Source organism: Clavelina lepadiformis, chromosome 8, assembly GCF_947623445.1.
Source record: "Clavelina lepadiformis chromosome 8, kaClaLepa1.1, whole genome shotgun sequence".
Classification (NCBI taxonomy): Eukaryota; Metazoa; Chordata; class Ascidiacea; order Aplousobranchia; family Clavelinidae; genus Clavelina; species Clavelina lepadiformis.
The window spans coordinates 13111324-13220974 of record NC_135247.1 but is presented as its reverse complement, the minus strand read 5'-3'; the positions used below and the strand labels follow the sequence as shown (position 1 = coordinate 13220974).

At 33.8% G+C, this 109651-nt stretch overlaps 11 protein-coding genes across 26 annotated transcripts; 6 read left to right on the top strand and 5 right to left on the bottom strand.

Moving 5' to 3' along the window:
- Positions 1-931: 931 nt before the first annotated feature.
- LOC143468827 (adipocyte plasma membrane-associated protein-like) lies at positions 932-10100 on the bottom strand. Of its 2 annotated transcripts, XM_076966253.1 has the most exons (6): positions 9772-10100; positions 7331-7527; positions 6920-7147; positions 6148-6345; positions 3634-3781; positions 932-3368 (listed from the first exon to the last, which is right to left on the bottom strand). In XM_076966253.1, exons 1-6 carry the CDS (start codon positions 10026-10028, stop codon positions 3182-3184), a joined length of 1215 nt encoding a protein of 404 aa, XP_076822368.1. In that variant the 5' UTR covers positions 10029-10100; the 3' UTR covers positions 932-3181. The 2 variants fall into 2 exon arrangements, with proteins under 2 accessions (XP_076822368.1, XP_076822369.1); XM_076966254.1 differs by lacking the exon at positions 932-3368 and having other exon boundaries at positions 3675-3812.
- A 2411-nt stretch (positions 10101-12511) lies between these two features.
- Positions 12512-21260, top strand: LOC143469531 (sperm-tail PG-rich repeat-containing protein 2-like). The gene is made up of 14 exons (XM_076967266.1): positions 12512-12610; positions 13736-13895; positions 14180-14299; positions 14609-14780; positions 16597-16728; positions 16805-16848; positions 17855-18052; positions 18335-18487; positions 18663-18820; positions 19461-19624; positions 19728-19814; positions 19899-20097; positions 20174-20250; positions 20366-21260. The coding sequence occupies exons 2-14, from the start codon at positions 13801-13803 to the stop codon at positions 20531-20533; spliced, it is 1767 nt and encodes a 588-aa protein (XP_076823381.1). The 5' UTR covers positions 12512-12610; positions 13736-13800; the 3' UTR covers positions 20534-21260.
- Positions 21261-26571: 5311 nt separating this feature from the next.
- On the top strand, positions 26572-45966 carry LOC143468431 (glucocorticoid-induced transcript 1 protein-like). 2 transcript variants are annotated; one of them, XM_076965631.1, is made up of 11 exons: positions 26572-26722; positions 27684-27828; positions 33483-33631; positions 36151-36261; positions 37165-37272; positions 37399-37545; positions 40565-40652; positions 40841-40960; positions 43435-43550; positions 43683-43802; positions 44028-45966. In XM_076965631.1, the coding sequence occupies exons 1-11, from the start codon at positions 26642-26644 to the stop codon at positions 44139-44141; spliced, it is 1299 nt and encodes a 432-aa protein (XP_076821746.1). In that variant the 5' UTR covers positions 26572-26641; the 3' UTR covers positions 44142-45966. The 2 variants fall into 2 exon arrangements, with proteins under 2 accessions (XP_076821746.1, XP_076821745.1); XM_076965630.1 differs by having other exon boundaries at positions 43683-43811.
- Positions 45967-50353: 4387 nt separating this feature from the next.
- LOC143469142 (uncharacterized) lies at positions 50354-51703 on the bottom strand. Its single transcript, XM_076966720.1, has 2 exons — positions 50817-51703; positions 50354-50717 (listed from the first exon to the last, which is right to left on the bottom strand). The coding sequence occupies exons 1-2, from the start codon at positions 50953-50955 to the stop codon at positions 50482-50484; spliced, it is 375 nt and encodes a 124-aa protein (XP_076822835.1). The 5' UTR covers positions 50956-51703; the 3' UTR covers positions 50354-50481.
- A 272-nt stretch (positions 51704-51975) lies between these two features.
- LOC143469235 (L-threonine 3-dehydrogenase-like) lies at positions 51976-57425 on the top strand. 2 transcript variants are annotated; one of them, XM_076966863.1, is made up of 9 exons: positions 51976-52092; positions 52995-53081; positions 53198-53279; positions 53979-54094; positions 55106-55203; positions 55360-55529; positions 56120-56334; positions 56443-56601; positions 56682-57425. In XM_076966863.1, exons 2-9 carry the CDS (start codon positions 53025-53027, stop codon positions 56793-56795), a joined length of 1011 nt encoding a protein of 336 aa, XP_076822978.1. In that variant the 5' UTR covers positions 51976-52092; positions 52995-53024; the 3' UTR covers positions 56796-57425. The 2 variants fall into 2 exon arrangements, with proteins under 2 accessions (XP_076822978.1, XP_076822977.1); XM_076966862.1 differs by lacking the exon at positions 51976-52092 and having other exon boundaries at positions 52649-53081.
- Positions 57426-57697: 272 nt separating this feature from the next.
- Positions 57698-65410, top strand: LOC143468995 (uncharacterized). Of its 8 annotated transcripts, none has more exons than XM_076966504.1 (18): positions 57699-57987; positions 58364-58622; positions 58800-59208; positions 59392-59562; positions 59671-59877; positions 60741-60808; positions 61159-61299; positions 61363-61473; positions 61564-61697; positions 61953-62059; positions 62307-62418; positions 62720-62887; positions 63116-63268; positions 63352-63435; positions 63589-63643; positions 63799-63920; positions 64053-64177; positions 64321-65410. In XM_076966504.1, the coding sequence occupies exons 1-18, from the start codon at positions 57875-57877 to the stop codon at positions 64335-64337; spliced, it is 2556 nt and encodes an 851-aa protein (XP_076822619.1). In that variant the 5' UTR covers positions 57699-57874; the 3' UTR covers positions 64338-65410. The 8 variants fall into 8 exon arrangements, 6 of the variants coding, with proteins under 6 accessions (XP_076822620.1, XP_076822621.1, XP_076822619.1 ...); XM_076966503.1 differs by having other exon boundaries at positions 57701-57987; positions 59671-59859; positions 63508-63643; XM_076966502.1 differs by having other exon boundaries at positions 57701-57987; positions 62307-62409; positions 63508-63643.
- A 138-nt stretch (positions 65411-65548) lies between these two features.
- Positions 65549-68279, bottom strand: LOC143468997 (NHP2-like protein 1). The gene is made up of 4 exons (XM_076966508.1): positions 68068-68279; positions 67494-67614; positions 67004-67141; positions 65549-65715 (listed from the first exon to the last, which is right to left on the bottom strand). The coding sequence occupies exons 1-4, from the start codon at positions 68068-68070 to the stop codon at positions 65591-65593; spliced, it is 387 nt and encodes a 128-aa protein (XP_076822623.1). The 5' UTR covers positions 68071-68279; the 3' UTR covers positions 65549-65590.
- Positions 68280-72974: 4695 nt separating this feature from the next.
- LOC143469139 (CDK5 and ABL1 enzyme substrate 2-like) lies at positions 72975-84885 on the top strand. Of its 4 annotated transcripts, none has more exons than XM_076966715.1 (14): positions 72975-74101; positions 77893-77977; positions 81027-81128; positions 81816-81884; positions 82228-82306; positions 82449-82528; positions 82849-82984; positions 83214-83300; positions 83388-83496; positions 83608-83650; positions 83745-83818; positions 84105-84182; positions 84258-84446; positions 84590-84885. In XM_076966715.1, the coding sequence occupies exons 2-14, from the start codon at positions 77935-77937 to the stop codon at positions 84713-84715; spliced, it is 1215 nt and encodes a 404-aa protein (XP_076822830.1). In that variant the 5' UTR covers positions 72975-74101; positions 77893-77934; the 3' UTR covers positions 84716-84885. The 4 variants fall into 4 exon arrangements, with proteins under 4 accessions (XP_076822830.1, XP_076822829.1, XP_076822831.1 ...); XM_076966714.1 differs by having other exon boundaries at positions 72977-74101; positions 84258-84491; XM_076966716.1 differs by lacking the exon at positions 81027-81128 and having other exon boundaries at positions 72980-74101; positions 84258-84491.
- Positions 84886-86953: 2068 nt separating this feature from the next.
- LOC143469340 (NADH dehydrogenase [ubiquinone] 1 beta subcomplex subunit 3-like) lies at positions 86954-93618 on the top strand. Of its 2 annotated transcripts, none has more exons than XM_076967000.1 (4): positions 86954-87110; positions 88038-88112; positions 91677-91809; positions 93462-93618. In XM_076967000.1, the coding sequence occupies exons 2-4, from the start codon at positions 88063-88065 to the stop codon at positions 93552-93554; spliced, it is 276 nt and encodes a 91-aa protein (XP_076823115.1). In that variant the 5' UTR covers positions 86954-87110; positions 88038-88062; the 3' UTR covers positions 93555-93618. The 2 variants fall into 2 exon arrangements, with proteins under 2 accessions (XP_076823115.1, XP_076823116.1); XM_076967001.1 differs by lacking the exon at positions 86954-87110 and adding an exon at positions 87118-87242.
- On the bottom strand, positions 93534-101242 carry LOC143469339 (sphingomyelin phosphodiesterase-like). The gene is made up of 12 exons (XM_076966999.1): positions 100905-101242; positions 99015-99222; positions 98682-98774; positions 98317-98563; positions 98127-98243; positions 97922-98017; positions 97253-97423; positions 96402-96553; positions 96154-96297; positions 94583-94769; positions 94224-94329; positions 93534-94144 (listed from the first exon to the last, which is right to left on the bottom strand). The coding sequence occupies exons 1-12, from the start codon at positions 101117-101119 to the stop codon at positions 93994-93996; spliced, it is 1887 nt and encodes a 628-aa protein (XP_076823114.1). The 5' UTR covers positions 101120-101242; the 3' UTR covers positions 93534-93993.
- Positions 101243-102945: 1703 nt separating this feature from the next.
- LOC143469338 (sphingomyelin phosphodiesterase-like) lies at positions 102946-107933 on the bottom strand. Of its 2 annotated transcripts, none has more exons than XM_076966997.1 (12): positions 107681-107933; positions 107342-107549; positions 106888-106992; positions 106543-106789; positions 106350-106466; positions 106173-106268; positions 105103-105273; positions 104820-104971; positions 104571-104714; positions 104044-104239; positions 103654-103759; positions 102946-103569 (listed from the first exon to the last, which is right to left on the bottom strand). In XM_076966997.1, the coding sequence occupies exons 1-12, from the start codon at positions 107893-107895 to the stop codon at positions 103425-103427; spliced, it is 1902 nt and encodes a 633-aa protein (XP_076823112.1). In that variant the 5' UTR covers positions 107896-107933; the 3' UTR covers positions 102946-103424. The 2 variants fall into 2 exon arrangements, with proteins under 2 accessions (XP_076823112.1, XP_076823113.1); XM_076966998.1 differs by having other exon boundaries at positions 106350-106457.
- Positions 107934-109651: the final 1718 nt, after the last annotated feature.

The window sequence follows — 109651 nt, the reverse complement described above, 5'->3', positions numbered from 1 at the left end:
ATCAGTTCGACTGAGTTCGAGTTGTTTGATTCTGCCAATGAAGTTTAATTATTTTATATCTTTTGACCTTTCTGCTAAGCACGTGCAATGCCGAGATGTACTTGTGACCTTTAACCACAAATGGAGTCAGACATAGGCTCCGTTATTTCGGGCATCTTCATCTCGCAACAACTCAGACGGCCACAATCTCAACGTGTTTAAATCCTCTCCAATATATAGGCCGCTGGATAAAAACAAAAAAGTTAAGATTGATGCTGGCTTATCAAACGACCAAATTCAAGGGCTTCCCAAAAGTCATCTGTCCGACCTCAAAGACCTGAAGTTACCCAAGTAAAAGACAGGACGGTTTTAAGGATACAGACGTTTCCTGTGTCGATCTAAAATTTACACAGCTTCAGATGCATATTTACAACTACAAAGAAAAATACAAGCTGCTGTGTGCGACAAGCGCAAGGTTTCTGTAAAGCTTGATATCATCCTGAAAACATATGTTTTTTAGAGACTATCAAAGATCAAAATAGTTTACCCAGCCCGGATAATAACGCTTAGTAATCAATGGCATATGTACTCGTTATAAGGCAGTCACATTCTGACCACAAAGTCCAATACTATAAATAAAAAATTAATGTTATCCAATGATAATTTGTCCACCTTGCTTTAAACGTTTCCTCTACACTCGTTCAATACCTAACGAAAACTAACTTCAATGTTCCCACAACACAATCTTTTATTGACAGCTATTAATCGCAACATTAAGTACCATAATTGAAGAACCTGTAATGAAATGATTGTTTATCGTTCCTTAGCCTGTAAGGACGATCACTTCAATTACAATGTTTGTCTGTAGAATTGCTTAATGTCCTCGAAGTGAAATGAGTCTCAGGTCGTTGTTTCGCTTCTCTTAATCTTAGAATTAATTGTACACCTCGACAACTGTATAAACTGGTTATATTGAAGTTTCATTGAACGAATAAATCAAGATAGAACATTGTGACAGCAACAGCACAAAGACATGTTGCGGCGTTGAACGTAGAAACCAAAAGAACTGAATAAATCAAAATGCACGCACAGGGGAAGCAGTCGATTACGTCACGCAGTGTTATGCTTCACTGATTCCATAGATGAGAATTCTATGTAGTACACAATTTTATATTATATTAAGTGATATATTTATCACATAACCTTCCCCAATGAAATATCGTAAGTTTTTTGAAAAAAAATGAACGGTATTTCATGATCATGATAAAAACAATTCTCAGTGAACAATAATTAAAACAATAGTGTTGATAGCAAAAGTCAATATAACACGTAAAATATAGATCACATAACAATAAACGTTGAAACATAGTTACAATACAATACATATTGGCAATACATTCGCAAAAAGATAGTAATATGTTTTCTGTAACTCATAAAGCAAAATTAGTATACAAAACAAACAATGATGACATTTATGTCACGACTTTAAATAGAAAACAGAATGTCTTGACACGTCACGCGCATGCTTGCAAAATGAGGAAACGTCGGCAAATGTTTCATCTCACGTTTCTTCACGCCGTTTCCGTAAACAAAATGGTATAAAATTTTCGTATGCTCACGCGTTCTGATCAACATAAGAGAAATTTGCGCTAGGCATTTTCAAATATAAGACCATTTAATAATATTTCAGCATCTGGTTTTACCAGTATAGCTGTGTGAATATTTCACTTGGAAATACGCGTATTACAAAATATATATAAAATTAGTCAAATACGTTTTGTAATTGACATTCAACATAGTGTATCGGTGTTAGCCTTGGGATTTGTTTAACCTTCGAAAACAACCGCTATGTTTAAAGCATAACAAAATAACACAAAGAAACATTTCTCTACGGCATGACTTAAACCGTTTAGAGAGTATGGCAACTAAGCCACCATCAATTAAGGTAAACTACACAATAACGCTATAATATATACTACATAGAGAAAAATCAAACAAAAAATCATTACTGAATGTCCAAATACCGATCAAGTTTCTTCACTGGCTTCCCACGACTAGCCTAGTGGATGGGTCAGCGTGCTTTGTTCGTCGGTCATTGTTGCATTCATAGTTGACTGAATTCAACGAGTCTTCATTGAGCACTTGCATACGATGTAGGTAAGACATATCTTCGAAACGTGTAGTCTGAGATCACTAGACTTTTCGCAACCTCAAATGTAACTGTTCATAGATTCCTCGATAAAAGAAAAGCGTAGTTCTCACCGAGCTCGTTGGCACCATAAACGTTGTAATGGAAAGGGTGGTTTATCATTCCTTAGCCTGTAAGGACGATCACTTCAATTACAATGTTTGTCTGTAGAATTGCTTAATGTCCTCGAAGTGAAATGAGTCTCAGGTCGTTGTTTCGCTTCTCTTAATCTTAGAATTAATTGTACACCTCGACAACTGTATAAACTGGTTATATTGAAGTTTCATTGAACGAATAAATCAAGATAGAACATTGTGACAGCAACAGCACAAAGACATGTTGCGGCGTTGAACGTAGAAACCAAAAGAACTGAATAAATCAAAATGCACGCACAGGGGAAGCAGTCGATTACGTCACGCAGTGTTATGCTTCACTGATTCCATAGATGAGAATTCTATGTAGTACACAATTTTATATTATATTAAGTGATATATTTATCACAAACCATTTAAACGAAACGAAGAAACACATTAAAAGTACAGGGATTTTGAATTTCCATCACTGTAAGAAAAAATTCATTCACATTATACCATGCTGTAAAAAGTAGACTTAGCAGAGTGCTAGTGTCTAGGTTTTTGGTAAGTTTTTCCATTATACAAAAAATCAATATTAACAACAATGAAATAATAAATTGATAACAATTATTATACAAAACTTCGAATGACTTATGATGCCACTGTCTCTGTTAAATATTTAAAGTAATGGATTTTATGTATCATGCTGCCGTTCTTTTAAAAGTTTTATGGTAATATTGCACACATGAAATAATTACATATTGCTTCGTGATACAAATTAAAAACGAAACGCTTTTTACAATGACCAGTGGTAAACCTATGGCCAAATCAATTTACTTGGCAATCACAGAATAAAAATGAATAATAATCATCAAGGTGTATCAAATAGAATAAAAATCACAACATCAATTGGACAGCACTGAAAATGAAAACATCTTATTTATTCTGATCTATCTGCTATGGCTAAGAAAGGAGCAGCATATGTACCAAGTGCAATTCTTCCATCACTAAGCTCAGTACCTTGAGCAACTGCAAATGTCAAATCACCATCTGGATCATGTAAAGTTTCAATAATTTCACCGTTGTCATTAACTTCAAACAACATATTATGCTTGCGATTTGGAATGCTGTAATCATAAACGACACACTCAGTAAATTACATTCTGGTCTTTGAATGGTCATAGTTAAAGCTTAAAATAAAAGACATTATCTTGATGAAACAAGAAATCAAATGGCCACCCAAGCAAAGAAAATTTGCTAGACAAACAACACAGTAATGCTTCATATGTGTTAAGTTACAAAACCTTTTATATATGTATATGCTAATTTATTAAAGTGATTGAATATATTATTTAATTTTAAATTAGAAACTCTTTAAACTTTAACTCTTACCCAAGGATGACATTTGCTGGCACTAGACCAATAACTATTTGCCTCAGAAATGGGTATCGAAAAAGAAACTGAAGAGGTTTTGACAATTTGGATGTTGCACCAACCCAGTATGTCCCATGTCTGTTCATGCGTACGTTGTCGGGCATTGCTGCGTTAAAGATCAACATCCAGTCTGTGAGCTAATATAATAACGTACACATGCATTTTTTCCAATATGTATACTAATATGCACAATAAAATATAAATAACGATACTTCAATTAAATTAAACATAAGATGATTGTGTAAAAAGACAGTTTATAAAACTTTGCACATAATGTTTTTACACGTGCATATCAACATTCTAGAGTCTAAGCATAAGTTTGCCTTACTTTCAGATCAATTTTTCAGAGAATTACATAGACCTACATGAAAAATCTAATTGACCTACTTTGGAAACCAGGGTTATATCAACTTCAATTGTTGATCGTTTTTTTTCAGTGTTTTGATCACATGATTACATTGTCCGACACAAAAAAAATTCAGGAAGGTTTTAAAGGTGTTTCTAGCTAATTTGAGGGTGTTGATCATAAATCATAAATCAGTTTTTATGTATCACATCTAGTTTTTGTGATATGCGACATAGCTACGACAAAATTTAGATCATAGCTAATGACGACATCATAAGGTCTAAATTTCTGTGTCAACTTTGTTTTGATGAAAATTTGCTAGATTTAATTTAATCTAATTAACTTTGCTGCAGTCATGATGTTAGAGGGTTAATAAGTGTTATTGGAATAAATTATGATCCTAGTAAGTGGAGTCTTTTCATTGATGCTTCAAAAGAAAGCACAAAATCTGTTCTGTTGCATAATGGAAATGCTTTACCTTCAATTACTATTGGTAATTCACGTTCCACGAATGAAAACTACACAAATCTTCAGCTAATTTTTAACAAAATTATCTATGAAGACAACAAATGGTTTGTGTGCACTCATTTGAAAGTGGTTGCTCTATTAACTGAACTTCAATTGGGTTACACTAAACTTTGCTGTTATTTTTATGTCTACGTGATTGTAGAGCTCATAGTCATCATTAAACAGGAAAGAAATGGCTGGCTCGTTCCATAACACAATCTGGCCAATATTATGTACCTAATCTGTCATTAACTCTGCAAGAAAAAATTATTCTTCCTCTTCTGCACATAGAATTAGGTATATTCAAGCAAATTACAAAAGCCTTTGAGCAAATAATCTGCTGCATTTGCATTTTTTTTAAAGAAGCTTTCCTTCAATTTCATTTGTGAAAATCAAAAAAGGTATAGCGGTTGGTCCAGAAATATGCAAGCTTACTTTAAACAATGCTTTTGATCAAACAATAAGCAACAGTGAACCAAATGCATGGAAAAACTTCAAACAAATCTGTGAGAATTTTTCACATGTAAAGTGCTCAAGCAAAAACGAAAAGTTAGTGAAAAGGTTACTGAAACATTACAAGAAAATGGTATGCAATATGTCTTTAAAACGTTACTTTTTATAGTCACACTTGTTTTTTTTTCGCAGCAACACATTTTCACATTTGGGAAATGTGTCTGATGAACATGGTGAAAGATTTCATCAAGACATTTCCGTTATTCAAAAATGGAATGAAGGAAAATGGTTAGTGAGCATGCTTGCAGATTACTGCTGGACGCTACGAGATAAAATTGCGCAGTAGAATCTTTAAAAGAGCACATGAAGATCAAGTAATCCACATTGCACATAGGCTTAGTTTCTTAGTAATAGCTATAATACCATGTTGACACACTATTTGGTTTAAAACATGTTTCTAAGATTTCCTATTTGTACCAGTAAAACTGAGTTAAAAATAAGATAATAATTTTTTATGGTTAAGTGCAAGTTTAAGGTAACCGTGCCAATACTATTAAACATTGTTACAGTTTTTTGTATAAATTTGTGTTTACATCTAGAGCAGGGATGTCCAACCTTTTATTATGGTGGGCCGCATTGTCACTTGAAATAATTAAATGGGCCGCAAAACCTATTAAATTTCAAGAAAAATGGGTACATGAAGTACATACTTTTGGATTGAAAATGACTAGCGGGCCGCACAAAAATCTCCGGCGGGCCGCAGGTTGGACATCCCTGATCTAGAGGATCAGCTTATCATATATCCCATATACCAAAAAATAATGAATTCTTCATTTCAATTTTTCTTGAAAACCTGACGCACAAGTGAAAAACTAAAGTCGAATTCAGCACCAGAAAGTTAACAAAGAACACTTGCACCTGTTCTTGAATTTTCGGAAAATTCAAATTTTTGTGAAGAATGTTCTTAGTACTTCCTCACAAAGTTAATTTGCATAAATCGTTTAAAGAAAAGGCTTCGTGAAAATTATTGCTCCATAAATACTTTTTTTTTACAGTAACAACAACCTTATGTGTATACCTTATAGATGAAGTGCTAACTGTGAATTGCTTTACTTCAATAGAGCTAATAATAATAATAAATAGAGCATTGGTACAGTAGCGAAAACCTGGTATCTTGAGCACATGTTTAGTTTTCCATGTAGTAGTATCCACCCATGAAACACGATACCGAGTAGTTTCTGGTATAATCAATGTTTTTTCATCTTTAGTTAATTGCACTCCATTACCAAAGCATAGGCCAGTCATAACTGTTTCCAGTTTGTGGGTAAAGACATGGTATTTAAAAATCCGGCTTGTACAAGTTCCTATAAATTGGCAGACAAAAAGACAGTTTACTGGCAAAGTAAAATCAAGAATTCCACAAATTAACCTAATTAATGAAGAGTGAAGCATAATAATGAGCTGTATTATGGTACGGATTAATCATTTCATTCAACTGTGTTTGTAATACTATAGAAGTGTGAAAACATTTGCTCATGAAATGGGTATGTTAGTACCCGTTGTTAGCAGTATTATTGAGTTAGTGTTATCAGTAACGCAGTTTGTTAAAAGATAGGAAGCTGGATAAACCAAAAAGTAAAATTAACCAGCTTAGTTCAACATGGTTAGCAGTCGTTTAAGAGAATAGGTAGAATGGGATGAGCAACTAGAGCAAGTAAATCCAAAATAACGGAAGCATGTCTATGGTGTGGGCGTAGGTGTAGCTTCCTGGTGTCTTACCAATACATGCTCATTTAATGAACTAATGATTTAACCTATGTTACCGTGTTAGTGGTGTTCCTGTTACTAACACAGTTGTACGAAAGTAATCTGTAGTAATACATGGGCAGTTGTTCATTAATCCTTAACTAAAGGGGCGACAATTCCCATCGCTGTTACCTTCAAGTGCTTCATTTATTAACGTGGTAATGGGACATCTATAGGATGCATCCGAAAAATATACAATCTTTCCATCAGCTGTAATATCTAAATCATCTGGGAACTTCATAGGTGGATTTGTATCACTGGGCCTAACTAATATTGTAATTTCCTTGGAATTGAGATCAAGTTTATAAAGTCCATATATTGCATCCGCAACGTAGAGATCATTGTCATGTATTCGAATGCCTAAACAATGAACAATAACCTTTGTTATTTAAAGCTATGAATTGAACTGATAATAAATTTGAAACTAAATTTGAATTTAATTTGAAACTTGAATTTAAAACTAAAACTATTTATCTGTTGTGTTGTTTCATAATCATTTTCCAACAACCTAAAAACAATTTTGTAACAACAATTTTTGCCCACCTAAAGCTCTGCCATGGTTAATGTCTTCTGTGGTCTTTTCTGCTTTGGGTATAATTCCATTAGTTAAATACTCCACTTTGCCCGCTCCTAAAGCTCCATCCTCTGACGGGTGGATTTTGACAATTCTACCATCCGCTAATCCAGTATAAAGATTTCCTTTGTGTTCAACGATTGATTCTGGAGCACTCATTAATATCCTGGTTTAAAATGCATGCAATATTGCTTAACCATGTTTATATGTTTTCGCTCAGTTAAAAATTATTCATGTTGGTAGAAATGAAAACACAGTAAAACTTTGTTATAACGCAGTCATCAGGGGTCATTAAAAGTCATAGCAAAAAAGCTAGCTTGCATTGTATTTTATTGGGGTTGAAACATAACCACTTGATGGCAAGGTGTTGGAATTTATGACGCATATGTAGCACGAAAAAAGAACCAAAAAAGAAAATACTCCAGTTAAGATTTGGTCAATGCTACAACAGCTCCTATTGTAACCCTAGTGTGTGCCATAAACATATTCTGAAATCCTCCCAGATTTTATAGCTTTGCACACACTCATCTCCGCCCCCCAACAAATTAACAATTTTATAGTAGGCTGAGGGAGCCCGGGACCCCGAGTGCACAAGAAGAAGAACATCCCTCTACTACAGGGGTTCTTAAAGTATGGGTCGCGACCCAAACATGGGTCGCGGAGGGTCAGAAAATGGGTCGCGACATAGTGACATAGGTGGGTCGCGACATAGGTTAATATAATATAATATAGGTCTATAGGACATTAAAATGGGTCGCGACATAGGTTTGGGTCGTGAGGTGATCATGAAACTCAGATTTGGGTCGCGCTCAAAAAAGTTTAAGAACCGCTGCTCTACAAGTACAATACAACTATACATTTCTTACAGTATTCTAGTCAATTTGGAGATCAACCGTTTTATATCTGATTTTGCATTTTACAGATGAGCTGTTATAATATTAAAGAAGTTCTACTGCATTGAGTCTTTTGATATTAACAAATCACAAACTCAGTTCTGTCAGTACAAAACATTTAAGCTATGCATTAAATGTCATTTGGGTAAAAATATAATTCTATTTTACATACACCAACATATCTCAGAGAAAATACGTTTTGGACCCAAATTATTCACCAAATCAACTGTTCTTGAATTAAGTTGTCTTCGAAGGCAGATTACTAACTTTAGTTCTAAACAGGTTGTTGATGAAACAAGAGTATTTTTAAACATCCTGTAGGTTGGGAAAATAGCGGCAAATTTCATCTTCAAGAATTGTACAATGACGTTATATGACCGCGAGAATATCATCATTTATTTGAAGTTGATTTTCATCAAGAAATGCATTCATATGTGGAAATGGCGCATAGTTCTTGTTTTCTAACTTGGAATGCCACAATGTTAGCTTCATTTTGAAAGCAGTTAATTTTTCATGACAATGAAGTATGTTGATATTTTTTCCTTGCAATGACAAATTGACGGATTCGAAAATGTCCACCAAAATCAATCATCTAAGAATTTCTCATGCATATCTGGTTTTGCTCCTTGCAGAAAATCTTTCATTTCTTTTCGTAGTATGAAACAGCCACGGTGCTATCATGACGTTTTTAGCACAGTATATATGTGATACAATTGCAGACACTTTCACCGTATTGTCTATAGACATTTTGCGATGGAAAAATAATAAACTTTGCTGTCTGGGATATTTCAACCATGTCCGTAGGTCGTTTGAGGTGTTACGCGGTCCCAGAACATTGCTTCGCAGACCTCTTAAGGACCACGAACCCCAGTTTGAGAACCACTGGTCTTTGCATTATTTATTGCAGCACTATATATAGTTTTAATTATTTATTATTAAACACCATAATATTTTATGAACACACTAACGTCATAGCAAAATGTCCACCTTACAAATCAACATTGAAAATAACATTTAGGGTCATATGAATTGCAATAACAACCAATTTAAGCCTTCTATTTAAGCTTATATTTATTTCTGTTCATAGATAGTCAGCTCAGCAGTGTAGCAATCGGGTATAGCAAAATTTGGCAACAGAGTTAGATTTTGGGAGACCAGGCTAAAGTGCTGGGATGCTAACACGGTAACACCTTACCTTTTCAATATTGCTTATCAAGACTAAAGAAATATTTCTGAAAATGCATAAAAATTTTCTGAAATGACGGGTTAAACTGATAATTTATGAAGAAACGCAGGCCGCATTAGAATCCACAACATTACAAGAGAGACTGCTGAAAAAGTTACTTGGATAAAACTAAACTATCACAAAGCATGCGATTAAATTTTCTCTGCCCACCTAGTGAAGATTTATCACTAAGCTCAAGTTATGTAAAGACACTGACCAAAATGGACATCCTGATACCCATGCCCACATACAAACATAATAATCATTACATATACAGGTGATAAAAACTCACTGTTTTCCTTTAGAAAGTTTTCGGTTTAGCTCAAACGGACCAGTCAGTTCAACAATAGTTAGTTCTTCAACACCAACAGCAGTAATCGGAGAAGTCATATATGCAAGCAACAGTGTTGCAATAACAATCCCAGTGGTTATCAACAAAGCAAGACGAAATGACACAAATGCTTGTTGGGTTTCAGGTCGTGAGAAAACAGATGCTTCTTGTTCTTTTATTGGTTCTTTCCTACGTTGGCGCAATGTAGTTGAACTCATCCTTACGTGATTGTATTCAGCTAAAGTTACAGCCTAACTTATAACCAATTCCACCAATAGTGAAATTTGCAATACTCTAAAAGAAACATAAAGAGTGAATGTCAAAAACTTCTTACCTTTTGCAAGCATTCATCGCAAAAAATTGATAAACCACCTTCTAATATATATATAGTCTGTACATACAACTGGCACACCTAATGACCATTGTGGAAAGTGTGGCAGCTGCATGCATGAGATTTATCAACGTAAATAAACAAAGAATTGACACATCGATGGACCTCATCATGCCAAAATTTGCGTCTTTCCACGCATGATTTCTCATCGAAAGCTGCTGCAATTTCCAGTCGGGCTTAAGGATACAAACATGAACTACATGTAAGTCAACAACTGGTTGGTAGCCTTTCAGTAGAAATCTCCAATGTTACCACGAATTAAAAGAAGTAGTGACTTAGGTTACATTTATATAAGGAGGAGGAATTTACGAAAGTTACCTAGAATTGGGTAATGTTACTTTAGAGGACGAGTTGTGTAACATAAGCCAATCGTTTCAGAGAGATTGGAATCCATCGTAAAGCCAATGGTGACCACTGCAAGACACTGCTGGAAAGTTTGGTTTCAGTGCGCTTGATAAATGCAACGAAGTGACTATTTCACCGGCGTCCGTTTGCCGAAGTTGCTCAATCATATTATACAGTGACCGGCAGATTTTCGCTGATTGGTTTATCACTCTTTTTATATACGGTGAGAAGAAGGCAATGCTGTGGCGTAGTGGCTAGCGATGGGGCTCGTATGCCGAAAGTATGGAGCTCAAAAGTTGCTACTGCTTGATGATTTTTGTTTAAATTTACTTTTAATCTGATTTAGTCATGAAAGGTGAGAATCTGGGTTGGAGGGGATTAGTTTTAGGTTAACTTACACTTTGCGGCTGCCGTTTACCGAAGTAAGAAAATACCAATTGTATAACCGGTTAGCCATTTACCGAATTAACTTTTCAAATTCTCTAACCGGCAGCTTGTGAAATAGGCAATGTCAAATGTAATGCCAAAGTTTGCGCCACGACAAGTAATACTTATAATATAGGGTAAAACAACAATTCTGCACCAAACAATCAGCGCAGAAGCCAATTTTTTTTCGGCGCATGATAAGTACAAACTTTCTAGTAGGGCTGCAACCTGAATCAAACGTGTATACAGGGTAGCCTAACTTGAACTGTTTTGTTTCTAAGGTGTAGGTAACAACTATGAAAGAAATGTGAATTATTTCAACGAAGCTTTAAACTTGCGTTGCCTAGTGTAAACACTACCTTACACGGAAATTGCAAAATGTATATGTTGAAAGTAACCTAAATTGATATTAGGTTCGAAAGAGATCCCTCTATTTTATGCATATATGTGCTACTATAGCCTATATTTGCAGTAATCTGCAATTCAATGTGGATAATATTAGCCTCAGTTGTGAATCAGGACAGCACAACACATAGGCCTATGTGTAGTCTAATATCTTTTGTTGAGCTATAAATTTTGGTGATCCTGGTGACAACTACAGTTTGGTTTATGGCCAACTTGTTTTTGGACTTGCCCCTCACTTTAAATAAATTACGCCAATATAATGATAAAAAAGGTAACACTGTAAAAAAAACTTTCGATACATGATCTGCAGTCACAATGTATTGCAGATTTAGCTTATAAATTGATAAACTTATTCAAGAAGGATTAATATGCATTAACAAATTAACTATACAAATTGAGAAACAAGTATCAATTCAAGTATTATTCAACCCATGGATAATGACGTAACCGTCACAGTTTGTTCAAACGGGTTATTTACAAAACGTGCAATAGAATGTCTGCTCAGTAAAATTTTCTAAAAAACGGTCAATTTTTGCATGCTTCCTGCAGAAAACTGGCTGAAAGTTATGAACAATATAAGTAAAGTTCCAAAATTGCTTTCCACACTTAAAAGTATTACCTTATTAATTTGTGGGCAATTTAAGATAACTGCTTCCCGCATCGCATAAAATTTCCATTTTTAATTTTTTTTAAATTAAGTTATGCTCAAATAACCGTGCTGAAATATAGGCATCAAAAATATAAACATATAATGTTTATATCAGTGTTTCCCAACCTTTTTTGGTGGCGGGGCCGAATTTCAAAGTTCAGAGTACGTATGGAGCCGCATGAAAACACTCAAGTAATTATAACGAAAATTTTAAAGCATAAAAGCATGTTCCAACGAATAGCAACACTAACAAGAAAAATAACACAAATCACACAAATTTTGACTAACTTTTTGACAAGTCAAAAAATAATAATATAAGCCCTAATTATTATTAATAGGTTTTTTATATTTTTGGTAAAATTTTCAGCACATATAATATTTATATTTCCGATGTCTATGTGCCGAAATGCTACGCTGTTATGGCAACGAGTGTCATGCTCCTTATGCCTCAATTACCTATTTCTGAAGTTTAGAACTATCCTAGGCCTACAGCGCAGATCGGATTTTCAAGTCATTTGTAAATGAAGATAGTAGTAACGAACTTGTGGGAAAAATTGGCAAAAAATTGTTAAAGATTCGTTTTAGTACGTGTTGCACACATTAATTAGCTGTTAGGCGTGTAGAATAGATTTTTATGTTTTAAGCTAGTGTCATGCTGAAATTATTTTCGTAAGCTGTAGCTGTATAGGTCTGGGCTAGGCTGCTTTTTTGTAGTCTAATCTATGTTGAATTATCATAGGTGCACACGACTCGGGTTTTAACGCAGTTTCATAACTGGATAAGAAATGAACTGTCCCACTTACTAATGTCATCCTACAATCAAGATAGAAAATTTTCCGAATTAGGTTGAAATAAATTTCCCACGCATGCAACTACGCTAAAATGGAAAGTGCTGAAGTGTGGCATATGCATGTGAACCCTGAATTTTATCAGTTAGCATAGCCTAGGCCTAGAAATCGGGAACCCAGAAATCATGCATACAAATACACAAACTTTGGCATGATGGTGTTCACTAAAGCCTCAATTCTTTCTTTTTGGCTATCAAACAACCACTTTTCTTTGTTTGTTTATTATAAATCAGCGTGAAGATAACAAAGTTCAGTGTGCACATTGATGAATTTCATGCATGCATTGCCACACTTTCCACTATGGCCAGTCTGATCAACAAACACCTAGCATCAGTGTAGCCTAGAGTGATGTTTGAAGCTCCTACATAAATCTAATTTGCAAGCTTTCTAATGATTAAATGCTCGCTTTTACCTTTTCATTGCACCACTGAAAAGGTACCCAAAAGGAAGTTACTCCACAAAGTGGATAAAGATGTAGATGTGCGCTACATCAAGCTTATGTACACAAAGGACTCAACCTAACAACCTAAAATATATTGTTAGGGACACCCATAATATTTTCAAAACAAGGTTTTAGGTCATTAGGTCAACACTAGAGAAAATCAAAAATTATGAAATCAGATCAACACAAAATGGCAAAAGACTGACAGAATAATTAGTTCAGCTTAGAAAAAATACGAGAACTTGTTGTTTGATAGAACTTTTCTGGCTATTTTTAAATTTGTTAATATAAAAATACGTTACACAAAATGTAACTTTCAATTTTTATGTTTGGGAGTTTTATATTGAAGTATCAATTGATTAAATTTCTTCCTAGGGAGGATGAAAGACCTATAAAATTTTGTAAGACGATTTATTTAGGTTCAATGCCAGTTGCTACCTGGTGAAGCATTGTTCTGTATTAAAGGATATGAAAAGGAAATAAGATGTATGACCGGGCACCAAGAACAACTGCAAGTTACACTGTTGGTAGTACAAGGGACAGTGTTGGACCAGGAACCTATGATGTTCCAATTCTTAGGTATCATTTGATTATATCAATAATAATAAAGAAAAAACAAGATATAAGATGGCACTCTGAGGTTAACTTAATTTTCGATTCATTTATATGTATCATATATTTTATGAATGTACTGTAAATACAGCAATGTACGTGCAAAGATATTTACATTGCATCACGATCTTGCCATGGAACCTTTGTAAAACAGCTGCCCTTGGGATCAACAAAAAATGAACCCATTGCGAGGATAGCTGGAGTAGCATAAACTGAAGCTACATTGTAAGTTATATGTTTTGTTTCTGTAGTGGAAAATGGATGAAAGCAGATGGATATGCTCCCTTTCAGTCCATGTCTGGAAGAGAAACTATGTTTTACGTTAGCGATTCAGTGATGGCAGCACCAGGACCTGGAGCTTATGATCCTGTGTAAGTACTTCTGCATATTTGTAGCTTGAGTCATGTATAATATACTTTTTAGTAAGATCGTTTTTGGTTACTTTTTTTCCATTAGCCTTTGGAAGTCAGCGAAACCAGTAGTGAAATGTATTATCCTAAAACTAATATTACACTACTTACAATAACGTTAAACAGGTTCATTTCAGCCCTTCATTAAAATTTGAAACAGAAACTTTTTTGACTTATCATTATTCATCAAAATTAATTTCTTTTAACCAAATATTGTTATCTAGTAGGCAGATTTTACTTATAATTGTGCCACACTTTTTTTGACCACAGATTTCCTCAAGAGCATCATGCTGGGGGTAGGCCATTGGCAAACAGGAGTCAAAGATTCTCAGAATCTGCTACCACTAGTGGAATTACCCCTGGACCAGGCAGATACAATCTTTCAAAAAAGGGCGATTGGGTTAAAGCTGCAAAGCCCACAGTTTCATCTGCACCAGCAGCAGTAAGTCGGTGTGAAATAATATTAGTCCAGAAAAAGTTGTGTGTTCCAGCAACAACAGTTTAAAAGGTTAAAATGATCGTCTGCCAACATCTCTCTGGTCAATTCAATCCAGCTCAACCAAGCCCTGGTCAATTCCTGTCTAATCAACTAAACGTCTGGCAGCTAGTTAGTTTAATCCCATTGATTCAGTGTAAATAAAATTGTATATGTTTGTCCAGAGTAGGGTTAGTTTGGATATCAATAATTTTTACTATCCGGATAACGGATATATCCGTATATTTGGAATTTATCTAACCGGTTAACCGGATAATAACTGCTAAGTGAGACAATCGATTTCACGAGGTTTGCATGAAAAATGGATTGTAAAATCATTACGCAGTTTTATTGTAGATCTACGTACACGCGCAGTACGAGCGAATACGAGAAAAATCACGCAAATTCAATGTTCACTGCTTCTGCAACGCCCTCCTTATAAAGCACAATGCATCAATTGTGGAATCCTGTAGACGAGACCGGAGTTTTGTAACAAAGAGTCCACATGCACTGAATGCTCTTTCTGCTTCCACAGAAGTGGGCTGAATAGTAAGCCCCAAACTGGATTATCACTTTTGAAACGTTTAAATTCCATCTCTTAAATTTAGTCACTTCAGACTAGGTTGTAGTCAAAGCTTTTCAACTGACACTTCACAGACTTTACCTTGCCATGAGAATGCAGTCTTCTATTAAAAGAATCATTCATTATGCTTTCTTTGTGACGTGATAGTAAATTTCAATCGTGCATTTTACGAGTACCATAGTTGAAAGTATAAGACAATAGAAGTGTGAACAAAGGTTTAATTGCGCTCAGCGGGAGTCAGCCTCTACGTAACGAAGAATGTTCAAACTTACTAAAAAGTGTAAAACGCATTAGCAACGATACTCTTTTAGCCGGTTAACCGGCAGAATTATATCCGGATATCAGATAGGAAAAAACCTGCGGTTAATCGGTTAACCGGTTAACCGTTATCCGGATAATCCAACCCTAGTCCAGAGTTGAGTGGTCCAGTGTTGAATTAACAACAGTTGTAGTGAACAGGATTGGGCTGACTGGGGTTAAATTGATATAGAACCAGTAAAAATACTGGTGAAATGTTTTCAATCATAACTTTTGTATTTTTGTAAAACTTGTTAGTGGGTTAATTTTGCATTCTGACATAAATATATGCCCTACCATTGGCTTTGTGGTTTCTGGGCTAATTAATTCAGGTCTACCAATAAAGATTGAGGCATTATAAAATACCAGTGCAGAATAAACCAAATTGGGAAATTTTAGCAAGAGATTGTAAAAAAAGCATTAAAAATGCAAACTAAGATTGTTTAAACATGAAAATAACCTCAAACAATTTTCCAAATATTCTGGTTTGAAGGGGCAAGGCATGTATTTGATTACATGTTTAAGTTTGAAGCTATTTTTTTAGTTTTCTTACTCAAGAACTATGATACCATATGAAAAGATATTTTGCAAGTTGTTTGTGACAATCTTCCAGAAACCTGTTTTTGCGTACTAATTTAATCTTGCTGATATAGGTAATTAAAGTTTAAAAATTTTAATGCATTGCTTAAATGCACAGAACTTTAAACCAACAAACAAAAAATTTACTATGTTTAGTGCTCATATATTAGATACATATTTGTAAGTATATACATAAATGTAAATTTGTCTGTAAAACTATGGACCCATATAAAATATAACAGTTTTCTTTGCATTCTGAGTAAATAAAGTTCACACCGTATTAATGTGTTGATCTTAGTCTTGGAATGTTTGTAATATTTAAAGCCAGACAAACCTGGTAAGGTTCTTCTAACAAGCCGAGTACGATATCAGCGGAAACCTGATGCTCCATCAATACCCAGTCCTGGACAGGCTTATGGTTATGAAGAAACTGATGATGGTACCTTAAGAAAACAGGTTGGTGTGTATTAAGTATTATGGTTTTCATGTTAACATTGGATTAAAAAGCAACAAATTTTTATTTAACTTGTAGGCACCACCACCAACAGATGAAAGTATGGGTCCAGCTTATTACAAGTAAGTTTGTTACATAAAGACATTAATTAATAACGGCATTTGTACTTTCAAAATGATCTACCTTTGATTAATCTAGACATTCATTAGATTTAGTGCGGGTTTTAATTGTTAAGGTATATTGAAATCCAGGTTTCAGTTGAACATTTGATTTATTTGTATATAAAAATATAGCACTTGATCAGAATTATTTTTGTCCAAATCGCTCTTATTATTTGTCATTGTTGATTTCCCACATGTTCTTATTTTCAAACATTCCAAGATTGCTTTTATACTTTCTATATTAAAGGGACTTGGTGAGTTGACGAAACCTGTTGTTTTGCAAATCGATCGCGTAAGTTCTCAAAACAACTCCTAAAAATGCACAGTTTGTGTCCTTAATATCCTTCATAAACTTTGCTTTCAAACTTTGGTCATGGCATACTGTATTCCTTCCTAACATGATGCTGGAAAATAAACTGTATATGACCATGTGATAATTTGACATGGGGAAAAATATACTTTCTTTGATTGTGGGAAATACTTGGAGGAAATTACAAAGTTATGCATTTATTTTTCTCAGGCTGGAAATTTTTAGTTTTTATTTAGAAACTGCGATAATTTTGAAGCGATTATATATGTTAATTTTTCTTTGAATGTCATTTTAATTGAGATTCCCCACTTTTCAAGCTTCAAACTTTAACATTTTGACAGTTCTGTTATGAATTTTTGTGTCACTTTCTTGAGTTAGGGTCAAAGATATTGGTCAAAACAAAAGAAAATATGTTTATTAATCAAATAAATAATAGTTGTACTGTAGTAAAAAGTTGGATTCCAACATTCCGTGACAATTATAAAAATGTTGAATGATTTCTTGTCTAAATAAGTTTGGGAACCACTGCTCTGGGAAATGCTGTCTTTTTGCTCTCCAACTTTCCCAATATTTGGGAATACTGTGAAAACTACAAATTTTATTTTGCAGTTTGGTTTATTATACGTCTCCAGTTTAATTTTCTCTTGTGCTTTTTAGGGCAAATTTTACTCCAACTGCAACTACAACAAAATACAAAGGAATTCATTTTGGTTCACTTCGTGCAGACAGAATAAAATTTGGAGGCATAGATGGCCCAGGTCCTGGACAGTATGAACCATACAAACCAAAGCCAGTAAATGATATAGCATCTTTAATAAACCCTGATGGCAAAGTTTTTGAGTCCAGATTACCCAGGTGAACTTTTATTTACAGTATCGTTGTTTTAAACAAATTTAGTTTTCGTTTCTGGTTAATCTTTCGCTATTAGATCTTTATTAAATGTTTTTTTTAGTAATCATATACATTATTTTTTTGTTTTTGTAACACGTATGTATTAAAATACACACACAGAAAACCTTTTTTCTTCTTGCCAGAAATCTTTTAAGAATAGCAAAACAAAATTTGAGCATTACTTTTCACGTGAAAAACATTGTTCTTTTCAGGTTGCAAGTTGTATATTATATTGTTCTTTGTTAGGTACCATGAAATAGTTGTTCAAGAAGAGGAGAAAAGAGCAGTTCCTGGTCCAGGAAAATATGAAATCAATGGGCAGTTTACCAAAAAAACTGCTCCTGTTAATGTTGAAGGCTTAGAAGTAGAACACCCACCATTTTTGACCCAAGCAAAAAGGTTTGCAATATATGATCTTGTATGTACAGTACGTGAGATAATGTAACGAAATGATGAGATATAGAATGCAATCGGCTGATAAAGCCAATTTTATTATTGAACGAAATTACAAATTACATCAGAAACTGAACAGTTTCAGAGAAAACTTGTACGATTTTCAATGATGTTATCTCAGGTTTTCAGACTCTAAGCGGATTACACCTGCACCCGGATCGTATAATGACCCCAGGAATGCCTTGGAAGCATTAAAGAAAGTAACTGGAATGAAAAGAAGTCCTTTTGGTCAAACTGCAGTAAGGTTCCAGCCTTCAGGGAAGGGAAAAGCTGTTCCAGGTATTCAAAGGTCTTCTGTGGAACTTGATATATTTATGATTGTAATCAGTATCCTGATTCTAGACCAATAATGTCAATTCAGTTTGTAAACCATTTACAGTAAGTCAAACCAAAATTGTTTTAGAACGCATCATCATTTTTCTTTTAATTATTTTAAGCTTTCTTAACTTTTTTTGTCAATCTAGTCCAACACGTTGTCAAACGCTTTTTTATTGGATGATATGTGATAAAATTTGTATTATTAGACTTAGAGTGTTAGATTCGCAACTGAGCGACCTGTGTTAGAAACTTAACCTAACATATAACTTTTTGTGTTGCTTGCTCCTGTTTAGTAGTTTTAGTAAACAATGCCAAAGCCGAGGAAAATTACACCAAAACAGAAAGTAACTATCACTCCCAAAATCTCGTCCATTGTGTCCTGATCATTTGCAGTGCAATTTGAAATCTTTGTTTAGATGTGATTTGTTCATAACTATTTAAATTAAACAAACCATTTATAGATAAATGGATAATAAATAAATTAAAAACATAACCTCATCCACGATAAGTACATCCACCATGAAACAATTCCATATGCACATATTCGAAAACCATATCATAATGATAAATGTATTAGAGTACTATGTTTTAACATCCGCAGGGCCAGGCCACTACAATATTTTTAACACTGGCATGGCACAGGAAAGTTTAAAAAGAGCATACCTGGAAAGTACACGGCATGGGCCATTTGGTACTACATCGGCACGCATTATGCCCATCATTCAAAAACATGAAGTTGCCTTACCAGGACCATCACATTATCAGGTAGTGGGTATTTTTTGAATTCCAGTTAATATTAATTTTTTTCTACAAATAATATATATAATATTATTTTATTAGAAAATTAATACATTTTCCTTGATTACAGCCAAAAGGCACCGAAGAACGTTACAAGAAACAGATGACATCTACGTTTGCTTCTTTGACTGATAGACTTACGGCTCCTGTTGCACAAGTAATAATTAGTTAGTCGAAAGATATTTTTCTCCACTATTACTATAAACTAATAAAAAATAACTTATTTCTTTAAACTGGAAAGACTTTGCAAGACAACCCTCCTCCGGGATCGTATGAGGTTGCAGATTCTTTCAAACGATCGCAACAAAAACGTGGAACGCAAGCTCCACGAACCAAAGAAGCCATGAAGCGTAACAGAGCATTCTTGACAGCATCTGATCGTTTTGCACCTCCACGTGATGTGGTTCGGAGTGATCCAGAAAAGGACAATCCTGGACCGGGTACGATTCAACTCCTGCGCTATATTTGGCATGAATAGCTACAGCATGCATACTTTTTTAATTTTTACTATTATAGGAGCATACAAACAAGAGATGGCAAATGAGAAAGTGAAACTGGCGCTCATGGTGACGAAGGACGACAGATTTAAGCAGGTATATTTAGATTGTTTCTATAACTTACTGTAATGCTTAGCGCCATTTTAAACTATTGAAGCTGTTCTCAGTTTTTATACTATGGTATAAAATGTGGGTATGCCCGCTTTTGCAGGTTAAAATAGACGAGGTTCCAGGCCCTGGTACCTACGAGCTAAGCCCGCTGATCGCCAATACTTTGCTGAAGGGAACTTTTAATGCCACACTTCACAACCCTGCTGCCCAAAGCATTGAAGCTGGAAGGACAGCTACTGCTAAGCAAGCGTTTTTGCTTGGTGTTTAGTAAAGAATCATTTGAATTTTTACTGTACTCTATCAAATTCGTTGCCCTCATCATAACTACTTGTGCCTATTTACCTGTTTGTTTGAATAAGTTAGCTAAGTTGCAGTTTTTATCGGTGCTATAAATAGGCCTCTAGTTTCGCTTACACAAAATCACTCTACCTACAATATTACTACCATAAATGTAGACCAGTTTATACGTGAAAAATGAAAAATAATACTATTTTATTCCGACCTAATTCACTATGCTTTACTATAGATAAGACCGGGGTATGGGTGTGAATTTCTTAAACGTTGTCCTAGACGCAGATAACTCGGTTTATTTGCCAATTTTTCGGTTTACTTCGTTTCTTGTCCCAGTATAGCCCATGTGCAGTGTGTACAATGTATTACCTTGATCCGAGCTTGTAATGTTTCATTTTTCCAATCGTAGCAAATGAACATAACAACCTCGTGACGTATATCAAGGTATATCTACAGTACTGTTAGTGAGCGCGAATTTCATTTTAATCGATTAATTATTAAGGTATTTGTTTTAACCATGAATTTTTATCATTGGCCGCTTTTGATTTAAACATCAGCACATCCTGGTTGATTCATTTAATTGTTTAAAGTCATGGGACACTATAATAGTTTATTCTACATGTGTATTTGTCACCTTGCTTTTCGAAACGATTTGTTTATGTGCTTTATGTGTTTTGCTTTAATACAAGCCGGGTCTAAGTAAAGCATCGGATAGCGCAGGACTGCCGGCATTGAAAATACTGGAGTTAAGTTAAAACTTTTGTAATATTGACCTGGGTCTATTGCATCGGGACGGGCTTTCAATAGCGATTTGTACAATACTTAAACGCTTCAAAGATTTGAAATGTACAAACACAAACATTGCTAGAGTTTTGTAGAGAAAGCCTAATGGCTTCTGCTATTTTGTTTATGTTTGAACAGAAAAAATTATTTCAAGTTTTATTATGAGAACTCTTTATGAACGAAAACGGGAAGTTAAATGAACAGATGTATAGTGTTTTAAGATCAGGAGGACGGAAGTGCACTTTCGTCAAACTTACATAAGTTTGCAAACGTCGCTCACACGCGGTTTTGCAAATTTGGCTGCAAGCGCCAAGTCGATGGATACTTTTACTTCAGCTTTTCCTTTTCTCATTACGTTAAATTGTTCGTTAATTAGCCTACCTAAGAACGTTCCTTTTAAACTTTTTCGTTTCGAGCATTTAAAGTTTGGACATCATGATATTATTATCTTTACCTTTTATTTACTCGGTTTTGTTCGGTAAATAAAGTTTTATCGGTTTGTCGTTGTTCTGCTAGTGGGCCTACAATACTCATCATTACATACAGCCGCAGGAATTTTTGCTAAACATTGTTTGTAAACAATTTTCTTTTGACTTTTTCGTAATTATCGCATTTCTCTTCTTTTTGCTATAACTCAACGAGAATAAAATACACTACATGTCCTACACACACACAAATAGCGAAATATACAGCGCGACTTAACGGCTATTTATAGAGTGTAACATGGCGGCTGTTTAATGTGTATGCTTTGCTGGTCATCTGAAGCGAGTTAGAATAACTTTTCCATAGAAAAGAAAACCTTACAAAGTTGGATACTGGTTCACGACACTTACATTGAATAACAAGTTGCTAACAGAAAACAATCGTAATTTGGCCGTTGTTCAGGAAGGTAGCATAAATAAGCTCTATAGTAGGTGATTCAAACGCAAATTACTCTGTGAAAAGTCACGAAAATCTCAAACTCATCTACAAAGTCTAAAAATTAACAGAAAATTTTAAAAACTTGGCATGCCTCCCAATTCCACGAATTTTAATGATAATAATGTCCTTGGTCTTCCAGCGATTAAAGCGGCATATTTCGCTAAATTAAGCGGCCGCAGCGTGGTGCTAGAGCACTACACACGCTTCCATGATTATTTCAAAGAAAAGAAGTGTTCCTTGGTTTGTAGTAAACAGGTTCAGAATGACTGGCGTTATCTAGTTTTCGTGTTTTTGTCAATCAGCTGTGATCCGTGACGGTTATTGAACCGGTGTTACGAAAAAAACGAATAAGCAGTCACGTGACCACATTTTTCTCTTGCGAAAAATGGTCGCTCTTCATTTCATTACAAGTTTTGCTCGTTTTGTTGAATGGTTTGTTGGTTTTGCGTTTGTGTAATTAACTTAATTTGCCAGTTGGTAATTTTGAAGTGGTTAAAAATGATTGATCGGTGAGATAGACCCTATTTAGGCTAAAAATATGACAAACTACTGCTGCAAGACTTACGTTTTTTATCACTACAAATGTTGTAGATGCCTTATTTCAACCTTTTTATTGAAAACAGATTAAGTACTGGCGCGTGAAGTCAAATAGTGTATTATAGGCTTTATAGCCAAACTTTATTTTGGTATTATCTCATAGTAAACGATTTTTTATTGTGAATTGTATTTATTGTAAATTTATTTAATGTAAAGCATCATTGGTCTAGTGCTGTTTGCCAGATTGCAGTTTATGCTGTGTTTGAATGACATTTTATTCATCCACGCAAAATTTCCATTCTTTTTGTAGTTGTTTTTTTGCACTTATACAAGACAATTTATTAAAATTAGAAACAAGATATAGGTTAGCACTCTGAAGACCTGTTAACTTTTTGATTTTTCCAAATAAGCTTTCGCAAACATAAGCTTGCTACTTCAGGTGTACTAAGAAAATTTTCTTACTTAGTACAGACATTTTGTTAGTACTGTATACCTGGAGAAGCAAGCTTATGTCTACGAAAGCTCGTGTAGAAAAATCAAAAATAAAGTTAACCTTCAGATTGCCAACCTATATCTTGTTTTTTATTTTACTATATACTGGGTTAACACGGTTCAGCCACCATCAACGGCTTGTATCAGACTTATCTTGTCTGAAGCCCTATATAAGAACCTAACTGGTACAATTTATGTGGAAACCAAACACGCCATGCACATTGCCAAACGATTTTGAGCTGTAATGATGCCAGTATACAATTTTTGACATCTCTGGACGCATCACACTGTGGTAAATTCTTAACAGATGACTGACTGACAAACTGACAGATTTACCAGTTACTGATTTTTGTTATGCTCAATATGTGAAAATTTTAGAGTACTATTAAAGCATAACTTATAATCTATTTTTAATTTTTTGGATACACTGGATTTGTATGCTTTGAACTGGAAAGGTTGAAATAGTTTATTTTATTTTTGTCCAGAATAAGTGTGCACTTTTTACCCACAACGAATTATGTGCTGGCTTCGAACACAAACTCTATCCAAGTTTTGAAAGTTAATATGTTTGCCACACATTTTCTATTTACAATTTAAAAAATTAAAGAGTTCTAAGGCTTAAATATGCTTTCTGCATATTCTGCAAGTTATTATCTGATCAAAAATAAATGATTCTCACTTATATCTTATCATGAATATAAACTTTGGGCTCTACTTTGTATGATCTATTCGCCAACCATTAGACTGCAATTTATATTGTTTTAAAGGATAGCTCATTTCATTGTAAATTGTGAGCCTCAGTGGGGCAAGGCATCAACGATGCTTTGTTCTGGCAAACAGTTCAAAATTCAAGCAATACCGTATAAGCACCAATAATGCTTATGTCTATCAGAACTTGCACAAAAATTAATTTGGTAGCTAGTAGTTGCTTGACGAATCGGGAATCATCGCCGCCATGTTTAAGTTGTTTTGTGTAAAAACTTTCTTCTGTCCGATGATGATTCTGATACCATATCAGTTGGTTTTGGTGAATTTTTTTACATTTCAATTTTCATCCATGCAACCTAGTACGGGCCAACAATTTATCTGCTCTGTTCAGATGTTAATAGATATATGGATCATGGAATTGTTTTATAATCTTTGTATTCAGACTGAAAGAAGCCTTTGCGTGACCCAAAATAGGCAATTGCATTTTCATTGCTTGATCCCCAGTTACCGATCTAGTCTTTGTGCAAATTTTGATATTCACAAACATTTTTTGTTTTATCGTTTTGCTTGAAATTGGAACTGTTCAGTAGGGCTGTTGAACAAAAGTGTTGTTAAAGCTCTGCCCGAAGGCATTACATAGTTGGCGCCACTGAGTACCAAACACAGGCCTCATTATTGTGAGCTTAGTGCTCTAACTACTTCGCTACCAAGTGGACCATTTAAAAATAGGAAATGGCCCAAATGTTTTAAATCATTCTCTATTTGCACGACAAAGAAAAAATTGGTTTAGTGCAGAAGTGCACAACCAAATGACGTCACAATTTGGGTAGCAGAGGTCTAGTATACTAATGCATTACGCGTTTGTACACTTCTGCACTAGACCCGAAAAAATGGCAAGCGTTTTGTATTGACTGAGAGGTTACACATAGATAATTGTAGGCAGCAGGTGGTGATGAAATGGAGCACAGATATGTAGGGTGATTTGTGCCTGGCTAAATGTAATGTTACAACATAAAGAGCAACAGCAATAATGTCAATTTTGAACATAACACTATTGGTACTAGCTTACCGTAAACCTATATGTGATAATGTGTCATTCTGCTTTTAATCATCTATTTAATGAAACTTGCATAGCCTAAGTTGTTGGGAGGTTTTGCTTGAAACGTTTGTAAATTAACTAACAATACAATTGTAGTCAAGCTTACATTGTCATTACTGTACAAAGTACGCTAAACTACACCACTGCTTGTACAAGGTTTACTGTCATTGCTTGCTGTCATACATTTCATGAAGGCAATTCCTGTTGTTGTAAGTTGCCCATACTATCATTGGGTTTACTACAATCAAAATAAATTTTAAACTGTAAAGGATTTTATTTGTTTGGTTTGAGCTAATAATTACTGGTATATATAGTATTGCTCGTAATTATGAAACGAAGTAATCACATGTATCTATCAGAGCATTTTAGGTTATGTAAATAAGTATTTCACCTATCACAGCATCCTAATATGACACAAAACAATTGCAATATAAAATTAACCAATAAAAGTGTAACTATTACAAAGGCATAAAACCTTGAAAATGCTATAGAACTGTATATGCTAGTCTTGCTAAGCACTTTGTATCGGGATATCGGGGCAAAGCTTCTGCCTTTCCACAACCAGCTTTGCATCTAAAAAGCTGATAAATTCTGTAGGAAGGTTTACTTGCTAATTTTAGACTGTGTTTGTTTTAGGTGTGTTTCATTTTTACCTAGAAACTAACAAAAAATATATTTCTATGTATGAAATAAACTAACTCCAAGTTGACAGGTTGGTGTTTTTCTCAATATCATATCAGCCTTTCCAACATTATGGATTCTGTAATGAAAACCTCAGAGGAATGGTTTACAGAATGCTTTTTTTACAAGCTTCTAAGTTTGTGCATAAATATGTTATGAGTTTGGTTTCAACATGCAATCTGAACTTGGATTATTTGTGTGTTTTCTGATAAGATATTTAATTGTTTTAACTGTATGTCATATTCTATCGCTTTTGTTACATATTCCTTATGAAAAACATACTGTAAGTCCATGCAAATATATGTGTGAGAAATCTACTGTTGCTGCTACTAAAGAAAATAATTCTTGTTTTAAAAGCAGTATTACTATATGGTCTAAGTACCATCATGTCAAGTATAATACTGTTGCAATATCTTATCTATTGTCCACTGTTTGAGATTTTCAAGAAAAAAGTCTGGTTTGTATGTAATAAGAAGTTTATTGAAGTGAGGGGCAAGTCCAAAACAAACTGGCTTTAAATCAATAAGTTGGCTTTAAAGCAAAAAAGTAGTATACTGGAGAAAGGATTTTTACTAATAATATAGTGGTTAAGCAGTTATTGCCAAAAATGTATCGCAATCTTGGTTTTGAAGTATGATATATTTTTAATTACCGGTACCTACTATATGGTGTTTTCAATTTATAGGCTACACAGCTTGTAATGTGTTAGAATATACACTATGTTTATAGCACACACACATACATATCGGTAGTATTCAGTACTATTACATATTTGTTCTTTGTAAAAAAATTCTATCTTTGTTCATTACATTTATCAGGCATTAAGGTATATATACTCAATTTGTAAATGCTGTTATGCTATAGATGATGGCATCAAAAAAGACTATTCCAATCCTCAAGGGTGGTGCACGCATGCAGCCAATTAGAGCCACTCAACCCTTTCAAGTATTTACATGATTTTATTTGGAAAAGATTTTTTTACACCTCTCCACTGTATGCTAGTAATGGTTTATCGCACACTTCAAATGGCACCTTTAGTTATAATTGTCAATAATTGTTAAGTTGATTGGTTGTATTTAAAGTTGAACCAATGCCATTTTTCCTGATACCGATGTATCGGCCCTTCCCAACATCGGCATCAGCCGATGTTTGTGACCTTTCACAAACACAAAATTTAATGCGATGTGGTATTTTTCTTGCGTGCTGCGCAATATAACATGATATACGATTTTTATGTTTTTCCAAACCTTGACAGGTAACTTGCCAGTTTTGCAGTTGTAAACTCGTGTTTATACATACTTGCACATTGTTTTGTAAAGGTCTTTTTGGAGACCGCATCAGCCTTTTAAAATTTACATTTCTGCAACTATGCATACAGCAGAAAATTAGCGGTTACCATAACGGTTATAATAACAAAAAACACATTTTTACGAAGTAATGTATAAGTAGCCTAAATCGTAGCGTACTTATGAATGCAAAAATTTACTTTGTGCTTTCTTTGTCATTTTAATTACTTTTGTTCTTGTCTTATTGTGTGGAAGACATTTTTTCTTCAATAAAGGCATTTGATGTATAGTCCTTTTTCATTTAAAGTTTAAGAAATTTAATTGCAATATGAGTAAACATTCTTCGTTAAGAGGGCTAATAAAAGGCAGAAAAGCTGTCCCAGAAAAAAGTTAAAGGTTATACAAAACATTGACTAATGAATGAATGAAAAAGAGCCGATTCATTGATTAAGTGGCCGATATATCGATTTTCTGACATTTAACATCGGCATTGTTACGTGTTTAGTTACATATAATTTTAAATATTGTAAGCATGAGTGGTTCCTTTATTTAAGTTAGGCCAGAACTTTAGTTGGCTTGTTACTGCTCAGCACCTTTTACATATATACTGCTTTTTATAGCTCAAGAAGTCTCCCTCTTCATCACCAACTCCAAGATCTGCTACAGAGACGAGAAATGTTAGAAATCGATGGTCGAGCTCCCCAGATCATCGATCATCTCCAGATAGAGTTGATAGGAAAAGCCCTAATTCCCCAAATATTAAAGGTAGAACATTTTTCAGAAGTTACTTGTGTATTTGGGTTACTTGTAATATATGTAATATTCAAGTACCATATTTTTTCTCAAATTAACTAGCTGCAGACAAATTTACTTAAGAAATTACTTCAGGGCGATAATGCAGGCTAACATATATGTGAGTAACTTTTGTATCACACAGTCTATGAGTTATTGTGTATACTGTATATTCATTCTTTCTTCCAAACCACAGCTTTGCCATGGGTATTTCAGTCAGTGGCAGTATACGTTTTCAAGATTGTCAAAACTATACTATGAAAAAGGTTTTTGTCACTTTCATTACACTCTCTATTCTTCCAATCGCCTTTGTTTCAGTGCACTTGTTGAAGAAAAGACTTTGTCTACTTTCAGCTTTTGATCAGAGTGCTTTCTCTTCAGAACAGTGTTAACTGGCTCTGCCATTGAAAAGCATATGTATGAGCACTACTTTTTAAATTTAAGATTTCTTCATTGACTAGATTTAACAATACAAAACTACTAGAACTGTATAGTTTTAATGATGGTATATGCCTCCTTCGTGAAAGACACTAGACTGTTTCTGTAGGGATTTATTTCACTCTCATAACATTTTTCATCACACACGTTTGGATTAAAGCTTTTGCTACCAAATCATCTAACCTAAACACCAAGCTACCTATGTATATAACATATGTGTTACATATGCCTTTGATTTTACAGGCGATTTAGCAGAAATACTGGTTTATCTTAAATCAGAGAGCATTATCAACTAAATACAAATCTTTCAAAAACAATTGTAGCAGTTACAGTACATAAATATCTTCAAAATTATGTGGCTAACCTGACGTTCTTTTTTGATAAACAACGTGGCAACTTGTGACCATACTCATATAGAGGAAAATCATGGAGCATGGCAACAAGACGCTTGCTTGCCGTCTGTGAGCATTAGCTGAATCTTTCTGAGTTTTGTTTTGCCAGAGAACCTGAAAGGCCAGGCAGAGATATAAAAGTTTTCTGTAATGTTTGCTGTTTTTAATGTTTTATATTTTGTCTTTGTTTTTAACTGATGTTTGTGAAGCGTTCTTGAGTGTTTTTTTATCGGGCATAGGACACGATACAATTGCTTGATATTAATTACGTATTATTATTAATAAGCAATATATATGTACTGATTAATTGAAGCATAAGATTATGTTTAATAAGTTGTATCAGCTGTTTTGGTGAAAGCAATTGTCAGGTAATGACTTAGACCTGTTTTCATTTCCATCTACTATAAATACCCCAAATCTTCTTTGAAAAACTCACCATTCCCCTTTAAATACCGTTTTTCTTTCAGTACTTTTCAACTGTTTTCAGTCATGACCAAAATTTCTAGCATAAAACAACCGGGTGATTAACCCAATTTCCTGGACCATATATTGAGGAAGTAGACTTGGCATAATTTATGAAGTAACGATACAGTCTGCTTTCACTTTCCGATACTTAAGCTTTTTTCTACAATCGTTCTATAAAAATACAAATCTACGCATTAAGGTAACAAATGCAATCAGAAAATATATTATCTAAACTATATGTATATATATACCAATTTGCATTGTTGTATATTGTTGTCAGCAAATTTTGACTCACCGCTTGTTCTCTTCAGAACATCTGTTTTTACTTTGCCAGATTTCTTATCCCAATAACATTTGTGTTTGGTGTATTGGTACGTTTACCGCCCATTGTTTAGATTTCAATGTGTTCTTGGTACTTGAGCAATTAGTTTAGTTTGCGGTAACCTATTACTAAGTTTAGTTAAATTGTTTCCTTACAAATCATCTCAACACTGTACAATGACGATATTGTAGGTCAGGCTATAAGCCTATAACTGAGGTGTAAGTTAAATTTATCAGTGAAACTTACAGTGTAATACTCAATTGGTTTCAATTGAAATGGCAATTACTTAGACAACAAGACAGTCCATTGAACGGTATATCAGTGGATTTTCTTTTTCCATCCACTGAGGTACAACATCAAAGGTCAATTCCAGCGTGACTGACGGGACAAAAGATAGAATTTTTAAAATTATAAATGCAATATTATTAGTTTTATATAAGGTTGGAAAAAAGGAAATGTGTTTTCAGTTAATGGTAGTTGCATGTTATGAAATGGCATCATAAATTTTTGTAAAATAATATAGTAGAAGTTTGGAAAACCACAATTTGTTAGCGTGACTGACGGGACAGAAATTAACATGCTTTTTTGGGACAGCGCAACTGATGACAAATTTCTATCTCATTATTTGATAAATCAAGGTGTTTCCTTGTAGATTTCATTGTTGACCCGAACTGTGCTTTAAACTAATTTCGAACTTTGGCTGCAATTACTAAGTACAAGATTATAGTGTATTGTGTACGTGACAGACGGGACAACATCTGAAGTAATAAAAGGACACTCACAGTTTTTGGATCGAGTATTAAATAATATCATCTACTCAATTCAACAACTGAAACTAAATAAAATTTAATTAGTTTTTTAATCTGAATAACAAATTTTTTGCATGACATGCAGTAAAATATTGAAAATACTAATTGACAATTCAAACAACTAACAAAATAGCAAGCTGTAAAAACATGACAATAAACTTCTATAGCACTGTATAAAAATAACATTGTCGTCCATAAAATCATTTTAACTTGCAAATTAACTTACAAATAAATTATATATGCCCTGCAACTTTTGAAGAAATGCATCTGAACTAGTAAACATAAATAAAACCCAAACAACAACCGTAAACAACTCAAAGCTAGAAAACTTTAAAACTAAAATAACAACATATTTTAGCACCTGATTTTTATATGTTCTAATTTATTTTATACATTCCTCGGCTATTTATAAGAATTGTTACATCTTTCATCTGACTAAGAATGTTATCTTTGGTGTACCAAACAGTGTCATGATCCGGTTCTAGTTTATAACTTAAAGATGAACTATCTGATTTTTTTAGGCATTGTATTTTATATTCACCAGCTATTTTATTTATTAGAAGCCCATAAAAGTCTTCTGCTAAGTATTTTACTTTAACCCAAGATCCAATAGCAAAATCTTTATCATTTCCTCCTTTTGGCTGAACTAACACTTCATTTGACCCAATAAATGAAAAACAGTCCATTTGTTCATTATTCACAAGAGAATGTACAGCATACCTAATTTCGTATGGCTTAATTGATTCAAAAAAGTGTGCATCCCTGGTATTGGGGATTCTTTCAATTTCAATATCATTTGGGTGCCACATTTTGTTCAGTTTTGGGATTTGGTGCAAATTAACAAATGATTTTGTCCAAACACAGAAAAGTAAATTTGGTAAATTTAATCATGTTTGTTCAGACCAAAAATTGTCCCGTCGGTCACGTGACTGACGGGACAGTTTTAATTCACTTACAAATTTAAAGTTAAGATATATATGCCAAAAGCTTTTAGTTGTGAGAATGTCCTGCTTAATGTAGAAGATAGCTATGTGGAAAGAAAAACAATAATATCAGTATATAATGCATTTTTTATCAAACTATACGTGCTATTTTTGTGACTGACGGGACAAATGCTTTTGTCTTTTTTTAACCTTAAATTTGTATGCAGGGATAGGTGAGTAGAACTTGGCGGATGTTTTTTTGCAAACACTTACTTTCATAATATGTGCAAAAAGAGTAATAATTGCCCTATGTACTAAGCACTAGAAAACAAATTATGTTATAAGAAGAGGTGAAATTTACATTTTTATATGAAGACTTCATACCAGATACACAAATGCTTTTATATATAAAATATAAAAAGTATAATAATTCAGAGTGTCTTTTTCAGAAAGGCATAGGCGTATACTCTAACATAAACATAAATTTATTTGTATATTTTGTTGATTCAATTTTTGCTACTTTGCAACATTATCATGGAATTAACCCAAAGCTAAAGTCAGCTATTTGTTGCTACAACACACCACCTGCTCATCTGCTAAATCTATATTACTTGATTTTTATGTGAAACTGTAGACTTTTTTCTGTTTTAAGTTTAATTGCTGGCACCCTAGTTTTCACCAGCGAGTTGTTACCATCATTTTTTCATACACGAGCTTTCTCATTCTTGTCTATTTTTGTCCTACTGTTTAAAATAGTCCTAATTAGTTGTTATTTTTGCAAAGCCTTTCATTCGATACAAAACTCAACAAAAAAACACTCCTGTAAGTTTCGAGCAAACATTGTTTTTTTACTCACTGTGGTTTTTGTCTATGATATGTTTTTGATCAATTTATTCAGTTTGTTATGTATACCAAGTTTGTAATAAAGAATAGGATTCATGAGAATATGAATTATAATTGAATTATGCAATTTATTCTAACTTGAAATTTACATCTGTATCAAGGTATCTAACAAGCAAACAAATTACGCTTATGTTATGCTTGTGACCTTGTTCATAAATGAAAAAATCTTTGCTCTTCGCTTATATATCGAATTACTAAAAATCACTGTTCAATACTTCACTGTAATTACGGGCTATAGTACACATCAAACTTGCACAGTTTGCTGTAGGTTTCTTACTTTATGCAAAATAAAGGATTTGGCTTTAATCTACAAGATTTGGATTCATGAGAATAACAGAAATGGTCAATATTTGTCAATATTCCGATTCAAATGTGAGATGACAGATCCCATAGATGTACCTTGTTAATAGTGAACTTTGGTTTTAGATTTTTGCACTGGTTTTATTGTTTTTACACATACAACTTCCTTTAACTTCATTTAAATGTCACTTTCATTCTTGGCAAAATGATTTTACTGTGTTTATTTTTTCCTATAGCATAAGTGGCTAACTAAAAATGATAGTCTACAAAGTTCATTTTTAATTTGTGTAAGCTTTGTTCGATTTACGCATACAACTCTGTACAACTGCATACATTTCATATATAATACATTTTCCACAGCTTTTCTATTTGTTGGTTTCTTTCAGGGAACGGATTTAAAATTTATATAGCAATGCCAACCTTAACTTAATCTCGTTCAGATTTTGTGATTATGCAATCCAAAAAGGTGGAATGCATTCTGTAACCAATTTTGTGTTTTCATCATGCTTACCACTTTTCATCAGATTTACTAGTTTCTAAAAGAATGATTAACATTTTCTGTTATATAAATACAATTTATTTGAATAATTTGCTTTTTTGTGGTTTGAACTAGTAGGTACAATTTATTGCACATAGCTTACCAAAATAAATCAACCAATGTAATTTGGGTCGTAACTTTAAGATGTAAGCAGTTATTATTACACACACAATTAGCCAACGTAAAGTTTTACTTTCAGCGCATTGAGAAAAATGAAATAATTTGAACATCAATGGCCCCCACTCCTCATTCATATAACTTCCCTTTGAAAAGACTGAAAGATATCTAACTGTTTGAAGTCATTTAATTTTTTTAATGTAAGATATGTTTCTAGATTTTTAATAAAAATAGCAACTTTAGTTGTTTGAATTTTCACCAGTGGTATATGTGTATGGTATTAACCTCATTTGGTGGTATATGTAACTCAGTCATGTACTAAAATTTTGCTAACATTGAAATGCTATTTGATTTAAATTGAAAGCAAAAAGCTTATTCCATTTGTAACTGTTTAACATACTTGTTTATTGTGGTTTTCAGTTTCCAACAGACGAAGTCCGTCGCCTAGCATTCGAAGAACTGCTTCATTAGATACTATTGCAGGCCCATACCTTACTGGACAATGGCCGAGAGATGTGATTGGTATTTATCAGCATGGTATCCATACAAGAGACAATAAGGCAACTCAGGTAAGAATTATGTTCTTTTATCACTGCAATGGAAAGCATTATTTGGAATATTGTGCTGTTCATACTTTGACTTACTGCATTATGCTTTTTTTTGTTATGTTTTTGTAAACAGCAATTATTAAGTATATAATAATTTCTTCAATCTTCTGCTTCCGTTCAAATTTGCAGTTTCAAGCTTTCCTAATATCCAATTCTAAAAGAACTTTTTAATTTTTAAACGCATATATATGTGTTCGAAAAATTTTTAATTTTCCTAACTTTCTGCTGTAAAATCTGATTAAAATGTTATATATGATAAACGAATTGATAAGTATAATGACAGTTCTGTTTTGCTATTGAAAGGGTAATACCTGGTAATTGATCTTTAAGCATTTTTTGTCTATAAATCACAAGATAGCTCAAATTTAGCAAAAGTTTTTTGGTAAAGTCATCACATATAGTAATAGTATATACAATTTAGTGATATTAATATGCAGTATTCAACTTCATTTCATGAGCTTAAATTTCGGCAAATTTTCTTTGTTGGTCATTCCCAAAACACTAGACCTTTCTAGCTCTTATTATGATCTACATTTTAATTGCTCAAGACAAAACCCTATATTTAGTCCATAATTACTTTGATACATAGCTTTTACATAATATGATTTGCTTGCAAGTATAAGCAACATATGTGAAACATGTCTTGTTCTACACAAATGTGTTTGACTGCTAGTGCATATTATGTTAACAATTGATTTAATTGCTCATAAAAAGCAGATTTAGAAATAGTAACTTCATTAATATCGTATGTTGACAAGAGTGATCAGCCTACCAAATTACCCCTAATGACACATCTACAAATTGCACTTTGGAAGATATAAGGTGTTTTTGTAAATATGTTTAGTTTGATATTTCTCCTAATTCAAGATTGGGTCTCATATTTTTCGAAACATTTTGAAAATGGTTTTGTTTTGAGAAGATCTACATACAATTATATTGTTTTCACACTTGGTTAATAGTTTTCAAATCTTAATTAGTTTTAAAAGGGTTGTTTGTTTAAACAGAAAATTATATTGATATTATAATTTGAAACTAAATAAGGCAGTTGAAAGTGGATTAGAAAAGAACAAAAATTAAGCTTAGGCTTTGTTGCCTTTTTGCCTATTTTAAGGTAGGGCTGGTTTTACATGAGAACTTTAATAAATATTTAGAATAAACTAACACTTTGCATTGATCAAGCAGCAACAAAGACAAACAGATAGAAAAACAATCATCTTATTGTAAATAAATTAATCAGTACAGAAACAGTCCTTACAAATTTCCGTAAACTCACTATCTGCAGCAAAACAGGGTACTTGGTGGAATTTCTACAAGCTTTTGTGTTTCATTCTCAGTAGGTTGTCCATAAATTAGTTATATGCCAGTATAAGTCTAGCTATGCTTGCATATAACACAAGGCAAACTTTTCAACTATCTAACCATTACTATCTATACAAAATTACAAGAACATGAGGTAGTGCTACATTTTGTATTTTTCTGACTAGCTTAGAGAACCTCATGACTGATAGGTAAGTAATTTGAAGGTAAGTGTATTGGTTGGATAATTAATCAATCCTCTCAGTGTTGGTTGCCAATTATGTTACTATTTTCAAATTTGGTTTTATAATAGACAAAGTAAATTAGGATAAATAAATAAATCTAGGCAAATAAGTTAATATCAATAAGTCTAGACTAATAGAAGCTGATATAGACATAAAAACTAATGTAGATAAATGGGCGAATAAACTAATTAGTATGAAACTATGCAGTAGTAGTAATAAACAGGCATCGCACAAATACTTGTACAAGACAATTACATCATAGGTGTAAATGCATGGATACATTTTGACATTGCATGAATACAGTAAATTTTTATTATTCAATGAAAAAGTAGTTTGCAATAAGGTCAAGAGGAAGAAGGTCTCGTAACTTTTTTCATTTTGGCTGATGAATAACAAAGATTTGCATACACCATCTTATTCCTTTAAATGTCAGGAATCTTTTCTATCAAAATCAGGAAACAGTTTTGAATTTTCAGCTCTTATATAATCATATAAGTATGCTATGATGGTGTAACCCAAAATCAGTTTTGTTAAATTATGAGTTTTTTGCCAACTGTTAAGCAAAAAAGTTTTTCAGTTTGTGGAAACTTAAAAATCTTTTTTCAAGCTTCCCAAGGCACCAAAATTGTTATAATATATAATGTGTTTTTGGGTGTAAAGAGTTTTTGAGATACAGCATTTCAATTTACTCAAATTTTATTGAATGTGCCCAACAGAAAATTTTTGCACAGCTTGTGTAAATTTATTTTATATGTTCTGGATTTTGGTATTAGGACGTCTGAAAAATTTAAAAACTGGAACCAAAAGATTAAAGCTGATTTTTGCATCACCCTGTTTTGTGCATACGTTCCACTATTCTGTATTAAACTTTGACTTCTGGATACTATCTGTATATAAATAGGTTGTAACCATTTTATACGCCTTTACTTTTGTATAAAGACACCTGATTGGAGTACAGAAACAACTAATCAGCAGATCCAGCCTATCAAGTCAAATAATAAATCCACCCATGGACGGACGTCTGCTATTGCGGATCCAGATTTTAAGCAGGTACTCTGTCATATCATTAAATTTTTAGCAAAGTCCTGAACTTTTGAACTCTTTTTGAAAACTTTTAGCAAATGCTATCATGAGGCTGATGAGGATCACTAAAAAATTTTATTGTTGATAAGCAGTTATTTCATAAATTAATGATTATATTAAATTAATGAACTATTAGGGTGTGTAAGGTCAACATAGTTCCATTTATTTCGAACTAAAATACGTGTTAGTTTCTATAGGTGTAACTAACGATGGCTATTTTATTCAATACATTCATTTCTTCTCCAAGTGTAATAGTTTTCTTTTGAAAGAATTATATTTTCACATCAGTAATTCATCCAGAATAGTTCTTTATTACTGTTCCTCTCATCATTCTTCCTTTAGCTTTGTAAGTTAACCTTTAACATCTTCCACCATAAACTGCATCAAAATGAAAACTGATGAAGATAAGTTGATTAAAATATCTTATTTTTTATGTTAGTTATAGGTATATATAATGGAAAGGGTGGCCTGCCATATACATTTTTTTCATGTAAATGTGTTTACTGCAACATGCAAAATATTGAGTCCCCTAAGGGCAGAGTTTATTTCCAAAAAATGCCTGAAAAATTGTATTTGCCATGATGAAAGACTATGCCCATTTTGTTTTAATAAGAATGTGTTTTGAAGTAAGTTGTGTTGTTTTGGATTTCTACTGCAACATATTATGTTTGCATCATGAAGGACATTTTTTACAGAACTTTGTATTGTTTTCTGCATACATTACATGCATAATGTACTTATCAAGACATTTCCATAAAAAACGATTTTGTTTAAATGCCATTAGTTATGGTTCAAACTTAGGTACATGTGTGTTAGACAATTAACATCTTCTGTATCAACTGTAATATTGGTTGATATGTTTTATTTTAGATGCGAGAACAAATACGAAGAATTGCAAAAAGCTCACGTCATAATGATAAGAAGGAAAGGTTACCTCCTGTCCATGGAAATCATTCCGCCTTAGCCCATCCGTTATCTGTATGTAGTGTATGTTTGTGATTAACCAAAATTTTATCACATTTCAACAAGTTTTGAAATGTTTCTTGTGTTTTAGCTGTGCTGAAATCATTTTAAAAGCTTACATTTATTTGTTTGTTGCATCAGTCAACCCAGCCAAGATCAATGTCAAATCCTATCTCTATTGGTGGACAAAATTTTGGTAGAACACCACGACGACAAAACAGTATGGAAGCATTGAACAAGGAGATAGACATGCTTATCAACAAAGATGTCCCTGGAAATGAACCTAGAGTAAGTTAGTTTTTGAATACAAAAACATTTGTTAAATTTGTAGAAGCATGCAGGACTGTAACACCCAGATGCTTCACGCGTGTGCTATTTAATAGGATGTTTGTATAATGTTGCAGCCTTGAAATTTCCTAATCCTGGGGTTTTAATGTTGATTTTCGAACTGTACTTTCATAAAAAAGTTTTCCTAAAATCCTGGGAGTCCACTAAAATATTAATTGAGGTCGACGCATGTGATAGCACATCCTATTTGGCTTAATTTTATTCTAGCCAGCTGTTTTATAGATTAATGATGTGGTATGACAACAAACTGAACAAAGCTTGAGACAGCATTTATTTCACAGGCCAAATTTGTATATTCAGACCATTTCTCTTCACTTAAATGTAAACCTACTATCTTAATTTATCACATATCATCCAAAATCTAACACCTAAACTAACTAAACCTTAATCTAACCTTTTAAACAGAGTTTAATTGTTCGCTTATCTTAACAATCTGCCACCAAGACATTCACTGTCACATTTTAATTTAGTAATAATGCAGTTGTTTCTTGACTGGGCCATATTGTGCTTGCTCCTGCACAAAAGATCCAGTTAAACATAATCTGTTATACTTCTTTACCCAACATTCATCTACTATATTGCTTTTTCAAATAATCTAAAATTAAGAAGAAGCAGTGATATCAAGCCAAAGATACATTATAAGTGTGTCAAAAAGTAAACACTTACATTGCATCTTAATTTCTTTATAAAGGACCATAAGTCAAAAGTGTATTGAATGATGTTGTTAAAAGTACAGTGATTGTTCTTAAAACTATGAATCTGAGTTAAGCAACGCATGGTATCCTACACACACCAATACCATCATATTTATTGATATTTAATACATTCCTATTATATGAATCCAAGTAATCATATTTGTTAATAACAAAGGAGGAACTTTTCCCAAAAGCATCTTCATTATGTACATAAACAATGATAGCAAGAGTCAGATTAATGCAATTATTTTCATATGTTAGTCGGCAGTGGACAAAGGTCTATTTGTGTGAATCAACTGCAGTTGGTGCAGTATTTGCTAAATGTGGATGGTTCAGCAAGAGTATTTTGGTCAATCTGAAGTATTATAAAGTGTTTTCAACAAATTTTAGGCCTGACATAATCATAAACTTCCTGCGTTTGTGCCTGGTATCTATGGTTTAAAAATGGTTTAATACACCCATATATCTAGTATGTCTGTTTTTTCTTATTCCTTCTTAGGAAATCCTTCAATTCTAGAATTCTTTTCCACTATTTGTTCTTACTTTGTAATTTCAGCAAAAGAATTTCATTACTTTCATCACTAAAACGTTGATATAATTAGCTTTTGTTTAAACCATAATTTCACAATGTTCAATGATCGTTGTGAGGTAATGTATTTACTAGAATTAATGAACTGAATATTGGAATTGTTGATGTCAGCTAAGTATTACCTGTAGAATCTAGCATCTTATCAGTATTTACCGTTATTCTAGTCCTTTGTAAGCAAGTTTTTTTTAAGCAGTGGTTTGTAATCTTTTCAGCCCATTGACCAAAAATGTTTTGTCAACATACCATGGACAACTTTTATTGTTACCACCTTAATTAACTTGAACAGTAGGTATTTACCAGTACATTACAAGGCACATGGCACATGGCACAAGGCACTAACTAAATAGGGAATAATCAAATATTAAAGAAAATGCTGCTTAAAATTTTGGATAGTTACATCCTTTTTTGGCTGTTGCGTTCAATTCTAAGGCTATCTAAACTTCAAAAAAATTTAAATCTTGTTTTTAGCTTTGCCAAGAAATTGTTCATTTTCAAACATTGGATTTGCTGTTTGTTAGCCTGTTTGACTTTTTGCTTAAAAATGATACGAAAGTAGTAGCCAGAAAGCACGACAGAAGCACGTTTAAGGTCAACACATTATTCTTTATTAATACTCAGGCTTTTACAAGCTTAAGCTTGTTTTGAAAAATTCAAATTAGTTTGCCTGATAAAACTGGCTAGGGTTTGTGTTTAATAAAAAAGATTGTGTTAACCTTAAAAATGCAATTTGTTTTCTGTTATTGAACCTTAACTGAGGTTAACACAATGCTGCCGTCATTCATATTCAAATTTAATCAAAAGAAACTGGTTTAAATCCAACAGCTGATAAACTGTCGCTGGATGTGTCTTCTATCCACCACCCATATTTTTACATATTAACACACACAAAATAACTAACAAACCAGAAAATAGCACAGGTTGTACTGCTACCCAATGCGTTTTTTCCTTTTGTAGTTCCGAATACGCGTGCAGATTTAGATTATGACAAATTTTGTACAATACATGCAGAAAAAAGAACGATGTACATCGAGATTAAATTTTTGATTACAAATGTCTGCAGGAAGTTCATACCTAAATTTTAAACGTTTAGAAATTTTGCTTTATTCGTTTGAAATTGTTTTCTTTCCAGTTAACAGTACAAATAATTATGGCAAAGCATATAATTTAGATAGTATTTGAAAAGGAAAAATTCGCTCACATTCATCTTTGAGTATTCAGAAAAACTTAGGAAACATATTCACTTACATGCTGTAAGTTAGACCGCAGCCTTTTCAAGCATAGCAATATAAAACTTAGTTGCAGCCAAACAATACATCGCTTCATATAAATTCTATTGCTGGTACCTAGTAGTTACAGTTTTCAAATCTGATGCAAATCAGAAAAATTTATATCATTTGTTATTCTAGGAAGTATAATCTCGTTTCACAAATTTTATTTTTACGAAGAGCTATGTTGAAATTGGTAACCACTGTGTGTCTATGCGTTGTGCTGTATCTATTGCTTCATTACAATAATTTCTGCCATACTTTTGCATTAGTTGTTGTACAAACAGTCAAATACAGATGTATGATATGGCCAATTTATCATAAAATAATGGGTAGTTTTAAATGATGGTGTGTCATATTTTTGAGTCCCTCTTGAAGACCGTTTAATTTCTTTTTAATTGTGTTAACAGGTTGTTCAGGGTATCACACCACCTGATGGCCACCGAGCACCAGTTCCTCGAAGCAGCACACGAACTATGGAGACACAAACACCACAAGGTTATTCATGAGCTATTGCTTTAGTCATTTAGTGTATAGAAGAAACGGCATATGACCTGTCTAGTTGTCTGCCGCATGACAGGACAAACAATTGTGTCCGGAGATGCATTTAAATGTTTTTGTAACCTACCGCATTTATCACTGTTTTTAAATTATTACGTGAATTTATAACATTGTATCTTGTATAGAATTTGTGAGAGAAGACGGGGAGAGTGCCAGCAGCGTACCTACCCCCACTTCATCTCCGAGCAGCGAACAGCAACATTTAACACACAACTCACGAAACCTGGGTGAATTGGAGGGAAAAGGTGAGTTGTCCAATCCTGTTGTGTAGAGTATACAATTTTTACTGAATTCAGTTTCAGAATATGCTTTGTACATGCAGATGTACTTTGGCAGATTCTTTATTAACGAATCTTGATGTAAGGTATATATCTATAAGAAAAGCATTTTTCACACACAATGCTGACACCAGATCATGTTAAATGCTTACAAATGTTGATTACTCGTGAACGGTTAATTCCATGCTAAAGGTTATAGTGGAAATCATATTTGATTCCAAGTGTCGGGAATGAAAAGTTAAGGTTCTCAATATCCTCGGACAAAAGCACAAATGAGAGCAGGGCGGCCAACTTTTTTTCTTGACTCACCATACTATTGTATTTTTGTTGCGTAATATCATTGAGTTTGGGTAAAATAGTTGGTGAAATTTGGGTAGCATAATTGTTTAAATGTGACTTTTTGACCATCAAAGTTTGGTTTAGAATAAACCAAAAGCCCATAGCTCACAATACTATATTTCTGTTGTGTATCATCATGCAGTGTTGTGATAAAAACTGTAAGGTAATTGTGATAAGTTTTATGTGTAATAGTTCAATCATTTGCACGATGGAAAAATACCCATAAATAACCTTTGAAAAAAATACTTCCGTTCTGTGAAGTTGAAACATTTCGCAACTTTGGATCAAAAGAATTGGATTTTTGGATCTAAACAAAGGACAATTGTAATTTGACATTTAAATCTGAAAAATTGCTTTATTTCCTCGGAAAACTTGAGAAATGCATAGAAAACAACATTTTTCTCAAAACGTTTGGATATTTTTTTTAAAACTGCGTCAGGTTATCAATGTTTTACTGACATGGAAGACTTACAATTATACAAAAGCAGTAACAATGATCAAATTTGTGATCAAATATTATCTAGTTTTATGTAAGTTTTATCTACAACTTTAGCAAAAACGTAGATTAGTTTTTACCCCATTTTTCCAAATTTGGACCTAAAGTCACTCAAGTTAAAACTATAATTTTATGTAGTGAATAAAATATGACTGCTTTGAGACTAATTCCATGCACAATTTTTGCTGCACAAAGTTAATGACAAAAGTAAGCAATACAACACCCAAAATAAATCTAAAATTAAAATAAAACAAAACCCTTCAACATGGGATTCCGTGAAATTTCCTAACATTTGCACAAATAATGATAAGCAATTACTGTTGCAGTTAGACACACGTTTAACAATGCAAATTTGCAACATACAAATGTGATTTGTTTTTATTTGAGTGAAACGGTTTTTTGTTTACTAAAAAGAGCATAAGCGGCAAAGCGTGCTCTTTTCTATGTAGAAGAGTAAAAGCATGAGCGACGCTCTTTTTTCATTAACGACTGAAAGCGTGACTGTTTAAAAGAACAGTTGCGTGGTTGTTCAGGTCTGCCATAGCATTATAACTAGGGCGATTATTTTTTGACCTAAAAATTGAAAATTTTGACAAATTTTGACGTATGAAGAACTCAAGTAGTTAAATTATGCATTATTGCACAAAAAGTTAAAATTTATTGTAGTAAAGAAGAGAAAAAGTCTGAACACAGACCTAGCCTATTCTGAAAAGGGAAATGAGCTAATTACAAATCACTGCCAAAAAAATGCATCTAAGACACTACAAAAACTGTTTAATACATTTGTCTAAACTAAAGATACATGAAATATCTAAAGCAAAACCGAAGCAAGAGCAGGTTCACAATAAGTAGACAATGGGCCATTTACAACAGTATAAAGTAGGCTATAAGGTGTACTATGTAAAATGACAAGTTCACCTACATTGCAACCTCTATGACACCACGGCAATGCAGTTTGTAAACAATTTTAACTTGGTAAAAAATTTTGACTTTTTAAACAATTTTGACAATTTTTAACCTAACGCTGTAAATTTGACAAATTTTTAACTTTTTTTGACAAGTCAAAAAATAATCGCCCTAATTATAACATACAGTGGGTTTTGCGCTCATTGCGATTAATTAATTATTATCAATAAGGTGTGAAAATAATTTTAAACAAAGGGTAATTTCGTGAACAAACAAATATTTAAACTTTTGCTTCAGATTGGTTGTTGTAGACTTTATTGCTTCGAAGTTATTTGTTTTGTGTAGTATTCAAAGTTCAGTGGGTAACCGAATTTTAGGATTAAGTTAAGTTTAGCAAGCTCAACTCTTTGGAATTTTTGTATTTAATTTCCGACATATAATACTTTCTTAATACAAACTTCGCGTTTTAGATAATTGTTGTATTAAATTGTAGCTACTCCATTGCATTACAAACGATTTTTTTTGTGTTGAGCTTAAAACATAAACGTTTTTATAAAACTTTACAAGAACGTAAGAAATGGCATATTTAAAAAAATATTTTTTGTCCGTTTTTGGTTTAATAAGGAAACCTTAAAGTACTATCTGTTCGTTTACAGTTCATTTTGTAAAGAAATAACTATTTATTTTTGCTTTTATTTAGATGCAGGAGTAAGCCCCTGTCCAAAGTATGCATCTAGTCCACGACCTAACAACACATATATGTTTAAACGTGAGCCACCAGAAGGAGCAGAAAATGTTAAACCTTTTAAAGAGCAGGTGCTACAAGTTGATTGTTGTAGCTAAATAATTTACCTAACCTTGAATGAATTACATTATAATTATTTGGTGTGCGATACAAAATATTGCAAGTTATTTGATTAGGAGTGATGTGTTTACTTCTTTCTGCAGGACACACCCCAGCAAATATCCCCAACTTGTCCTGACAAGAACAAAGTAAATTTCTATCCGAAGACAAATGCCACAGCATTTACCGAAGTCAAAACACTCCACTGGAAGTCATTAAAGCCAGTAACACCGGTAGTGGGAAAAGTATTTGCGTATAACAACCGCAACTCATTGAACATTCCTGAATATGCTCTAGAATCTAGATATCTACATAGTTTTCTACCGCTGCATGTTTTCTTTTGTAATCAGTGTTAAACAAACTATTTAAATTAATTATTTATGCTAATTGTTTAACTCAAAGAGCAGGTACTAGTGCAATGGCTGATCAAAAGCTGATTTTTTTTTCAGAATCATGCATCTTCTGCTATTGACTCCGAACAGAACAACACAACCGGAGTTCAAACAGAAAACAACAACAGCAGTTCGAATGAAATTTCTTTTGAAACGAGTGTGGATGCTTAAACGAGTTTGGAAATCGTGCATGCACATGTTCCATGTTTCTGAAAACGTTGTTGCCTTGTTTTCCGGAAAGTGGCTTCAAAATATTTGTTTATGCTTATTTTGACCCTTTGTACTTGTACCTTTTGTATAGAAAGGAATAGTTCATTGCACATTTAAACTAGCTTAAAGTAGTTTGTTATTTTTTTTGGGCCAACCGCTTGAAAAGTTTCTTTTAACCAACTGTTAAATTACTTTCGTGTATGATTTGTGTAACATAAAGTTAGCAAAAAATAGGCCAGATTTGTCAGTCTTTTTTGAATTTGCTGCAATTTATAATGAGATCATCCCTGGAACGTTATTTATCTTTATGGAAAACTTTGTGAAGTTTGTTTATTCAATTGGCTTCGGCTTCTTGCAAAATTGTGGTGATGCTGATACGTGTGTAATATCATCTGATTGAAAATGGATGCTCTAGTTTAAGTTGTAAGGGAATGATATACCATGCCTTGTATGGTTTCTGTTCAATTTTTGCTACCTGCTCTGGAGAAAAGTTCATATATGCTAACAGCGAGGCAAATTGTCGTTCCTCGAGATTGATGATCCTGTCTAATTCAAAATTAAACAGTGGGAGTGAGCAAGTCAAAGTATATGCAAAAGTTCACATACAACACAAACATAAATCGTTTGGTGCAAATTTTATATCATATCGAAATTTGCTTTTAAACTATTTCCCAGTCTGCGTTTTGTCAAATCCCAAAAAATAGACTACTGAATCGCATTTCAGCTTTTAAAATTGTGCTGCGTTTATGTTCTGTTTTGTGTTTATTATGTCTTGTTCAACTCTCCTGATGTTACACCTCAACTCAAAATATTAATGATTAGTCGGCTTTTCCACTGATCACAGCATTATAAGGTGCCCCATTTTCTTTTTGTCTGATGTGTTGATCTTTTTTTAGCTTGGCTAACTAGCATCTGATTTTAAATGAATTTTTCTTTGCAAGCATGACTCGTTTATCAAAAGTTTAAAACATGGGGTTACTGTTTTCTAAGCGTTTGTGAATGGCTAGCCGTAAATTTGACAAGCAAATTTCGTTTATATAGTGACACTATTGGATTTAGATATTATCCGTTGCAAGCTTGTGTTATATTCAACCAGTGCTCTTGGCAACTTAGAAAGCGTGCTTTGTTCCCTTTCTGGATTGTGTAAATTCAGTTCTAAAATCCAAATCTTTTACCAATAGCATTGCTAGTATTTTTCGTCATATGTAACAACCTACTTTCTTTTGACGTGTCGCTTTGCAACACAGGGTACTTGTTCGATCCAATGAATTTTGTTATTGCAAGGTTTATTATTTTCAGGTGTCTTCTAGTCTTACGATGTCATAGTTTTCGTTCATTTGTTTATCGTTATTTGTGTTTCGGTTTGCATTTGTTTTCATACCTTTTGTTAACTTCGTGTTTATCCTCGTTTTGTTTAACATTCCGGTTATACTACATGTTTTATAATGTTTGGAATGTTTTTTTGCTCTGCAGGTACACGGTTGTGGAGTTATTACCTGACTGCAAACAAATAAAATAACGCTAAGCTATAAAATTAAGACCAAACCCTGTTTATGGTACGAATTAGACATCGTGTGTTAGCAAAAATGCCATTGTTTAGTATGTGGTTTTTAATCTTTTTTGCGTCTAGTACCCTGAGACCGATTTAAATGCATCCAGAATAACACTATTTTGTAAATCGATGAGGGTATTTTACACCCACCGAATTTTTTCGTATGTTATACCTGCGCGTTATTTTACCTTGCGTCCTTTATATGGAGAATAAAACACAACGAATTTTGATTAAGTACGGAATTCCTGTTCAATAGGACAATCAAGTAAACCTTGCATTGTAGTGCTCAGGCCGGGAAAATAGATTTACTTATAAACTAAACTCGAAAGTGAAAGCAGTTTTAATACAGAGCAGAGTGGTTTGACAAGTCTTTAATAGAGCAATGCATAATCTTCCAGTAAACTAAGAATGTATTGTCAAAACTGTGGTAGCAAGGCTAAGTGGTTGCTCTGTCCTGCAGATCTAGACACATGGGTTAGTTAGCCCTTCTCAAGTAATTTCTGTACATTTATTCTGTGGTTGTGGTAAATATAGCCTTTAAATGTGGCGTAAAAATGAACCTAGTTGGTGGATAGGCTTGAACTTGTTATTTTGCCTTCTACTCAAAGCTATATCCGATAATCTACTATTGTACTAATTTCAAAGTTCGAACGCAACTGGAAGTGTATAGTTTAAGAATATTCGAGTAGGCTAGCCTACCAGGCCCGGTGGCAAGTAGCCTACTCAACATAGGTACCGTGTTGGAGTACTTTGTTGTTATATACTGTAGGTATTACGGTATAACCTTTGTAATCAATTTCCGTTGTCAACCGAGACCATCGAATTCCTACATCATAACGCTTAACATTCTTATGCATTTAGCAGTAATGATCAAACGGACAATAACAAAAAAATTGGATTGACGATTGGTCATACTATACTGAAGCTTCATTTAAACTTGTATTATAGTTTGATAAATCAATTTTAAGAAACATTAGTATGCAATAATATATTAACCATAAAAATTGACAAAAAGTACCAATTCCAGTAAGTTTAGTTTAAAAATAATCAAGTACATGCGAATACTGGGATATTAGTAGGCTCTTCGAATAGCCCACCACAAATTAGTACTCAAGTCAAGTAACGCGCATGAGGAAAGTAGCTGCTTTAAAAGGTTATATGTAAATATAAATACACAGGTCCCACCAAAAATCGTTGTTTTTGATTGTATGGCACTAACAATGAAATTTTTAGCCTGACCTAACTGAGATATCCGCTCCAAGAGAAGTCTTGAGAGTCCATCACACCTTTATGCCTTTATATCTCTAGAACGATACCAGAATGTATTTAATGATAGACCTACCAGAAGTTTCGAAATGCTTTTCGAGTGAATTCATCATAAAAACACTTTACTTTTACTCCATCCAAAACATTTAGTCCTATACATCAATTTTATCGATTAATCGTACAGAGAGTGGAATAGTTGCAAATAGTTTCAGTGATTTTGTATAGGTCATAGAGACTACAGGCACGCAAAAAGAAGAATTGTTTAATTCACCAGCAACGTGACAAATTAATAAATTATATGTAGGCCTATGGTTCGTTTGCTTGTCATTAATTATTTTGTTAAAGTGATTGTCAACAGATTCGGATTTGCTGAAATATCAAAACATATTATTAGTATTCCCGCGTATCCAAATATTTTCCCACTTGGCACAATGCTTTGTTTTCATAGTTTCATTGAAGAGTTTTCAAACGTAATTTTATGGATTCCAATCATGCAACAACAAGCCAAACGTCAAAACCGGTATTCAAACAGGCTTTTCTGTGATTGCCGTTGTACGATTTATATGCCAATTTTCAAAATAGTTTCGCAACAATTACACTAAAGTACACAACTTGACTTTTTTAATTCAAAATACGATACTTTAAGTCAGATATAATTATTGCAAAGCAAACTGGCTGTTGGCAAGTTACAATGCATAATGGAAAATGATATTTTCTTTAGGCCTAATCAGATTACACTTTTGTTAATCAAATATCCGTTTTTTAATCACGTAACTTATACCATGAATTATAAAACGGGCAAATAATTGGAAATTAGTCTTTGTAAATCAAAAATCGAAAAACCAATTTACAAAATACATGCGTGGGTAGACAAACATACACCAACTGCTGAACCAACATCATTCCTAAGAAAGCACTGAATGATTCTATAAAAGTACATATGAATCGCATAACGTATGCATGAATTGCCAAATATACATGGATCGTCAAATGTATAGATAATTTTCCAAATGTACATGATTCGCTAAATCCGCGTGACTCCCTGAGTGTATGCATGATTTAAAAACGTACATTATTCACCAAATGTACATGATTCGTTAGGAAGTGCCAACTGCTGAAAAACAGAAATTTTCTTTACAAAATCAAACCATGTTATTGCCAACACAAAACACGTATCTAGGCCTACTCTAGTTTTTTTTTTTAATTTTTCGCCATTTTCTGTAGTTGTGATCTATCCTGATGAAGTCCACCCGTAAGGGATTAAGATTCGGTTATAAAAACACGAAACACAACTTCAGTAACGGGAAAAATCACATTTTAATGCAGTTATGCTAATCAAAACAAAATATTCTGAAACAAATTACAATCCGTGTCGGACAGCCTTCAAAAACAGCGACTGACCCAGTTAAATCGGGCGAACAGTAGGCCAAGTTTATTATGGCAGGCTTATTGCATATATAATAATACGACATCATGAGAACTTGCCCATCGGTATTGATGGCACAAAGATGGTGGTCGGACGATTCAACCCACGGACGATTCAACCCAGGACGATTCAACCCAGGACGATTCAAACCAGGACGATTCAATCAACGGACGATTCAACCCGCGGACGATTCAACCCGCGGACGATTCAACCCGCGGACGATTCAACCCACGGACCTTTCAACCGACGGACGATTCAACCCACGGACCTTTCACGTACTTGATTCAACCCACGGACCTTTCAACCCATGAACGATTCAACCCACGGACCTTTCACGTACTTATGGCTTAGGTTATTACCAAGTTACTTAGTAGCCAATTGTACGCTTAATATTGGACAGTCTAGACTCTAGACTCTAGACTCTAGAGTTAGGCCATCCTGAATAGGCTTGTACGTCGTGGTTAACGGTTATGGTACCATTGCAATCGTACCGTTTTTTGTTCGGTTCTAGGTCGATTCAACCCACGGACGATTCAACTCCGGACGATTCAACCCGCGGACGATTCAACCCAGGACCATTCAACCTAGGACGATTCAACCCACAGACGATTCAACCCACGGGCGATTTAACCCATTTACAAAAACGTCTACGCAGTTGGTTATCAGGCACGGATGCCGCTTTTACTACTATACCAATACACATCTTGTGTTGAAATAGCCTAAAAACAAGTTTATGTACCGTGTTGTAACTAGTAGGCCTGCTTAGCGAAAAATAAATAAAGCTTACACGTCGATTAAAAGTGAAACCTTAGAAACAACTGTTTGTTGATCGGAATGAAGATTTCCCACAAAAAAGTTTGAATGGGGAGATCGAACATTTTGAGAGTAAGTTAGTATAAGTCGCTTGTTTCCAGTCAATTTATTATTTTGAAAAAAAAACGAATAACCTTTCCTATAGCAGAGAGAGGGACTCTGTGTGCTATAATTCTGCTTATTTCGTTGTGGTTAGTTTGAAGTATGTGGCTAGAACCAACTTAGTGAATCATCGAAATCAACAAATGAGCTGTCTGAGCTAGTCATGGTAATTGCAAATCGATAGACATCTTATAAACAATAGTATTGCTTATGTTCTTGGTTATTCGTAATATTGAGAAAGTATACAGCACCTATAATCAAACCTTTTCTTGTAAACTATTTCTGTTTTAATATTAAAACTGTTCGGCTGACAAAAGGTTAAAGTATTCTAACCGCACGCAACTACAGAGTCAGATAATTAATTCAACAGGTAAATTAAGCAAGTTACACTCTTAAATCAAAAGTGGTCTTCACGTTTGACAATGGGGAATTACCAGCCACAAGAACCTGTAAAAAAATTCCTGACTGAAAAACTTCCTGGAAATTAATAATGGCTGCCACTAGCTTCTAATTCACAACCAGATGACGTCACAATTTGAGTAGCTGGGATTTAGTCGGGTTGCCATACCGTCCGGAAAATTCCGGACATGTCCGGAATGTAGGGTTAAATTTTGCGTCCGGGAGGAATTTAAAAAAATGCTCAAATGTCCGGAATTTTATGATGGGCGTTTTGGGGGAATTAGAATTGCGGGAATAATCCTGTAAATCAGAGGTGTCCAACACGTGGCACGCGATGAGTCTGACCTAGACCCTAGCGTAGGGTTACCATATTTTAGTGGCCTAAAATCCGGACACTCTTTAGTGCCCACTAGCGGTTTTTAAAATGAACACATTGTCTGTCAATATGACGTCACAATAGCAATGCTTTGCCTATCCATTGTATAACCGAGTGGATTTTTGAACAGAGTGTCGTGAATTCACTAGGCTTTTGGGCCATCTCTGATTTGACCTCTGGTCAGGCATACTATATTTTTGTGCTTAAAAAACGGGAAGCTTCAGAGCAACGAGCCTTATCAGACAAATGTGGTTCATATTTTACTAGGAGTATGAAACTATTTTGGATTCCTATCGTCAGGGACAACTAAAGTAGTAAGACACCAAGAAAAACTAAAATAATGAATTATAAAACTTATTTTTATTTATTAAACAAAACTTTTCAGAACAGCATCAATAGAATATTGCGCAAGTACGCTAGTAACAACTTTTTCTGTTTTTGTGCGGCCACTACTAAACTTCTTCGCTACATTAGAATCAGGGAAAATCTTTTTAAGTAAAACAGATGTACAGTCCATGGACAAAAAGCTATGATGTTGCTTAACAGCGTGAAATGCAAGAGTGCCTTCTGCGGCAGTGATTTCATCTTCGCATTTGCTTCCTGCTGTAACAAAATAATTTGTCATTTTCGTTGATGCAACAGCCCCTCTTACTGCTTTGCGATGTTTTTCCGATTCCAGATGTGTGTTTAAATCACCATTACCTTTGTGCACGACAGATATATAGGTTCCTGACGTGCAAACCAAGCATTCTGCCTCATAATCATTCCTGCCTTTTCTAAAACATGGATGTTTTTTTTGCATTTCGTTAGTGAATGCGCACTTTCGTTTAGAATTAGCCATTTGAAATAATATCTTATTTTATTAACAATAAATACAACCTAACTAAAAATGCATAATCTAAAAAACAAAGTAATTAGCCACCAGAATAACTGAACCAAATGGTTCCTGACATTTTAAGTAAATCACTAGGCTTCCTCCTCTATGACATTTTAAGTAAATCTCTGATTATATGTGCGAAATCGCCTGCTTTTATAGACTGTTGGAATGTTCTAGTAATTTTCGCAGCATGTGATCTATATCTAACCAATTCTGATTCAGCACAACGGTCAATAAGTTCAAGAAAGTTCCAAAGCTCCAGAAAGTTCTAAGTGGTAAACATCATTGATAAGGAAAACTCTCTGTTACATCATAATTCCGTACAACCTTGTAGTAAAAAAAAATGCACACGGTACGAAATAACAATGTTCTGGATTGGCAGTGTGCACAGTACGATTGCAGATGCAGTAAAATGATACCAGCAAAGATAACGTCCAAGGCATTAATATCAAAGTAGTAAGTGAGATAATAGCCCATGGAACACCAAAAGACATGTATAATGTTTAAAGTTAAACATAATTTACAGCAGGTGTGTCCAACTCAGACACGTCGCGTGCCACGTGTTGGACACCCCTGATTTACAGGATTATTCCCGCAATTCTAATTCCCCCAAAACGCCCATCATAAAATTCCGGACATTTGAGCATTTTTTTAAATTCCTCCCGGACGCAAAATTTAACCCTACATTCCGGATATGTCCGGAATTTTCCGGACGGTATGGCAACCCTACTAGCGGCCTAGCCTAGAGATCACCATAGCCTAACCCTAGCCTAGAGATCAAATCAGAAATAGCCCAATAGCCTAGTGACTTCACGACACTATGTTCAAAAATCCACTCCGGTATACAATGGATAGGCAAAGCATTGCTACTGTGACGTCAAATTGACAGACAATGTGTTCATACCTCATTTTTAAAAACCGCTAGTGGGCACTAAAGAGTGTCCGGATTTTAGGCCACGAAAATATGGTAACCCTTAAACCCTATAGTGTACCTTGCTTTTCTCTAAAACTATGATTGATTAGCGCCACAAACAAGAAGTCACCTCCAAATTAACAGCTTTCTTCTTGAAAGTTGGCCACATCTACTTTTAGTATACAATAGTAAACAAACATGTATAAGTTTATTTTCTTAGCTTTTATGATCACTTATTAGAACTGTAGCATGCATGAGTGTCATGTTTTAAGCACATTTTTGCATTTTAAAAATATTGTATGTGAACGGTGAGATAAGGATATGTTAATTAAGAGGTAAAAATTAAACAAAATTGTTCAGCATCATAGAAATAGGTGGCAAATAATTATAAAATATATTCACAGTTTGTGTCATGGTCGTCATTATTGTCTATTGCAAGCAAAATAACCAAACGAAATAAATTTCTAATAAGAAATGTGCTAACTACTGGCTTGTGTACCATACATTATACTTGACTCGAGATGTAAAAATTATTTGAAAATCAAATTTGTAATGAAATTACACTAGTTGGAGGCAATTCATATAGATGTGAATAAGCCGCTTATAAATACATAGATTTTTGAGATTAAAAACACAAAAGTTTATGAGTGACATTTGTGCTTTGTCACCCTCTGATAATTATCAGATACTGCATTGCAAATACATCACCATTAAATATTCTAAACCAATATTTTAGTAGTATTATAAAATATTTTTAAGATAGTAATACGTACGGTTGTAATACATAATGTAATTAAGGTAGTAATACGTAATACCATATTGATATTCATATAATGTAACTGTGTTTAGCTTAGAGATAAGATTATACCTTGTTATAAATTATTACCATTTACTGTGGTTTGGAAACGTGTATTAATGAGTTAAGTGTAACACGTATGTTAGCTACATTTTATATGATTACATATATGAAGTATACATAATTACAGAAAATTAGTTTTACTACTACTGTAGTAGTTTTGCACTTCATATTTGACTGAAAATCTAATTTTCTGCTATGGAGGATATACCAAAAGAGATGGTTTGCTTGCAGAAAACTACCGCAAGTAAAGGATATCAGTGCATGAAAATTCAAACTCCTTTTCCTGTAAACGATGAGGTGCTTATAAAGATTAAAAAGGTGCAGTTTGAAATGTGAAGAAAGCAGTTTCTGATACTGTTTTTAATATTTTATAATATTTAGTTTTAAAAATTGTAACCTACCATAAAATTTGCAAAAGTTATTGTGACATCCAGGTAGCAATTTGTGGCTCTGACATTAATCTGTATATGTGGAATGAAACTGCAAAAGTTATTGCTGCTCTACCGTTTATACCCGGTAAGTTTTATCAAATTTATATGTATTTACAATATGTTTTTTTGTAAAACCATAATTTTCAATATATATTATATATATTTTAAAATACCCAATTTAAACTCAAATTTGTCATGTTTGTAGTACACATTGCATGTAACATGTATATAAACCTGTATCTTTGGTATGGTATGATAATCTTTATTCTCCGACTAAGGAAAGTCTTGGCACAACTTAAACCCGGCGATGATTTCTCATTGCTTGAGCCCTGGTTACCGAGCTAGCCTTCGTGAAAGTTCCGATTGTCACACATTTTTTATTTATGTTTTTTGATTTTTTATATAGTATTGCTCGAATTTAGGACTGTTCACCAGATCCATTGAACAGGAGCAAGGGTTGTTAATTCCTTGCCCAAGGGCATCATAAAGTCTGTTTAGTGCCACTGGGTTTCGAACATGGAACACGAGCCACATTTATTGTGAGGCCAGTGCACAAACCACTCAGCTACTGAGTATTTAGAATTAATACAGTATTTAGAATTTGTACAAATATAATAGTTCTTTTCTTGAAACTGTTAGGGCAAAATTACAGCAAATTACTTAAAAAATTATAAAAATATTTGGTTATATGTATTACTTCTGTTGAGGTTCATTTCATACCTGGTCTAACTTTTCAAACAACAAGTACATACAGACTGTCAAAAAGTTTTAAGTTTGAATGCAGGACATGAGGCAACGGGCATTGTTGTGAGAAAAGGTCCGGATGTGAAAAATTTGAACGTTGGGGATCGAATAGCAGTTGAAAATCATTTCTTTTGTGGAAAGTGCTTTCAATGCAAGGTATCAGTGGTTAATAGCAAGTAAAACCGTTGTTTAAAATTTCAGTTTTGTAATGAGGTATACATATATTTTTTTCAGTAATAAATGCATAGAAATTGTTTAAGTGGAACATGAATGTAATGCATTTTGTCATAGCCATTCTTCTGTTGATGTGTATTAGCTTTACTGATCATTTCTAACATTTTATTCCCAGCTGTGTGTAACCTTGACATTTCATAACCGATTTTTTACTTCATCAATGATTTGTACTGAAACTGTAAAATGACATTCATTGAAATGTTGCTTCTTTTAAACTTTCTTAGTCCTATTGTATTTGTTCAAAGAAAATTTATGTTTTTCTTGAAAGTTTGAATGTTTTACTACTTAAAAAGTCTGCTTGTATGGATCTTTTTCATCTGTAAAGGTAAAATACCTAACATACCACAAATAATTAATTTTTCATATTTCCCGTAATTTTGTATCAAATAAATCACAAAGTAAACAGTTCACATTTTACACATAGGCACATTTTGTCCCATAAATCATGTTTAATTGAGATTATAATAAGTGTTAAAAATTATTGCGAAATGAGTTGTTTGAAAATTGCGGAAGTATTAAACACTATTTGTTATATATTTTGTTACTGACAAATGTTTAATGTCACAATAAAAATTGCAGCTACTATCTTTGAAAGCTTTATTTTTAATAAATTACAAATTGAATAAAGTTTGCTGTGAACAAATTGTTTATGAGCTTACTCAAGTGCTCTTCAGCATAGTGTAAGCAAAACAGTTATCATTTAACAAACATAGATATATATCATTATTTTATTATTGTTTTTTATTTTAGACAAAAGTTGATGCTTAATACTTTGAGAAACATTTTTTGAAAGTTTCTACCAGTTGTGAAACACACCAAGAATTGGTTGTTCCTAGATTTTGCTTTAATTTGATTGAATACCGTATTTCAGTAAACCAATGTGAAAGTGACTAGTCGCTAATCACTATGAAAGTGCTCTGTACTACATTGCAGGAAGATCGTGGTGATATTTGTGCCAGCTTGAATCAGTACGGTCATGGGAAGGGTACCATTCACGGAGGTTGTTGTGAATATTCCGTTGTTTCCGAGAAGTAACCTGTGCTCTGTTAATTACTGTCACTAGTATAATTATTATTAATACTAGCAATTAGTTTTACACTTCTAGCTATACCAAGTGAGAAGTAGGTTGAGATTGTAAATAATTCTTCATATATGCTTATTGATCATGCTTTCTTAACACTTTAAAGGTACTGTTATCGGTTGCAATATGGCATAAGTGACGTTGCAGCTGTCTTGCTAGAGCCAATGGGCGTTGCTCATAACGCAATTGAGCGGTTGGAAGTTGATGGAGAAGCGGTGCTAGTAATTGGGTGTGGACCAGTTGGCCTCTTTGCTGTTTCTTGCGCAAAAGCTCTTGGTAAACTAGTTCTAAGTTTGTGCTGTTTTGTTAAGGCAGTGGAAGCTTATTGACTTGAAGCTGAAGGGGTCTATCAAATTCCTTAGAATTATCCAAACCAGGTGGAAAATTATCATTAAAATAAGACTTGACTCTATGCTGATATTTTGTGAACATCACAACTAATTGAACTTCAGAACTCAGTTATATGCATGTAAAGACAGCTGTGACCACTTTGTTATGACACAACCAAGTTTTAACTAATGGTATGGTATGATATGATATAATGAACACCGCTCACGCATTGGTGCTGAAAGACAGTGATTGAAGTTACAAGCTAAAAGAAATACGTTAAGTTGTTTACCAGTACAGTACTTCTACAGACAATTTGCAAGGACCAGTGAAGTTACTTTGACTTAAGTGAGGTTGAGTTACTGAGCTTTCACTGCGTTCATTTCACTGTATTGCTTGATTATATCATGCCTGTATTTGAGAGAACTATGCTGTGCTGTGTTGTACTGTACTGGGTTTGTTTTATATTCGTATGAGAACCATAAATTCTAAAACGTAACTGTGAAGCTGACCAGTATGAATCACATTTTTCCGAACAGGAGCAACAAAAGTGTTTGCTGTCGATGTACTTGAAGAGAGACTTGACTTGGCTAGAAAAATGGGTGCTAACGAGACTTTCAACTCGAAAGAAGGTGGGAGTCAGAAAGTGAAAGAAGAAATCATGAAAATAACTTCAGGGGTTGGAATTGGTCGTATTTGTGAAGCTAGCGGTGCTGCATCAATGCTCAATGGATGCTTCTCATATCTTAGAAAGGTATGAATTTATCTTCGTACTTTAAGTTCAGGTAACTTCTCATTGGTCGCTTTCATACACGCTGTTCTAAGCTTGTAGATTTTAAAACTAATATTTTCACGTAATTAGGGTGGAAGGATTACACTTGTTGGCCTTCCTAAGAAACCGCTACATGTTGAGAACGTCCTACAGGATATACTTTTTAAATCTCTTAATTTAAATACTGTTCATGGGCGCAGGATATTTCACACCTGGGAGGAATGTGAGAAGCTTATTGCTGATGGAAAGGTATGTTGTTGTAAAAATATATCCTCTAGACTAGAGTCTAGATTGACAGTACAGTTCATAGATGTGGTGTTGCCCTTTAGGTTGATCCACTTCCTGTCGTATCACATCAACTTCCCATCTCCAAATTTGAAGAAGCTTTTAAAGCTTTGCTCTCTGGCAACGCTTGCAAAATTATCATGGATCCTCAATTGTGATTTTTGTTTGAATTGAATGTGAAATACTTATAGAATCAATTACTTATAATTTTCTGCATAAATTCATATACAGCTGTAAGAAATTATTTATCCTTAAGAAATTATTATTTGTTAGTCTGATGCAATTAACTGCCAGTTGATGTTTTCTGAAGTGTAATCATAGCATTTTTTGTTTTTCATAGTTGCGTGTTTTAGAATCATGCCATGGTTAAGCATCAGGTTAGATACTTTCTACTTAGTGATGTAACTTTGGTTTTATAAAAATGATAATAAGCATCAAACTAATGTTTTTCTCATCTGTCGTATTTTCTCCCGTCTGATCTTCTACAAAGTCTCTTTTATATAGATATATATAAAATCAGGATTCATATATATTAAATGTTTGTGATTTTATTTGAAATTAAAGTAAAAATTTCATTAGTTTTACGGATTTGTATCGTTTGATTTATTTTAACGTAATTATGCAATAACATCAAATGTGCAATGAAAGTTTTCGCTTGTGACAGTTGTTTTTCGTCAGTTACAGTAATATGCCCGGCTGTTTAAAGCGATCAAGGTACAGTATATTTTCAACCATACAATGTTTTAATTACTGGAAAATTAAATTTATTAAAAACAGTAGATACGCTGGCGAGCTTTTTTAAAGAACAGGTGACTTCACGGATGATAGTTTGTGAAAGATCTGACACAATAGAAATCCAATTAACAGATCAACAGAGTGTCAAATGGCGGAGAACGTTTACAATATGTATCACACATTCTGTGTTATTTGAGAAAGTTCTTTTATGTCACTATTTTTTATTACAAATTGAAACTGGACTGTAGTAAATTGGGACAATTGGGTAAATAAATAATAGACTGTAGTAAATAAGGACAATTGGGTGTCGGTAGAGAAAAATAGGGAATTACGATACGTTAAAATCCTCAAGATATCAAATCTTTTCTCTCGGCAGTAGCTGTAGCGCTGTCGCCGTGAAGCTGCAGCCAGATTTAGATGGTTTACTTGGAAAAAAGGAAATGACGCAAAATAGAATTTAGTTTTCTAACCACGTCAGCTAAGCGTCACTCCATTTGTGGACATGCTTTCTGGTACCATGTATCCGAAAAAAACATATGGACGATCATTATTCATTGGAGAATTTAAACACGCTGTTGCCGGAAGTGGCGACAAGGAAAAGACTGCGACACAAATGTGAGTTAACTGAAAGCATATGTTGATGTTATCTAACAAACGTTTTAAAATGTTCCACCACAATCTGATCATTAGGCTACTGCACGTATTGTTTTTCTAATAAGCACATTCCTAACCACGGAAATAAAATGTCCGAATGATTAAATGCAAAATTTTACTTTACAAAACTTCAGCTATAACTATACACACAGCTATAACTACTTTCTTTAGATAATGACATTTATGGCAAACTTTTGCGTTGCTTTTGAACATTTTTAAGGTTCAATATTTAAGGGATTGCTAATACTTTTAACAAAGATACGCAGCAAACGGAGGGTTTGAAACTAGAAAAAATAATACCAATTGTACATTTCACAACAAATCTTTTCATACATAGAAAACCAGAAGAATCTGTGACTGAAGATACGAGTCAAGAATCGGAAATACAAGCCGCTGATCCGGTGAATGTTGCTCAAAAAACATTAACATATGAGGTTCAAGAAGATGATGAAAAACGTTCCACTGAAGAAGTAAAACTAGTGTGGAAAGGTTCTGCATCTCTAGCAGTTTCCAATGCAAAAAGTAAAAGTGGACCCGCGGCAAAAGCATTCTTTACGCCCGCCAGCTCCGAATTACGCAATGCCGAAGCTGAACAGGTGAATTGAGCACTTATGTCATTTATATGTAGGCTACTTGCATTAGCCTACAACTATTAAGTTACTGATGAATTCACGTACGTAGGCAATAATGTATACATTTAAGTCATGCTTTTGACACTAAACTATTAACTTAGCTTCACGGGTGAAATATAACCAATTGCCACTTTCAATCAGGTCTTAGATTTACCGGTTGTAAAAGACGAAGTAGTTATTGAGACAGACGTTTCCGCAAAAGTTCCAAAAAGAAAAAAGCTATCAACACAGACAAATGTCAAGTTATTAGCGACACCTCGTAAAATTGTACCAAAACTTGTGAATCAAACTGTATTACCAAAAACAACGATAACAAAGCAAGAACATCAGCAATCGCTCTCGACCAGAGTTTCTGAGGTTCAGCAAGAAAAAGTTAAGGAAGTCATACAAAACAGGGAAGAACAAAAGAAAGAATCGGAGCATGGACAAGAAGAGATCAGTGTTGAAGTTGAAACTGTGAATGAAAGACCGGATGAAGAAAACTTCACGATTCTTCAGGCAGATAAGAATGTTTCTGATATTGAACCGACTTCATCAGCACAAAACCAAGGTATTTTTTATCGCTTTTGTTTTTATATGCATAGGCTTTACCTGAAAACGTTAACTTTTAGTTAGGCCTACGAGTTTATTAGACATAGCCTAACCATGTTTTGCAATTTTAAATAATGGTCATATTTCTAAGGCAGGCCTACTTATTTAGTATTAAAAATAACCTTACAACAAAAACATTAAGGTGGAAGCAGCAAACAGGAACCATTCAGTGATAGCCTTCCTTCCGATGACGATAGTGCGTCAAAAAATTTCCATAAAACAGATACAGAAGATCGCCCGGATAAACCTTTAGCACTTCCCGACCACAAAACTATAATCATTAAGCCACTAGATCTGGCAACGTATGCAGAAAGTAAAGACACGATTTTTATTTGTAAACATGCGTATCTTTGTGTAAATTAATTCACATTATCGCTGCCACTGGTCGTAAAAATTCAAAATACACGTTTTTTTCTTCAAGAATTCGACGACTATCAAGAAGAAAAACCTGCAAATGTTCTAGAACCGAACGTTGTCGCTGACATGAAAAGAGATTTAGCAGAGAAAGGCATTATAGTATTACCTCCCAGTCTTATCTCTCATGCTTCTCAACCTATGAAAGAGGCCATATCCGACTCTGAACAATTCAATGAAGATATAGCTTCCCCGGGTGAGGCTGGCAGAAAACGTAGGCTACTTAGATTGGATACTTTTAGTGTATAGTGGAGTAGTTTTACAGGCAAATGTCCTTTCTACATTTTTTCTCGTTGAAGTGATAATTTATTACAATTTGTATACTGACCTATAGCCTACCTATGACTGCACCTATACTGACCTCAGTCCATCCCTAATCTATAATTTAAACTTTGAGGTGGGCATCAGTACTGCATGCGGCATTAGCCTACACTATTACAGTATACTAAGGATGTGCCGCGAGGAAGATTATTCGGGTTCGTGCGAACCCGAATATTATGAAGGTCGACACGAACGAATCCCGAATCTATTCGTATTAGAACCAAACAATAAAATTTCCTCCAAAAGTTGTCAAGTCTTGCTTCTAAAATGACGAAATCGATAAACAAATCGCTTTCTTTCAAAAAATTATGTTCAAAAAATGATCGAAAAACCAAAATCGTTTGGAAAACGACCTTGATTGTAAATATACTACTGACTCTAATTTAGCATTGTCGGGAAATTAGATCATCATTTTTTACGAAAGTCAGTAAATTTATAAGTAATATTGTATTCGGGTTCGCCATTGTTGGTATTCGTGTTCGCCCGAATCTTCCCTAAAGGCGATATTCGGCGAATCTATTCGGGTTTGGGTTCGTATCGGCCCATCCCTACAGTATACCGAATTACTTTACCGTTGTTAACGAAATTTAGAACTTTTTTGTATAGGCCCACTTGTCCTCCCTCTTTGCCCGATTGGCTGTACATCGACCAGTACAATTAGCCACTAAAGTAGCCTATTCACTTTGCATAAAAACCTTTACAAATAACACATTTTATAAGCTAATCCAGACAAATGGCCTAACTTGTTTTTACTAGAGCAAACCTTGGAAAAGCAATTAGGAAACATTTTGGAAGAAAATGGTTTTGATGAAAACATTGAGCAGGTAAATAATATGAAATGATATTGGTGGCATGTGAATAAGTATGACCTTGGCTTTTTTAAAAGGAATATACATCGCATGAACCCTATACACTAGTTTGTTCCCAACCTGGACTAGATGTCGGGGCAGGAATCGAAGAAACGTAAAATACAGCGCAGACATTATTCGCCTAAAATCTACAAATATGCACCCGACCATCAGTTATACCTTTACTAATATATACCCCCACTTAGGCTTAAGTAAGCCTACTTAGGCATATACAATATTTTTAAAATGTACGAACTATGCTGATAAAATAAGCAAACGAATACTTGAGTGATATCTCATACGGAATTTCTTGCATATGTTTACAGTCCTCGGAATTAAACGCAGACAAGTCTGATCGAAAAGATCGAGAAGGATTTAAAACTAATAAGTCTTTTGAGATACGAAGATTGCAAGCGAGAGCCGAACGAATGAAAGAAGAAAAGAGAAGAGCATTGTTTGGAAACCGCGTAAGAAGAAAACCTAGATCTTTTCTTCAGAAACCGTCACCTTTAAAGATATTTTTGTTGCAGTATTCTAAGCTTAAAGCAAGAAGCGAACATTTGTCAAGAACAAATGAACTCCCAGTAATGATTCCACTAAAAAGCGCACTCAAAACCGGCACTCTTGCTAATGACGAGTTTGTACGTAAAATAAACTACAGTACTTACTATAAATGAACGTGAAAATAGCATGTGAATTTAATAAAAGCACTTTAATATTTTGTAATCAAGTGCATGAGCTCAAAACACACCATGAAACAGTCGTCTTTTCATACAAAATCCAAGATTGGTGTCCGAATTCGTGAACCAGAGTATGATTATCAGGAGTATACTGACGTTGAATTAGAATCTGACTGCAATGACAGGTAAAATCAGAGGTTACTGTTTTGGGGTTGTAATAAAAGTTATCGTTTTGTTAATAGCTCTTTTAGCCTACGTGTATGAGCCTTTTTGTTGTTAAAAGAAAAAAAAGTTAATCTAAACTTTTACCTTTGTTAATTGTATAGTATAGCCTATACTAGGCTACTCAATATTTACATACAACCTGTGTATTATGTCAATGTCACTATGAGGTATTTTTGGACTTATGAAGAAAATCTAACGGCTTTTTATCTCTGCAGCCTACGTCCAAACAGCGGTTTATCCTATTCTGATCTAAGCAGCGAGATTGGGGAAAGTGATTTTTCTGAAGATTCACTGAGCCCAAACCCAGGCGAAGATTCTTATTGTAACTATTCTTGGATAACAAAACTTTGCTTGGAAAGCTATAATTAATTAACTGTTATTAACTAAAAGCTTCATAAAGGTGGTATATACAAGTAGCCTTGTTTATAATATTGAGATAGGGCATTGAGCTAATATAATAATAGTCACTGTGACATAGTGTAATGCATAACACCTATCTATTGCCTGTATATATAGTGCGAATACAGCGCACAATCATATTTAACAGGACACATTATTTCTGCATCTAGATCTTTCCAGCGATGAAGATAATAGTGACATACACCGTTTGTATGATGAGATTGGTGACTTTAGTCCATCCAGAGCTGATCTTCTCACAGAAGTTACCCCAAGGCGAGATATGTAAATCTATTATAAGATAAACTGTAGGCTTCTATAATATAATTATAAGGATTATGTTATTCACCACATATTTAAGCTTTAAAATAAAACATGTTTTTTGTTTGATTTCTCTAAATGTTTACAGGCTGTTTCAGGTTTGAAGTTTTTTAAAGATTAATTTAATTTTTTTTAAATTAAATTAATTGTTTTCTTTAAGTTTAATCGATTCGAGAGTAGCTTAATGTCGGAGAAGAAACCACTGTACGCTGAATATAGGTATATTGTATGGAGGACTGCATGTATTACTGAAGAATATTTACAGAATGGATTTAAAATCAAGTGAATTGCAAACCGAGAGAATACATTCAAGCACATCAATGGCAACAGCCCGCTCTAGCATTCTTTTACCATCACGTGAACGTTATTATTCCCAGCTGCCTTTCATGAGATCTTACATGGAGAAACCAATGCCATTTTTTGACGCTGTAAGGTAGCGCATTAATAGTTTTTTATCTCGATCAAAATAATTTTATTCTTGGAAGCTTACACCCTCAACTGGTTCCAAGTCCAACCAATGCATGATTGTTATACCATATACATGTTATTAAAAAATCGTAACGGGCGTTTTTATTTATGCGCAGACACAGCACCACTGCTATACCGGCCATTATAACCATGATAAGTAGGCCTACATATTAATTCAGTTTGTATTACATAGACACGAACGGCGTTTACAGTCGGACGGTCGCTTTCAACAATCACGTGATTCAATGCGAGTGCAACCAGACGAGGATATTGAAAAGGTACAAAACCAGAGTTTTTGCAAACATCTCGGAATTACAGGAGATCGCAATACTCAACTTAGAGGCTGGTATGACACTCCGCTTTAGTTTGTTTGCTTTCCAGTACAATTTTAGCATTTTTGACGGTAACTGCAGTTTTAAAAAAATTTAGGTCTCAAGGTTCTCACCGACAAAACAAGTCAAGACATTCTCACTCACGCAATGATCGACGTGTAAGCCCAGAATTCGGTAGTCGGTAAGTGAATTTTTTTACATTTGCTTAGTCTTAATTGGCACTATACGTTGATACTAAATTAGTCTCATGCAGACCCCAAAATTATGAGTCACGAAATAAAAATTCGAATTTACCCAATTCAATTGGACCTACAGTTTATCCAATAAACATTAGCGCAAGAGCTTCTGCCGAATGTACCGAAAAGGAATGGATGAAAACTGTTCAAAAGGTGAATGGAAGTCACGTCTTGTATCGTAGGGCAGTAAGCAAAGATACTTAGGCCTAAATAATAAAATAGTTGCAATTAAACCGCAAAACTTTAAAAAAATTGCCACCGACGGCCTGACAACATTATAGTTATTTTGAAATATAAAACTTATGCAGTTTTTGCGAAAGTCGAATGTTGATCATAGTTTGCCATATGAAGTTACTGCCAAACCAAATTCATTGCAAGGTACAAAATCCAAACGACAAGATATTAAAGCAACTGTTGCTTTTCCACCAAGGTTAGTGTCAAACTACAAATAAAATAACCTAGTTTTCTAGTCGTTGATCATAACTGCTTATGCAATGCAGTATTGCTGTAAATTATTTGCCCGATTTAACTTTTTCATATTTTCAGTATGATTATTTTTCAGATACGTTCAAATACATGATCTTCTGGACTGCTCCAAAAAGACATTTTTGAGCCATTTTTTGTGGATTTTTATACCAACGCTTCTTTGCACGATTTCATTGCTCACTGCCATTTTATATGGAGCAGGTATAGTAAAAGTATAACGACGTAATTGGAGAAACAGACTCCAATGAGCACAAAATATATTTTCAACGCTCAGAAACTTGTTTATTGCATCTAAGCGGTTGTTGCTCTTGTAGTGCTGAGACACCAAACTTGTTTAATTACAGGTGTGTTACCAGTGTAGAAAAAAATTCACCAAATGATTACAACCTAAAGTTTGGCTGCTACATGCAGGCTACGTGTTTACCAATGGAAGGATACCAGTCATGAACTTAAACAGAAAAATAAGGATTATTTTTTCAGCTGTCACTCCGCATACTTTCTAGTGCTATGCGGTTCTTGATATTAAAAAGAAAGAGCAAAAATATAAAAACAAAAAACTGTGGTCTGTCATTTCCAACCGATATTATGAAGTATCAAAGATATTGGTACAGGAATATCTATCGTCAGAGGAAGGATACCACTTGATGAACTTAGCAACAATTTATCACCGCTCGAGCCTAGGTTACCAAATTTTCAGTGTGCGTTTACGAATTTGTTGTTTTTTTGTAACAGATAGAGTTACTGTATTTTACCGAAAATTTGTCAACACCTCAAATTAGGATTAATATAAAACTGTCACAAATGCTCTGCATGAATACACTGTATCGATGAAACAGACAATACCAGAACCAACCAAAATTTAAGGTTTTTCAAACAATAAAACGACAAATACATTACCAATTGTGTTGATAGAACTTGCTATATTGAATGACCTTTGCGGCACCATTTCAAATTTACAACGTTCGTCAGTTGCTAGGGTTTAAGATGGTGCAAAATTAACTTACCAAAACATCCTGCATAGAGGCGAAAACTTGACTATGACACAGGCATTTATAATTTTTTTGACCAAAACTAACCATCATAACTTTGCCATAGACCTACTAACAAAAACGCACCCTGAGTAACTTTTCCACGCTTTTATGGTCTCCCTCTAGATTCCCAACCGCGGCTCTCATTAACCCCTGAAAATCCCACGAAAAATATAAAAATTCTATTTATAATATTTCAGGGGGATTATTTTTTGACTTGTCAGTTGGACATTAAATTGATTTGTGTTATTTTTCTTGTTAGTGTTGCTATTCTTTGGTTCATACTTTAAAATTTTCGTTCTAATTACTTGAGTGTTTTCATGTGGCTCCATACGTACTTTGAAGTTTGAAATTCGACCCCGACGCAAAAAAGGTTGGGAACCACTGCTCTAGAGTATACAAAATGCCTCACCTAATGTGGATATATTGATAAGTTTTTAAAATAAAAACGCTGGTTCCAATGTTGAAGGCTATTCCTGACCTTACAATCTTACACACACAGTACATATCGGGCAATGACAGACTGAAAGTTCAGATGATAACACAACTTCTATGAGACTTTATTCTAGTCATCATCATTACACAATTACACAAGCAGTTTTTCAATATTTGATCGAAGGTTATCGATTTGAGGCTTCAGTTGTGAACCTTCCTTTACTGTAATAGAGGCTGCTATGACTGGGCGTGATACACCACATGCTCTGCCAAGAGCTGCAACACAAAAAAAGCAAAATTTTAACGTTCTTCAAAGTGATAAAATAAAACCATACTGTCGTCAGAGACAAAGCCACAAAATTACTTCAGAAGATGAGTTGTATGTTTTCTGTACAATGGATCATACAACTGATTTTAATATTGGATGAAAGCATATACAGTATAGACCAGGGCTTCCCAAACTTTTTTGCTCGCGACCCCTTTCAAATTTCTGAAGTTTTCCGGGATCCTTCACGTTTAAATTGATTAGCAGTGCGAAATATACATTAGTCATTAGTGACATTTATTGAGATGCAAAGACTGAATTCAAGCAACCAGAACTCAAAGCCTACTTACTACTTTACACATATGTAGGCTATTGGAAACAAAAAAGCACACACATTTTATTCAGTGTGATTGGTGCGACTGCTTTCTGCTACAAAGCAAGTCCAGCCGTGGCTCAATATCTGTTAATGCTGGTCTCAAGGCGGTTTCAATATTGATTAGGCTGGAACGATATTTTGTTTTGATTGTATTTTGTACTTCATGTAAAATTGGTATACGCTGTGCGACCCCTGAAGTTCGTTACGCGACCCCTTGCGGGGTCGCGACCCCCAGTTTGGGAAGCCCTGGTATAGACTATATTGAAATCAACAAAATCACGTCATAATATAAGGAGCTGGGCAACCAATTTCTGTTATGTAGCTGCAATGTGAAATATTATGTAATTTTTATGCAACTTTACCGTACTGCACAAGTGCACATGCCATTTTTGTCAACCCAGACAGATACATGTCCATTGTAAATTAGTCTACAAATCAAAAATAAACTTTCCTGTTCTTTGTCATTGTTTAAGTAGGGTTCTACTCTTCCACTAGGCTGCACATACTTCCATGTACAATATGAAAAATACGTTCTGACTTTTACGATTCCCACAAACTTATCCCATGTACTATGCCCTGGTATATGAATTGTAATGTTTTTCATAACCTTTAACATGCCGTAATAGGAGGTTGACATGCTGTCCCAGATTGCTTTCAACACACTTGGCTGTTATTAGTGTAAGAATAATACGATTGCAACAAAAGGAGCCGATGCACAACGATAAAAAATGTATTCACAACTATAATTAAATAAAATTCATACGAAAACTCATGAATAGCATAATAAAAAGATTAGGTTGCATGTTCAAATTAACTGGAAATTCTTCACTTTTTGCAGTTTAGGCTTAGCATTCCTACCAAATATCACTACCTAGATATCTGCCTCTATTAATATTATAGCTACCCATCAAAAAAATCTTTACCTTGTTTGGATTTGACAAAAACATATGGAACATTTTTATCTTCACACAAGAGTGGCAGATGCAGTAAAATCTCAATTGGTTCTGCATCAGCAGATAGTATAATCAATTCCGAAATGCCCCGATTCAATGTTTTCGTAGCTGTTGAAGATATGTAGAAAGAACACACTAAGTACATCAATATATTAACAAAAACATTGGTAAATAACGTGTTAGCAAGAGGCTGTCCTATTTCAACGAAAGTGTTTCTTTCTGTTACATTTAATCAACTATTATAACATTAAGAAAGCACCTGGCCATCTTGTGAATAATTTTAGTTTGGAGTGGATGTCTAAATTTAAGGACTTCATCGGAATATGTTTACCTATATAGCTTTTAACTGGATGTATAATTTTGTGCTTAAATACCTACCAAGGCAGCCATTTCAGTTTAATAACAATTGCAATAAAACTTCGAGTAAGAATTAAAAAGCTCAAAGCACGAAACTTGTCACCTTCATTTGCTCCTTTTCGTAGCTGTTTATAATTTGCTGCTTGCTGCACCAAATCAAGTATGGTCTTAGTTAGAGCTGCATCAGCAAGTGGATATGCCTTTGGGTTAATATCTTCAGTATCCTATATTAAGATGAATTTTCTTTACTTTTTTCATAAGCTAGAGTCTAGACCAGGGGTTCTTAAACTTTTTGGCACACGCCCCCCCTTGACGGTACCTAAAAAATCCGCGCCCACCTCATTGCAAAATAAAAAACTATTAAACAAAACAACAATTTATTTTCAATTAACTTTCATTAATGTGACGGATGTAGTTGTTTTTGGGAAACCAAACATTTAACTCGAGGCTTTGTAGAAGATAATGCACATCTTTAACGAAGAATGTAGAAGATAATGCACATTTGTCATCTCTCGTGCCCCCCTTATGAATCTTACACGCCCCCCAGTTTAAGAACCACTGATCTAGACAATCAATGGTTATGACAGAGTTAAACCAAGTAATTGTTTATGTAAACAAAACTTGGTGAGAAAAAAAAACAAAACATAAAATACAGTACATAACCATGAAATACTTACCATGTTGTATGCTTAAGGTTTATCCTCTCTGCTCACCAAATGAGGGGATCACTGCTTCACTGAGGTAGAAGTTTTTTCGAAATCACATAAATCGGAAATGTTGTCATACAGTTTCAGCCAAACCAGAAATATACCAAAATCACAGGGTTACAGTAGACTACTAATCAACTATATTAGCTTCTGAATAGGCCGACGTTGTGTTAGTTTGGAATGGATAGCTTTGGTAATATTGGAATTAGCTTGGGACTACTAGATGTATCCTACTAACTGCTAACTGGTTCGGATTGGGCTGCTGCTACAACTATCTAAGATAAACCTTCCACTAGTTTTAGTGAAGGTTTATTGGCCGTGCTTCTGGTAACATTCTATCTTTATTGCACAACATAAAATTTTTTTCTTGCATTCTAAAATACCGAATCTTAGGAATCACTTAATAAATAGCTATACTGACTATATACTTCCATCGTTTATTTGTGTTACTATTAACTAATTTAGACTGAGAAGCCTGGTTTTAGTATAAATCTTACGCAACTTTGAGTTGTGAGCCATGGTTTGAAAAACATTGAATTATCAATTGGTTCTTTTCTGCACAATCCCTAAAAGTTTGGGCTTCAGCAAAAATACATGCAGAAGTCGTAGGTGTAAATCATCGTCTACAAAATAATGAAAAAAAAACTGCATGCTCACTTGGTACCACGCAACGTTGCAGATTCATTTCACAATTTTTAATTTTGCAGATTTTCACGTTGATACTTTTGTCAAATTTTCAGCTTTATTATGAGACAACGGAAGGAAGATAACGAACCCCACTGCACTCTATTATTATCATAAATTCATTGAGAAAATTTAGATTATCAGCAGAATGACAGTTGAGTTTATTATAAGGGAGATATGACAAAATAGAGCTGAAGCAATTATTGTGCTGTTTCAAGAGCAGTAAGCCAGCAACTAATTCATTGAAAGGAAACTATTTTTGCCCCTATGGACATATAACATTAATTAAGACTTGAAGTTGCTTTAAGATCATAGCATAACAGCTAGGCATTTTCAATTTGGGTAGAAGTTGTACTAAAGCAACTACAAATGCTGTTGTTGATGCTATCGCTCGGTCATTAGAACAAGAGCAACCAACCACTTCATCTTCATTTGACCCCACGATTTCGGTGAGTCCAGGTGTTGATTCAAAAAGATCATACGTTAGCGTTGTACACACATTAAATTCCAAATATAGCTTTAACGCGTTCTTGCAAAATCAAAGATTTATGCCAAGCACTCGAGGTAATGTGTAACATCATCACATTTTTCCTTTCTCCACCAAAACTAGAATCCATTTTGGCAGGTGGATAAAGCAGCAATTCGAAGGAAACACAAAAGTAGCTTATGCGAAACTAACAAAGCTGTGTCAGACGAGATAGGGGGAGCGTCACAGGCAGCTGTCAAATTTCTTAAGTTTTTATCCAAGCATCGTGCAAGCTTTATTACAAGTTGAAGAATTTTTTTTACTATGCAGTCTCTTCCAAAGCAGAATGTCTTTGTTGTCAAATAACGCCGTGGCAATGCAAATACGGATTGGCTACTGAAATTTTACTTGTCGTCAGTAAAGCACTATAAAAGCAGAACATGGATGTCATTTCTGCATGTGAAGAAATAAACAGTGTAAAGGCGTCACTGCAAAGGCTTAGATTTGAAAATTTTAAACAGGTCTATGATAAAGTTGCGCAAGAAAACCATATTTCTTTGTTATTACACCGATACAGTGTGGGTGAAAGCAACGGAGACTTAAAAAAGATGTTATTCGACAAGACGTTTAAACCATTTTTGACAAGCCTTATTGATGAAATTGAAGCACGATTCAGTACCATGTTCCGAAATGCCGACAATATTAGTTGCCTTATTCCAATATATCTACGTAAGTTTGACTCAAAACAAAAGAGCCTTTACACTTAAAATGCCCTGTGTTAACTACCAACACTCTGAATTTTAGATAGAATAAGTTTTGATCTCAAAAAATTCAGAGAAGTAGCCAGATTATATTTAACAGATGTCTCTGAAGAACTCGTTCTTCTGGAAGCTCATAGGTGGCATCAGAAGTGGAATTATATCTAAAGAAGGTTTGCAGTCAGTTTGTCAACCTTCTGCACGACTTTTATTCGGCTTTGAACAGTTACCGTGCGCAACTCTTTCCAAACATCCAAGGTATTTAAAGTAAGCTGGAAACGTTTAAAAGTATTTATGTCACATGTTCTGGTTAATCTTTTTAATTTACAAATTTTCAAAGATATTTTGGACTCTCCCCATCACAATAGCATCGTCAGAACGGTCATTTTTAACGCTGCGACGACTGAAAACCTATTTTAGGTCCATTATGTTAGAACGACGTCTAACGAAGAATGTCTAAAAACATATAATTTTTTATAGATGCTTTTCCTTTCTTTCTTCTGTAGTTAGATATATCGCAAATGCTAAAATAAATGCCAGGCTGTGAATAGACTGTTCACTATAACAAAGTAACGAACTATTAAATGATTTAAACATTCAAGTAGACTATAAGACGAGTGCCCCCAAAATATACAGGTTCGCTTGGACTGTAAAATACAATTGAAAGTTTTTTGAAACAGTGCGTTTAGTTAAACATATTTTTTAAAACATGCTGCAAATAAAGCAAGAATTTTCACACTGTGTGTCAAAGGGGAAGAAGTTATAAGATAATACAAAACAATTACAACGTATCAATACAGTACTCTATGCTGATATGGGAATGCAAAAGCAATGGAGATATATTTAAGTACCTTTCTAAAGGCTTGTTATTAGTTTAAGTTTAAGAACATGAATTAATTATTAAACTGAGACTTTCCCAAAACTTTCCGTTATCAAACATTGGTGTGAGGCTAAGGTGCCTCTCGTCCCCATGACTATGCTCCAGCTTGTAGCCCAACACAAATAGCAACAAGTATTCATTGAGTCTTTGCTGAGCTACGTTGAACGTTTCACCAACATATTATTACCTTTTTAAATGCGCTTTCACCGTTAACATGCGTATGTAGTAACTCGGAGTGAAAACATCAACATGGTATTACTGCAACTAAATGCTTGTTTTGCCTGTTCGTTTGAAGTCAAGAAACGAACATAAATCATAAACGGTTACACTCATATATAGGCCTAGTACATATTGCACGTACATAGGCTATAGGCCTAGGCTATTCAACATTAATACGAAAATCTGTCCTTTATTTGCAAGTTTAAAAAAAATATGTTTAAAATACCGTAGAATCACCTAACTAAATGCACGGTTTCCAAAGACTTTCAATTCAATTTCATAGTCTGCAGTTCGGCTTGTGCTAAACTGCAAGCTTACCATACTGAAAAGCCATAGCCTAACCACACTACTACCGTAGTAATATTGAAATCTTTTTTTCGTTAAGCTAAGCAGCCAAACGCGATTGATCAACCAGCCTAACTTCAGTACCAAAACTTACATTTAATGCTTCCCACACATCCACGTTCACAATGCTGACTTGGTTTGGACTATTAAATCGAGTTTAATTAGGCTATCTCAACTGAGCACGTGCTCACAGCAAAAGTCGAGGAGGGGTCGTAACAAACCACCTGCCTCGAGAGAAGTGTCTCGGATACCTAGCGCTTAGCGATATCGGTGACATGTGTCTTAGATACCGAGCGGTACCTAAGGCATGTGTCATCGATAATTATAATTAATCCGATGGCATGTTGCATTGACTGGGTGTTTTGTTTGGCTTGATGATATGGCGAGATTGAAACCACCTTCATTCTGGCAGAAAACCAACAAGATCATAGAGCCCAAAACAACAAAAGGACAAAGCAACGTGACAAGGCTGCGCACAAACGCAAAACAACATGCGTGATTTAAACACCCATGCCAATTGATGAAGGTTGAATTACAGCAAAATAATGTAAAATATACGGTATAAAATAGCAAACAAAATAAAAAATGATAACTTACCAAATAAACAAATTTTAGATAAGCCTAACGGGTACTCAAACAACATTCCATTTAATACCAGCGTGACAGGAAATGCAGTGATTGGACCGAAAGTTACAATCGATTCTGCTGAGAAATCCAATGCGGTTTTCCCCATTTTTTATTTGCAAATATTAACAGAAATTTGGTCACCTGTACGGTAGTATCTAATTTGATCGCCGCAACTGGCCGGAAAAAGTAGTAATTTTGAGCTGATTAACTTGTACTCTAAAATGACGATCCAAGCGCGACGTGATAGAAATGCAGTGATTTAACCCAAAATTTTAATCGATTCCGCTGAGAAATGTAACTCGTTATTCCCACTTTTTATTTGCTAATATTAACTAAAAATTACTCACCTTTACAGCACTGGTATTTAACTTGCTCGCATCAATTGACCGGAATAGTAATAGTTTTTAGTAATTTGACTAATTATTTTTTTAGTATACAGGTATCATCGTGTACTATGTTATCATCGGGGAAAATATCTCGGCACATTACTTTATAACTACCATCAGGGAACAATGGGGTCCCTGTTTTTTTATGCGTAGCTCCGCCCACACTTAACTAATGGAAACAAGCTTTAATTGGTATTGCTGGATTTGGGAAGAATTAATTTCATAGGCAAAAGCATCAGTTACGGAAAAAATTCAACCCAGCACCACCTTATGAGCACAAAACAGTTTTAATTTTATGGCGTAATATCTCACCACGTGTTGTCGAAATTTTTGTCAGACTACAATCTTTTGCTATATCTTATCAAAAAGATTTAAACAAATCTCTAAGTACAGTATTTAAATCTCTTTGATCTTATAAATCACCTATCCGTTTTTATAGGATATCAATGTACGCAACAGAAGGCCGGGGATTTTTCTTTTCTTGATTTCTTTTTGTTTTGGTTGTGTTATGTTGAGTTTTTATTGAGATAGGACTATACTAGTCTGAACGAACGTTGTTGTTTGATTTCTCTTTTTTAACCTTGTTGTGTGCTCGACAACACGAAACTGAAATTCTCCTTGTTTTTCCTGACGATTTTCTCGGCCCTATGAGGTGGGCTAGTTAAATTTCAATTTCATTCTGGACCGGAAAATTTTCACTAATGGATTTATCACTCTTGTTTAATACGGGAAGAAGGCGTTGCGGGGCTTGCATGCTAGAGTTCTGGAGTTCGATTCTGTTTTATTTCTTTTTATTGTTCAAATTTAGAGAAAGAGAGTTTATTTGACCATTCAAAAGCAAACCAAAAAGTATAAAAACAGTTAATTGGTGGGGGCAGTGAAAAGACCTCACGGTCATCAATGTCAACTGCCCCAGATTCTATTGCAAAATAGAAAAAAAAACGAATAGTAAACTGATGCTTAATTAATTAAAACAACACTGCAAAAACAAAACAGCAAACAGAGACGCACCAGATAAACATGAACAGAACAAGCAACAAAAAAAACTTTTTTTAATCAAATCAAAAATCAACAACCTATATGATGCAAAAGAAATTAACAATCATACATCCATCACCCTATTCACAATTATCCGAAAAGCACTTCCCTTGCAAAAGTCCAATTTTCAATTGATATGAGAATTAATATTTTTGGTACTTGTTTGGTAGTTTATTCCAAAAATTAGTTCCTCGAAATGTTAACTTTTTTTTACATTTTATTTATTTGGTTTAGGGCAAGAACAAGTTTTCCTTTGGTGATCTAAAATTGCATTTGTGTACCATTTGGATTTCGCTGAAATAGTCATTAAATTGTTAGGAAGAAGATTTGCGTAATAGTTATGCATGAATTTGCCTGTCTGTATACTGTAAAAATTAAATCTAACAGTTAGTCAACAAGAATGTAGTAATTACTCTAAAAACAGTGCTAAATTATCCTGTTTTCATTAGTTTGTTTTGTTGACTAATTAATTAATCGACATATCCAATGATTATAATTATTAGTAGTATTTGTAGACTAATTTCTAAATTTAATTCAACGCTAATTACTTGTGTTCAAATTAAGAAATGGTGGATATATACATACTACACAACCACTACAGGTGATAATTTCAGTACAAATGTAATCAGAAATGTTGTCATTTGTTGTACATTGACATTCGTATATAAGCTAACAGTTTGAATACATACATACATTAAATAACTTGTAGATACATTACCGAATACATTACTGGACTATCATTTATAATTAATACATGAGTATAATTATGAAGACATACTGTACATTAAATAAATTGTACATTGTTGAAAACATTATTATCATGATAAATACATACATAGTTAAATACATTATCATTGAAACAGTGACTTATACTTTCTATTGCAAGGAGTTTTTTCCACACCAAGGATATGGTGCTCCAATGCTTGATAGGCAAGCTTGGCTTGCACCGGATAACCTAAATTTAACAGATATTGTATTTAACATGCGAATGCAGATTACACCAATATGGTTTGCTAAAGAATTACCTTAACGAATTTTGTTTTTTTAAAACTAAACTCTAATAAGAAGTCTGAATTGCAATTTTTGCGCTATGTTAACAAGGCCACAAATAGCGATCTAGCAAATGAAAGACTTATAAATAGTTTTTTCATTTACAGACTAGTAATAAGTTCAATTTGATATCCTTCTGTATAAATATAGTATAATTGATATATTTGAGATATATTTGGAAGATCGTTTGCACTATAAAGTGTAGTTAGTTTGGTATATTTGTTACTATTGGTAATTAGTCTTACTGTTTTATTGTGAATTATATTTAATGGTTTTAAAACACTATTTGATGCAGATCCCCAAGCAAATATACCATATTGTAAACCACTGTAAACTAGACTATAGTATAACATGATCAAAATCTTTTTAATGGTAAATAGTTGAATTTTGTACAAGACACCACAGATTCTTGACAGTTTTTTTGCAGAGCTCTTCAACATGATAATTCCATTTAAATTGTTCATCTAGTATTATGCCTAGATATTTAATTTTGGTAGCCCTTTCGATTTTATTGCCATTTATGGCCAGGTTTACTTTTGTCCATTTGCACATTTTGGGTGTAGTTATCATGAAAAAAGTGTTACTATATATAATTTAAAGAAAGCTTGTTAATTTTTAGGCAGTTATTTATCTTATCAAGTTCAATTGTCATTTGTTTTTAAATTTCTGCAATATTTGAATATGAATTGTATAATACTGTATCATCAGCAAATAGTCTTATTCCAAGGGAAATGCTGTTGGGAAGATCATTCATATATCATAAAGCAGAAAAAGGAGTGACTTTAATACTGACCCTTGTGGCACACCTATTGAGATTTGCCTTGAAATATAATCACCACACTTAAAATATTGTTGTCTACATGTCAAATATTATTTTATGAATTCGTAGGCTTTGACACAAATGCCTTTGCAATTTAATTTTGTAAGTTTTAATTTGTTAGTTTTAATTTTCTTTAGGCCTAGGCATGAGAGGTGAGAGTTTGGGTCGTAGGGGATTAGATTTAAGATAATTTATTTATAGACTTTGGAAAAAAATGTGAATTTTAGTTGAAAAATAGCGTTTATTTTAATTCGCAGGCTAGCTTAGTAATTTAATGAAGAGAAGTGAGAATATGGGTCAGAGGGGATTAGTTTTAGGTTAATGTAAAAATTAGTGGTGGTTCTCATGTGAAATTAACATACATTTCAATTGATTGGCCAGTGTAATTGCTGTTTACCATATTCATATTTTCCTACTTAGGTAAACGGCGCCGGTAAATTAAATGTCTAAATTTGTTAACCAGCAGCTGGTGAAATAGACGTTGCCTTAAAGTTAGGGTAGGGTGTATATATTTTGGCAGGTTGAAATTGAATGACTTCATTTCTATGTCATAAACTTGTAGATTTAGTTTTGGTAAAGTAATTACCGAAAGGCCTGAAAAAACATATGTTTAACCTTTGATGGAGATTTCTCCCGAAAGAGGTGATGTAGGGTAGGATATATTGATATTGTATTGTTTATTTTTCACCACTGACTGTGGGAAGTGAAAAAGATTGTGCTGTCCTCGATATAAAATGGTCAAACAAGTACGCTACCATATAATAGTGGAATGTGTGGCAGCTGCATGCATAAACAAAGAATAGAACTTTTGTGCACACCATCATGTCGAAATTTGAGTCGTTGCACAAACACTTTCCCATCGAAAACTGCCCTACTTTCCAGTTGGCCAGGCTATATATAGCAATTCAGTTCGTATTTATTTTCAGTCTATTATTTCGAAATTTAAAGAAGTTCAAATAATATTGACTTAAGCAAAATCTTTTCTATCTGGTGCCTAGAACGCTTGTAGTTCTAAAAAGAAAGGTGGTGGATATTTTCCATTGTTGAGTATAGGCGATTAAAAAAGTTTTACCATCTGAAAAAATGACCTTCATAACTCTAAAAGGTTCTTTTGCATCAGAAGCATCGTCTGATTTATTTTGCAACTATGGCATCACAAACTTTGTTTACTTTCTGTAGCGCTTTGCAAAGTGTTGTAGTGTTTTTTCTGTGTCAAACATCGACATCAAATTTCATGTCGTTTTAAAAACAAGGCTTGTTCAGACATATCGAAACAAAAGCCTTTTTGAGTGTTTTTTTGACAAAGTAAGCTAAAACAGTAAATCATAAGTCTCCTATTAACTCAAAATAAAATTTAACTCAATGAAATATGAGGACAATGACAATTAACATTATTTCAACAAATCATCATTGTACTTTCTATGTGCATTTAGTTTGCATTTTACAGCGCATGAATTGCACAAATGTTATTAGGTGTTTGCAGCATTTGCGACGGTGTATTCTAGCTGTATGTACAGTCTGGTTTGTTACTAAAAAGATATATTGGTCAAGGTAGCTTGACTTTGTTTCCAATCTATTCCTAACAGGAAGCCTGATTTGGGTGGCAAGTTCTGATGTACATTTGTATACCCACACTAAGTTTCAGTATTGAGAGGATTATGACATCATAACGTCTTCTCATTCAGTGTGGGCCTGCATTATAAAACTTGCTTTTTCAAAATACTGCAGTTTAAAAGTTGGCATTTGTGACCCATTTTGGTCTCAATTGACTTTTACATTTTCATTTGATAATGTTGTTACTTGTTAGTTATGAATTAAGTGATAGCATGATTGTGGCCTGGCCTAACTAATAAAATAATCAGTGTCGATTTGGACAGAAATCCTTGAAATGTAACTGTGTGTTTAATGTCATTACGTTTCGCTATTTCTATCGTACTAAAAGTGCTTGTTGGCTCAGTAGCAAAGTGTGTAGAGAGCTGGGGCCGCAATAATCCGGCCAGTGTTTGATTCCCAATGGTACCACCATTGCAACGCCTTTGAACTGTCCATTAATAACACTTGAAAAAACAAACATAAAAAGTATATGTTTTATTAGAACTTGCACAAAGACAAACTCGGTTATCAAAGCTCGAATCATGAGTATTTAGTGTTTTGTTTAATTTCAGCAATGACTTTCCTCATTGTGAGGATAAAATTGCGTTACGATACTATGTCACGGTACCCACAAAGAATGTTGAAAATGTTTTAGGAGCCTTGTAAAAGGAGCTTTAACATTTTCAATTGATTCTCCCAGTTTCACTAAATTTTTGGGCTTTGTCTGGAAGGCTCTCAGATAATGCATGATTGCATCATCTACCAACTCAGAACTACTGAATCAGCAAACAAGCCAGACATACAGCACCTCTCACGATAAATGTTATGTGCATAAGAAATACTCACATGTGCTTTCGGTAGACTAGAAAATAAAAAAATTTACAAATACACGGAATATCATGCAATAAAAAAGATACATTTTTTTCTAGGTGTAAGGATAAAAATCAATTTACAACAGGCTGACAGAAGTAATGGATGAACACACTGAAAGAGCTGCTTTATTTTACCTTGCTTGTAAGTTGTTTTTTGTAAAAATGATTTGTTTATGATTAGCTTAAATTAATATATATATGTCATCTTTGGTGAAGGTAGAATGTAAATATTGCAAATAGTATTGTCTGCCCACAACAGAATGGCGTACCGTTTACATCAACGTCAGTTTTTTGCCTCTTTGAGTTTCTTGCTGTGTGATCTTTTTCCACTTATTCTCTATCAAAGGACCTTATTCATAAGCCCAACAATCTGATTGAATTACGTTACTTAACTTAAAAAAATGGATGAATACAGCAATAGACTAAGACGATGTTTTTGGCAGCATAGGAAAGAAATCAATATCTTTTGGCGTATGGTTAGAGATAGGCTCTTCATACGTCTAGGTTCAGCTGGGACAGTCCCAGTTTTAAGGGCTTGTCCCAGTGTCTCGCCCGGTCAAACAGTTTGCCCTGGAATTTGCGTTCTGAGATTTGCTATTTGACAATTGAATTTCTTTCTGCATCCTCAGCTCAAGCAATGCATTTTAACCATCTTAAAGATAGAACTATTTACAATAGTCTACATTAAATGCAATATATTACAAAGGGGTTTAACTGAGAGAATCCGTGAACAATTAGCATTATCTGTTAGGATATTCTAGCGGTTACTTTCCGTCAGTTGCAATTTCCACTGTGCTTGTTACATCACTATGGCCTAGATTTAATCAGTTGAGAAAATTAGCTTGCCTAGCCCAGTCAGTCAGCACTGCAGCTGCAAGCATTTTAATCTGCCCATAGTCGGGTATATTTTGAACTAAAATTTGAGGTAATAGTCGTGTGACTAAATTAACTTGTAATTTTTAGCATTGTCCCCAAAAGAAAATGAGAGTTTAGAATGATCTACCTAGAGCATTTCCACAAAAGTATTGTATACAAACAGTTAAAACAAATTAAATTGAATATGCTTCCCCGGTTTTGCATTTCTAAAAAATGGCGAGCCTAGTTTGGGAAAGATTCTAAAACGTTTCCTTGTCCAATGTGTGCCATTCTATTTTCTTCTTTATTGAGTCTACTTTTTTAGGTTTTTGCACTGGACATGGGGTGGAAATAAACTGTTTTATGAAACATATTTAACATATATTATACAAAGGTTTACATATTAAAAGACATCAAAGAAAAAAGGAAAAAACTTAAGTCATGCGAAGAACCAAAATTTAAGTGCGAAGGCCGAAGAGTCATCTCAAGACCTGTGTTATTTTTATGTACAAACCAAAAAATTCATACCAAATCTAAGTGCACGTTATTGCTTCTAATTTAGCGGAATGTTCAAAAATGTTTTACATGTGACCAAAGACCAAGTCCCTCCATTAGCAAATGACGTAAAACTGGTTTGAATTTACCAGCGTGGAACATGCCACAACCAATTTGAGACAGCCAATGACTGCAAAACATGTTATTGGCCTAAATCAAAAGCCTGACAAAATACGTTCAGATAAGAAGGTCAGACTGCAAGTAGTTGAGTTATCTTTAGTGTGTGGTTAGATGAAAGGTAGGTCAACAAAAGGACATGAAAAGTATTTTTTGTTTGTTTTTTGTAATGACTTGTGTGCATTTTATTAGGACAGATTTGTGTACACCTGATTTGGGACGTATAACTACTCACCTCATATCAGTGTGCCAGTATTTGTTTTTGGTGTCTTCCATGAAACAAAAGGTTTGTATTTTATGCCTAGCCGATTTTTTGTTTCATTTTAAGGCTCATGAGAAAGTGATTCTGAAATGAGGCAAAGAACAATCAATAAATTGTTTAACAAATACATATTTATGACATATTTATGAGATTTTAATGTGTGATACTAAAATTTTTCTTTTGTACAAATGTTTAGTAATTTGTATGAATATTTTTTAGTCGTGTGAAAAATATTTTATTCTACGATTCGAACCAGATATTTTTGTTCATATGAATATTAGTGAATTTGTCAAAAATGTTCCTCAATAAAAATTCATGAGTGATCAAGACAATCGTTTTGGAAAATTTAGAGGTAAATGTTTGTGTTGTTAAAAAAATGGTACACAGCTGCCACAATAGCGACGTTTCGAAACATATTTATTAATGAGGAAAGAATGTACTAAGTTGAAGAAAGTGAAGATGTTGTGAATTACCGAATGAATTTTATATAAGAAATCCCGAACTATACAAAGTATGCGATTTAGCAAAAAAGAATTTGGGAGTAGATTTAACACTTGTGGAACCAACAGTTCTTAATTAATAATGAGTCATGACCATTATTCGCTATATTTCAAATCAACCAATCAATAGTTTGTGACGTATTTTGTACATAACTTAAACTTAATGGGTGCCACAATTGCAAACAAATTTTTTTTTTGTATCGAAAATCAATAGGATGATTTTTTGTTCCGAAATGTTTTAATCTAACTATTTTTATTCATATAATTACACTGGAGTAGTTATTATCATTAGATACATTATGAACAAATTATTTTTAACTGTCCAAATGTAACAAGTGACATTAGCATTTGCCAAATGAATTTACAAACACGAAAAGCTTACGAATAACAAATATTCGTACTCGTACGAAGAACATTGTTTGTGGCCCCTGGTGTTTAAGAATTGAAAGCAATTGTTTTAAGAAAAAAACTGTAAAGCTGATTGTTGATTGGTTAAATTACTTGGCATTTGTCATAGATGTAACAAAATATCTATCAAAATTAAATATAAAACTGAAACAAAAAATCAGGTGGCAAATATAATACTGGAACATATTATGTCATTTGCAAAGAAATTTGATTTCTGGTCACCTTGCATGGCTGAAGACACAAATGCAAAGGATTTGTTTTATCGGTGATAAACATTTGCCACCATAAAAACAAAATTGTCTGCTGCTTTGCTGGTTGGTAGGTTCAAAATCACTCGAGCATAACCATTTTCACCTTCGCCTTCTAAATGGTGCGTAAAAACCTTTATCCATTTGACACTAAGGTGAGAATTTGTTATTGTTGGAAAGATTTGTTTGGAAATATTCTGACACCCTGATCAGCTCATTCTGTTTTTTTTTTATACCTGGATGAAGTGTTTAGAGACCATCTGCTGCTCTTCAGATTTTTGAAAACTGAGACATTTGAAATTGACATTTTTTTCAGTGTGTTTAGCACAACTGCTGGTAAAACTACAGGTAAACCAAAGATGGCCTTTATGTTTCTGATACGATTTGTGTTATAGAACCGTAATGTGTTTGCTCCCTCGGGCACTTGTGTTTTGAAATAATGTGTACACGCCTCTCTGGTAGCGATCAGCGTTTTCTGTTGGCATTTTCCCATTGCGCAAGCAAATAGTCAACGTGTCTGAGTTGAGTGGGTTCAAATTTAGTTTTCAATTTTACATGTTGGCGATGACCAACTTTTACAGTCTTCTGTATCATTAAAAATACAACAGTTTCCCTATTTGATACTGGCAAAAAAGTGAAGAGTCAACCATTAATTTGTGATAAGATCACTGAGAGAAAATTATGGTGAAGTTGATGGTATGGTATCACTGGTATGATTTGATGTAGACTCTTGTGAAGAAAGATTACCATTGGCAACTACACCATTGAACATTATCGAAGTTTTGTTTACTCCATCGCAATGCTAAAGTTGTGCATCCTGAAATTTTGTTAAAAAGTGTGCTGCTTAATGCCAGTCATAATATGGGCCTATGCTACATAACTATATAGATTGTGTAATAATAAGCATGTACCAATATTATTGTCAAATCATGTAAGTATACATTCTGAGAAATAGTAAAGTAAAAACAATATCTTATATTATTGTTTTTTTATATATACTTTCATAACTGAGTTTTGTTTATCTATTAATTGTAGATATACCTTTGGACTTGAATTCTGCTGAGGAGTTGATTAAGGAATATTCTTCTGAACAAATGCACAGTGGTAAATATTTTGGCATTTGCTAAATTGAATTGTGTGTCCCTCGCAAGTGTGGTCGTCGTACTCGATAGAGGGGGTCCCGATTGTGTTTTTATATTCTGTCCGAAATGAAATTTTCCGAAACAGGAAATGATGATTGGTACTTGTTTGGTGCTAATTAAAAATGATTGGTTTTCGACCGAATTTGAAAACAAATTCATCCACCTCCACGTTGTTTCAGTCATTTGGTTGAGAATTTCCAATGCTTGTGAAGTGTGTTTGTGGTAAACCTGATCTATTTATTAGATGGTTTTGGTCTTGCAGAACTCCTTCGCAACATCATTTTATAAAATATACTCACTTGTAGGAACTTCAGGAAATGCATCTGTTTGTGACAATAAAAATAACCACCATGATTCTGAAGAGATTGGAAATATGGACCCCAGGTCATATTACAAGCTAAGAAACTTTGCTGAGCCGAAAAATATCTTTTAGTTAAAATGGTTGTATGATAGTTTTCAACTTTTTTGCTGTATTTTGTGTGTTTACTTGCTATGTCTCATGAAAATTTAATTTTGAAACTTGTAGTTTACCACAGTCTCGTGTCCTTTATAAACGTTCTCTATCCACAATTGACAAAACTTCAGAGAATACTAATTGCCTTATAAGTAGGTATTGTAAATTTTTGATGTTTATTTTCTCATGCAGACTTTATGGTTATTATAGCATAAACATCAGCTTACCATTCATATTTCCAACGATAGCATTATACCTAAATAAAGTAAAGTTTTATTGACTGAAAACTTGGATGCTTTACCTGTTCAAAAATGTAGTAATGGTATATATATATCATTATCATTTTTGATACATTTACATCACTTAAAACTTTTAAACATAAAATTTATTTCTTTGTTCAGAGTAAAAAATTTCTTTCTTTACTGCTTTTAGATGCACCGGCCTAAAATTACATTCTCTATGCAAATTGCAGGGAGATCCAGTTTGTCAAGTATTGCTGAGACTATACTGCCTCCTGTGCAAGCACTTTATTGTGTTAGAAGAAGTCAACTAAGAAATCGAGTTGAAAAGATTAAATATATCACCAACAAATCTTTGCGTAAAAGCAGGTAATTGAAATCTAAGAATTTTCTTATGACAGTGAGCCGCAGCGACCTTTACTGCATTTGTTTTTAGTGCATTAATTATATTGTAGTATCGACCAAAGTATCTGCTAATTAGCTAATACACTACATATGTTTTCTGTTACTTGGGTTCTGTAGTTGGTTTTGTCAAAGACTTCTTGTTTTTTACCCATGCAATTAGTAGATGTTAGTGAATGTTCAAGATCTTTTTAAGAGCCTTTCTTGTTGAACCTTCTCATCATACACTTCTGGCTGTCTTCTCAGTTATACCGTATGTAAAAGATGGAAACAAAAGTAAAAGGTTGGTCATGAGAAGAGCAAATATATATTTTGTCGTTGTCAGACTTGGCTTCAGGTTTTCATAAAGTTTGGTACATTTTGTTTTTAGTCAAGGGTCTCCTTCAAAAGGGCCTTTGCTGTCACATACAAGACTAGAACAGCTGGAAAACTTAACTTTACCTGAGCCTACTCAGGTTGTTGGACACTCTAAGGAAGAGGTATCATTAGAAGTGATTAGAAATTAGTCTTTTAAAGAAAATTTTGTGTTTGCTGCTTTTTATAATGGACAAGTACAAAAAGCTTTGCTTGATCATATACTTTTTATTTAGGTGTCATACAACGCTTTACTTCATCCAAGTTTTAATGATTTAGGTTAGTAAACTCACAATTTTTGCATCCTATTATTAATTATAAGGTTATTATAGTTATTTATGGTTTATTAACTTTGTAAATTTTGTTTTTACAGCTCCAGTTAATTTGAATAGTCCACAATGGACTTGTGGAAAACACAGACGAGTATTAAGATTTAATAGTTACATCGTAAGTATGATATGCATTTGGTGTAATTATTATTTTGAATGCCAAATAGCTTTTACTGTTTTAATAAAGATATCATATGATTGGTAGTCGAGGAAAGGTTTTTGTTGTTACAAAGTTTAGTAATTTGAACAAGTTTGAGAGTTGGAATGAATGGTGATCTGTGGTGTGAGGCTTGTCCAAGAATTTTGTTTGGTTTCGAAACTTTTTATGAATTATTTTTATTGTGACATTGTATTCTCTTTGCACCTTTTCAATAGCTTAGTTTATCTCCTATTTTGCATTTCAGGTTAGCATTGTAGACTACACAAAACCAAGTGAGCTTAAACGGGACTTAAATCTTAAGTTCAAGAAATGTTACCCGCAGGTACGTTTTGCACATACCCCTACTGTATAACGTACAGAGCGCAAAATCTGGAATATACATAAAGTGTTTTTGCAGGTGTGTTTAACATTATCAAAACTTCGTTCATTGGAAAAACAGATGATGCGTTCCGTAAAAGCATTTGGTTTACAACCTGCGGTATTAACGTACGCAAAATACTATTTTGAACGACTCGTTTTTAGCTGTGCAATTAATAAAGCCAATCGCCATCACTTGGCAGCCGTTTGCCTTCTTTTGTCTGCAAAGGTACACGGTGATTTGAAAACTGAAGTTGTTCCAGAGCTAATTTCAGTGAGTTAAGGTCTTTTTTCGGAATCCTTTTTCGTAAAACTGTAACGAATAAGTGATCATTTCGAAAATTGCATTTTTACGTTGTATTTTGATTTCAGATTTTGGAACATTATTTCAAAGCGAACTGCAGTGCATTTCTTCCTTACGAGTTCGCCGCATTTGCTGCATTGAAATTTTCGCTAATTTTCCCGATTCGAAATCGGCATCTCAGTGATGAATCTTGATTGCTGATTTTTGGACCAAACCGATTTTTAACTACCTCCCTACAGGTGTTTGTCAGAAACAACTTGAACCAACATTATTACTAAAGTCTTTATTGAATCGCGTTGTTGAAGCTGATGTCTTGGTCACAAACAACGAAAACTCAAACACACAATACAAAACTCATATTGCAGGCCTACTTTTATTTCAGGAATTGCGAGTTTTAACCAAGATTTAATCGAAAGGGTTCTTACAACTAAAGAGGTTCTTAACTAGGCGAGCAGCATAGTTAGTTATGTTATGGTGAACTAAGAGTAGTGAGAAAGATGGTTTGCTGGCTTCGTTTTATGAGGTGTGATGCTGGCATCTGAATCTTTTAGATCGAATTTAGTGCAATAAAGTCACTGTCTTAATTTGACACTAGACTAGGGTTACCATATTTGATAATGCACAATCCCTGACAAATTTACCTCAGTTGCATTGACCAACTTTGGAATATTTCCAAAGTACATTGCCGCCATTGCTTTTTTGTGAAAGAAGGATAAACACAAAACAATACAAAAACAGCAAAGAAATGTTGCATTGCAATACACGAATGCAAGTTTTCTTCTATACAGGAACATTTGTGAAAACGAAAATTAGCACAAATTTTTTTCAAAATACACTCCAAATTAATTAAATAATGAACGTATAACAGTTTATGAATAATACTCTACTCTCCCTCATACCAATCGTACTTTTCCGAAGATCTGATTTTTTTTTGAACAAGCTCTTGTTTGACTTCAAAAACACATAAAATTCTCAACAAGACATGCTTTGTACTGAAGTGTTAAAATTACTTTCATTCTCTCAATGGTCATATTATCTCTTTATTAAAATTCTTACGAGCTGACAATGTTCGCGACCTAAAAAAAGTTTGAAAAAAGGTTGCAACCTAGAAAAATTTAGACTAAAATACAATTTTAAAAAATCACGGATTTTAAGTACATTTTAGCATTTCTCCCCGACTCATATTCAAGCACTAAATTCCCTGACATGTCAGGGAAAATCCGAATCCTGGCGTATGGCAACCCTATACTAGACTCCATCTGACTATACAGAAGTTGTGTGCTTGCCAGGCTTAAGTTAGCACATATATTCTCTAAATCTGAATTTTGTTATAGTGCTCAAGTCAATATCTGAAATTGGAATGAAACGAAATGGGACAAGACAAATGTAGATGCTAAGAGATTTGTTTCTCCTTAATTGCAAATGTGATAGTGTCAACTAGTGACGTGAAAAACTTCACTCAACAGCCGCTGCAAAGTTTATTGCTATTCACTGACAAGTAGACCCAACGTACCGTAATGTACTGTACAACATAGCAGAGCTCGAGAGTTAGTAGGGCTATATTAGCTATCAGTTCTTTTACAATATGCAAGACTTTTTTATATAGACAAACCTTGTGGTAAAGAACCGACATCTTCACTGACTCTCTGTTAGAAAGTTACACAACACCAAAACTAAATTAATAAATAATCACTTAAATTGATTACTCTTCCGTCATGCCCCTATAAGTACTGTATCTTGGGTAGCTCTGGACGGATCGCTCACGTACCCCAAACATCTTTGTTTTAGCAGTTGATCTTATTACTGGAAATAATAAATTACTGGATTATTGTGTTTTTGTTTATTAAGCGCTCTCAACGGCGTCAAGGCACGCTTAATATAAATATCGCAAAAAAAGAAAAGGATCGTGAAAAGTTCGGAATAGACACAGAGTAGGCCTATTTCCAAAAGCATTCTAAATTAGAAAACACAGAAAAAGGATACAATCTTTAATTTATAGTATAACTGAGTTCACTGGGGTTCGGTTTGTAGGTAAAGTCGCAGCATTCAAAATAACATGAAACAACAATAATATATTACTGGATTATTAAAGAAATATTATTGGAAAATGATTGCAACCTGAACCAGACATTGTTACATTTGCCTTTTTTATTTGTGGTATTCATCATCGTTGCTGATGTGTTTGCGACCACATGCTTCAGCACCATTTTTTTATATTTAATCGAAAGTTTCCCTTTCCTATGGGCTAATCCTTGACGAATTGGGTGATGTATTAGCTATGGAATAAGTCATTTGGATTTGTTGAAAAACATTTCTATAAAAGGGATTTTCCCGAAACGACATCGTGGACAGACATCTTATAAGTTATATGGGACGTATATAATTGCACTGGGCAGTAGAGTCGGGCCGTTTACATACAATTAAGAAAGCGAAAAAGGAGTTTCTTTCTTTATCATAGTGGGAAAAGGCTTTACCAAACTTGCAGGTCTATGCTGTACTAAACTGTAGGTTCAAAATCACTCGAGCATAACCATTTTCACCTTCGCCTTCTAAATGGTGTATAAAAACCTTTATCCATTTGACGCTAAGGTGAGAATTTGTTAGTGTTGGAAAGATTTGATTGGAAATATTCTGACACCCTGATCAGCTCATTCTGTCTTTATTTTTATACCTGGATGAAGTGTTTAGAGACCATCTGCTGACTTATTTTGGACTTACGTGGTAAAACTGATGTGAAATTCAACATTTCAAACTCTCAAGTAAAACGTTAACCATACTGCTCATCACCGCATGCAGCGATGAGTTGCAATTGACAATTTGACATATAGCTTAATATGACTGTATGGGTCTAGTACACAACCAGAGAATGCATTTGTATACTAAACTCCAGCTGCTCAAATTTGCAAGTTGTGACGTCATTTAGTTGTGCACTTCTGCAGTAGACCCCTAATATGTTGGTGAAAGATTAGAAGCAAATATCCTAATCTTGTTGACAAGAACAAGCAGTTGACTAGGCTATTCAATTTGCAGGAATACTTTAGGGAAATTTACTTAGTTTTATTTTAAGACAGTACAAGTCTCATCCTCGTCCCAAGATGAGCTACTACCGCCGATAGTAATTGTTAGCATCTATAGGCCTAATGCCCAAACTGGGATGTATGGCAGTTTTTGAAAACAAATGGTGCGTACAAAGACACAACTTTTGTCGTGATCTCGTGCACCAAAACCTTAATTCTTTGTATGTTTATTTTAAACTGGCGTTTAAACAACCAACTTTCGTTTATTATCATTATAAATCGGCATTAAGATAAAAATTGGCTTGCACGTTGATTAATCTTGTGCATGCAGCTGCCACACTTTCCACTATGGTCTAAGGCCAGGTGACAATTTGTTGTTTTGGCTATACTGATAGCAAACTAATCAATTATTTAATGAACTGACTGCATTCCTTAATTCTGTTTTTGGATTAAACCAGCCTACAGTAAAGACAAACAACTATATTTTACTGTTTTACAGGTTGTATACAGACATTATATAAAAAATGGGAGTGAAGTGGGAAGATATACCAAAAAAATATAAACCCCACTGGAGGTAAGCATATCTGCTTGTAGATGATTTATTTAATTATTGTTTAGTTTTTGGCGTTGACTGTGGGGAGCGAAAAGTATGATGCTAAACTCGTTGTAGACTGGTCAAACAAGTAACGTAAAAAGACCCTTTTCGAGCCAAGCTTGTGTTGTGGAACTGAATTTTAGTGATTTTTTTACAAACTTTTCCGTACTACTAACTTCCTTAGACAAATTAAGTAAGACATGATGTTATTGTTTACTTAATGACATATTTCAAGTTATTTTTTATCAATTGAAATGACTGGCTTGTCTTGTAATTAAGTTCACTTCATTATTGAATAAAAGTTTTTATGAAAAAAATGTACAGCTAAAGGTATTGTAATAGAAATTGAATAATACTTTAAGGACGATTTTTACGGCCCTACTAAAAATGCTTATGTGCACTACGTGCATAGTGTATCCGTCTTATCTATTCGTATAGCTCGTCCATTTGCCTAACTCGCAGCCATTTTGCTAATTATGAACATAACATAACGTGATGTAACATAACCCCATTATGCATCACAATGTGCATTTGTCTGTTTATGGACGTATTATTTTGTCAGTTAAAACTATTTCTGCCATTGCAACGCAAAGAGTAACAGAAAAATCACCTTACTTCTGGACAACATTCCATATTGAAAATTTAACTGAAAATTACATTATTGTGCAGCAACTCAAACGCTGCTGTCTTTTTGTTCAGCTTTCGCAGGAGTAGAGGGTTCTCAAGTTTGTGTAATCATGTGCAAATGCATGTATTATTTGCCTAAGTCGCCAGTTTTTCTATTCCCATTGAGATGGCAACTTTGGCAAATTCTACTGTAACATAACAATGTTATAGCAATAAGCTTATATTATCAGAAGTCGCATGAAAGATATTTATGTGCACATGAATAGTTACGTAAAACCGCACAGGTAAAAACTCTATACCGGAATCCCATTAAACAAGATAAATATTCTAAGACAAAAGGATACTGTAAGTATTGATAGGCAACACATTAACAATGAAAACTGATGCACTACATTGCAACAACATATCCTAAGCAACCTGTATATATATACAGTCGAAATCGGTTAATCGCATAGTCAATTTGCCAAGCTTTTTTATGCGATTAACCGATGTATGCGACTAACCGATGTATGCGTTTTTTACCTACATTTTCTCCGCTATTCTCTTTTAAACACCGGCGCACGCATTCTTGCTCCTCCGCCGATTTTTGGAATGACACAATGCATTATGACGCAACAAGTGGGCTTCCTTCTTTTCGATTTCGACACAAAAAAAAACACGAAACAAAAACGGAAGGTTGCGGTTGCGCTTTGCGACATAACAGTCCTTAAATAAAAATTAGTCTTGTTGTTCTATTGTGATGTAACCATCCGTAACAATCCTTAAATGAAACGTAGTTTTGTGGTTCATAATCACTGTGGAGAAGGCCTTTTTTCGTGAAGTTTTACTTTATTGTTCAAATCATTTACGTGCTACTGTCTCTATAGCCTTCAGCCTTGCGGTGAATTTAATCACAGCTGTCTTTAATTCACAACTGCTGTCTTCAGTGTCTTGTCGTGTATTTAATCGCTGCGGGTTATGGGAGATCTAGCGATGATTTTTGTTTATTGGTGAGGATAATCTCAAGCAACTTAACACTTCATCAAAGGAAATATGCGGTTAAGTGATACAAGTCTACAAATCAATCAAGAATTCCTATTCGATTAACCGATTTATACGATTAACCGTTATGCGATCAACCGTTGAATTTTCTTCACAAGTGAATGGGAATGGTTTGGGATTATGCAATGCTATGCTATAAAGCGATTAATGCCTTTAACCGATATGCGATTAACTGATTTCGACTGTATATATATATGTAAAGTCTGGTGTCGATTTTGCCCAAAGGATGTGTTGCAAGAATTAGACATGTCCGGAACCAGCAAGGATGGAGGAAAGTGATGATGTAGTCATGGTCCCATGTCAGCCTTCCACCTTTTTCTTGAATTGACTTTTGTGTAAAGTTGTGACACCCCGTAACTGAACATAATTGGTCTCAAGAGAGAATGTGGCGGTCTGCGTCCCATGCTGTGCTTATCTGCTTCATAAGTTAACGTAATAGATTGAGCAGGATATATAAACACTGATAAACGTAACTTTTATGATTTTACTTATTTGCTCCACATTGAACATCACCTTTTGTTTTGAATTTTTTCATCCTGTAAAATGCAAATTTAAAATAATCATTAAATACTTACAACAGTTTTATCGTAGTGCATGGGCATATTTTAGAAGCACCCAATTTTTATTAATGCATGGCTAGGAAGTTTAGATTTTTATGGATTGTAATGCTTCATGTGGGTATGAGACAGCAAGCAGAGTAAGGTTTGTTTAAGTAACGTCTCCTACTTTGTAACGTTCTTTCACTATTGACACAAATTAAACATGAGATTTGTTTATTGCCACTGATGTATTTTATGCTAGCTGAAACATCTGAAGAGGAGAAAATGGCCTGTGTTTTTATCTTAGATGTCTTCAAATCGTTGGTAATAATTGTCTTTATACTATAATTAGTAGTATGTTGCTACTCTCCACACTTAACAGTCTTAAATTTGAATGATTGACCACTATTCATATAGTTCCTAGACACATTTCTTTTTACAAATTTTAAGATTTAAGTTTCAAATTCTACTTAGACAACTTTATTCAAAAAGTTTAGCTCTGTTTAAATGTTGAACACCAGAACTTTCTAATTAAACAACTTCGACTGAAAGCCAGCAAACCAGATTAAGGTACTGCTTATTTGCAAGGGAAAAATAATATCTGACCATGGCATTGCTGCTTTGATAACAAAAACATGTGAACTATTTTTATAATTGCCTTCCCCTAACAGATGTCTACTGTAAGACTTTGATACAAATTTTTGCACACAACTGTTGTGTAAGTTTTCATGTCACCAATTGTAGTTGTATATCCATTTTGTAAATACTGTTTTGTACTGTTGCATAACTTGAATAACATCATACAAAAAATTTTAGACTGTAGATTTTAAATCAGGCAAACAATTGTCTAGGCTTTGCTTATCTTGTAACAAGCAGTTGATAACCATTAAAATCACTCCCGGTATATTGTGGTGGTAAAGGTCAGAATTTGTAACAACTAAGCAATCCAAGCTTGATTTTCAGTGGCACTACACTATAATTGTAATGCCAAAAGCTTTAATGAGTTTTGCTTTGGTGGTTCTGGTTATCAATGCCAAGTTTAGGGAACTGTGTAAAAATCAAAAAAGTGTATATATCCATGCACACAGACAAGCTTGATAAGTTTGAGCCCAAACGTTGAGGAGTCAGCACTAAGTTTACCTCATGCAAAAACTCTTCTCAGTCTTGAGGACAAATATTTCGATACTTTGCCATACATACTAGTTTTATATATAAAATATAGGTATATAATAATAAATCAATTTATTGCAGAAAGGAGATGAGATTAAAAGTACTGAGCAGTATGTTATAATGTTTATGTTTAATGCAATAAATGTGTTTTATTGTAAAAATGCAGCACATGGAAAATAGAAGGCACTCCTTTTGAAGAAACACAAAAGAAGCTTAATGCAAAAAATCTTCATGACCCATGGCTTAGAAACGAAGTATGGATTTACTCAATTCCAAAGCACTACTCCTCTTTTGTTAAGGTAGGTGGCATGCTGTATGTACAGCTGCCGCAGAATGACTTAGAACACCACATTACACTGCTAAAATAGCCTGGTGACCACACAGATTTAAACCCAATAGAAAATTGTTGGCGCAGAATGAAAAACGACATGTCTCAAAGGTTGACACCCAACTATGACACCCTCAAAACATAGCTTACAAAATTATGGTGCCAGGAAAGAAACTGGATTATTTTAGAAATCTGAGTGCCTCTTTTCCAAAACATCTGCAAATTGTTATAAAAACAAAGAAAATGTGGCCAAATAGTAACGTTTGTTGTTTGTTTCAATAAAAATCCGTAGTTTAGACTGAAGTTGTGTTTTTAATGTAAAAATATATCAGGTCCTATGTCATTTTGCAGCAGCTGTATATGTTTCTTGTGATTTGTATCTTATCATAGCGTTATAAAGTATATATAAAATATGATCGATGCAGGTTCAGTTACTATATACAATGTTGTCTGCACTTAAGAATTTGTTATTACTTATTCATATTTTGTTGTTCGTCTTATTGTTCCATTCCAAAAGTGTGTGAACAAAGGAAGTGGTCATATTATGAAGCTTTATTTGCATAGAAAGTATGGTTTTTACATTTTATATTGATGTCAATGTGATCCTAAACACTATGGAAAATAGTTGAAGTAGGATTTTAATCAAAACAAGATTTTTACAAAGCGAGGTGTTAGTAGGCGTACATTAATACCCTAAATAGACACAAATTCTTTCAATGCCTGCATATGTTCAATTCCAGATTTGGTTCCATTTTTACTTTAGTTTTTGGCTGTTTATCCAAGCACCCAGTCTATTAATTTTTACTGCTGATTTATCAGGAAAGTATATAAGACCAACAGAGTGCACCTTTGTAGACTAGCTGGTAAATTTTATTACAACACAAGGTATGAGCAGTTGTAACTATAAAAGCCTAATTTATCAGTTGAAAAAAATGGTTTCGCAAAGTGAGTGGATGAATACTGCACATTGTACAGGAAAGATGTTGTTAGAGAAACGAGTATTTACTGTACTTACTGACAGCTACAAGATGATGGCATATTAAAATATTCAGACATATGCCCAAGGTGTCTTATCAAGTTAAAGCCCATGGTGTGTTAGGAATCTGCATATCAGGAATTTTTAATCTATTCTACTTGGTGTATTGAATTAATTTGCAAAGCAGAAAAATTTAAGAAACAAGGTTTGTTTTTTTTTCAAGATCAAAATATCTTCAAGATACTTTGTAGTCTTTTTTACCATTACAAGTTATTTAATTAGTCTTTATTTACCTAGTAGCAAAGCCAGTGATTGTTTAAATAGTACCATAATGCATATTTTTTGTAAACTTGCTTTTTGTTAAGAGTTACCTGCTTAATTACCTTTATCTATTTATTCCTTGTAGTTTTGAAAAAAATTGTGTGATTTCAACATGCGATTGTGTTTGAGCCGCAAAATCAGTAGTGTTTGTCAATTTGGTTATTATAATATGATATAATATTATATAATTAGTTGTCAATTTGGGATATTACTATTCAGCTAGAAGAGCCACAAAAACATGTCGGCGAGATTCAGTTTGCTCACCTTTCGTAACTATATACTATCGTGATACAATTCTCTTTGCTTAAATGTATTTTTTGTTACAGGTGTTTACTAGAGGTATGATTCCTGGCTTTGCCCTTTTTCTTGGATTGCTTGGAATAAAACGCTACAATGGCTCTGAAACACAGCATCATTGAGTTTTTGTTTTATTTTTTCAAATTGAATTATATCATTAATAAAGATTCGGAAAGAAAAATGTGAGTGAAATCAAGTCAGCTTGGTGTAATGTGCAGGATAAATGCAGAGATTTGTCCATATTATACTGGTAATGCATTTAGTTTCGTATTACAACCAACAATTCTAAACAATATTGTGATTTGCAAGTTGTAGTATACACAGTTATTTTAAAATTTCATTTAGAATTTTTTTTTGTAGCTGATGTACTTGTAGTCAAAATTAGTAGTCATATAGTCAAAAACCAATTATAAAAGTAAAATTAAATAGCAACTTACAGTTTATTACAGCAACTTACATGTAAAGAACTGGAATTATCTTAGGGTTTCATATTAGCTACACATGCATTGATTATTTTGGAATGAATTGTGTAAACAAATTACTTTGGTTTCACAAGCTTGGCTAACTTGTGCAAAAACTGTTGTCGCCGGCCCGACATTGTTTAATATTGCACAGCTGGTTTTGTCTGCAACCTTCATCGCAATCGGACATATCCAAATCCTTGGTAATATGATCATAATACTGCTGAGCTAGTTTGTCATCACTTGTAAATCTAGAAAATAAAAGTGTGTCATGACTTAACATTACAAACATTTTGAACTGGGGCTATTAGTAGGCTAATTAATGTTGACCTTTCAAGTAGATATTCAAATTCAGATGGGGAAAGATTTTTCATTCCATAGTCTTTAGAAAACGTGTATTCCAATTGCCATTTGGAATTTCCATTCAAGTTGGCATCTATTTAAACAGCAGTTGTAAATACAAATTTAAGAGTTATAGGAATCTTTACAGTACAGTACAAATTCCAACTCTAGCAATTCTGAATTCGGATCGTTTCTGCATTTGGGCTATCTAGCCTGTGTTCAATGCTGTCTTAATTTGAACGTTGACAAAAATTTAATGGTGTTTTATATTTTTGTTAACAATGTTTAGAAAGGGATAAAACTTCATAACTGCAAGCGACCTGTTTTATAGGCTACCAACAGCTTACCTGTAATATTTAAAAAGTAAGTTTCTGCGTCAAGCAATATATTTGTGGTCCCTTGGTAATCACCATCCATCGTATATATTCTGTATCCAGAGTTTTTGTACGAATAGGTAGTAAATCCTGGTCCAATGAAACCCACTACGCTTAAATGGGATGGGTCATTTTCATCATAAAACATTTTTAACTCATCCTGCAGCAGTAAAAACGTCTTCGTTTTATCCGACTATTTTTATAGACGTAGTTTCAATTAATAATCTATAACTAGTACAACCACTTTTTGACTTTAAAATGGTATACTTTTATAAAAAAAAAACTTTTCGCATTATACTACACGTTGAATTAATTTACCTAGTATTAAATAAACAACAGGTAGTTCAACGAAATATATTTTTTTAATTTCTTTATAATGAACAAATGTTTTTGAACGGGATGCAAAAGCAAAACTAAACCTAGTTATCCAAACAACACAACAACGCAGGGCCGGACTTAGGGAAGGGTCCGGGCCCCACCACCTTTTTTAACCAGCCACTCTATACCACAAATAAGCAAAAATCTACTAATGTACAATGCCAAAAAAATATTCACCAAATTTAAAGTTTTGCTTTAATTAAACCTTCATTTTTCCAACTAATTGCATTGCGTTTTAATGATTTCTAACTGCACTGGAAAATGTGTTTCTATTTACCTAAAACTAATTGAAAACCGGCGGCGCAACACACATGTCGATGACTTAAGAAAATCTTGCTAACACTAGCATATTTATACAGAAGGGACCATTGGAAGAGCGAACAACCGTTCAACTGTCATATATTTCAAATGACTGTCACATATTTGAAGATATCAAATGTCATAAATGTGACATATATGCTATGGCACTGAAAGAGATTTAGGCAATTTGTGCAGGAAACGATGCTAAGAGATTACAAATTTTAGCAAATTAATCACCAGCAGATAATTTGCTTTTTTGAAAGAAATACGCCATTCTAGACCTTGTAAATTCAAAACTGTCCAGGGGACCATGCCCACCTACCCCCTAAGATTAATTGATATGTCTCCTGCATTTTTATTGGACAGGAAAAAACTTTTCACACGCCATTGACGGTGCCTTCATTTCTGCACAGAAATATTCCATTAATTAAGTTTGAAGTAGGCCAATTACCATTAACGCCTAACCCAAAATGAACCGAGGGCTGCGACGCTACAATAAATCATTTGAATTAAGTTATAACAATGCGAAAAGCACAACCTACGCTAGCCCACCAGATGCAAACTTTTTATAAATTACTTAACTGCCAAGGTTATGAACTTTACTTTTGTTAAATGAAATCGCCACAGCGTGAGAACACGGCGCTGGGCAAGTTATTGGGAATACAGCTGTAAGCTAAGGTTTTAGCAGCGGAGACATAGGACTATTACATGAAAAATAAGAGCAAATGGTTTTGGAATGTGTGATTGGACTGGATTGTGTAAGATTTTGTGCAAATTTCATATCATTCTGGTCCAGCGAAAAAATAGGACCATATTGGTCTTTGGTTACCCAAGTTAGAGCTTACAATTGACACAGTATAACTTACTGAATGCGCGTGACCAAAAAACTGAGAAATAATGGATTGTTGGTATCTATTAACAATAGCGTAATAATTGTAACTCCAAGATTTCATGCAACCATCCGTTGGACGATGTGTAATTATGAACACCTTCTCTTTTTCGTCTTCTGCCTATTAAAATGCAAGGTAACAGTAAGACAGACGTATACAGGTAAAAACGCAAAATAAATGGTTGTGGCAGTTTAATTCTGCTTTCGACGTGAACGTTTTCGAACCTTTTGCATAACTTTTGCGAACCAAGCTAACTGATCCTGAGGATCAACCGAGTTGTCTCCGACCAGAAGCCACCAGGAGTCATCACTACAGTAATTTGAATTGAGAGACACAACTCGCAAACCAGGTCGAATAAGCGTGGAATAGAAGCCACCTAAAATTTAAAAAATTAGCTGAAAGAATTCCTGCTTATTCGGCTATGTTAAAAGTTCTATCTTGGTGACTGAAACTAGATTTTCGAAAATAACGTGATTATAAATTATTCATGAGATATATTTATCATTGAAATGAGGTCCAAGTGCAAGAAGAAGTTGACTTTAAATTAAAGCAATTGTCAATGACAGTAAACATTTGCCGAAGAATGAAATCACCAATAATAGTTTATCATTTAGTAACTATTGCCAAAATATGCGCCAAGTAGGCTATGACGCAAGTGGTAGAAAATATTAAATCACGATGCTTATTTTTGAGCAGGATGCTGTGCCCGAATCAGGCACAGTATGAAGAAAATATTTTGTGTAAATAACAAGAAAGAAGTATAATTTATCTAAGTGATCGTTTCCCAGTCGGACTAGATCACGCAACCGATTGTTAAAGATATGCAATAAGGTTAGTTTAGGAAAATAGAAAAAGCAAAATGTCAATTTAAACTATAGGCCTACTGGTTTTAACTGGATTGATTTCACATAGTGACGGTAAAATTGCCACCAAACCGGGCTTCATCATAATTTGAAATACATTTTCGGCAACAATTGGTGTGCTTAATGACAACTATTTTTTGATTGAAGGTCAACTTATTTTAGTACTTGCTCGTCACTTTAAACAAAAAGCTGCAATGAAAATTCATTCTAACCTTGCTTCACCGTAGCCAAATCATTTTCCGGTATCCAGTTTGACCAGCTATCGTAGACTGCGTCATAGAGCCAGCTGATATTTGCACCAGGTTCATGATTAATAGAACTCGGAGGATAGGAATTCACTGGAGCACTTTCGTGGTTTCCAAGAGCAGCATAAACTGGCGTATCTGATATATCGCAGAAAAAATCGTGTCTGGGAGAACGTCAGTGAAATTTTTTTGTTTGTTTTTGTTTTGTATCAATTCTTTTGTAATGTCAATGTAATACTGTAAATACAGAATTTGATTAAAAGTCACATGCTGTATAATTCAATTGATAAAAAACGATTTTCATGATATCTTACGAGAAGTAAACTCTGTTGCTTTGAGTTATAGGCGTCATAATAAGGAAAATATTTTGACTGAAAGCACTTTTATGCTAAGATAGGAATTCAAACAATTTCTCTATCTCGGCCTTTTAAAAATCAACCGCTTGGTGCTTTTAGATGTTTTACATGGCAAGAAATACAGTGCAAAAAACTGTGCTTAATTTACTGTACAGCCTACTTATGCAGCATAATTGTAGTCTATATGATTAAAACTTGCAGTCTTGTATTAACAGAAATATAGAAAAGCATTGCTTTCAAGTCTCAAGGTGCGCCAGTTCTAAAATATTTTAACCATTACTTGGAAAGTAAGATTTTAATAGAGTGGTCCATCGATTAATTTTGTCTATTTGGTCCTCTTTCGTCTGATTCCATACATTGTGAGCGGGAATATCACCTTTACAAAACGTTTAAGATAAAAATCTTATACGAACAAATGTAGATTTTATGCAAATACGTTCTCCATCTATAACAAAAACGAATTGCATTTTAAGTAACCTATATACCGGTAAATAAAATAAAATCGAGATCAACTGCGCTTGCTACTTCCATCATTCCCTCAACGGTCCATTGAGGCATGTCGCAATTTCTGTAATCTCCCCACTTTCCAGCACCTTCGGAAGCTACAAGAATATAATCTTTAAAAGTGAGAATCAAGAATTTATACAGAATTGGAAAAAGATTGTTTTTCCAAACCGTCACTTGGTGTTGGGTTGTTGTCTCGACAACACAAAGGTTCTCCACACACAGCACTTGCTCCCGGTTTGTATCTCACATCCATGTGAACATCGCTGAAAAATAGAAACTTCGAAGTAGGCGCTCCATCACTGGGTACTTTAGGTGGCTGATATGTTGGCACTGAAGTACTTGGCAACGTTAAATTCCATTCTGGTTCAAAACTTTCAGGTTTGGCACATTTGTCACTGAGCAGCCAGTAACAAAGCTAAAACCATTTAATTCAAATGAATAATCTATTTTAATTGCTGCATTTTTTAGGCATATTTTTGAATTAACCATAGGTCTATAGATTATATTGTAATTGTAATACAGTTTGGTGTTACCTCATCCGGTTTTAGATTAAAAAATATATAAAAAGCTTCGTCTTTGAATTCTTTCACTGCAAGTTTACAAACATTCTCATCTTCGATTTTAAACTGCAAGAAGATTTTTGGTAATTTTTAAAGGTTTGTGATCAAAGAATATTTCAACAAAATTTCATATTTCTGTATAGACAATTAGACATACATAAGGTTATGTAGATTTTCTCATTGAAATAAGTTTTTGTAACAGTGTTTTTTTTAATAAATCTCTTTAACCCGTCTAATTTAGAAGTTGCTTATGGATCATCGTTTAATTATGATTTTGCTACCGAATGCACGCTTTGACGTACTCACTTCTATGCAAACTCCCACTGCAACGACACTGATGATATCCTCGCCTAATTCGTTGTATAGCAAAGATTGAAGAAGCCTTACGCCGCCTTCACACAGTTCACAAGTCATTTTTTCCTTATTAATTAAGTCATTTATTACTTGGCTTTTCTTAGATGATAAAATATCTCCTTGACTGAGAATGCGTCTGATCAGAAGAAAACCGATTTTCCTGCAATCATGTAAGTTATTATTATAAACTGCTCAGGGTTGAGTTGTACACGAACCCAAACGTTTGGCACGAACATCAGCATTCTTAAATTCTCATGAGTCCGAGCTTAAGTTTCAGGTTTTATTTTTGAGCAAATGTCGTGTTAAATATCCTACTTCAGACATTTGCTTTGTCACGCAATGTATACTCGTTATACGAGGTTACAGACTAAATTGTGCAGCGTGAACAGCATCGGTTAAGTCACACAATGATCTTTCTTTGACTCCTGTAAAACTTGTACGAGAGCCTATACTAGACTTTTTCCTCAAAACGTTTTTCCACGATTTTGTCTGCATGTCAAATGCTTTCATTTAATAGGTCAATTGAAATGACCAGCGAGATGTTGGTTACCGGTTCCTTAATTAGGCTACTTATACTGAAACGTGAAATTGGTTACCGGCTTTGTGGTGACTTATTCTGTTACTTAATGAAAACCTTAAGTTGAATGGTTACCGGTTACCGGTTACCGGTTACCGGTCAGTTACTGATGCGTGACGTTAGTTACTGTATCCGCTGGTTGCATAGTCAGTGACGTACTCGCACCTGAAGTGTGTTACTCACTAAATCATCTGCTGCCTGTTGTAAAGTCGTAGTTTAAAGTATTTTTGTAAAAATTGGTGTAAATTTACATCATTTTAGAGCAGACAGTTTCAGTTCAATTTTAGTTAGGCGGTCTCAGTTTGCATATCGAAAAAAATTCATATAAACTTGAAATCTATCAATCAATATTTATCCTACAGAAAGCTACGGAGTAGCATCACAATTAATTTTAAGAACGTAATAAAAACTCAAATTAATCCGTATACGAATGTTTATGTAAAGCTTAATAATTTTATTTAAATTCAAGTTAATTAATCTTTTTATTGAGAATCAAATAATTTTTGCACAATTTAAAAGAAATTAATGTTTACTCATAAAAAACCCAAGTCATCTATTAAAACGAAATGACGTTTGTAAAAATTGATATCAACTTCATGCAGTTCGGAAAATCTCAACTAAATTAATACAATATTTAAATGAACTCATAAGAATTCAGTTAGATTTTAAAAGGTTCAAAAAATTGGAATTAGTCAAAAAAATTAAAGAGGTATGGAGGATATTTAGATATTAGGTATATAAATATTTAAATGTAATTAGATTTATATAAATTAGGGATGCATGGATTAATCGGTGGCCGGCAGGTAATTAATTGGTAACAGGCGTAATTATCCGCTATTTCACCGATTAGCTGATGTTAATTGTTTTGGCCAATTGTTCAGCTCTAGTGATCGGCAATTGCTAAAATCTAAGTAAGATATAAATTCTCAAGGATCTGATAACAGACTGACTTGAATCAGCCATACAAAGTCGATCGATATCGATTTATCGGTGGCGATAAATCAAACCTTAATAAAATCAGTTTATATATGAGAATATTGAGAATTTATATGCTATAAAAAGTTAGCAATGGTTAACTATTACAACGATAGAAACAATTATACCGATTAATCAACCATGTAAAATGGACTGATACCAATTACTCAGTCACCGATTAATCTAGCCTGGTTCTTATAAGAACCAAAATTATTTTCAAATTTTCACAGCTCTAATTACTAAGTATAACTATAGCAAAAATTGTTTCAATTTCGTTTGTTGTTGTTTACCTTTTTAAATCAAAAGCTTCATGTTCTTTGCTGACAGCAGGTTTGTTAAAATTGGCAGGTAATTTGCCGTCAAGGCCTTCCCTGTTTAAAATACCATCGAGCAACACAACATCATTGTCTGGTGACCATTTCCATGTAGGTTTAGCATAACTTCCACAAAAGAAACAACATGCTCCTACAAGCAGTAGTATTATCGAAACTTCTTTGTTGACCATGATTTGCAGTTCCTATCAGACATATTAATATCTGTTTAACTGCGTCTTTTATCCCTATGTTTAGAAACATGAACTCATTGCATTCTTGTCGTGCCAAATTGAAATGACAACGTTTCTGGACACATCCTTTTTCTCTTTTCTGTGGTTTCAGAAAACAATGAAATTGGTTTTATTCCTTGATCTTAGTAAAGGCGTCTTTTTGAAATCTTGACATTTTCACTTAAATGATTCGGGTAACACTTTTGTACAAATAATTAAGGTTATCGAAGTTATTAAAACTTGCAATGAAGGTTAGCTGTGATAGTTTGAAAATGTTTTTGAAAATTCCATTTGCTTCATACGTTAGAAATAATCCTAAAACATTTTTTCCTGACCTCAATCACCTCAGTTATAATTTTTTGCTTCTGTAGTGGTATAGGCACTAATGACTAATCTATACCACGCACTAACGCTTTGCGTTTGGTAGCAAGACATGCAGAAAACAATTCTCAGCAATGTTTGAGGAAACGTGATTGCAATGATACAGTATATTTATTTGCGCAAAACTAACACAAGTTACGCTTGCTTAGCCGTATGTGCTTGACTTTTTACTTAAACATTAGATCCCGTGACAAGTTAATATTTTGCGATGTTAAAATAAGTGGCAAGCGTAAACATAAACAACAGCACCACAAAGCTGATGCAAAGCCGTATAGTGCAAAATAGGCATAAAAATTGACCATTAAAATTGACCTTTGATAGTCATTAGTCATTCAGGCTGACTAACCTAATCGGCAATAATTAATTAGGCATGGTTGGGGAGGCCTTGAGAAAATGCTAAATCGCAAATGATGAATAGTACTGCAGGCATACGCAAACTGCTGAGTTTTAGACATTGCACGTTCTTCGAATGACCGTTCACCCGCTTTGGGCCAGCCTTTCGTCCCTCTCTATAGCACAATCAATGACTCTTATATAGACTGACAGGTTATTTTTTTTGGTTTAATGGAGACATGGATAGTAGCAAACGGCATTATTGCAAAAATGTATTAAAAGTCTATTTTCAAAAACTGACAAACAAATTTGGCAAAATAAAGAAAAGTGGATAGCTTGTAACTTTTCCTAATTATATACCCACCAAATTTCACGTTAGTACGTTAAGAAATGTCTCGTCAAATCACATTTTCAATGGAAAGTTACAAATCTTCCTTATCGAAAACTATCAGTCGTCCGCTCTCCTTGCTGGGTCTGTATTACCGGAATGGTATACCTGTCTAAAGACCATCGACACACCGAGGTCATTTTGATAATTGTTCACATAAGACGGTAAAGTTTCATTTGGTAAATGAAACAGATAAGTTTATAACAGCGCACACAACAGAGATAAATTTAATGTGTTATTAGATGCCTTTTCTTTTGTTGGTGCGTAAACGTTCTGTAAGTACAAGGATACCAATCGAATTTAGCCGAGGCCGAGGTGATTTAAGCTCTCAGGTCCTCGAAATGTAGCAAAATTGAAGCACAAAACTTGACTGAAGGAAAAATAAATCAAAGTAAGATATACCGGTATGTCTAACATTTAGAAAATTCAAATGAAACTAAGAAATCATTTTTCATAAATAGCGGAATTAAAAATTAGTTTTGTGGTGTTTGTTTATCTTTCATTAATTATTATTATTATAGCACCATACTATTATTCTTTGCTGATTTGATAAAATTTCCCTCAAATTCAGTCTTACATTTACATATTTGACATTATTCGTATTGGTTGTTTTTTGTAACCTTGGTTGTTAGGTTTTGCGCTATATATTGAAAAGACACCAACAGTTGATGCAATAAGAAAAACACAACATTGAGTTAAATTTATTGAAGAACGACGGAAGATGAAAGTACTCAGGCAGTTTTAAAGTTATAACAGCAATCCTATTGATATAACTACACATTTTCTATGAAATGTAAAACCATGGCCTCTGGTTGAGAGACCCTGACCTAGGTTAAACATTACAGTTAATCTACCTAACTTCCTACCTTAACATACCTAAACTAAATGTGACAATTAATGTGAGGGTGCATACATTTTGGCACTGCGTTTACTGTGTCAATATCATGTTATTGTATAATGTACGAGTGTATAATACATGTCAGATAAAAGCAATTATATACAATACAATTATGATTTATTTCTTATTTAATTGATACAGTCAAGTAATTGTATTGGTATGTTATAAAAAATGAATATATAATTATAGTTTTTAAACAGCCTCCGCTTTTAAAAATTACTAGCAACATCCTTAATGTTGTTTACACTCTATTTAATTCTGAGAATCTAGCAAAAACTGTCATCGCCCGTTCTGCATTGCTTAATGTCGCAAATGTAGTATTGTTTGCATGCCTCGTCACAAGATGACTTCCTTGCATCTTTGGTGGAATGTTGATAATACTGCTGGAATATTTCATCATCAGCGTCAAACCTAAATATTACACACGTGAAGTAGACAATTCTAACATTCTATTCAGCGGTGCAGGCGAAAAAAAGTGTTTAAAGCTGTTTTTACCTGTCAAGTAGTTTATCAAATTCTGATGCTGATAAATTCCTCATGCCATAGTCTTTGGAAAATGTATATTCCAGTTCCCATTTAGGATCATTGGTCAAATTTGCATCTGTACAAAAGGGTCAGCTGTTATTGACTTTATGACAAACGTAATGTATGTTAATTGTAACTGTACAAGCGCAGACAAATTTATTTGATTATGTATTACAAATACGATATCTATTTTTCATAAAGTTTTACATTTTTTAAAGGCTTACATTTTTGCAAGCCGTAAATATAATTGCATTGAAAGATGCTGGTTGACTAAACAACTTTTTTACAAAGTATGAGCGAAATACAGTAAATGTATATTGCAACCAGAACAATACTCAAAAAAACAAAACTTCAAAGCACCAGTCATATTTAGGATATATGTGTCTGCATCAAGTAAGCTATTTGTTGTCCCTTTGTAGTCACCGTCCATTGTGTAAATTCTGTAACCAGCATTCAGGTCGGAATATTCAGAGTAGGTGGTGAATCCTGGACCGATAAAACCCACTATACTTATGTGTGATGGATCATTTTCGTCGTAATACATTTTCAGCTCGTCCTAAACAGCAGTATAGTTACCAATTAAAACAAATTTATTTGTGTTTTCATACTTTTAATATACTTAAATTTAATTGTTTATTGCAGTTTTAATTGGTTTATTATTACCACTTGGTTTAGTTTTTTGGTGTTTGCTATACTTTGCCTGGGCAAGCGTTAAAAGTTCCTTTTATGACCTCACCAAAATCATTTACAAAATTCATACAATGTTGTCGTACAGTTTATAGTGTATTGAAAAATACAGTAAAATGAAATATCAAGTCTCATTATATACATATTAAATATTTTTATATGCATAACCGATATGTAGAATTATGTTAGATTCAACTTACTGTATGTGCATGGCCAAAAAACTGAGCAATTATTGTATTCTTGTATCTATTAACGATGTCGTAATAGTTGTAGCTCCACGACTTTATACAGCCATTTAGAAGACGATGCGTAATTATAAACACACTTTCATTCTGGTCTTCAGCCTTTGAATGTATAAAAAATAGATACAGTCTCGCAAACTATATATAGTAATATGCAAGACCCAAAGACGGAGTTCTAGTTCTGTAATAATCATATATATGTCTCACCAGTTGCATAACTTTTGCGAACCAAGCTAACTGATCCTGAGGATCAACTGAGTTGTCTCCGACCAGAAGCCACCAGGAGTCATCACTACAGTAATTTGAATTGAGAGACACAACTCGCAAACCAGGTCGAATAAGCGTGGAATAAAAGCCACCTGGGATTTAAGCGTAAATAGGGAAAAAGTCATAGAAGCGCTTTATTTACAATTTATAAACGTTGATATTAAATATTATAACAATAATATTTTCGTGAAGATGCAATAATCAAAGAAAAATCGTAATTAACCTTGCTTCACTGTAGCCAGATCATTTTCCGGTATCCAATTTGACCAGCTATCGTAGACTGTGTCATAGAGCCAGCTGATATCTGCACCAGGCTCATGATTAATAGAACTCGGAGGATAGGAATTCACTGGAGCACTTTCGTGGTTACCAAGAGCAGCATAAACTGGCGTATCTGATATATTTTTTATAACAATGTTATAATACAAAGTATGGAAAATAACCAGTGAAATAAAACCCGTTGCGTATACATGTTAGCGTAGGTACTTGAAAGCTATTTTGTTTGCCAATCACGTTAAGTATACATATGTAGATGCTCTTTGAACGCCAAAGTTTGATAAGTTTTGCTACAACGTCACAGACTATCTAGCCTGTATAGGTCAGTGGTTCCGGAACTTTTTTGAGCATGACCCACTTTTCATACATTATCTGTATTCATGGCCCCTTTTCTCCAATCCATATAACGTGGCTGTACTATTTAACATTTAATTCAGGGTGATGAAGTGGACTTAAAAGAAAATATTACTTTATTTACAAGTCGGATTCAATACCAGATTCAATACTTCTAGATTCAATCTAGTCAGAGTAGATTCAATACTTCCGTGCGGAAAAGAGCGTCATTGTCAATGATAGCGGTGTAAAATTATTACAATTGAAAGTGCAGGAAACGTAGAAATCTATCCAATAAGGGTCCTGATGCACGCTCCCCCGAAGTGTCTTAAATTTGTATGGTCTAAAATGGCGTATAATAATGCATAATATTTTGCTTTTTTCTAAAAAAGGTTGCATGCTTTTTTATGCCCTCACGCCCAGTTTATGACCCCCCTAAATATTTCTGTATGGTCCCCAAGTTGGAAACAACTGCGATATATAGGCGATAAAAAACTTGTGATAAAATGAAAATCATGTCGACCCAATAACTTTCACAACCACATTTGTTTAACTATTTTATATATGGCTATGAATTACTGACAAAACTAATGACATATTATTTCCTAAATGTATTAAGAATAAGCATAGGAACTTGTAATAAACTCTTATTTTATATTATATTAAAGCGAAAAGGCGTCTTACCTGGAAAATATGTTTTTAATAAAGTCGTCCAACGATTAATTTTGTCAATTTGATCTTCTTTGGTCTGATTCCATACATCATGAGCGGGAATATCACCTATATAATGAATAAGTCTTGTTTCCGTTATATTTTAACATTGCTAATTGAATTGAAGCATTTTATGCAAACAATTCATACCTGCGAACAATATGAAGTCTAAATCATCTCTTTTCGCTGCTTCCATCATTCCTTCAACGGTCCGTCGTGGCATGTCACAATTTCTGTAATCTCCCCATTTTCCAGCACCTTCAAAAGCTAGAAAAACAGACTTTAAAATTTTTATTTAACTGTATGTAGGCTATAGAATTCAAAACATATATGCTATTCGTACCGTCACTTGGTGTTGGGTCGTTATCTCGACAACACAAAGGTTCTCCACACACAGCACTTGCTCCCGATTCATATTTCACATCCATGTGAACATCGCTGAAAAATAGAAACTTCGAAGTAGGCGCTCCATCACTGGGTACTTTAGGTGGCTGATATGTTGGCACTGAAGTACTTGGCAACGTTACTTTCCATTCCGGAAGAAAGCCATCGGGTTTGACGCATTGGTCTCCCAATAGCCAGTAACAAAGCTGTGCACAATATACCTTGCTAAAAGACTTTTTGACATTTGAAATTATAAGTGATATGAAATTACAGTTACTACTATGTAAGATTGCAACTGCTTTACCTCATCCGGCTTTAGATTGTTTAAGACATAAAAAAATTCAGTTTTGAATTCATCCACCGCCATTTCACAAACTCTTTCACTGAGAAGATCACTTAAGCCTTGGATCTATTTTAACATATTAGAAATAAGATTACTAAGATAACGCTCTTCCAAATAGCTTTTTCCGTAATGGACACATTTCCGCTTGATACTATAACGAAATCATAATATCTAACTGTAAATAACTTCACATATACAATACTTATTAGATAAAATGCAACACAAAAAAATGAAAATTAAACTGAAAGTAATAACTCGCATAACAACCCATTGAGATTTGTGTCACGAAGTTTCACGTTTGAAGTTTAACAAACGTAATAATGTATATATAGGCTAAGTTCATTTTCAGATTTCTACGGAAATTTAATTTATTATTGCTTCCAATTTTTCTTTTTATGTATTAATAGTCGCTTACTTCTTCACAAGCTCCCACCACAGCAGCAGTAATGATTTCTTCTCCAAAGAAACCACTTAGTATGTCTTGAAGCAACATTACACCAGATTCACACAACCCACAGGTTGTTTTTTCGCGGTATACTAACTCATCTATTGCATTGCGTTGGCTGGATGACAAAATATCTCCTTGATTCAATATGCGTCGAACTACTAAAAGTCCGATATTCCTGCATTGTATAGTTTGTATTATAAAACAAAATAATGTACTATACCTTGTATATACTTTATAAGCAGATACAGTACTTTAATTTAATCGAAAAAATAAAACATATGCATGGCAGTTTTTTGTAACTTATACCTTTTCAAATGAAAATCCTTTTTTCCTTTATGTATGTATTTTGTTGTGTAGAAACTTGTAAGCAACTTCGGGTCAAATTTATCTCCGTTGATCAGATTTCCGAGTGGAACGACATCATTTACTATTGGCCATTTCGAAATAGATTTGGCAGAACTGTCATGAAGAAAATGAGCTACCAAGACCAGCAGAGTCACCAAAAGTCCTATCTGACCCATGTCAACTTAAACACTATTACCTGTAACATTTTTGCAGCTGTGTGAAAGGTAGGTGAGCGCAAGGAACAACAAGACATTATCTACGCCTGATGTCTAATTTATAACTTTTACCAAAGTGAGATAATTTAAACAAAGATAGCATTTCCTCCGTAATAGTGCAATGGCATAGCATGAGGATCTTCTCTAAACGTACTCATAAATTTGTTAAATCTATCGAAAGGAGGAAAAGGTTGTTTTGAAAGAATAAAGATTGGTCCACATCGTTATAGCCTATCTTTTCCGATTGTGAACTATACGGCTCCATTTTCTATCTCGTACAAACAAAAGTTTGAAATCTGTGAAATAAACATTTTTATCCTTCTATAGATAAGAAAAGGCATGTCATAGTGATTTTTAACCTTTTTAGTTGCTATACGTATAATATAGATTTTATCAAAGTAAGAGAAATCCGAAATAATTAATAATTAATTAATTAATATTCTGTACTGACAAAATATTTAGTACAAAAAAGATTCTGTGCTGACATTTCTAATATAGAGTAATTTATAGTTCTAATTTTTGTCAAGCTTATCTGACACTCATAAAGCAGTGTACTTTTCAATGGAGTTAATTGAAACAAAATAAACAAAGCGCAAGATATGCTATAGCTTTACCTAAATTGCTTATCTTTGACAAACAGTAAAACACGTCATAAGTTAATATGTAGCACATTTTAAACGGCGGATATATGGCGTTAAGGTAAATAATTGAGTTAGCTATTAATTTATTAATGCAAAGCCCGGGTGCTTGCAGCTGAGACAAGCAGTCACTATTGCCTTTAAATGCTAAAAATTACTCTACAACAACGAAGTGAATAATCTTGGAAAATTTCTCATATCATGTTATTATACTTAAGCTTTCAGAAAGATCCATTTGATGACTTATCGATAGAAATTGGCACGAAACACACACTTGAAGCATTTTAGATAAAATTAACTCAAAGGAATATCTCAAATTGAAAAACAAAGTTATATAACACGCTGACCTGTTGAAGCTAATGAATGTATCTTCTAATTTGTGGTTCATGACCAATAGTCTCCGGTTGAATCGATTGTGTATGTTTTCCTGATCTTTTCTATCTTCTTACCGCATTAACGTATTTTAAAAAAACAACGCATTATATGTTTGCAAATTTTTTTCAGTTTTTTATCTGAAAACGTATAACAGAGCACTATTAAAGTATCGGGACCAATTATGCATTCCGAGCATCATCAGCATAAATAATTAAATAAGTTGAATACATAAACGAGTTGTTCACTTTTTATAAACCATGTTATATCGATCGTATACGCAGCGTGATATTACTGTAACAGACTCTTAGTGTCTATAGTGGCTCTAATAAACCTAAGCTGATGTGGTTAAATTTGTAAAATTGCAAAAAATAGCTGTTGAGTATTTGATATAAGCAGGTTAATCTCATGGCTGAAAATTTCTAGTTTCAATACCTTTGATAATTAATCGTTTCATGCGGGTCTTTTATATTTTTTATTGTTTAATTAAAGTAAGCGAATGAAAGTGCATACAAATTTCAAAATTCTTGCGTAAATGTTGTAGGTTTGTTTCTTATCTATTCTGTGATACGCATCGTCAAATGTTCCCACAGTGCGCATCTATACGTCGTAAGGAATGATTAACATTGCACTATTCTATGAAAATATTTTCTTTTAGAGGATGCATAAATACAATATGCTTTCATATAGATGATTTTGACGTAAAG

What these genes read in the sequence shown, in the direction of transcription:
- LOC143468827 (XM_076966253.1), bottom strand. Translation starts at nt 10,028, where the DNA reads ATGAGTTCAACTACATTGCGCCAACGTAGGAAAGAACCAATAAAAGAA. An exon ending in AATAAATGAAGCACTTGAAG is followed by an intron (nt 6,346 to 6,919) that starts GTAACAGCGATG and finishes GCCAATTTATAG; the next exon opens with GAACTTGTACAAGCCGGATT. An exon ending in ACATGTGCTCAAGATACCAG is followed by an intron (nt 3,782 to 6,147) that starts GTTTTCGCTACT and finishes TCTTTAACGCAG; the next exon opens with CAATGCCCGACAACGTACGC.
- LOC143469531 (XM_076967266.1), top strand. Translation starts at nt 13,801, where the DNA reads ATGTATGACCGGGCACCAAGAACAACTGCAAGTTACACTGTTGGTAGT. An exon ending in ATGGTACCTTAAGAAAACAG is followed by an intron (nt 16,729 to 16,804) that starts GTTGGTGTGTAT and finishes TTTAACTTGTAG; the next exon opens with GCACCACCACCAACAGATGA. An exon ending in GAAGGGAAAAGCTGTTCCAG is followed by an intron (nt 18,821 to 19,460) that starts GTATTCAAAGGT and finishes TAACATCCGCAG; the next exon opens with GGCCAGGCCACTACAATATT.
- LOC143468431 (XM_076965630.1), top strand. Translation starts at nt 26,642, where the DNA reads ATGATGGCATCAAAAAAGACTATTCCAATCCTCAAGGGTGGTGCACGC. An exon ending in GAGACAATAAGGCAACTCAG is followed by an intron (nt 33,632 to 36,150) that starts GTAAGAATTATG and finishes TTTTGTATAAAG; the next exon opens with ACACCTGATTGGAGTACAGA. An exon ending in CGGATCCAGATTTTAAGCAG is followed by an intron (nt 36,262 to 37,164) that starts GTACTCTGTCAT and finishes GTTTTATTTTAG; the next exon opens with ATGCGAGAACAAATACGAAG.
- LOC143469142 (XM_076966720.1), bottom strand. Translation starts at nt 50,955, where the DNA reads ATGGCTAATTCTAAACGAAAGTGCGCATTCACTAACGAAATGCAAAAA. An exon ending in TATATCTGTCGTGCACAAAG is followed by an intron (nt 50,718 to 50,816) that starts GTAATGGTGATT and finishes ATTTTGTTACAG; the next exon opens with CAGGAAGCAAATGCGAAGAT.
- LOC143469235 (XM_076966862.1), top strand. Translation starts at nt 52,959, where the DNA reads ATGGAGGATATACCAAAAGAGATGGTTTGCTTGCAGAAAACTACCGCA. An exon ending in TGCTCTACCGTTTATACCCG is followed by an intron (nt 53,280 to 53,978) that starts GTAAGTTTTATC and finishes GTTTGAATGCAG; the next exon opens with GACATGAGGCAACGGGCATT. An exon ending in AGCTTATTGCTGATGGAAAG is followed by an intron (nt 56,602 to 56,681) that starts GTATGTTGTTGT and finishes GTTGCCCTTTAG; the next exon opens with GTTGATCCACTTCCTGTCGT.
- LOC143468995 (XM_076966501.1), top strand. Translation starts at nt 57,875, where the DNA reads ATGCTTTCTGGTACCATGTATCCGAAAAAAACATATGGACGATCATTA. An exon ending in GAAAAGACTGCGACACAAAT is followed by an intron (nt 57,988 to 58,363) that starts GTGAGTTAACTG and finishes TTTCATACATAG; the next exon opens with AAAACCAGAAGAATCTGTGA. An exon ending in GAATCTGACTGCAATGACAG is followed by an intron (nt 61,698 to 61,952) that starts GTAAAATCAGAG and finishes TTATCTCTGCAG; the next exon opens with CCTACGTCCAAACAGCGGTT.
- LOC143468997 (XM_076966508.1), bottom strand. An exon ending in ACGAAAAGGAGCAAATGAAG is followed by an intron (nt 67,142 to 67,493) that starts GTGACAAGTTTC and finishes TATCTTCAACAG; the next exon opens with CTACGAAAACATTGAATCGG. An exon ending in TTTTGTCAAATCCAAACAAG is followed by an intron (nt 65,716 to 67,003) that starts GTAAAGATTTTT and finishes TTTGTGTTGCAG; the next exon opens with CTCTTGGCAGAGCATGTGGT.
- LOC143469139 (XM_076966714.1), top strand. Translation starts at nt 77,935, where the DNA reads ATGGATGAACACACTGAAAGAGCTGCTTTATTTTACCTTGCTT. An exon ending in TGCTTTATTTTACCTTGCTT is followed by an intron (nt 77,978 to 81,026) that starts GTAAGTTGTTTT and finishes ACCTGGATGAAG; the next exon opens with TGTTTAGAGACCATCTGCTG. An exon ending in GAATACTAATTGCCTTATAA is followed by an intron (nt 82,529 to 82,848) that starts GTAGGTATTGTA and finishes TGCAAATTGCAG; the next exon opens with GGAGATCCAGTTTGTCAAGT.
- LOC143469340 (XM_076967000.1), top strand. Translation starts at nt 88,063, where the DNA reads ATGGGAGTGAAGTGGGAAGATATACCAAAAAAATATAAACCCCACTGG. An exon ending in AAATATAAACCCCACTGGAG is followed by an intron (nt 88,113 to 91,676) that starts GTAAGCATATCT and finishes GTAAAAATGCAG; the next exon opens with CACATGGAAAATAGAAGGCA. An exon ending in ACTACTCCTCTTTTGTTAAG is followed by an intron (nt 91,810 to 93,461) that starts GTAGGTGGCATG and finishes TTTTTGTTACAG; the next exon opens with GTGTTTACTAGAGGTATGAT.
- LOC143469339 (XM_076966999.1), bottom strand. Translation starts at nt 101,119, where the DNA reads ATGGTCAACAAAGAAGTTTCGATAATACTACTGCTTGTAGGAGCATGT. An exon ending in CGATTTTATTTTATTTACCG is followed by an intron (nt 98,018 to 98,126) that starts GTATATAGGTTA and finishes CGTTTTGTAAAG; the next exon opens with GTGATATTCCCGCTCACAAT. An exon ending in TTTGAATATCTACTTGAAAG is followed by an intron (nt 94,145 to 94,223) that starts GTCAACATTAAT and finishes TTTATTTTCTAG; the next exon opens with ATTTACAAGTGATGACAAAC.
- LOC143469338 (XM_076966997.1), bottom strand. Translation starts at nt 107,895, where the DNA reads ATGGGTCAGATAGGACTTTTGGTGACTCTGCTGGTCTTGGTAGCTCAT. An exon ending in TGGTGGGAGCTTGTGAAGAA is followed by an intron (nt 106,993 to 107,341) that starts GTAAGCGACTAT and finishes ATGTTAAAATAG; the next exon opens with ATCCAAGGCTTAAGTGATCT. An exon ending in CGACCCAACACCAAGTGACG is followed by an intron (nt 106,467 to 106,542) that starts GTACGAATAGCA and finishes CTGTTTTTCTAG; the next exon opens with CTTTTGAAGGTGCTGGAAAA.